Source organism: Solanum dulcamara, chromosome 5, assembly GCF_947179165.1.
Source record: "Solanum dulcamara chromosome 5, daSolDulc1.2, whole genome shotgun sequence".
NCBI lineage: Eukaryota > Viridiplantae > Streptophyta > Magnoliopsida > Solanales > Solanaceae > Solanum > Solanum dulcamara.
The window spans coordinates 68,378,041-68,522,219 of NC_077241.1; the positions used below are offsets into that span (position 1 = coordinate 68,378,041).

General features: G+C 34.0%; 9 protein-coding genes and 1 pseudogene across 13 annotated transcripts; 7 read left to right on the forward strand and 3 right to left on the reverse strand.

The window, feature by feature from the left end:
- Positions 1 to 1,853: 1,853 nt before the first annotated feature.
- LOC129888418 (trifunctional UDP-glucose 4,6-dehydratase/UDP-4-keto-6-deoxy-D-glucose 3,5-epimerase/UDP-4-keto-L-rhamnose-reductase RHM1-like) lies at positions 1,854 to 5,152 on the forward strand. Its single transcript, XM_055963398.1, has 3 exons — positions 1,854 to 2,017; positions 2,946 to 4,494; positions 4,589 to 5,152. Exons 2-3 carry the CDS (start codon positions 2,974 to 2,976, stop codon positions 5,030 to 5,032), a joined length of 1,965 nt encoding a protein of 654 aa, XP_055819373.1. The 5' UTR covers positions 1,854 to 2,017; positions 2,946 to 2,973; the 3' UTR covers positions 5,033 to 5,152.
- A 24,497-nt stretch (positions 5,153 to 29,649) lies between these two features.
- On the forward strand, positions 29,650 to 33,906 carry LOC129889476 (serine/arginine-rich splicing factor RSZ22A-like). Its single transcript, XM_055964780.1, has 6 exons — positions 29,650 to 29,730; positions 30,608 to 30,709; positions 32,554 to 32,642; positions 32,889 to 33,114; positions 33,251 to 33,361; positions 33,601 to 33,906. The coding sequence occupies exons 2-6, from the start codon at positions 30,621 to 30,623 to the stop codon at positions 33,635 to 33,637; spliced, it is 552 nt and encodes a 183-aa protein (XP_055820755.1). The 5' UTR covers positions 29,650 to 29,730; positions 30,608 to 30,620; the 3' UTR covers positions 33,638 to 33,906.
- An 11,550-nt stretch (positions 33,907 to 45,456) lies between these two features.
- On the forward strand, positions 45,457 to 49,668 carry LOC129889477 (probable cyclic nucleotide-gated ion channel 14). 4 transcript variants are annotated; one of them, XM_055964782.1, is made up of 8 exons: positions 45,457 to 45,659; positions 45,747 to 45,781; positions 45,865 to 46,405; positions 46,960 to 47,172; positions 47,279 to 47,580; positions 47,716 to 47,827; positions 48,147 to 48,383; positions 48,521 to 49,668. In XM_055964782.1, exons 2-8 carry the CDS (start codon positions 45,750 to 45,752, stop codon positions 49,265 to 49,267), a joined length of 2,184 nt encoding a protein of 727 aa, XP_055820757.1. In that variant the 5' UTR covers positions 45,457 to 45,659; positions 45,747 to 45,749; the 3' UTR covers positions 49,268 to 49,668. The 4 variants fall into 4 exon arrangements, with proteins under 4 accessions (XP_055820757.1, XP_055820756.1, XP_055820758.1 ...); XM_055964781.1 differs by having other exon boundaries at positions 45,457 to 45,589; positions 45,729 to 45,781; XM_055964783.1 differs by having other exon boundaries at positions 45,457 to 45,589.
- A 7,069-nt stretch (positions 49,669 to 56,737) lies between these two features.
- LOC129889478 (uncharacterized) lies at positions 56,738 to 77,181 on the forward strand. 2 transcript variants are annotated; one of them, XM_055964785.1, is made up of 5 exons: positions 56,738 to 57,328; positions 64,225 to 65,272; positions 66,112 to 66,235; positions 72,039 to 76,077; positions 76,992 to 77,181. In XM_055964785.1, exons 1-2 carry the CDS (start codon positions 56,881 to 56,883, stop codon positions 64,725 to 64,727), a joined length of 951 nt encoding a protein of 316 aa, XP_055820760.1. In that variant the 5' UTR covers positions 56,738 to 56,880; the 3' UTR covers positions 64,728 to 65,272; positions 66,112 to 66,235; positions 72,039 to 76,077; positions 76,992 to 77,181. The 2 variants fall into 2 exon arrangements, with proteins under 2 accessions (XP_055820760.1, XP_055820761.1); XM_055964786.1 differs by having other exon boundaries at positions 75,428 to 76,077.
- Positions 77,182 to 79,606: 2,425 nt separating this feature from the next.
- On the forward strand, positions 79,607 to 85,525 carry LOC129888419 (pollen receptor-like kinase 4). Its single transcript, XM_055963399.1, has 4 exons — positions 79,607 to 80,423; positions 82,900 to 83,469; positions 84,135 to 84,462; positions 85,089 to 85,525. Exons 1-4 carry the CDS (start codon positions 79,751 to 79,753, stop codon positions 85,444 to 85,446), a joined length of 1,929 nt encoding a protein of 642 aa, XP_055819374.1. The 5' UTR covers positions 79,607 to 79,750; the 3' UTR covers positions 85,447 to 85,525.
- A 1,723-nt stretch (positions 85,526 to 87,248) lies between these two features.
- On the reverse strand, positions 87,249 to 92,096 carry LOC129888420 (U-box domain-containing protein 52-like). The gene is made up of 9 exons (XM_055963400.1): positions 91,898 to 92,096; positions 90,670 to 90,773; positions 90,398 to 90,519; positions 89,775 to 89,980; positions 89,620 to 89,695; positions 89,197 to 89,488; positions 88,972 to 89,073; positions 88,473 to 88,901; positions 87,249 to 88,022 (listed from the first exon to the last, which is right to left on the reverse strand). The coding sequence occupies exons 1-9, from the start codon at positions 92,094 to 92,096 to the stop codon at positions 87,249 to 87,251; spliced, it is 2,304 nt and encodes a 767-aa protein (XP_055819375.1).
- A 7,888-nt stretch (positions 92,097 to 99,984) lies between these two features.
- LOC129889479 (mitochondrial import inner membrane translocase subunit PAM16 like 1-like) lies at positions 99,985 to 101,230 on the forward strand. Its single transcript, XM_055964787.1, has 3 exons — positions 99,985 to 100,524; positions 100,867 to 100,997; positions 101,084 to 101,230. Exons 1-3 carry the CDS (start codon positions 100,389 to 100,391, stop codon positions 101,204 to 101,206), a joined length of 390 nt encoding a protein of 129 aa, XP_055820762.1. The 5' UTR covers positions 99,985 to 100,388; the 3' UTR covers positions 101,207 to 101,230.
- A 3,922-nt stretch (positions 101,231 to 105,152) lies between these two features.
- Positions 105,153 to 108,555, reverse strand: LOC129888421 (uncharacterized). Its single transcript, XM_055963401.1, has 3 exons — positions 108,332 to 108,555; positions 105,401 to 105,532; positions 105,153 to 105,281 (listed from the first exon to the last, which is right to left on the reverse strand). Exons 1-3 carry the CDS (start codon positions 108,533 to 108,535, stop codon positions 105,195 to 105,197), a joined length of 423 nt encoding a protein of 140 aa, XP_055819376.1. The 5' UTR covers positions 108,536 to 108,555; the 3' UTR covers positions 105,153 to 105,194.
- An 8,203-nt stretch (positions 108,556 to 116,758) lies between these two features.
- On the forward strand, positions 116,759 to 132,718 carry LOC129889481 (L-arabinokinase-like). Its single transcript, XM_055964788.1, has 28 exons — positions 116,759 to 117,066; positions 118,063 to 118,170; positions 118,271 to 118,339; positions 118,476 to 118,559; positions 119,039 to 119,115; positions 119,484 to 119,550; positions 119,715 to 119,772; positions 119,861 to 119,928; positions 120,022 to 120,084; positions 121,042 to 121,095; positions 121,176 to 121,278; positions 121,363 to 121,472; positions 121,574 to 121,750; positions 121,877 to 122,049; positions 122,141 to 122,309; positions 123,783 to 123,866; positions 125,033 to 125,158; positions 125,512 to 125,642; positions 125,720 to 125,801; positions 126,690 to 126,777; positions 127,905 to 127,948; positions 128,049 to 128,144; positions 128,223 to 128,299; positions 129,256 to 129,453; positions 129,933 to 130,098; positions 131,062 to 131,133; positions 131,933 to 132,136; positions 132,468 to 132,718. The coding sequence occupies exons 1-28, from the start codon at positions 116,968 to 116,970 to the stop codon at positions 132,588 to 132,590; spliced, it is 2,970 nt and encodes a 989-aa protein (XP_055820763.1). The 5' UTR covers positions 116,759 to 116,967; the 3' UTR covers positions 132,591 to 132,718.
- A 603-nt stretch (positions 132,719 to 133,321) lies between these two features.
- LOC129889482 (AIG2-like protein D) lies at positions 133,322 to 136,600 on the reverse strand (annotated as a pseudogene).
- Between the last annotated feature and the right edge of the window lie 7,579 nt (positions 136,601 to 144,179).

Here is a 144,179-nt window from a genome sequence, read left to right on the forward strand (position 1 = left end):
TAAAAGAATTTTGATAAAGTCTTACAAAATGCTCAGGCGTCCGACATTCATTTTTCCAGTGGCCTTTCATGCCACAGCGATGACAGTTACTTTTTGAAGGGCCATTTTGAGAACTGATATTGTTCTCACTTTTATGTTGACCACCACCACGACGATTATTATATCGTCCTCTGCCATTGCCACGCCCACGCACATTATTGTGACCTTGATATTTATTATGTCTTCTTTCAGACTGGCCATGTGCTTTTACCATATTTGCCTCCGGTAACAGAGCAGATCCAGTGGGACGGGCTTCATGATTTTTCATTAAAAGGGCATTATGTTGTTCAGCCACCAGAAGGCATGATATCAATTCAGAGTATTTTTTAAAACCCTTTTCACGGTATTGCTGCTGTAATATTACATTAGAGGCATGAAAAGTAGTTAGTGTCTTTTCTAACATGTCCTCATCATTTATATTTTCCCCACATAATTTTAATTGGGAAGTTATTCTAAATACAGCAGAATTATACTCAATTACGGTTTTAAAATCTTGAAACCGTAAGTGCATCCACTCATAACGAGCCCTTGACAATACCGTTGCCCTGAGGTGGTCATACCTCCCTTTTAAGTCTTTCCACAATTCAAGTGGATCTTTCACTGTCAAGTATTCCATTTTTAGACTTTCATCTAGATGATGACGAAGGAAAATCATAGCCTTTGCTTTATCCTGACTTGATGCTGTATTTCCTTCAATTATAGCATCACCAAGACCCTTAGCGGTAAGGTGAATTTCAGCATCAAGTACCCATGACAAATAATTTTTACCAGAAATATCAAGTGTCACAAATTCCAATTTTGACAAGTTTGACATGATGAAAATTAATTTGAAAGTAACAAAGATAACTTAAAAATTAAATTTCTTTAGTAGATATACCTGATATAGAAGTTAATTTTCTGAAAAATTAGAGCTTCGTGCTGATAACGTGTTATAAATTAACTTACTTGACAATTTTGTAAAGGAAGAAGAACAAGAAAATAATATAGAAAGTATTAATAGAGAGAGTAGTAATATAGAGAGGGTAATAGTAATTCTTTTCTTTTATATGTTTTGTGTGTTTTTACATTGAAGTTTAAGGCTATATTTATAGCCATATTTACAAGTGGAGGAAAATATTAGTGGGCATTTTACCCACTTAAAAAGTAAATGGACTATCCACCATTTTAAGTGGACAACCATTTTACTTGGTTGATAATAGATTTTGATTTGAATAAATAAAGGATATATATAAAAAGGATTCATTAAGGGTATAAGTGTCAATTCAACAAAAAAAAATTAACTGTTGTTGGCCTCGAATTTTACTCCGAAGCACGCAAATTGAGTGCTTTACACGCATTTTGCTGGATAGGATTCGAGTGTTTTTTTGTTTAAACGTGGGATAGTTAAAGTGCCTATTTGTGCACTATAAAAGTTGGAAGTCATACTTAAAATTTGAAGTCATGTTTAGGGGTCAATTTATATATTATGCCAAGTTTAACATTGTATGACCCACTCGGAGGTGGCGCTCTCAATAAGATTTTCTCCATACCCAAGATCTCTGATTCAAACCTTGGTTATGAAGAAAATACTGTTGGAAGCATCATCCGAATGAGCCCTGCAATGCGCGATCTCATCTAGGCTTTAATGCGGATTTCGAACCCCTGGTGAGTGAGAAAACAAACAAAAAAAAATTTAACATGTATACATGTTATTATGTTAATTTGAAAGCTGAAAAGGAGGAACTACAAACGCGGTTAATCTCTACTACTTTTGCTATTATCACGCATCAACAGCCATTCTTATCTCTTTTCACTAAAGCTATCTGTCTGGTATACTTTTCTCTCCCATTAATTAATCCTCTTTAATTTCTTTCACTAAATTGATCCATTTGCCAAAATGTATGTATTACTCTGACTTTAATTCTTTCTTTTATTCTTACCTCTGCGATCTCTATTTTTTCCCACCAAAACTATTCTGAAAATTCCATGAAGTGAAAATGTAAGTCTCTCTTCTTCTTCTTTTTTTGGCTTTTGGTGTTGTAATCATTTTGTGGGTCTGATTGATTTAGTTAATTCTTCTGGAAGATAATTTCTACCATGTTGTGTTTGTCTGATTTATTTTGCATTAAAATCAAATACAGAGCATCCAAATGATTTATCATGTCTAAATAAACCAAAATCAATTACTTAGAGGTCATTTGGTAGCTGGATTAGAAATAAGTTATTCATATATTAATTTTTGTATAATTTATATGACAGTTTGGTAGGTAGATTGAAAATAAATTATTCATTTGGTTGCCATAACTAATAATGCGTAACTTATGAGGGAATTTATGTATTACTTTATGCAGGACAGAAAGTGAAATAACTAATACATATATAACTAAACCACACATAAATTAATATCTAGATTCACTCATAACTCATCTCTACATTACTAATAACTGCACAATTCCAACTGGCTACCAAACGACCCCTTACGATGGAAGTATAAAAGAGTTACGGTGGACAGATTTGTCCATTAAGAATAATGAATTTGATCTTCTGCAGAAATTTGTGATGTTGAATAGTTTTAGTCTATGATCAATACTCTCTGGAGAAATATTTAATCTCTTAAGTTTCTTAGCTCTAAACATATTGTATTAGAGAAATGTTCTGAATTTAATAATGTCGAAATTTAGTGGTTTTTTCACATATATATATTGTTCAAAAATGTTGGGACTTTCTACCAGAATTGCTTGCTAAAAAGATAAGGCAAAATTCAATCATATTTAGAATGCTAGATTCAATTTGCCAGTGTTTCACCATACTTTGAAAATAATATAACCCATCCGCGTGAAGATTGCTTTACATGTAACATAATTTGTTGTTCTGTTTTTCATGTTAAGCAATCACCTAACAGGTTCTTTTCTATGATTCTGTTACAGTGTATTGAAATAGCAACAAAAAATAAGGATGTCGTCCGAACCAGCTCCTTATGTACCCAAAAATGTCCTCATAACGGGTGCAGCAGGCTTCATTCCCTCACATGTAACCAATAGATTGACCAAGCTTTATCCTAACTACAGGATTGTTGCTCTTGACAAGCTCGATTATTGTTCGAGTCTAAAAAATTTGGAGCTAAGTTACTCATCTCCAAATTTCAAATTTGTCAAGGCTGATATTACGAGTGCTGATCTTATCAACCATCTTTTGGTTGAGGAGAAAATTGACACAATTATGCATTTTGCAGCACAGACTCATGTTGATAATTCATTTGGAAATTCATTCGAGTTCACAACCAATAACATTTATGGTACTCATGTGCTTCTTGAAGCTTGTAAGTTGACTAAATCCATCAAGAGATTCATTCATGTTAGTACGGATGAAGTTTATGGTGAGACTGATTTGGAGACTGACATTGGCAATCCTGAAGCTTCTCAACTCCTTCCTACTAATCCATATTCCGCAACTAAAGCTGGAGCTGAAATGCTTGTCATGGCTTACAATAGGTCTTATGGCCTACCGACAATCACTACTCGAGGGAATAACGTGTATGGCCCAAATCAGTTCCCTGAGAAGTTGATTCCAAAGTTCATTATCCTTGCAATGAAGGGTGAGCGTTTGCCAATTCATGGTGATGGAACAAATGTTAGGAGTTATTTGTACTCCGATGATGTTGCTGAGGCATTTGATGTGATATTGCATAAAGGGGTGATTGGACATGTGTATAACATTGGCACTAAGAAGGAGAGGCGAGTTTTGGACGTGGCTGAGGACATATGCAAGTTATTCGGGAAGAACGCTCAAGAAGTTATCGAGCTTGTCCAAGATAGGCCTTTTAATGACCAAAGGTATTTCCTAGATGATCAAAAGCTTAAGAAGTTAGGGTGGCAAGAAAGAACCACTTGGGAGGCAGGACTAAAGATGACCCTGGATTGGTACACCAAAAATCCTGATTGGTGGGGTGATATAACTGGAGCCCTTCGCCCACATCCTAGAATTTCAAACGTTGTGCCTTCACATGATGAAGGGTGTCTATTGCAGCTTATAAAAGGAAGCAAGAACGGTAGTGGCTCAGACTTGAAGTTCTTGATTTATGGAAGAACCGGTTGGATTGGAGGGTTATTAGGAAAGATTTGTGAAGAACGTGGAATAGCATACGAGTATGGGTTAGGACGTCTGCAAGATAGGAATTCGCTAATGCATGACATGATAAGAGTAAAGCCAACCCATGTTTTCAATGCAGCTGGTGTTACTGGGAGGCCTAATGTCGATTGGTGTGAATCACATAAAGTAGAGACAATTAGAACTAACGTTGCTGGTACACTATCTTTAGCTGATATCTGTAGAGAAGCAGATATCATGGTGATGAATTTCGCGACAGGTTGCATATTTGAGTATGATGAGCGACACCCTCTAGGCTCAGGCATCGGATTCAAGGAGGAAGACAAACCAAATTTTACAGGATCCTTCTACTCGAAGACCAAAGCCATGGTAACTAGTTCATTTAGCCCTGGCTAATTGTCTTATATTTCAAATTATCTGCTCCATCACTGGCATTTTGTTTCTCATAGCTTCATATATGCAGGTTGAAGAGCTTCTAAAAGAATATGATAATGTTTGCACCCTTAGAGTAAGAATGCCAATATCATCAGACCTTAACAACCCGAGAAACTTCATAACAAAGATAACGCGTTATGATAAAGTGGTAAACATCCCAAATAGCATGACAGTGCTAGATGAGCTGCTACCAATCTCTATTGAAATGGCAAAAAGAAACTGTAGAGGGATATGGAACTTCACTAATCCGGGAGTTGTGAGCCACAACGAGATTTTAGAGATGTACAGAGACTACATTGATCCCAAATTCAAATGGCAGAATTTCGATCTTCAAGAACAAGCCAAAGTGATTGTTGCCCCGCGAAGTAACAATGAACTTGACATGACAAAGCTGAAAAAAGAGTTTCCAGAATTGCTATCGATCAAAGATTCTATCATCAAGTATGTCTTCGGACCAAACAAAAAAACATAAACTTTCAAAAAATTGTATTTTTTCGGATAGTTTTTTTTTTTTTTCATTTTCATCATTTTTTTGTCACAGTTACTTGAGACTTGTAGTTTTAGATACTTAATGTGATTCAAGAACTTCTAATTTTCTTTTTCTTGATATAAACAAGTTTAATGTATTAATTTTACTAGTATCTAACAATTCTTTTAGAAGTAGCTATGCCCTTTTTTGTTTAAAAGAATAAAACTTAGATTAGTACTTGGGAGATTTTTATTTCAAGACATACAGAATTTTCTGACTTAGCTGGACATTTTTTACAATTATTATGAATATTCAGTATGAAGAAATAGCAAATTAAGTTAAATGGCAATAAGTTGGTGTAACGACCCATTAGGTCGTTTTGAATACTAGAGCTTTTATTTCATAAAAGACTCATTCCTTAAATTTTTAATGGATATTTTGGACTATTCGATAACTACGATTATTTAATTAAGGGGTAACTTTAGATAACCAATTTAATTAGTCGACTAAATTGATATATTTAATATCCTATACCACTTTATTTATTAAAATAAGTTAGTGGAATTTGTGACTTTTAGTACAAAATTAGTTTAGAAAAGAAAAGAGAAAAGAATGGCAGAAATTACCTGCGGACGATCGAAGAGCAGCTGCCAAGCCGCTTCAGGTAAGAACTTGAGGAAGCTTTAATATGTTGTTTTATATTATATTGAATTATAATTGGTTAGAGCTTGTATTATATTATATTGAATTAGAATTTGAATATGAGATAGTGAAAGTATTGGAGGCGATGGGAAAGTTGCAATACTTGCCAATGATGGGTTAATGATTACCATCATTGGCTAATGATTAGATGTAATAGGATTTGGGTTAGGAAAAAAATAAAAAGAAAAGAGAAGGCATTCACAATTGGTTTGCTGTAACGTGTACAATATGCATGTGGGTTTGATTTTGTAAAATTTATTTGATTATCAAATTTTAATTATGAGATAGGTAATTAAATATTAGGTGTATTGTATTATATGAAAAATCATTAGAATTATGTTATTTGTAGAAATTAAGACTTAACCCTAGAATTGGGATTTAGGAAATTGATTATAGTTATATGGGTGTCTACAGACTCGTTTGCTTACGAATATTGTATACTTGTTAGATTGAAAATATTCTGAGGCATTTAAAGAAAGGAAAAACATTGGTGAATTAGCTTGCTTGACTTCGGTTCTTCGGTTAAGGTAGGTTATGATTTATTTTATATCATAGAGAGACTCTTAATAGTGATTGATAGTCGTTGAGTAATATTGTGAAGTTTTCTATGCACTTAATTGTTGTGGTTTGGATAGTTGATATGTTGTTGTGATTGGTCTGCAATTCCAAGACCGTGAAATCCATAATCTTGAACTTGCCCTATCAAAAATTATGCCTTGAATAAAGGAGGCTTGATAAAATATTGTTAATGAAATGAAATGTGATAATAAAGAATGATAAATTTATTATATTATGGGATCGGATGTCACGAGCCGACACGATATATATGGGATCGGGTGTCACGAGCCGACACGATAAATTTAGATCAGGTGTCACGAGCCGACACGATATTATTGGATCGGGTGTCACGTTCCGGCATGGTAATATTAAAGGAAAATAAATTAAATGACATAATAATACCCAATTTTAAATAACTCATTTCTCAAAAGACCTTGATGTGGAGGCGTGAGTCCTCATGTATACTCTTGATATTGTTGACTCATTACGTAATTGTTTTATTGTGTTGTCACTTGATCTTTTCTTGTTGTTTTCCACCTGTTAAGTGATATAGTTGATTTTCTGATATTACTTTATGCATATTGATTTCTATTTTGAGTCGGCCGATGATACCTACTCAGTACATGTTACCTTGTACTGATCCCTACTTGTAATTTTCCTTTGTTTACCTTTTGTGGAGTGTAGTGAGTGTACCAGCGACTTCGACTTGACCTTAGGTCTAGCCAGTGTTCAGCACATCAGATTTCAGGGTGAGCTATTCCTTCTAGTGCATTTTGGATTTTCTCAGTCATGGCATGATGTCCTTAGTTTTCAAACACAAACTATGTTATTTATTTATTCTAGTGTTCGATTCTCTTAGACTTAGTATTCTGGAATTAAATGTTCTTGATGTGATGACTTTCATATTTTGAAAATGATATGTAATAGACCCTAGTGGATTGTTGTTTCTTACTTTCGTTAGTTGGGCTTCCGCATTATTATAGTATTTTATAAGTTGAATAGTTAATATAAGTTGGAGTTTGTATCATTGGTTCTCCCCTTTAAGAGGTTAAGTATGGGTGTCACTCATAGCCCATTTTGGATCGTGACGGTTGGTAATTTGTGGACTAATTAATTTAAGATTTTAAGTTGTATGTTTTCAAAATGCCAGTTTTAGCAAAAATCAGCATAATCATTTTTTTTTCTTTTGGTACGTTTAAGGACATGAATGTCACTGGGAAATGTTAAGTTTGATTAAGAAAAACTTTTTTATTTTAGTGCATTTAGTAAACCTTCCAGAAACGGTAAAGTTTTGAAAAAACAACCTAACCCTCTCCCATCATCTCACACTCATTAGAAGTCCAAATACTCGAATTTGGGGCCACCATTTAAGACTTACTCTCGTGCATAAAAAATTGCAATTTACCTCCTTTGAAACACATTTTAGATATACACTACTGGAATTTTTAATTTTGCTTCCGAAATTACAAATTTCATGTGAATTCGCCTAAAGCACTCTTAAAACTTGAGACAAGGACTAAAGTTCTCCCGTGACAATGCATATTTGAGACGATTATGACTTAAATTATCCCATGAAAATATTCCATGTGGTGATTAGGTCAGATTGATGACCGTGAGTCTTGCTCTTAATTGATTTAATTGAATTGTTGTATGTACATGTTAAAGTGATCTAGAATATATCTGAAAGGTCAGACTTGAGAAGCTTTAGGGTGACACAAAGGTTATGGTGTCACAAGGGATAGGCTTGGGGAAGATCTAAAATAATAAAGTATCAGGTTATGATCGAGTATGATGAATGGATTAGCTCTTAGTGGTGGAGTTGGCAACGGAAAAAGATAGGAAGGCTAAGGTAAGGTGCTTGAGTTCATGAGTGGTATACTTGGGATAGTAGGGGCATGGAGATGAGAGGTTGGATGGGTAATCTTTGAAATATTATGTTTTCGTGAATATTTGCATAATGTTACGGGGTTTATTTGGGTTGTCAATGATGTATATCAGTACAACATTGTTTGTACTGATACTACTTTTGATATGTCACTTGACATAGTCTGTATGCAGGGTCAGTGATATTTTATAGGTGAAGACGATGGTAATTCTCGACAACTTCTACTCCTCTTTTTCTCATGGTGGAAGTTGTGTCTTGTTTTGTATTATGTACTTTCTTAGAAGCTTTTTTATCTGTTTAGAATAGTTCGGAGGATTTTTATAGTGTTTTCAAAAGAATTTCATTGTATTCAAGGTTTTATATTGAGGGTTGAGACTAAGAAGTTTTATGTTATTTAAAGTGTTTTAGCATATTTTAGCATATTTTAAAGGAATATTTAATCAAAAAATTATTGTAAAGGTATGTTAACATATACTATACAATAATGTGTAATTGTGTGAACCTCCAAAATTCGGGAGAATTGATTTTGCAGACTAGTTACAATTTATATTTTGTTTTATTATAAATTTATAAGAAATTTTTATTTTTATACGTAATAAAATTTTATTCCGTATACATAAGAGATCTGAAAAAATCATTGTCTTCTATTCATTGTAAGCAGCCAAAAAATCTTATTTCCTTTCAAACTCTTACTAAAATTATTTGCATACAATTTCATACCAATCTCAGGAAGAAAAATGAAAGAAAATATCACTTCTAGAAAGACGTTTTGCACTTATAAATATTATAAGCTTTAAGTAGTTGTATTTTAAAATATATGTTTTCCAAATGAAAGAAAGCTACGTTGTGGAAATTCCTTTTCCAATACCAATTAGGAATATTGCTAGGAGCCCGTTTGGATTGGCTTTAAGTTGGTCAAAACCAACTTAAAATCCCTTTTTAGCTTTTGGACGTGTTTGTCTAATGCTGACTTTAAGCCATAAAATTCTTAAAGTCAGTCAAAAATGAAAAGTTAGGATTCCTAACTTTTTTTTTCGAAAGTGCTTAAAGTCATTTTCTTTTACCATGGAAATTACTTTTATATCCCTTATATTATAACTAAATTCCCAAACTACCTTTTTTTATTCTTTTAATCCTAAAATTCCCATCATAAGCACTTTTATCCAAACACTCAACTGCTTATTTATAAAAATAACTTTCAGCACGTCAAAGTTCTAAAAGCACTTCATACATGTATGAACTAATAAAGCCGTTTGGCTTAGCTGCAATTGAAGGCAGACCCACAGACTTTACTAATGACACCAAGTGGAACAACATAGACAGCAACGCACTTGCTGATCTACACTTGGCACTAGCTGATCAAGTGTTGTCTAGTGTGGCTGAAAAACGGACGGTGAAGAAAATATGGGATACTCCTACGAGATTGTATGAGGCCAAGTCTTTGCATAATAAAATCTTTTTAAAAAGAAGATTGTATACTCTTCGAATGGCAGAGTCCATGTCGGTTACTGAACATATCAATACTTTGAATATTCTATTTTCGCAACTTAGAACAATGGGTTGCAAAATAGAGGGGACTGAACGTGCAGAGCTTCTACTTCAAAGTCTGCCTGACTCGTATGATCAACTCATCATCAACCTGACAAACAATATGAATAGTCTAGTTTTCAATGAAATTACAGTCGCTGTCTTAGAAGAAGAAAATTGGCACAAAAATAAGAAAGACAAACAAGTAAGTTCGCAGCAAGATAAAGCTTTGATGATAGTGAGAGAAAGACCAACAGAACGTGGCCCCAGTGGGAGTCACAATCATGGTAGATCTCAATCAAGAAGTAAAAAGAATATCAAATGTTACAACTATGGCAATAAAGGGCACTTCAAGAAAGATTGTCGGTTCAAGAAGAAGAGTGAACATCTTAAGTCATCAAATGCCCAATGAAATATTGCAAGTACCTCGGATGATGGAAATATTTTATATAGTGAAGCAATAATAATTAATGAAGGCAGAAAATATTTCACTGATGTCTGGATCATGGACACATGAGCAACATGGCACATGACTTTCGGGAGGAAATGGTTCCATCAATATAATCCTATATTTGGAGGGTTTGTGTTCATGGGAGGCGATCATGCTTTGGATGTTATTGGTATTGAGTCCATTAAAATAAAAATGTATGATGGCACAGTATGCACCATCCAGAAGGTACGACATGTAAAAGACTTGAAGAAAAATATATTGTCTTTGGGACAATTAGATGATAATAGATGTTTATATAAGATTCATGATGGAGTCATGAAAATATCAAAAGAAACGTTTATAGTGATGAAAGCGGAAAAACTTGTTGCAAATCTATATGTGCTTAAAGGTGAAACACACCAAGAAGGAGAAGCATCAATCGCGTCAGCAAGTTAATTTAAAGAATCAACGATGATGTGGCATCGTAAACTTGGCTATATGTCGGAATGAGATTTGAAGATTCTTGCTAAGCAAAAGCTTCTTCCAGGGCTCAAAAAGGTTTCACTACCCTTTTGTGAGCATTGTGTTACCAGTAAGCAACATAGACTAAAGTTTAGCAGTTTCTCTGTTAAAAGCAAAGAAATATTAGATCTGGTCCACTCTGATGTCTGGCAATCACCGATGGAGTCCTTAGGAGGAGCTAAATATTTTGTGTCATTTATCGACAATTACTCCAGGAGAAGTTAGGTATATCCAATCAAAAGAAAGGCAGATGTTTTTTCGGTTTTCAAAGAATTCAAAGCACGGGTGGAACTTGAATCTAAGAAAAAGATCAAGTGTTTGAGGATAGATAATGGAGGAGAGTACACTGGTGATGAATTTGATAACTTCTGTAAACAAGAAGGTATTAAAAGGCAGTTCACGGTGGCATATACTCCACAACAAAATGGAGTAGCAAAGCGGATGAACAGAACCTTGTTGGAACAGACAAGAGCTATGTTGGCAAATGCAGGATTGGAAAAACCATTCTGGGCAGAAGCAGTCAAAACCGCCAGTTATGTGATCAATCGGTTACCATCAATCGCAATTGATTTGAAAACGCCAATGGAGATGTGGATAGAAAAATCAGATGATTATTCTCGCTTACATATATTCGAAAGTCCTACTTATGTTATGTATAACACCCAAGAAAAATTAAAGTTGGATTCGAAATCCTCGAAATGCATTTTCTTAGGGTATGCTGATGGAGTCAAAGGGTATCGCTTGTGGGATTCCACTGCCCGCAAGGTGGTAATCAGCAGAGATGTTGTGTTTATTGAAAACAAGATACATGCAAAAGAAGGTAGCACTTCAAAAGAAAAATCAAAGACTACTACAATTAAAGTTGACGAAATAGAAGAAGCTCCAATTTCTTCTGAGGCAATATCAGAGCACGAAGAACAAAAGCAAGCTTAGATCAAAACTCCACAAGTTGGACGGTCAACTAGAAAGAGAAAAGAACCAGCTTGGCACTCAGATTATTCTATAGAGGGCAATGTTGCATACTGTCTATTAACAGAGGATGGAGAGCCTACAACTTTTCATGAGGCTATGAAAGGCCAAGAATCATCTATTTGGATGGCAGCAATGCGAGGAGAAATTGAAGCTCTTCATGAAAATAAAACATGGGATCTTGTTCAATTTCCACAAGGAAGAAAAGCCATTGGAAACAAATAGGTCTACAAGATCAAACGCAATAGTAATGATCAAGTGGAAAAGTATCGTGTAAGATTGGTGGTGAAAGGATTCGCTCAGAAAAAAGGTATAGACTTCAATGAGATATTTTCTCTGGTGGTTCGACTCACAACAATTCGAGTGGTCTTGGCGATGGGTGCTACATTTGACTTGTACTTGGAGCAGTTAGATATCAAAACTGCATTTCTTCATGGAGAGGTTGAAGAAGAAATTTACATGCTCCAACCAGAAGGTTTTGAAGAACAGGTAAAAGAGAACTTGATTTGTAGGTTAAAAAAATCTCTATACGGTCTCAAACAGGCACCGAGATATTGGTATAAGAGATTTGATTCCTTCATTATAAGTCTTGGATACAACAGACATAGTTCAGATCCTTGTGTTTATTACAAGAGATTTTGTGATGACGATTTTGTTATTTTGCTGTTGTATGTTGATGACATATTGTAGCAGGCCCCAACAAAGATTGTCTCACAAATTTAAAGGCACAATTGGCTAAGGAGTTTGAAATGAAGGACTTGGGACCAACAAACAAGATTCCAGGAATGCAAATTCACCGAGACAGAAATAATAGGAAGATTTGGCTTTCTCAAAAGAACTACTTGAAGAAAATCTTGCAACGCTTCAAGATACAAGATTGTAAGTCAATTTCTACCCCACTTCCTGTTAATTTCAAGTTATACTCAAGAATGAGTCCTAGCAATGAAGCAGAGAGGATGGAGATGTCTCGAGTACCGTATGTATCAGCAGTGGGAAGTTTAATGTTCGTCATGGTATGTACAAGACCTGACATTGCATTAGCAGTGGGAGTGATCAGTCGATACATGGCTAATCCTGGTAGAGAGCATTGGAATACTGTTAAGAGGATCCTGAGATACATCAAGGGTACCTCAGATGTTGCAATGTGTTATGGAAGATCAGATTTTACTGTTAAAGGTTATGTTGATTCAGATTATGCAGGTGATCTTGATAAAACTAAGTCCACCACAGGTTATGTGTTTACTCTTGCTAGAGGAGCTGTAAGCTAGGTTTCAAAACTGCAATCTATTGTGGCTACATCTACGATGGAAGCAGAATATGTAGTAGCTACACAAGCTAGCAAAGAGGCAATATGGATGTAGATATTACTGGAGGAGCTCGGGCACAAACAAGAGAAGGTTGCTCTATTTTGTGAAAGTCAGAGCGCTTTACATCTTGCAAAGAATACGATATTTCATTCAAGGACAAAGCACATACGAGTTCAGTATCACTTTGTTTGTGAGAAGGTGGAAGAAGGCAATGTGGATATTCAAAAAATTCACACTAATGACAACCTAACAGATATGTTTACGAAGCCGATCAACAGTAACAAATTTATATGGTGTCGATCTTCTGTTGGCCTAGCAGAAATGTAATATTGCAGTAAGTGGGTAGAAAGGATAGTGTGAAGATTTAATTGATAGTGGGAGAATGCAAGATAGTCAAATACTATAAAACGTGTTTTGAAAGCGTAGTCAAAAAGAAAAGAAAACGCATTTTGAATGCGTAGTCAAAAAGGGAGGTATAATACGTGAATTTTATGCATTTCTAGTTTTCTATAAATAGAGGGCCTCTTGCCCTCATTTAGATCATCCTACATACAATCCAAAAGAGTAAGAACACAAAGAAAGTTATACACCAAGATAAATATTGTAGTCTTGAGTGTCCTCTTTAGTGAGTTGTTCCTTTTACAAGAGAGAAGTATTAATTGTTATTTTCTCCTTGTATTTGAGAGCAGTGTACTCCCATATTATCATAGCAAGATCCTTCTACCCCATGGTTTTTCCCCTTATCTGTTTGAGGGGTTTTCACGTAAAATTCTCGTGTCCAATTTATTTTTATTATTTATTATCATATCAAACTTTAGTTGTAGTGCTTCCTCCCCAACACTTTGCATGATTTAATTCACAACCCATCGAAGATGATGCTCGGCGAATCAGAGGTTTCATACTATACTTTTCAGATCTTAGCCGGGATTTCTCATGTTCATCGTAAAGGTTTTATTCATTGTGATTTGAAAATCGGCTAATATACTTATTTGTGTTAGAAATAAAATAATTAGGTGTCATGCGGAAGCTAGCAATGCAAACCTCGAAAGACCATGAGTAAGAAGACAAGCGAGAAATATACCAAAAGAGACACAAACATTTAACGTGGTTCGGTCAACTGACCTACGTCCACAAGAGGAGATGAGCAATCCACTATAAATATGAGAGTACAAATATCGAGAGAAATAACCTCACACAATTCACTCAGAATAAAAAGAGGTTCACACAAATGCTAACGTAACACATGTGTCTCACCGTTTCTCCTCCTACACAAAACTCTCAAATCCCCTAGGATTATATTATAAATGCTACCCAGTTAGAAGGAATAAACCTCTATTTATAGAGTCATAAACCTTTTTCTATAAGAAAAAAGACTAGCCAAATATGGAGATTGTCACGCCCCGGGAGGGTACCCTAGACGTGGCCGGCACTCGAAAACCATTTCTGGCCTTCAAGCGAACCACTTGGTCCAATCACACTTTCATTCAGTTACACTCTATTAGCGGAAGACTCAAATTATAAGAATACTATTCATAATAAAGCCAAAGGCCAACCACATCTCCATTCAGCAACTAGAAAAAATAAAACTAGTCACAACGAAACAATTCAACATCATCCACACTCTAGTCTATAAAGCCTCTATCAATAATATAAGAGGTGCCAATGACAAATTCATGGCTACCACAAATCAAAATAAAGGAAAACTAACTCAAAGCTAGAAAGATAACTGTGGTATCCTCCGAAAACAAGGATGACTCACCAACTAGCTGGAAGTGAATAGATCTTCAACGATGCGCCTGTTGATGATCTCTAGTACCTGTCTCTGCATCATGAAACGATGCAGGCTAAATGGCGTCAGTACATGGAATGTACGAGTATGTAAAATGGCCGAATGAAACATACATCAAGGTGGGATCAAATCAACTCAGAATCTCAACTCAGAAGAAGGTACAACTCAATCAAGATGTTCTGAGTCTAAACAAAATATAATTTAGACAGGACCAATCACATACAATCCAGCCCAATCCATCCCAATCCGACTTAGAGTACTATCAAGACCTATATGGGAGTTTCTCTTATCCGACAACCATCACTTATGAGTCAGTGATAGTACAACAAGCCGACGTTGTTGCCACGTCCGTTCATACCTTGCCAGGGTACGAATGAATCAACAAATCATAAATTCATAACTAATCAAGTCCTATTATATCAGGACAGTAATTTGGAAAACATCCGACTTTAATGGTCCAATTCCTTCCTACGTTTGGCGACGTAGTTATTGGATTCGAGTTATTACTTACTCTTACCCAATTCGGTGTTCGATACTCCTCCCAAGACTCAATGCTCATAAAACTCTATCCAATCAATTCAATCTAATCATATCGACCAGTCTCATATGGACCTTTGTCAATTCATCAATTCTATCCCAAATCAAGCCTCTTGACCAATCATATTATCCAATTAACCCCAATCTTATATATATATTTTTAAGGCATGTAAAAGACAATGGCCTAGTCTATATCTTTTTTTTTATTTTTATTTTTAGGAAATCTCAAGAATATTGCTTACTTTACTTTCTGTCATCACCTTTGACTAGAAAGAATATCTTTCCATAGTGTTCTTTTGCCAAATATTATTATTTAATAACTATCCAAGTTGTCCCAAACCAAACCAAACCAAACACTTCACGTAAAATTAGGAAATAAATGATAAAGTTAGCTTTTTCTATATTATTAGAATATATCAAAGTTGAAGTATTATATGAATGTACTAATAGGAATATAACTTTTTCTTAAATATAATTTAATTTTATGATGCTAATGGAATTCCATTGAGGCATCAACTCACAGAAATTGAATTCATGCTAACTAAAAGGTTAATCAAATATTGTCCCCATCTTATTTCTAGCAATTTGGATCTGTGAAGGTGTTAAACTAATGAAAACATCCTAACCAACATTTTAGTATTCTTTCTATGTTCCATCATTTGGTAGTTGAATTAAATTGTAATGTACCAACGTATTTCAAGTTACTGCAAGTTAATTATCTATTGTTAATATAACAAAATATGTTTAACAACTTATATCAATCAACTCTTAGACATACCAAAATATGTATAACAACTCATATCAATCAACTCTTAGACATAACAAAATATGTATAACAACTCATATCAATCAACTCTTAGACATAACAAAATATGTATAACAACTCATATCAATCAACTCTTAAACATAACAAAATATGTATAACAACTCATATCAATCAACTCTTAGACATAACAAAATATGTATAACAACTCATATCAATCAACTCATATCAAACATGAAACATTTATCAATTTCTCAACTTATCAATATCAACATAACAAAATCAAGTTAATAGATGTATGAACTCATTAGGACATAAATCTATCAAAAAAACCCAATTCTTATGAAAATTCAATCTCAAATAAGATGTAGGGCACATGGTGAATTTAATCCATGTTTTTAGTAGCCTTACATACCTTAGTGTAGATTTTGAAGAAACCTTGATGTTAGGTCTTCAAAGGGAAACTTGAATCCTTGAGTTTGAGAGGATTTTATTGGAGATAATTTGAGAGAGAAGAGGATAAAGATTTGGGTTGCTTGGAGAGGAAAAAGACTGAAATTATGATCCAAAATGCGTCCAGTTATGTATCTAGATATTAGGTAATTTTATTAAAATATCCCTACAAAATCTGGAAAATCGGCCAAAATTCGCTGCAGGTCTTCTCTGTTCGATCAAGCATAACTTTTGACTCCGAACTCGGAAAAATACAATCTTGGTGGCGTTGGAAACAAGACTCAAAGACCTTTAATTTGATAGGTTATGGGATACCCAGTTCATTATACTTTAGGAGATATAGTCATTTGAAGTTGACCCTTATACTAACTCATTCGGAAACTTAGCCGAAAGGAATTCTTTGGACTTGGCTTGATTTTTTTGGGATTCCTTATGACCCTAAATCACATATAATATTTTAAATACTTATGAATTAATCATAGATCATATATACAAATTGAAGCCTTCGAGTTCGATCTTATACGTACATGAAGAATGGTTCGAATCTTAGTGGAAAAAAAATTGGGGTGTTACAGAGATATTGTGTTTTCCTTTAAGGAAAACGAAAACCTAAATATACTAAAAAAGTCAAGGCAAACACCCAACAATTTTTCCCCTTGGACTGAATTTATGATAAAATAAATTTGTTCCATCTTCTTTACATAATCTTTAACAGGTTGCATTTCCATCTTCAAAATCTCCTCTGCAAAATCTCTGTCTCGGCACAGAGAACTTCTCTGAAAAATTTCTCTAATAAAAATCTTTATTACTGTCAAAAAAGTTGCAGCTAGAACTGAACCCGCCAAGATGAACACCCATTTTTAACCTTACTCTGATACCACTTGTTATGACGGAAGGACGCAAACCCAAAAATAGAGAAAATAAATAACACCAAATTTAACGAGGAAAAACCTTTTAAATCGAAGGTAACAACCACGGGATCTTCAAAATCTAAATTGCTCCACTATAATAATAAGAGGGTTATAAATATTCTCCTAAATGTCTACACAACAATTGCCAAGTAAGGAGAAACAATAGTTATACCAACAAAAGTAATAGGAAGAAAATCACCCAAAATAGAGCTACTGTTCGGGACCTAAAATGGCATGTTGCTGACCTCCAAATCCGATCTCCACCGTTCAAATCAAACACTAAATGTTAGGATCACTCAGTAAAAATTTCAGCCCGATCTAACGGTTAATGAATCGGCAAACGCAATTTGAAGGTTACTGATCGGAGAGGCAGAACTTTTGCGGAAAACACTCTTTTCTTCTCTCTTCTCTCTTGTTGAAAGCTCTCTCAAAAACCTCTTTTATGTGCCTAACGTCTCTCAAAGACACTACCAATGAGCAATTACATAATTCTCTCAAATCATCCTATTTATAGAGTGATACTTTTCCTAAAGCCAAAACCAACTTCAATTAGGATTATAATTCCAATCCTTTTCCAAATAGAATTGAAAACCAAATTAGGAGAATTATTCAAATCCTTTTACAACTAGGATTAGGCCATGGGCCTTTGGCTGGAACATGGGTCATAGCCCAACAAACTCCCCCTCTAGCCAAGAGGCCAAATGGGCTTCAAGTAGATGAACTCTTGACAGGCTTCATGTCTGCCGCTGTTCTACAAAACTCCTGTTTTTCTGCGTTCACTACTTTAGTAAGCATATCTGAAGGATTTTCTTGAGTGTGTATCTTCTCAACCTCAAATAATTTCTCTTCCACGACCATTCTAATCTAATGATACTTCTCAACCTTGCTCTGATACCACTTGTTAGGAGCGAAATAATTAGGTGTCATGCGGAAGCTAGTAATGCAAATCTCGAAAGACCATGAGTAAGAAAACAAGCGAGAAATATACCAAAAAAGACACAAACATTTAACGTGGTTCGGTCAACTGACCTACGTCCACAATAGGAGATGAGCAATCCACTATAAATATGAGAGTACAAATATCGAGAAAAACAACCTCACACAATTCACTCGGAATAAAAAGAGGTTCACACAAGTGCTAACGTAACACTTGTGTCTCACCGTTTCTCCTCCTACACAAAACTCTCAAAGCCCCTAGGACTACATTATGAATGTTACCCAGTTAGAAGGAATAAACCTCTATTTATAGAGTCATAAACATCAATAAATTTTCAATGATTGATCATTGTACAGTGACAAAAATACAGGTATATAGATTAAATATGATTTTTGGTCTAATAATAATAATATTTATTCAGCGTCATTGATGTAATTGAGAGATATCACTTAGTGGTTAATTAAGGTTGAGTCATCAGTACAAAAAACAACTACAACCAATGTGCCACCCAACACACTTGTGTTTGGTAGAATGGATAATAAAATATATAGTAATTTCATATATAAATTTGAAATTAATGGATGTACGTGCATCCTTTCTGTTCAATGTGGATCCGCCTCTAGGAATAATATAACATGTTCCATCATGTACAAGGATATAAGATTTCTGATGGAGTTCACAAAATATTCAAACCGTATTAGGAGGACATCTCCATCGGGCCAAATCATTTAGAAATATTCTTAACTTGTCCACTTTGAATTAAATCTGTACAATTTTTTCTAAAAGATGCCCTCACACTCCCACAAATATCTTATTTTTCTTTTCAACTACTATTGTGGAACTTTGTTCATACACCCAAAATAATCTCTCCCTTAAACTAAGTTTCACATGAATCATCACCATTTATGGGCTAATCTGAAGAGGTTTTTTTTTTTAGTTTGTGCATCTTCAAAGCTACAAATAAAGGTTTATTGGACTAAAACAATTCAAAAATTAATACTCTTAATGTAGTGTCATATCGTCCACGCTAGGCCAACTTACACGATAATTTTCTCTGAAAGGTCTCACACCCATTAGAGTACTATTCAAAACATCGTAAATAACTTACTTTCTTTTCTAGCTACCAATGTAAACTTTATTCACAACCTCAACAATCTCTTGTTTGTCCCTCCCTCATATATATATAGCACTTTCTACTAAGCACTTGAATCAATTCAACATTATTTATCTCTGTTACCAAAACATCTAATGCTTAATAACTAAACTTATCATTTAATTTTAATTACGTACGGATGGACTTTATAGTATATAGTAATATATGAAGAACTATGTTTATGTAACGATCCGAATCATCGTTACTTAGGTGGGGGCAAACAATTTATGATTTAAGTTATTTCGGATAGACACCATCTCTCTATGACAGGTTCTATCCTGTCATGGCGATGCCGCTATGGCGGGAATATTCTACATGAAAGAGGTAACCTTCTGCATTTATCATTCTATGTTTTCCACAAGAAACTAATACATTCATAATTTGCTACCTCACACTACATTATGTATGAATGTATGTTGCATGTGTGTTTTTATTCAAGGACAGATATATCATATATTAGGATTAATAAATCGTAAAATTTCAAATATTTTCTATTTGAGGTTAATACTTATAACTGAAGGAGATGACATATTTTATATGGTTAACTTAACTATCATCATCATATCATATATTATTAAAAGTGGGAACCCCCTAGGCTGAAAGTTGGATTACAAAAATGTCCTCAAAAGTTGAAAAAGTTGTTATGTCATAATTAAATATATTAATCAATATTTCTTTTCTGATATGAAAAAACTTAGAGAATTCAAAAAGTTATATTGTATTGAAAATTTAATACACGATGGTGGAGGTTAGGGGGGAGAAAGAAGAAAAAAGTCATAAAGCACGATGCTAATTTCATTCGATGTTTTACCTTCACTCTCTATGCTTTCTGCTTATCTTATGATACATGTTTAGGAGTGGTGTTTATTTAATTGGAGGTGAAAACATGCATATTATTTAATAGTAACTTATTGCTAATTTTATCCACAAAGTTGCTACTATATATGTATGTTAGTTTGAAAGAAGGTGGAATTCATTCAAATTAAGAAGAGATCTTTGATATGTATTTTTTCCTCTAAAGATAAAGATCTATTTCATCTTCTTCCAAATTATTTAAAAAGTCTCTTCACGGGTCATAACAACATTTATTTCAATCTATGGGGAAAGTGGGATAGTTGATTTTGAATTGGGGTTCGAGGACTATTGCGGAGTCATTTTTGCTTAGCAAGTTTGTTAAATATGATCATCATTCGTGTTTTTAAGTATGCGCTTTTTATTTAATTTTAATTCTAACACAAACATATTTTTTAACAATATTCATTGACTTCATAATATTTTATCTTATTGATATAGGGTACACATGCAACGCACGTGTCCAAAACTAGTATCTAATATACGAATGAAGAAACGCACAATTTCGTTTTTGCAAAATTTGAGTCGAAAGTAACTAATTAGAAAACGTTATTAGAAGTTGAAACGTTTAATTGAAACATGACTTAGTTTGAATATCTAAATGGAATATGTTGAGAAGTTTAAGACTATATATTAAACCTATATATATGTTGACAAAACATTAGGTTCTTTCCATAAGATATGGTAGTAACAACGAACTTCATGATACAATTTCTCCCCAAATACAATTCTACACTGAAATTGATCATCTATGATTTGAATAAAAGAATTCACAAACCATTTATCTCTCTATTGGGAGTACAGTATCAAAAAAATTACCAAGAGGTATGGCACACCATACTGAGATAGTCCTAATAGGTCACCAATTTTCAGTACTAATTGATCAACCTCTTCTCTGAGAAGCTATAAAAGATGAGGTATCTCTTTTTTTACTTACCTACATAGTAAGTAAAAATAGAGGGAACAAGATAGATTGTGTGTAGTTAAGGAACTTGAATATTTATCTATATTCGTTGCGTCTATACTAAATCAAACAATTAATCTTAGTAATTAAAGTAAAAATGTATATCACTGAATCATTGTTTTCATGTGTATTGATTTCTTGAGTGAATCAGGTCATTCCTTGTGATATGTGGTCATATTGGTCCATGAGCGGCCAGGTTATTGTGTTTAAATGTTGGAATGGTTCTAGTGTAGATTAGGATTGCATGTTTAACATTGTAGATTATGTCTTAGGGATCCTTGGGTTGTACAAGTTACTTGACAAAGGATGTTGAACTAGATATGAATTGTCATTGTGGTTTTGGGCATATTAAACTTCAAACAATTGCATCTGAAGTTTGCTTCAATCAATCCTAACTTCATATCTTAATTATCTATCAGAGTAAAGACTTCAGGAAAGTTGTTCAATTCAAATGTTGGATTTTTGGAATGAGCAGTTTTTTTAAAGAAGTTTGTCCAAGCTAAAAACACTATTTAAAGCCCGTTTGAATTGGTTTTAAAAAATGAATTTTAAGTCAAAAATGACTTTTAAGTCAAAAAGAAAAAAAAATAAGGGACCAATTTTTAAGTTTAATTTATTTTAAGCACTTTTTTATTTATCAAACACTTCCAAAAATAAAAAAAAATTAGACTTAGCATTGTATTCCATAAATGTCACATCCACGTTGAAAGTTTTCTAAATCTTTGTCCAGCGAAATTAGGTCCTACTTAAAAGTAATTTGGTCTATAATTTTCATTTTAAATTAGAAGTAACAACAAAAATTTAAAAAATAATTAATTTGAAGGATAAAAATTAAAGATTATTACAAAATAAAGCATAAAAACTTAAATTAAAGACTAGCATAAAACAGGGACAAAAGTGCAAACGGTCCGGACTATGTGAGCGTTTGCCTCCAAGTACTTTTTGGGAAAAACTTAAAAAATAATTGAGAACTTGTGTTTGTCCATACAATTTGCAATTATTTGACAAATATATTTGGCAAAATCCCAAGTTCCTGAGTTCTAAACAAAATTAGAACTTGGGAACTTGAGAAGTTTTAAAAATTTAAAAATAACCCCAAACTTTTATATTTTATAAAAACATCAATCATTTATTAATTCCAACTAAATGTTTATCTACCAACGTACTCCACTAATATGATCATCCAATACCATTAATCCCTCTTAAATAAAACTTATCTATGAAATATTTACTGAATATGAAAATGATGATATGATCGTTGAAGAAAATGATGAACAATTGACTCAGAGTAACAATATTGTTTCGTCTTGATCTAGAAATGAAAGTTTGCAGGAATGAGATTGTTCTTATAATATGAGAAGATTTTATAAAAGAAAAGTTTGGTATTACCTCCCCCGGAAAAGAATAGTTTGAATGACAAGGTTTGAAAAATAGAATAATTTGTTTTTAATTCGATTAATGTATTACTCTTGCTTATAATGTTATTTTGTTGTTGTTGATTATTATCAATTATGTTACAAGTTTCTTTTTAACAAAATATGTTCATTATAAAATGATAACACAAACTTATGAGTATTTTTACTAATTTTTAGAACTTAAAGGTTCAAAATAAATTTTTTTAAAATTTCACCAAAACTTGGAAAAATTTGGGACCAAACGTATGATGACCAAAATTTCTCCCAAGAATAACATTACCAAGAATATTTGGATACTTGGGACCAAATGACACCTATATAGTACTTTATATTTGAAATTTTTACATAAATGAACTCTTTTAGATTAATAATTATCCCTTTTTAGGGTACTTTTTTAATTACGATCTATAGCATATTTATCTTAATTAATAACTAAAATCATTCTATTACCCCCCCCCCCCCTCTCTCTCTCTCTCCCCCTCTCTGCGGCTTCTTCTTTCTTCTTCTTTTTCTATCTATTTTTCTCTTTCTTTTTCTCTTTCTCTTTCTCTTTCTCTTTTTCTTTCTCCCTTTTTTTAAATAATAATTAATTATCCTAATTTAAACTAATTTAAATAGTATCGAAGTATTTGAAATTCACATATAATACTTATAATATATTTGTATTAAAAATATTTTAACTATATATTCATCACATTTATTGAAAAATGCATATAATATGTATCATAAATTGATTTCAAAATGTATTTTAATTATTGTTTATTTTTTCTCTTATTAATGGTGCTAAAATATATTATTGTATTATAAATATTTAGTTATATATTCACCACGTGCATTGAAACATGCCTATAATATATTGAATTCAAAATCTAGTATAATATTTCTTTATTTTTTTTCTATTAACGAAATATATTATTGTATTAAATATATTTTTTATATATATTCATCACGTACATTGAAACATGCCTATAATATATTGAATTCAAAATCTATTATAATTATTTTTTATTTTTTTCTCTTATTAATGAAATATATTATTGTATTAAAAATATTTTAGTTATATATTCACCACGTGCATTAAAACATCTCTATAATAAGTATAATATATTGAATTTAAAATATATTACACTTATCGTTTATATTTATTTCTTTTTATTGTGTTAGAAATGCATTATATATCTATTTATATAAAAAAATTATTTAATTTAAAAAATAGTTAAAACATCATTTCTATAATATTGAATTCAAAATTAAGTTTAAAATTAAAATAATTAATCATTATTTCTAAAAAGGGGAGAAAGAGAAAGAAAAACATGGACAAAAAACAGAGGAAAAAGGGACAAAAAAAGAAAAGAAGAATTAGAGAGAGAAAAAAGAAAGAGAAAAAACGGAAGAGAGAGAGTTTTATTTGTTATAAATAGTGGATGTCACTTTTACCTTTCCTTTCCTTTTTCTTATGCTTTTTCCTTTTAATTTTTTCTCTCCACTTAAAGTTGTCTGCAATGTGTCCCCCTCAACTTGTTAACTTTCATCTTTAGCAGTACCTATAAATAGCCACTGCTGTTATGCAAATAAAAAGACGTAATTCTCTTCCTTTCTTTTACTATTTTTCTTTGTGATTAAATTGCTATGTTAATTTATTTTATAACACGTTATCAGCACGAGCCTCCATCACTTTGAGTTATTTTAAAAAGATAACAAAACGGTAAAAATTTTATTTTCTTAAAATGTCAAATATCTATAAACTTGAATTTATTGCTATTGATATATCTGAAAAAGGCTACTCATAATGGGCACTAAATGTCGAAATACACCTAGAATCGATGGGTCTGACAGACACCATCAAAGATGACAATATGACATCTACTCAAGACCGTGCCAAAGCCATGATATTTCTCCGCCACCATCTTGATGAGGGTTAAAATTATAGTACCTCACATTAAAAGACCCCTTAAACTGTGAAAGAATCTAAAAGAAAGACATGACCACATGAAATTGCTTATCCTTCCAGAGGCACGTCATGATTGACTCAATTTGGGATTAATAGATTTTAAAAATATAACCGAATATAATTCTGTCTTATTTAGAATTATAGTTCAGTTAAATTTATGCGGAGAAGAAATTAATGAGCAAGACAAACTTGAAAAAATATATTTCACATTTCCACCCACAAATATGCTCCTGCAACAATATCGCGAAAAGGGGTTTAAAAAATATTCTGAATTATTTTTTCACCTTCTTATTGCTGAACGTCACAACGAACTGTTAATGAAAAATCATGATAGTCGGCCTGTTAATTCTTTGTCACTCCCTGAAGTGAATCAGACAAATTATAACCAACGTGAAAGAGGTTATGGCCCCAGTCGTGGTCATGGTCGAAAAAAAATTATAATCATGATGCCCGGCTGACACCGAAAAATGATCACCAATAAAAAAAGAAAAGTCAAAAGAAAGAAGCCATACCAAAAAAAAATTCAAAAAGTATATCTCATAGATGTGGAGGTATGGGGCACAGGTCACGGACCTGTCGGTTATCAAAATATTTGGTTTAGCTATATTGAGCCTATGCATCTAGATGTAGCTGGTTTCTTCAATTTTTTGGAAGGAAATATGAATATTGATATACCTGATAATAGTTAAATATTTTTTTTTCATTTGTCTGTACTAAATAATATGTTTATATTTTTCTAATTGATGTAAATAAATAAAATTTGTATAATGAGCTATGTTTAAATTATAACATCTAACTTATTTCTTTTTGAAGAAAAATATGGATATGCCTCAATTATTTTTGAATCAATAATCAATCACGATAATATTTGTGTAATTGATAGTGGAACGACTCATGCATTTTTAAAGACAAAAAATATTTTTTCTACTTGCTTAGAAGAAAAACAAATGTTATACAATTTTGGATAGTTAAAAATTTATTGAAGGCTCCGAAGAGCATTATATTTTTGCCTAAGGAAACAAAGATTGTTATAGAAGATATATTATTCTTTTCTAAATCCCAAGAAACTTGTTAAGTTTTAAAGATATCCGCAGAAATGAATATCATGTTGAGACACTAAATGAAATGAATACTGAATATCTTGGTGTAACCAAGAGTGTCTCAGGCTAGTAATATATTTTGAAAAAATTATTAACTTTATCGTCTGGCATATACTATGCAAAAATTAGTACAATTGAAGCACGTTTGATTGTCAACTAGAAGTTTACTGATCTAAATGTATTTGTGTTATGTCATGATCGAATAGGTCATCCTGAATCAATAATAATGAGACAATTTTTTGAAAATTCAACTGAACATCGGTTAAACAATCTGAAGATTCTTACGAATGATGAATTTTCATGTGTTGTTTATTATCAAGGCAAATTAATTATCAAATCATTAACCCTGAAGGTTGACATCAAATTTCCTGGCTTTTTAAAGCGTATACATGGGGATATATGCGGACCTATTCATCCACCTAGTAGATTGTTTAGATATTTTATGGTCCTAATAGATGCATCATCAAGATGGTCTCATGCGTGCCTCTTATCATCTCACAACCTGGCATTTGCGAAGTTGTTAGCACAAATAATAAGATTAAGGGTGCAATTTTCAGATTATCCAATTAAAGTTATTCGCCTTGATAATGCTGGAGAATTTACATCTCAAGCTTTTGATGATTATTGCTTATCAATTGGGATAAAAATTGAATATCCTGTTGCTCGTGTTCATACTCAAAATGGCCTTGTAGAGTCATTTATTAAGCGCCTGCAATTGATAGCAAGACCTCTACTAATGAAAATAAAATTGCCGATTACTATTTGGGGTCATGCTATTTTACATGCAGCAGCACTTGTACGTCTCAGACCGACAAATTATAATAAATACTCTCCATCGCAATTAGTATTTGGTCATGAGCCAAATATACCCATCTACGAATTTTTGATTGTGCGGTATACGTGCGTGTAGCACCACCACAACATACAAAAATGGCCCCCCTCAACGAAAGTTGGGCATATATGTTGGGTTTGACTCACCCTTCATAATTCGCTACCTTGAACCATTGACAGAAGACTTATGTACTACTTGATTTGCAGATTGTTGATTTGATGAAACAACTTTTCCGCAATTAGGGGAGAGAAAAAGGATCCCGAAAGAAAAATTGCGTGAAAAATTTCACCACTATATCATTTTGATCCACGTACCCGCACATATGAGCAGGAGGTCCAGAAGATCATCCACTTACAAAAAATAACAAATCAAATGTCATATGCATTTAATAATTTGAAACGGATAACCAAGTCACATATCCCTGTAGTGAATGTGTCTATCCGGATTGATGTCCCAAAAGGACTATCTACTAGTATCATAGCTTTTGAATTCCAAACACACCTGCAGCATGGTACATCATTGGGTTCTAAGGATAAAAATCTTAGAAAGATAAGCGTGAGAAATAATAAAGATGATACTACAAAAGAACCTCCTGAAGAAGGTCAACATTTGAATAATCTTGATATTCCTGAAGAAATCAGTGAACTCGAGATTCAAGTGAATGAAGAACTTTCAATAAGTTATCCTAGTGATGAGATAAATTTAGATCAATCGAAAATCACGATGGATAATGTTTTTGCATATAATGTTGCATTTAACCTCATGCAAATAGTGAAAGTCTTGAGCTTAAATTAATCGAAGAATGTCGACGTAGATGTGATTGGACAGAATAACAAAAGATAATTCAATCAGAATTAGACTCACTTGCTAAACGTGAGGTTTTTGGACCTGTAGTCCAAATCCCTAAAGGTGTAAAACCAATTGGCTATATATAGGTTTTTATGCGAAAATGAAATAAGAAAAATGAAATTATAAGATATAAGGCACGCCTTGTTGCACAAATATTCTTTCAAAGACCCGGAGTCAATTGTAAAGAAACATATTCACCTGTTATAAATGGAATAACTTTTCAATATCTCATCAGTCTATCTGTATATAAAAATTTTGAAATACATTTAATGGATGTAGTGACAACTTTATCTTTATGGTTTATTTGATAATGAAATTTACATGAAAATTCCAGAAGGATTAAAATTAGCAGAAGCATGTACTAAGTCTCAGAAGATGTACTCAATGAAATTGCAAAGATTATTATATGGTCTAAAACAATCAGGGCATATGTGGTATAATCGTCTTAGTGAGTACTTGATAAATGAAGGTTATATAAATGATGTCATTTGTCCACGTATTTTTATTAAGAAAACAGAATTAGAGTTTGTTATACTCGCCGTTTATGTTGATGCCATAAATCTAATTGGAACTCCTGAAGAAGTCCAAAAGGCGATTGAATATCTAAAGAAAGAATTTGAGATGAAAGATCTTGGAATAACAAAACTTTATCTGGTTCTGCAAATTGAACATTTAGCAGACGGAGTCTTTGTCCACCAATCTGCCTACACTGAGAAAATCTTAAAATGATTTTACATGGACAAAGCACATCCATTAATTACTCTAATGAGTGTTCGATCACTTGAAGTGGAAAAAGATCCATTTCGACCTGCAGAAGAGAATAAAGAACTTCTTGGTCCTGAAATACCATTTCTCAGTGCTATTGGTGCACTTATGTATCTTGCTAACGCAACCAGATCTGATATAACATTTTATGTTAATTTACTGGCAAGGTATAGTTCATCCCAACGCGGAGACATTGGAACGATATCAAACATATTTTGCGATACCTAAAGGGTACCATTGATATGGGTTTGTTTTATACTAACAAAAGTTGTGCAGACCTTATTGGTTATGCAGATGCAAGTTATTTATCAGAGTTATATAAAGCTCGATCTCAGACAATCTATTTATTTACATACGGAGGAACTGCTATATCATGACGATCTACAAAACAGTCTATTGTTAATACTTCTTCAAATCATGCTGAAATAATAGCAATCAAGTAGAGAATGTGTCTGGTTGAGATCAATGATACAATTCATCAAAGAAAGATGCAGCTTGAAAAATAATGTCAAAGTATCAATAGTTATATTTTAAGACAATGCCGCGTGTATAACTCAATTAAAATGTGGCTTCATAAAAGGAGACAGAACGAAACATATTTCACCAAAATTATTCTTCACACATGGTCTCTAGACGAATGGTGATATTGATGTACAACAAGTTCGTTCGAGTGATAATCTTGCAGATTTATTCACAAATGCATTACCAACATCAATTTTTGAGAAGCTAAGATATAAGATTGGAATGCGTCGTCTCCAAAATATCAAATGAAGTTTTCATCAAGGGTAATAAAATACGCGCTGTACTCTTTTTCCCTTAACCAAGGTTTTGTCCCATTGGATTTTTCTGATAAGGTTTTTAATGAGGCAACACTCAAGGCGTATTACCAGATGTGTGTACTCTTTTTCTTTCATTAAACTTTTTTCTACTGAATTTTTTTCTAATAAGGTTTAACGAGGCACAATATGTAAGGGTGTTTATAATAACTATGTATATTGTTTCTTGTAAAAATTTTAATAAGACACATTACACGTTGACATTCAATGAGGAGTGTTATATATAGTGAATGACACTTTTCCCTTCCCTTCCCTTCCCTTTTCTTTTCCTTTTGCTTTTTCCTTTTCCTTTTTCTGTCCACCAAAAGTTGTCTCCAATTTATCCCGCTCAACTTGTTAACTTTCATCCTTTCTAGTGGCTATAAATAGCCACTTCTGTTATGCAAATAAAAAAAGCAATTTTCTTCCTTTTTTTTACTATCTGTCTTTGTTATTAAATTACTAAGTTAATTTATTTTATAATATTATTTATATTAAAAAAGTACGAAAGGGAAAAAAAGAAAAAGAAAAATACTATATTTTTTTGTTATTTTGGGTAAAAAAATTACTGTCCTTTTTTTTTATAAAGATATAATATGTACTAAAATTTGTAATTAATGTTATATATTGCTTTATATTATTGGGTCAGCCATTTGGTTCTATCCCGTTCAATAAAACACCCAAATCAAGCCCTTCTTCTGCGCTAGGGTTTCAGGTATGCTTCTCCTTTTCCAATTTCTCCAGATAAACATCAGTTCTAAGCTCATCTAATTTTGAAATTACTGTCGATTTCACTGAATTGGGAAAAGAAATCTGCTGTTCTTCTCGAAATTTAAGGGTCTTTTAAGATTTCTGGTGTAATAAATCTCTGAAAGTTGCCAAAGGTTTTACTGATTTTGTTGACTTGCTATATTCTTGTATTTCCAACTTTGTATAGCTTCAACAACTTGCAGTAGATTTTAGCTGTTTTTTTACTTTTTGTTCTTATTCTTCTTCGACGGGAATCGGCGCAATGATTTACTGAGCTGTTGATGTATCTAGGGTTTCATTGGACTGAATTCGTAAATTTCTGCATAACTCGTTAAGATTATATAGGAGCGATTTAGTTGTCCAATTTGAAAAAAGAAATATCTCTAATTTTTGTTGGAAATATTACGAAATTTAGATTAGTGACGGGGAAGAGCCTAGCTATTTATTTATTGCTTTTAGAAGTTGCTTGAACAATTGTAAAAATGTTGTATTGCCTTTTTTAAGTTGTTAGATATGTAATAGTTTAAGTTCTCAAACTTAGGTGAATGGGATAAAATCCATCTTCCTTTAAAAATGTTGTTATAGCAATCATATGTTGTTTCATTATTTATTTATCTTGTGCTTATTCCATATGTATGTGGTGCATATTTTAAAGCATTTTTCTGAAGGCATTTTTCATACAGTGAGTGATGCGGAAAGTTTGTATCTTTAAGTGAAAAGAGTGGCTTATAGTTTGAGAATATTATTATGTTACCAGGAAAATGTTGTTTTGTGAGTGGTATTGGTTTTCTTGATGGTTTTATTTATGTTAAGAGTTGACACACTTTTCTGTTCCCCAATAGGTGTGTGTTGAAGATGTCAAGAGTCTATGTTGGAAATCTGGACCCTAGGGTCAGTGAAAGAGAGCTTGAGGATGAATTCCGCATCTTTGGAGTTATAAGAAGGTAAACGAAGTTCCAAGATTTATCTCTTCATGATTGGTATGCATGGTTGAATTTTTGTATTGGACAACTGAATCTCCCTTGTTATTTCCCTTCATCCCCACCAGCACTTACTGAAATTTTGAGTCATTAAGTGTCCATCATGATTGACTTGTGCAATTTGTTTTCTTTTGTTGGTTTTAATTTGTTGAGGCGTACCACCTTAGGAGATTGGCGTTGCTACTAAAGCTCATTATTACTGATTCCTTTTATCTCCACTATACGATGCTTATTATTGTTTGAAATTTGGGTTCAAATTGGTTCTTTTAAGAGTAGGGTGGAAGACATACACAACTTGTAATAGTATTTAATTTTTTTTTTTGGATAACGATGGTGTCCGAGCCATAGTGTTTCCACCTTGATTATCCATCGGGTACTTGCTACTATCTCCCATTAGTAAAGGTACCAGCTAATTAAGTCTACCAAGGCTTAGGCAAATGTCAAGAAACCATCTAGTGTTTTTTGTCGCTGCCTTGATTTGAACCTTGGTTTTCAAGGTTTGCACCCCTTCATTGACCACTAGGCGACACCATTGGGTACAATGTGTTCATAACTTTTTACCTATTTGGTTGGTAACATGAAGTCCTAGTGCTGGTTTGTATTGACTTTTGACTTTTGGCTTATAAGTCAAAAGTCATAAGTTAGAAATCCTAAGTTATGTTCTTTGGCTTATTTTTATCATTTTAGCTTTAAATCAAATGCTTATAAGCACTTTTTAATTTATCCAAACTCTAGAAAAGTGTTTAAAGCTATTTTGGCTTAAAAACATTTAAATAAGCCAATCCTTACAGGCTCTAAATTTGTTATACTTCTTATGGCTGAACAGCTCAGATATCCTTGTCTCTTGGCATTTTACAAGGATGAAAAGATGATTCATGTCTACCTTTCTGGCCATGCTGAGAAGTTTTTAGAGGAAATTAAGTGCATAATTTTAGAATGAACTAAATTTATTCGGGTCTTGGTTGATGAGAGAGGGACAGGGTTGCGATTAGCAAGTTGGACAGAAAGAAAAACAAGCTAAACTCTTTACATACTGTTATTCTTTACATAATGAATCAACATGTTACAGATTGTTCACTGATCAAAAAAAATGAACGCGTTATAGATATTGTGCTTGAGCAAATTGAGTTGCAATTGCTGGAAAATAGGAAGGAACAGTTTAGGAGTGACCCATTGAAAAAGGAAAAAAACCTATAAGCAACCAAAAGGAGATAAAACATGTATTCACATTTTAAATTAATTGGCAAGGGGGAAATTCTTAAAGGCAGTTCAGAATTTATCTGCCTTATTAACGTGTGGATCAGTTCATACAAGTTAAAGCTGTACTTTAGTCTTCAGTTGAATATCATCAGAAACGTTGTCTGTGATTGTACTTTTGTGAAAAGAGCAACTATCATGAGAAAGGTTATTGAAGTTTATGCTTTTCGCAAATGCTTATGTAAATAATTCTGTGAAAATTGTGCTTGGGTTAAAGTAGTACTAGGATGGGTGACCCCATGGGAAGTCCTCATGTTCCATCTCTCCTTACATTGTCACCGTTCTCCCAAAAAGAAAACCGGAAAGATCACGTAACTTCCAAATAGGAGTCTCTTAACTTTTTGCATGAACAGGTTTCCCTATTATAGTCAATGAAATCATAAATGACTTTTTCCTTTGTTAGTTGATTGGGAGTGTCTAGTCTGGCTAGGTGGAGCCATTTACTCATAAGTTTTTACCTCTTTAGAGCATGAATTGCAATTCACTTGCAATCTTAGACATAATATTTATGATACAAGTTCATCATTCCTAACTCACTAATTTGTTTGCAGTGTTTGGGTTGCAAGACGCCCCCCTGGCTATGCTTTTATTGATTTTGATGATCGACGGGATGCACAAGATGCAATCAAAGAGCTAGATGGTATGGTTATTTGACTGTTTGAACAAACTGATGCATATTATGAAGCTTTCTGAATGAGTTTCTTTTATCTTTGTGATGGTCATGCTATATTTGGCTTTGCTCTGAGCTTAAACCTCAATTTAGTTGGTCTATACATGGGTTTCTGTCTATTTGTTTCTCGCCTTAGCATGTCTAAACACTGATGATATCTTGAGCTACGAAGCAATCCTTTTTTGACGGTATTTTATCCCTGATTCTATGAAATAGGTAAGAATGGATGGAGGGTGGAGCTTTCACATAATTCTAGAGGAGGAGGTGGTGGGGGCCGTGGAGGGGGTCGAGGTCGGTCTGGAGGTTCTGATTTGAAGTGCTATGAATGTGGTGAGTCAGGTCATTTTGCTCGTGAGTGCAGAACGCGTGTAGGTCCGGGAGCGGGAAGACGTAGAAGTCGGAGCCCTCCTAGATACCGCAGGAGCCCAAGTTATGGTCGTAGGTAAGAAACTGAAGGATCTATCATGACTAGAAATCTGTTAACCATCTGAGATTCTTCCAATACTTGTGATAATCTTCACATGGAATTTACTGCTGTTCTCTCTCTGTTTCTTCTGATTTCGCTCTCCTTGAAGCAGGAGTTACAGTCCTCGAGGGCGTTCACCTAGGCGCCGAAGCCCGTCACCACGTGGTCGCAGCTATAGCCGTTCTCCATATCGCGGCCGAGATGAAGCTCCATATGTTAATGGGTAAAGTCTCTATTTGCATATTTAGGGTTCTTTTCTTATGTGAAAACAGCTGAGATTGATCTTATATATATATATATATATAATTATATATACACACATATAAATACACACACACATATACCTGGTTAAAGTCTTTGGATATGCTACAACTTATTTTCATGATTGGACATTTATTTGCTTTTTCCTAAAGATTATGATTAAGGTATTCTTTTTCTTATTTATATTCTGATTTTATGCAGAAACGGACTTAGAGAGCGTCACAGAAGCCGAAGCTGAATGATAGAGATGATAGCCTGACATGTCCAGGAGTTTTTCGATTTGTGTTACTATCCTTGACTTAATCACAGCTGTGTAAGTGGGGCCATGCCCTCAGCTTAAAGTGGTGGTTTTGGTTAAGTTTAAGTTCTTGCATTGGAATCATAAGTGTTGGTTCTGATTTTACTTAATGTTACCCTTTTTAAGAACCTAATATCCTAGGGACTTATATTTTGGATTTCATGGTAGCTGTTATTTTTATGAAGAAAATCACAAAGAATGTTGCTAAAGATTTATGTTTTTGTTTTCTTGTGCCGAGGTGTCTTCCTGGTACTGCTTCATTGGTTTTCTGCTTCTACACTCTGTGGTTTCGTTCTTCACTGCCCTGCTGCGGGATCTTCAATTTTGAAGATTGTGGATCCCAGCTGGCTACATCGCTAGATGCTTCTGTTTCTTGAATCTCTGCTGATATGACGCGCCTCACCTCAAATTATAGTGGTATTTCTTTAAGTTCATATTAAGGATGAGGAATGGCATGACACACAACTGGCAGGTACAATCTGTTCCAAGGAGGTTGGGGATTTGATGTTCTCCTTTAAACTAAATTTTGAATGGTGCTCCTTTTGGGTTTATATGCTCGTGAGAATTTGGTTCCCTTTGACTTTGTATGCTCTGGCTGCTTCACCCACTCTTTCAACACCGCCTGTCAAAATATCAGTCCTCTTTTAAGGGAAAATTCTCCATAATTTCTTTCTGTCAATCGGGGATAAAGAATTGGTTACAATTTTATCAAAATGTTCCCTCCAAGAGTGACTACTATATTTTGAAAAATCTAAGTTATTTTTTGTGCTTCCCCACACTAAGCTAGTGTTTTATTTTCAAAGGTGCCCTTGTAACCCCTTTTTTACCTTAAAAATCAGTCGCTGTTATTTCTGTCAACTTTATCATTCTTTTTTGTGTGAAGTTCTCTTTTCATTTTATGACACATAGTGCGGGGTGTCTGGTAGTAGTTTCACTCATCAAAATTGTAGAATGGTATGCATGAATGTAGAGGACCACTTGCCATTGGCCTTCCCCGTAGAAGAGCTTGCTTTGACTGCCTGCACCCAAGATGTTCAGCTGATTGAGATTTTTGTCTTATGAGATATGGCCTCACTGCTCTGGGCGATTCTTCTTGCGCCAGTTTCCGTCAAGTATTCTACTATGTCTCTGCAGAAATTTGCTAGCTATTGGCTGAATTTCTATGATGTCTCTTTGATAGCTCCAGTCCTTTTTCTGTCCATTTTGCTAGAAACCAATTCTATATTGGAAGTCTGGATATGTTTTAAATTTCTCTGTTTCCTATTTCACTTGTCTGTTTATGCTCTTAAATAAGCATTGTTTTGCTTGAGTTGAATGTGATAGAATTTGGACAGAAACACCTTTTCTCTAATTTCATTGTGTCCGAAGGCGCATGGTGATTAAGTGGTTTACGTTAGATTGTGGTTGATGGAAATCAACTGAAGACGGGCAGTGAGAATGTTTTTGATGTCACATAATGTGTTTCCATATTTCGTCTAGTCAAAGTAGTAACCAAGGCGGCATGATTTAAATGGGTGTATCAAGTGAAAATTCCAACGTGTATAGCTAAAAACGTTTAGAAGTTTTTCCACTTACAGCTGGTAGTTGTGTGCCAGTGGAATGACCCAATTGGACCTAGTCAGCCTGAACCTTTTTACGATTCTTATTGTTTGAATGTGAGTTCACTCATCGACCATCTTCAGTGAAGATTCAATTAAATGTAGCAATGGAGGTGGTTTAATTTAACTTTGGGAGTAATTTTATGAATTGGACTAGATCTATGTTAGGAAGTGTATGGCATATAACATAGGCGTAATACATAAATATGCCTTTTAATTTGGTCTCATTTTACATTTATGCCCTTCAACTTTGGGTATGTACAAGTAGGCAATATAAAATTGAATAAGTAGACACACATGTTCTATGTAGGACACAAAATTGTCATGTAGGATGAATGTGTCTATTTGTTAAGTTTTGGATAGTTAAAATGTCTACTTGAGTATTAGTAAAGTTAGAGGTCATAATTGTCATACGAAATCAATTTAGGGTCATGTTTATGTATTATGTTTATAATATATTTATGCTGCTTGGGCTAGTTTTTTGAGAATTATTTGGATCTTGATTGTCTTACTGATCAAACTGAAATAAACCTTTAGCCAAGTTCGTCATGAAACAATCTCGATCATATCTTTAAAAATTATTATGATATAAATTTTATAAAATAACTAGATCAGCAGTACCATTTATACCCTTAATTTAACATGTAATCAATCCCTCCTTATGGAGAGAGGGAGGGTACCAGGTTAAAGGAAAGAGATGGAAATTAATTAGGTAAAGGGGAGGGAAAATGGAGCAATCAATTCCTAAATTCAAATTTTAAAGAGAGAAAATGGGATAATCAGTTCCAAAATTATTGGACTTCTATTTTAAAATTAGCTAGTTATAAATGTTACTCCTTCCGTTATGTTTATTTGCCCATATTTGATTTGACACACAAATAATAAATTAAATGATAAGTTTAATATATCACTCCTAATTATTATAGGTTGGGAACAGGAGTGAATCTAGGGGGCGGGAGGAGATTCATCCGAATCCCTCAATAAAAAATAACATTATATATATATATATATAGTATATAATTTCTACATTTACATTCATATGTTAATTATGAACCCCCTAAATTATAAACAAAAAGTAGTTCATGGTAAAGGCCCTTCTGCTGCACCTTTGTGTTTAAGGTTTACTTTTTTTTTAAAATTAAATATGGGCAAAGCCTATTTATTGAATAAGAAAAGGTTTCAACATAGAAAGACTTGGACCCAAATGAGTCCCAAGCCCAAAAACAAATATCAGCAGTTCAGCACACAGCTGAAACAACAGAGAATCTAAAAATGGAAACTAAAGGACGGATTCTTCATCGACGGAGCTCCGGCGGTCCTTATCTTTCCGAGAGTTGACCGTAGCAGATATGTGTTGAACTTGAGTGGCATTCATTTGGGTGTTCTAAATTTCACGAGCACCATGAGTCAGGTGAATTTTTAATAAATGGTTTGAAAAAATAGACATACGAACTAGCCGAAGGGTGTTCGACATCTACTATTTATACATAAAAAAAAATATTTTAACCATATATAAATAGTATAATTTTTTGCCGAAGAGGATTCGAATGAACCCCTGGACACCATGTGAGTCCGCCACCTCCATGAATCCGACTCGGTTGAAGACTTCTTCAGCTCAACTTATTTGCTATCTTCATTCTTCAAGGTAAAGATCAAATCCATAAAAAAAACTCATGAATCAACCTTAATTGAGAGAAATTAACTAATCTATCCCTAGCTAGTGCAGGTTGAGCTCAAAGGAACTGATACCACTGCATCTAAGTTCAAATCCCACCAACTACATTACTTCTTACAATTAGCTTTTGTTAATTTTTTCCGGTTATTGTCAATATTTAAATTTTGTTATTTTTTCATTTAATTTTCAAAACAGCCACGACCACTGTTCAACTATGATTATTCTTTAAGAAAAGAAAGTGTTAGGAATAGTGAATTAGGGACTTTTAAGTTTATTCATATGTTTATACATTCATTTTTTAAATCCGTGAGTGAAAATTCTGGATCCGCCACTGATTGAGAAATAAATGAAAATAATTATAGTGCTTAATAATAAGGATAAAAAGATATATATGGTAAATTATCTCCTTCAAACTGTAGAAGACTTTTTCCGAATATTGAAAGTAAGTTCTTCGGATTGATGTATCATACATGTAATAGCGATCTTGTTCTATATTTGGTGTAGGGGCGGACTCACCCTATATCAAGGGATGTCAACTGACAATGCTTAATTAAATTTTTTTAGTATTATATATATATATAAAAGTCAGAAAAATTAGAATATATAACATTAATGACACTGTTTCGAACAAGTGAGCTCCATGGCTCGTTGGTGTGTTGGGCGAATGGAACAACCATTCTAGCTTGAATTTCACTTTTATTTTTGTGGCCTTTTCAAATAAAAGTAAATATTGTAGGGATTCTAGATTGGAACCTTCAACCTCTTATTCCTAGTCAAATTAGGATAAAATAAACTAGTTGAACTGCAATACAATTCATATACTATTATAGAAATTTAATTACCTGTTCAAATTGGAATTAGACACAATAATAAGTTATAAAGTTTAAACCTAAGTTGAAAACAAACCTCCAAATCTTCAAGTGTTGCTGCTGGCTGCGTTTTTTTTTTTTTAAGTTTCACTTTTCTTTTTTATCTCCCATCTTTTTAGTTATAGTTGAAATTCTTGAATATATTCATTATTTTCTTATAGATTTATTTTTTTGAAATTGTTTGGAGTTATCTAATTTATTTTAATTTGTAATTCAGATTAAATTCAATAGAGAAATATTACTCTAAAGTATCTTCCAATCTTTCAAAATCAAGTTCAACACCTCAAAATTCTTTTAACTTAGAAGAAGAAAGTGGTAATGAGTTGGAACAAGGCCGATAAAGTGAAAGAGTTGATTTAAATTTCTTAAAATTTGATCCCGGAGAAAGATTATCAATTCGAAAATATCATCCGAATGACCGTGATGCAATAAGAAGAGTGTATCTTCAAAATGGTCATTTTCAACCTCAAAATCACCAATTTCCTCAGTCAAATTTTTATGGTGACATGCGTCGTTTTAATGCTAAATGGTTTCATGAGTATGATTGGTTGGAGTATAGTGTAACAAAAGATGCGGCATTTTGTCTCTATTGCTATTTGTTTCAAGATGAAAGCATTAATCAAGGAGGAGGAGATGTATTTTCAACCATAGGATTTACGAGTTGGAATAAGAAGCACAGCCTTGATATGCATATTGGTAAATCAAACAGTGTTCATAATCAATCAAGACGAAATTGTGAAGATTTTTTTGAGACAAAAACAATCCATTCAAAGTGCATTTGCTAAACAATTTGATCAATAAAAGTTAGAATATCATACTCGTTTGGAAGCTGTAATTAATGTAATAAGATATCTTTTGCAGCAAGGATTGTCCTTTTGGGGTCACCGTGAAGATGTATCATCTTTTAATAGAGGTAATTATATTGAGCTCCTTATTTGGTATGCAAATCTATGTGATAATAATGGTGATGCATTTAAAAAAGCTCCAAAGAATAATCAGTTGACTTCTCTAGGTATTCAAAAGGATATTATCAATGTATGTAAGATTGAAACATTTAAATGTATAATTGAAGATTTAAATGATGATCACTTTTCCATCTTAGTTGATGAATCTCATGATGTGTCATGTAAGGAACAAATGGTTATTGACTTACGGCATGTTCATAGAAGAGGGAGTGTGATGGAGCGATTTCTCGGTATTGTTCATGTTCGTGATACCTACTGCTTTGTCTCTAAAGAATGGAATTATTAATTTACTTGCTCTATATTCTTTAAGTCAATCTTATATACACGGACAATGTTATGATGGAGCAAGTAATGTGCGAGGTGATATAAATGGGCTAAAAATCTTGATGCGAGAAGAAAGTAAAGGTGCTCATTCTATTCATTGTTTTGCTCATCAACTTCAATTAACTCTTGTTGCGGTTTCTAGAAAATGTGATGAAGTGCAAAAACTTTTATTGTTGGTTTCTGATAAATTAAATATGGTGAGAGCTTATTTCAAGTGTAGAGATGAACTTCGCGAAGCTCAAGCAGAAGAAATTGAAGAGGCATTACGTAAAGGTGAACTTGAAACTGGTAAGGGCTAGAATCAAGAATTATGTCTTGCGAGAGCAGGTGATACTTGATGGGGATCTCATTACAAATCCTTTAACAATTTTATTCTCATGTTCGGTCCTATCATTGATGTACTTGATGCTACTGCTGTTAATGCCTGTTTTGAAGAGAAATGTAGGACAAAGGGATATCTTAGAGCATATTTAGCATTTGACGTTATCTTCATGTTGCATTTCATGCGCATTGTTTTAGCAATCACAAATGATCTAAATGCAGGTTTTTTTTTAAAAAGAGCAAGACATTGCAAATGTCATGTTACTTATTGGAGTGGCAAAGAATCGATTGCAGCGACTACGAGATGAAGGTTGGAATTCACTTATGAATGAGGTATCTAAGTTTTGTATCAAATATGATATTTTGATACCTAAATTTGATGACTTTTATGTTATTCTTGGAAGATCACGTCGTAGAATTGCTGAGCATACTGTTTTACATCACTATTGAGTTGAAGTATTTTATAAACTTATTGATTGGCAACGTTAAGAACTCAATAATCTCTTTGATGAGGTGACAACTGATTTGCTTCTTGGAGCTATTTGCTTGAACCCAATTGATTCTTTTTCTAACTTTGATATTGAAAAGATATTGAGATTGGAGTTATACCCTGCTGATTTTGATAAATATTCTATAGTTGACCTTCGCTTTCAGCTTGAGAATTACATTGTTGATGTTAAGGTCCATGATAAAAGATTTTTGGGTCTTAAGGGACTTGCTAATCTTTCTAAGATACCCGTAGAGACAAAAAAGCATGAACTTATCCTCTTGTGTTTCGACTAGTTAAGTTTGCTTTACTTTTGCCGGTGGCTACTGCTACAGTTGAGAGAGCTTTCTGAGCGATGAAGTTGATTAAAATTGATTTACGGAATTGAATGGATGATGAGCTTTTGAGTGGTTGTTTGGTGCCTCATATAGAGAAAGAAATGTTTAGTACTGTCTCCAATGAGACTATTATGAATACATTTCAAAATATGAAAATTCATCGAGGAGAGTTGTAGTAGTTTACTTGATTATGTTTTATTAGTACGTCTTAAATAGTTTTTATTAATATAATATTATTAGTTATATCAATTATTTATTTTTAAATATCGACATCACTAACAAAAAAATCCTGCGTACGTCACTGATTTGGTGCTTAGCAGAATTCGATACCTGACAATATTTGATTCGTCACATGGCCTAATTGTGCAATGTTGTTCCTCGATCAACATCGACTTTGGTGATCGATCAACATACACCATGTAATTGCACCCACTATCACTGTGCTATGGACCAAGTTGTCCATAGGCTTCCTAATGTTTATTCATGTGCCACATTGATGCCCATTTAAAAATTATGTATAGGCTATAACAATACAAATTATTTTATTCTTGCTTGCACTTTAATAACTACTACTACTAGTAGTATAAAATAATGTCAACATGGATTAAAATAATAGATTCCCTTTTGATCTCCTCCCATTATAAAGCTACTTAAGATATCCATTAGAATTGGTCTTTATATATCATTTCAGTTATGCATTTCTTGAATAATTCTCATACATACATAAAAATAAAATGCACTTGTTAGATAAGTGCATTTCGTGCAAGCAACTTCCATAGAGAGTAAATTGTAAGATTCTTTACCATATGTGTTTCTTGAATCATTCTCCTCCAACTCTAAATGTTTTTATATTCCACATCATCAGATAAATATATTTTTTCTTATTTCAAGAACGAAAAGAATATTATATGATCAATTATATATATTGCTGACTCCTTATGCTAATATTATAATAAAGACTTATTCGTATAAATGTACTTGAAAATGTTGTTCTTGCATCAAATTACTTTGGACTTGTAAGCATGAAAGCCTTAATGGATTTCGTGCAAGTCAACTCCAAGTCTCAAACAGTAGGCAGTACCAACTTCTTTTAAGTCATAGAGAAGGCCTTTAATGAATGTCTCTTTTTTATCGCAATTTACTTGGAATTGAGGCGTAGTTGTTCATTTTATTTTTATAATTAATTTTTTTTGAAAGTGTAAATAAGTTTGTAAAGTTTCAAAAAATATTTCTTAGTGTAAGTTAGTAAAATTATTGTTTTTATTTATAATTTCTTAAAAAACGTCTAAAAGAAAAAGTGAATAATTAATCTGAGACGGAGAGAGTATTACTTCAATTCTTGTGATTAGCGGATAATATGTTTTCGCCGCACGTGCCTACAACATGATCAAGCGGTTTTACGCCCCAATTTTCGATCATATTTATATGTTTGTGGGACCATAAACCTCATCTCGCACGTGTCTTCCTAACTTCCTTGAGAGGTGGAAATCAACCTCCTTACCAAGAAAAAAATACGAGTTGATTTCGTAGATGATAATTGAAATTTTATTTTATTACATACAAGATTATTAAATAAATTTTATAACATAAAAATGTTTAATTGTAATCAAATATCATATAATATTGTGTTTAGGGATTATATTAAGTCTGTTCAAGTAAGATTGTTTAAAAATAATTTAAATTAAAAAAAATTATTAGTTTATTGGTAATAAGTTATTGATTTAATAATTTGATAATGATTTAAATTTTATGTTTGATTGGGGTATTAGTTTCGTAACACTTTAGAATTTTTTTTTATAACGGATTATATCGATAACCTAATAATAGTTGATGATAAATTTTATAGGTTCATTATACTTTATGACGCAAGCTGTCCAAACAGTGCAAAATCAATTGGTTCATTTTGGGTCAAATGTTACACTTGCTATTTCTACGTGTAATTAGTCTTTTTAACATCGTGTATTGCTAATAGTTATTCTAAATTGGTAGATTATATTCAATTTAATGAAATTTGGTATTGCTTGATAATTTTTAGAATATCCTATTAGATTTCGTTTGTCACATTAATTGTAATTGATTTTCAATGAAGACAAATTTTCATATGTAATCTTAACGGTTAATTCAATATAATGATTAAAAATTAATTATTCAATAATTGATATTTTAGCTATTTAACATATTTATAAATTGATAATTGATAAATCAAATCAATAATCTTCAGAACCGAATAGACTAATATGCAACCCTATCTCCAAACAATCACTTAAGTTCCATCAAAATGTCTTCAATTTGTTAAGGGATCATGTGAAGTCTCCCAAGTAATTTACAATTTACATATTCAAATTAATATAAAATTAACTCATCACTTGTTGGTCTTGGCTACACTCTCTACAATTCTATATCAAGTTAATTACATGTTAACATTTTCAAGGAATAAAAATTTAATAAACGAGAATCACTCCTAATAGAAATCATTTCAATCGTCAAAATAATTCACACATCCATACTCAATGTATGATTTAATATGATTGTTTTAATCACTTCTTACTCAATGTTTGAGTTAATTTAATTTTTTAAAATATACTCTTTGGTCTATCCTTACTCCGTGAGTAATTTTTTTTATATTGAGTTAGATTCAAGATTTATTTTTTTAATAATGTAAAACATTGTTAAGGTACAAGAGATATTACTAGTTTGCACCAATTATTTTTTGAACAATAGCAAAAGAAATGAATATAACACACACAAAAAAGTGAAAATGACATATTTCCATAATTATTTTTAATAAATATTCCTCAATCCAAACATTATTGATATGCTAAAAGTAACGAACAAAAATAAAAATATATATTTAATATAGAAAACAAATAAAAATAAATTAAAAAATATTTCTTTCAAGAGACTTATAAAAGGAAAACACACCAAATAATTGGACTCAAATTGAGTGAGAATTAATTGAAAGTAATTTGTAATGAAAAGCGGGATCATCTTAATTAGGACAAATAAATTTTCTTCACATCATCAAACACGTGATAGGTTTTCATTAAAATACATAAGTGTATTTTTTTAAGACCAAAAAAAAAGGTGTAGTTAAATCATTTTGAAAGTGTATCCATCAATATTAGAAGGACATTTGGCAACTCTTCTGCCATTTATTACAAGAGCAGCAACATTATTTATTACTTCCTCTATCCATATTAGTTGATCACTTTTTATTTTATATTATGCTTAAGAAATTATAAATAAAAAAATAATTTTATTAATTTACTCCCTAAAAAGTTTCTTGGAAATTTTATAAGCAAATACGAACACTATTAAAAAGAATTAATTGCAAAGGTAATATAAAAAAAATTAAATTAATACTTTTTAAATTTAATAAAATGAACAACTAATATAGGATAATTATTTTTAATATAATAATCAATTAATACGAAACGGAGAGAGTATTTTGTCCCACCCAACACAAGCTATTGTCTATTACACAGAAAAAAGGATTCTGCAGACATATGAATATACTTCCTCCCTCTCATTTTATTTTTATTTTTTATTTGGTATCTGATATTTGTATTAAAGCTCAATTAATTTAAATTTTTATTGTGCAGGGCTCCATTCGAGGAAGCGCTCTACTAAAAAATATTCGTGTCCAAAACCTCTAATTAACGTAAAATTAATCTCATCTAATCCACCGCATTTTGCTAATTTCCGTCTCATTTTTCTTTTGCCCTTTTGAGACTTGAAAACCACAAATGTTGATTTTGGGCCTATCTTGAGTGGGACCTATGATAAGCTTGTGGATAATGTGGTATCTATAATTTCTAATTAATAATTATTGTATCTGTTTTAAAAAATATTACTATTTCTTATATATATATATATATATATTAATTTTTTAACTTTAATATTATATATGACATGTTTAAGATTAAAGATGACAAAATGAGTGATTCAAATTGATATGTATGACATGTTTACTATTATGACAAAATGAGTGATTCAAATTGAATTTACGTGAGTCAAAATGAATCACCATATGATCGTGTGCAAAAGTTACTTAGGCCAAGAATATTGGTTAAACAATAAGTCACAACTATTTAATTTTCTTTAGTTAACTATTTTAAGGAAAAAAATGACAAGTCAATTTAAGCTATATAGCCCATATTAGTTTAACTTTAAAATAAATTGAATTTCGATTGGTCAAATTAATTTGACTAACTAAACAAGCAGGTCATCAATTTGGTCAAACTTGAACGAATGAATTGATCATATTTTTATAAACTAATTTTATTATTATTATTTAAAATCACAGAACATTAAAAATATTTTAATATATTATAATTTCTATTTATATGTCATTTTTATTAAAAATAAATATTTTTTAATATTTATCATTTTACAAAATCAATATATAATTAACACTAATTTTCCTATTTTACCTATCAGAATTAACTTGAATAAGTTGTTTATGCCACTTAGGTGGAGTAATTGATACATTTAGTAAATGCATCTCTTGAGTTTAGTGTCCATTTCCTCTGTCCCAAAAATTCTCTATATATAATTATATGCAACTTTTGATTTCCTATCTATTTCTTTTTGATTTTGGACGAGATATATACTCTGTTCATCTATCTTTACTTGACTCTTATATTATTTTAGGATATCCAATAATATTTGTTCATTTTTTAAAATCTAATAAATGATCTACTACACATTCCTTCATGTCACTCCATTCCAATATAAATGGAGTATGCTCCTGCTGAATCCATGCATCACTTTAAAATAAAAGTTGGGGATGAAAATTTCAAGGAAGTTTTATAGTTGACATAAATTTTTTAATTAGATTTAATTGATCCTAATTATTTAGATATCTTATATTAAATAGAAATAATTTGGTAAAGTTATTTTTATTATTTATTATTTTTTAATTTCGGTAACAAGTCAATAAAGGACAAATAAAAATGGATGGAGGTAATATTTACTAGCTTATTTTTACTGATCCACTATCAATTGAATATGTTTCTTAAGAAATATAATAAGAAAAATTGTCTTCTATTATGGCCAGCACGACTGTATTCACTTGAACTTCCATTTCAATTTGCAGCATCAAATTTTTTAGTATATCTGAGCTGTTTTTATCTCTTGTTTTTTTTAATATACTTGTCTTTTTGTGATCTTCCAAGTAAAGTCAACCTCCTTAAATTAAAAATACACAGAAAATCAGAGTTGTTTCTGCCCACTTCAGCTCCTCTTGCTTCATTCATTCTTATGGTTACTTTTTCAAACCCCATTTGAGAAAAAATCTTGAAATTTTCAGCTATGTGAGTATTTTTGAGCAAAGTTTACATTTTTATTTTATCGCATTTTCTGAAATGGAAGTTCTTGAAAAGGGTAAAAATTCAATCTTGTTACCATTTTGGTATTTTCTTGGCTTCTGCATTGTGTATTGAAGATTTGTAGGAATTTTTGTCTGTAAAGGTTATGATGGAGTTCAAGAAAGCCAAGACGGTAAGGTAAATTTTCAAGTGTATTTTCTGCAAAAAAAATTCTAGTTTTTTCCCCCTCTTTTTGTTAATATTGTTGAGGATTTTATTAGGTTTTCTAATGATGGGAAACAGAATCTTGAAAGTTCATGGGAGAAGAATGAGAGCAATCTTCTTGAAAAGCAACTACCTTTGTATCTTGATGGTAGAAATGTTGACAAGGTTGGAGCTAGTAAGGTTCCTAAATTTGGGAAGTTTAAGGTTTTCCCAGAAAATTATGTACCTGGAAAAAAGAAGATTCTTGATCCAGGGAGTGAAATTGTTATACAATGGAATAGGGTTTTCTTGTTTTCTTGTTTGATGGCTCTCTTCATGGATCCATTATTCTTTTACCTTCCATCAGTGGTGAATAAGGGGAAGTCTTCATGTATGACAATTGACTTGAATCTTGGGATTATTGTTACATGTTTTCGGACAGTAGCAGATGTTTTCTATTTGTTACATGTGATATTTAAGTTTAGGACTGCTTATGTTTCAAGAAGTTCAAGGGTGTTTGGAAGGGGTGAACTTGTTATGGATAAGAAATTGATTGCAAGGAAATACTTCAAGTCTGAATTCTTCATTGATGCTATTGCTGCTTTGCCTCTTCCTCAGGTACTTGAACAGATAATCATAGCGGGAGCTTTAGTGCACCGGGCTGCCTTTTTTATTTTAATAAGATTGAAGAACAAATAATCCTGATGTAGGCTAGTAAAACATATCTTGACCAGTGGAAAATTGCTGTTAGTTTGATTGTTTTTGTGCATTTTAAACATATGTATCAAAAGTCTATCTTTCTAGATGAGTAGATGGATAAATGCTCTTTTCCCTAAAAAGTTCATCCAAACCCCCTTTGGCGGAAATTACACTGCTTATACATTGTTAAGATTAATTTTTATGTTTATATAAGTATATGTTGGACCCCCTTTGGCTTCTTTGTGTGTTTACTTCTTCATATTTTGAACCCTTTAATGAAAATTCTTGCTCCGTCACTGTTTTCGCTTGGACAAATTCAGCTATGTAGCTATGTTCTTGTGAACTATTAGAACAAACAATTACATTACAAGTCATGATAGATCAATTAGCAATTTAGCATTGGAGTATAATCCATCTTCCTGTTCAAAAAAGAGAGAAATACGTGTGGATTTAGCTGTCTTTTTCTTTTGCAGATTGTAATATGGTTCATCATACCGGCTATTAGAAGTTCTCATTCCGACCACACCAACAACGCTCTTGTACTAATAGTCCTGCTGCAATATCTGCCAAGACTCTATCTGATTTTCCCATTGAGTTCTCAAATTATTAAAGCTGCTGGGGTTGTCACAAAAACAGCTTGGGCAGGGGCTGCTTACAACCTGCTACTCTACATGTTGGCAAGCCATGTAAGTTTAGTCCCGTCCTTAATTTATGTACTTCTATTTGTATAAATAGAAATATTCTCAAGTCTTTGTTACTCTTGGATAGTGAATGAGGGTGCTTTTATTGTAGGTCCTTGGTGCTTCCTGGTATTTATTGTCAATCGAAAGGTATGCTACATGCTGGAAAATAGCTTGCGAAAAGGAGCTTAGTCCCTTACAATGCTCCAGTCGTTTTCTCGACTGTGGTACTGTAGACCATGCAGACAGGATAACATGGGTAAACAACACCCAAGTTTTCAGCAACTGCTATCCTTCTAATTCGACCATTTTCGACTTTGGAATATTTGCAAATGCAGTTACAAACAATGTTGTCTCCTCTAAGTTCCTTGAGAAGTACTTGTACTGCTTGTGGTGGGGTTTACAAAATTTAAGGTATGGTTTCAAATAGTACCAGTTACTCCAATTTAAGTATATCTTTGGTAATTACAATTATCTGCAAATTGTGCTATTTGCTGCAGCATCGTGAATCAGGGATATTGAGCACTTTGTTTTCTGATCTTTTTGCAGTTCTTATGGCCAAAACTTGACCACAAGCACATATATATGGGAAACTTCATTTGCCATTCTTATTGCTATTTTTGGGCTAGTTCTGTTTGCCCATTTGATTGGAAACATGCAGGTATGAGCGACAAACCTTGTCTTAATTTCACATTTGAAGTCTTAATTCATAGACTACTCTGGATTTTGGTGAATGTTGGAGTCTCGTTCTTTTGATGCTTCTGGTTAATGTAGATTTGGACCAGTGATTTCAGTAAGTTGTATGATTTTACTTTGGTTCCTTCATATAAACTATATCATCTCAGATTCTAGCCTTTCATTATTTTTGCAGCTACAACAGAGAATGCTTCTTTCTACATCTTCTATATTGTGAACTTGTACATTTCATTTTGAAAAAAGCTTTTCAAAACTCAAGTCTAATTTCTCCCTTATTAATGTAGACATACTTACAATCTATCACTGTGAGGCTTGAAGAATGGAGGCTCAAGCGACGAGACACTGAAGAATGGATGAGGCATCGCCAACTCCCTCAGGATCTACAAGAACGTGTTAGACGTTTTGTACAGTACAAGTGGCTTGCCACTCGAGGAGTAGATGAAGAATCTATCCTGCTTGCTTTACCTTCAGACCTTCGACGTGACATCCAACGGCACCTATGTTTAGACCTTGTTCGGCGTGTAAGTCATTTTCTCTCTATGTTCTCTCATTGCACCCCAAAGTTGTAATACCAATAATTTATTGAAATGTTAATCTCAAACAAGTGAAATGTATTATTCTTTCTTCTTTGATTTGCTTGATTTGTTCTTTTTCGCAGGTTCCCTTCTTCTCGCAAATGGATGATCAACTGCTTGATGCCATATGTGAACGTCTGAGTTCTTCGTTAAGTACTCAAGGAACGTACATTGTACGTGAGGGTGATCCAGTAACTGAAATGCTCTTTATTATTAGAGGAACATTAGAGAGCTCAACTACAAATGGGGGTCGGACAGGCTTCTTCAACTCAATTACTTTGAGGCCAGGTGACTTTTGTGGCGAAGAACTTCTTGCCTGGGCGTTATTGCCCAGATCCACTCTTAACTTGCCTTCGTCAACGAGAACAGTGAGAGCCCTGTCAGAAGTAGAAGCTTTTGCATTACGAGCAGAGGATCTCAAGTTTGTAGCCAATCAATTCAGACGTCTTCATAGTAAGAAGCTACAGCACACTTTCCGTTATTACTCTCACCACTGGAGAACTTGGGCTGCCTGTTTCGTTCAAGCTGCTTGGCGTCGTTTCAAGAGGAGAAAGCTGGCCAAAGAACTTTATAGAGGTGAGTCCTTGTCTTATGCTCCCGAGGACGACCAATCAGCATATGAAAGTGAATGTGAACACGAGGATGATCAACAAACGAAGACTACACCAACAAACTCTTCAAATGTGAAGCAAAACCTTGGAGTTACAATATTGGCATCAAGATTTGCTGCACACACAAGGAGAGGAGTTCAGAAGATGAAGGGTATGGACATGCCTACGTTACAGAAGCCCGAAGAGCCTGACTTTTCGGCTGAGCCAGATGATGACTAGCTCAACTTATTGCCTGATTTGAAGACCATCACCCACAGGTGAAATTATACAGAACCAAAGAAGCAATATAAAGACATACTAAAATGAATTTAAAGAACTTTATTCAAGTTTACAAAAAGAAAAGAAGGAAAAGGAGACAGGTTGTGCTGCAGTTGATTATATTTATAATCATCAATAGACTGTACTTTTAAGTAAAAAATTGGTGAAGGGAAATTAGGTTCCTATAAAAATGTGAGAAGACTATACAGCAATTGTAGGTCAGTATTTGTTGAAGAAAAACAAAAGGATGTTTCACTCTCTTTGTTGGCAAACTTGGACTTTAACTAGGTGAACATGTATGTTAATGTAAAGTTATATGAAAACTACCTAGGATGATAATCAATTGTTTTTTGCTGGCTCTAGACTATTTTCTTCACTGGGAAGTTATCAATGTCTGAATTATGGAACTATAGAATAAAGATTTTAAGATAAGTAAAAGATAGATTATATTACTGAGGACTTGACCCTAGATAGGTTGGAGTGGAGGACACGTAGTAGGGTAGAAGGTTAGTAGGAGTGAGGGATTAGTGGAGGATCAATGTATTGTGTTGTGTATCGTGTCTCTATTATCACACTTTTTTGCTGTTAGTGTTGTTTCTTCATTGTAGACTTTCCTATTCATTGCTATGATGTCTTTATTGTTTCTTATTCTTTTACTTGGGTTTGAGGTACTTGACCCGAGGGTCTTTCAAAAAACAGTCTCTCTACCTCCTCGAGGTAGTGGTAAGGTCTGCCTTCACTCCACCCTCCCCAGACTCCACTTAATGGGATTCCACTTGATATGTTGTTGTCAAAGATAAATTATATAACCAGTATACGAATAAGTATGTCTTTATGAAAATGATGAAAAATTATCGTTGACGATCTATTTGATATAATGGAGCGCTTATTATAAATGGTAGTGAGGATTTTGAAAACAAATTTGTCAAGAATGTGGACTAATTTGTTTTGAAAACTGCACAATTTAAATATATTTTATTTTACTTGAAAAAGTGACCTTAAGATATAATGTAGTGAGGCATAAATGGGTTTTTGTGAAAAAAATAAAATAGTAAGATATAAAACTTGTACTTTGTGGCATAAAGGTTTTCCGCAAAAATTCTGGCATTATTGTATGGAGAAGTGTTTTCTTGGGAAGGAAGCAATGAGTTTTTTTTTTATCAGTATAGCAATAAGTAAAAAAGATAAAAAATTAATACACTTATAATAAATTATTGTCATTATGGTTAGCTAGACAACAAGGTTTATTGTGAAAATTTTGGAAGGATTTTAATTGTCCTTGAAGCATATAAAGGTTCTTGAAAAGTTTGTTCAATAATATTTCTAAAATCCTTAGCTTTGGAAGTACTTGTCAGAGGAAGGGTACCAAAATGATCCTATTGCCCGAGTGTGTTTATAAAAGGGTTTAAAGTAATTTCATTAAACACCTCAATGATTGTGAAATCACTTAATATGAATAAAGATTAATTTCGAACTCATTAAAAATAAAATCCTTATATGGAAGTATCATAACTTAGTAAACTCGATGCACTTATATGTATTATATCATTACTATTTTTGATTTAATATTTTTTAATTAATATACGTGCAAGATATATAATTTCACTTTTGCGTGAAGATATTCGAATGAAATCAAATATTGATATGAAATTATTATTTATAACCAATATTGCCAAGAGAATATTGATTATGCAAATATAGAAAAATTATTTAATCTACATAATATTCGATGACACACAACTTATTTGTTTGCATCTGGGATGCTACCATATTTATGTTGTTCTACTAATTTAGTAGTCAATTATTTGCTATGAATGTAAATCATGCAAAGATAGCAATGATCGTTAAGCAATCAAATAATATATCAAAATGAGTTTAAAGATACAATATCTTTATGAATGCGATCTGATCACAAGACATTGTCAAAATCAACATATGAAAAGCTAGTATATAAGATTGAAATACCATCTACAAGAATTAATTCATGTTTTAATCAGGAAGGATATAATATGTGTTGCACTTTTTTTTTCTTAGCCGAGTTTTTATCTCTCTGAATTTTCCGAACAATGTTTTTAATGAGGCAATTAGCAATGCATATTATCATATATATATATATATATATATATATATATATATATATATATTTATTATTATTTTTTCTTTCACTAGAATTTTTTTCTACAGAATTTTTCAGGCAATGTTTTAATAAGTCATGGATTTTTTCGACATTATTTTTTCTAATAATGATGGAAAGGGCAAGTGTTGTGAATATATTAATTTATGATTCCCACTAGACAAATATAATCTCCCCACTACTCTTCACCATTTTGTTACACTTCCTGCATGAAAATCCATAATGCCATGTCTCTCACCTTTTTCATGATCGCATATGTTTAATGTCATGTTTATGACATCTTTTATATCCTCTATCTAATATTATAAATAGAAGCATAACAATTCATATAGTAGACATTTGAATATATTTGGATAAAATAAGAATCTTTCATCTCTCTTTTATCTATTTATTGAGGGGGTTAAAAATGATCCTGAAATATTTTTAAAAATTAATTTTATCCTTGTTGCATTTTCGGTTAAATAATACCTTCATTGTTATGTTTGTGGCTAAAAAATGACACGAACTAATCAAATAGCTTTAGTGGGTATTTGAATTGACTTATTTTAAGTGATATTTGACTTTTAAACTCTTTTTTAGCTTTAAAAGTGTTTGGGTAAAATAAAAAATTTTAAGCTCTTTTTTTAGACTGAAAGGGTAAAATAAAATCCAAAATCCAAAAACCCTTTAAAAAAGCTCACCCAAACACCATTTTAAATACCCCTATTGTTCCAAAAGAAGATAAAAATAGTCAATTTTGTTCTTGAACTACTTGAAATGAGAGAGTTGTGGCCTCTATTTAATGTTTAGGATAACTGCTTTGAATTATAAAATTTTTGAGCAAAAACTTATATTGTAGATTATCAGATTACGTGACTATTTTAAAAAGAAAAATTAGACAAAATATTGACTAAAACTTCTTACTCAAAATAACCCAATTATTATTTATTACATAAAATGGACCTTTCAGCCTTCTTTATTAATTATTATGGTGAAGTGCATCCTTCACTTTTACTTCTCTCTTCTTATTTTTCCTCTCGATGTTCCTTCTTCCTTCTTCTTTTTCACTCATTAATGACTTCTTCTTCTCTTCCTTATTTCTTCTTTCTTAGCTTCTTTCTTCCTCCTTCTTCTTTTTCCATGTTCAACCATTAAAACTTCGTCAAAGTACGATTTTAAAATTTGACGTGACGCAAACGTGAATAATATACCAAAAAATTTGATACACTGAAAGAAGCTCATATCTAAAATTTGAAACTGTTTAGAAGAGATTTTGAGTTAGTTCGAGATTGAAAGACTTCATTAGACCTTAAAGCTTCTTCAAAGCTTGATTTTTTAATTTCGACGTGCTACATGCAAACGGGAATCCTGTCGAGTGAATAACATATTTCAAAAGACTTGACACATTGAGAGGAGTTCATATTTAAAATTTGGGACTTTTTAGAAGAGATTTGAGTTGGTCGAGATTGAAAAAATATGTATATATAAATACTATATAAAGCAACATATATGAATGTATAACAATAGTGATTAACAATAATGGTTGATGGTGATAGTTGATGATGACGATTGATAATGATGGTGGTGACTGGTGAGTGATGACAGTGGTTAGTGATTGACATTATATAATGACAATTATTACGATTATGAAGATTGATGATGATGGTCGTAAATAATGTCTATTAATGGTGAGTTAATTGTAAGGATTGACAACAATTGTGGTTGTGGCTGAAAATAACAATTGTAATTGGTGAAGTTGATAATGGAGTGTAGGTGATAGTTAATAATGATGGATGATGATAATAGCACTAAATGAATGGAATTAAAAAAACTATCATTCTTTATAAAAATCTTTTACATCTTAATATTATATTAAATTATTACATTTTTTAATCATTCCATTTATTCAACTTATTAAGAGGCTGAAACAGGGAAACGATACAATATAATTAAAATCTAAAGATTAATATTCAAGACAAAAAAAAAAAGAAAAACAAATATAGTTGATAATTGAAATCTAAAAAATTAAAATTAAGAGATTCATCTCTTTTAGGTTGATTTTACCACCCACTATCATTTTAGAAGTATATACTAAGTATGTATTTGGACATGTGATTTCATTTTATGATTTAAAATCATGAGATGAAATCAAAGTTTGGACATGCGATTTTATTTTATATTCAAATCATGAGATAAAAATTCAAATTCTTCAAAAAATTTGATTTGAGAATTTTATATCATGATTTCACATTTTATAAATATAAAAATTGATCTACAAGTTTATATTTTATATAAAAAAAACAAACCATCATGTTATATCTACATAATTTTTTGGAAGAGTATCGAAGGAGTGATGAAATATCCACGTAATATGAACATGATAATATAATTATTAATGGTATTGACCAATAAACGACTCAATAAATATAACACACCACAACTCATGCTCAATTTTACTTTTTTTAATTGAACTAAAGTTCAATTAATAAATGATGTATTTTTTTCATCATTTATTTAGTAAAATTGTATAAAAGTTGGAATAATTTTGATAATTTTCACAATTTTTTTGAATTTTTGTATTAATGACCAAAAAATTCAAATTACGTATTGAAACAAAACTTCAACTTCATTTGATTTCATATCATGATTTTACATTTCATCACCAAACAGGTCTTAAATACTACTCACTCCATCTCATATTAGTTGATTATTATAATAAAAATAGTTATTCCATATTAATTATTATCATGCCCCGAGCCTACACCCTGGATGTGGTCGTCACTTCGAAACCATTATTGGTCCCAAGCTAACCCTTGGCATGGTTGATTACTAAACTTAAAGACTAAACATACTTGCAGAAGCTTTACTAAGCGAATCTTTAAAATTATTTAAAACATCTTATACAACAGTCTGAAATAAATCTGAATATAATTAATAATGATTATAATAAAAATACTTAAAACTTCTGAATACAAAAGACAAAACTGACTAGCTAACTCTGACTATCTATGAAGCCTCTACTAACTGAAGATTGGTGCCGAAACAAGGCCCACAGCTATCTAACTATAAATTAAATAAAACTAAACTAACTACATTGGAGCCCTCTGAAAGCAACGAGGTCTCACCAACTGCTGATGGAAAGAGATCTTACTGAATTGTCTGCGATCGAGAGTACCTGAACCTGTATCATAAAACGATGCAGCGTCGAATGACATCGGTATATAGAATGTACGGTATGTAATAAAGCTGAATGAAACAAATAACTGAACTGAAAAACTGTATATAACTCAACTGAAGAAAAGCATGAACATGAGGTAAAATCATTTACACTTGATAATAAAATATGCAATGGAAGAAAAATATTAAAATAATATACTTTATTTTATTGGGGAGTTTCTCTAACCGACAACCATCACCGATGGACGCAACGATGATACAACATCCTGTCCACGTTGCCAAAACCATCTTATTCTTTGCTAGGGCATAGGACAACAACTTTAATTTATGGATCCATCTAATAGGCCTTCTTAGAGGTACTGATGAGTCGAACGTATTTCGGTATGATCCTATCCTACGCTGGCTACGTAGTTTATGGAACTTTGAGTTATATGAACTCTTACCCACATCGGTGCTCAATATTCACTCAAAATAAGAAAAATCAATAATACTCATATATCATCTGTGTTGAGTTAGTACTCAAAAACCCTTTTTAGGAAAAAACTGATCTTTACTTTACTTTACTAAAATTCTTTCTGAAAGCCATCAATACTCATCTCGAAATAGTACTTCTTTTTTCAATGCAAAATAATGCATTTGGAACCATTTATGTTCCGTTAAAACTCATTCTCGATGATAATACAAAATACTTTAACTTACTTAAAGCTCCAAAAATTATGCATAATAGGTAGTAATGTAAAACACTTTATAACTTCTCTTTCAAAACTGATATGCTATGTTTTCTTTTAGAAATAACCATACTTTTTTTTTGTAAAAATAATGCACTTGGAACGCTTAACGTTCCTTTTAACAAAACTCTTCTTCAACTGATAACTTAAAACACATAAATTTACTTTAACTGAAAATTAAAGCAGGAAATCATTTATGCCAAAGCTAAAATACTTCCTCAATGAATAGGGTTCACGTGATCGAATAAGCATGAACAATAATTTAAGAACTCAAATCATATGAAGAAACTTAATATCAATTATAATACTTGAAACTCAAGATAGGGAAATCAAGACATATTCAAGCTCAAGAGAAATTTGGGTAAAAATCCTAACTTTAACTCTTACTAACTGAATTTAGATATAGGACGTGAGGACGGACATAGTCCAACACTCTGAGTAGCCTTACATACCTTGAAGAATTGGATTCTTGAAGAACTCGACGAATGCTCTTGAAACCCTAGCTTTTTCTCCTCTTGAAATAACTTAGAACATGTAAATTTGATTTTGTGTGAGGGTTTTGGAATGAATGAGGAGGTTATAAGGCTATAAGATAGGCTTAGGGAAGTTAATTAAGGGTAAAAGGTCAAGAACACCCTTCTAGGAACGTAAGAAGACCATAAAAATTAAAGAAAACGACCTTTTAATGAGTATCATTGGCCAAATAGGCGATTTGGAGGTCTCATCACCGACCTATTCAATGAACCACCGAATGGGAGCTTCAGATCGCCTAAAATATTCGGAGGTTTTCGGGTCCATTAGGCGAGCTTAATTGGTGATGCGCCGAACCCATTCGGCGAGTCGCAGAATTGACCCTCAGTTCGCTGAATTGCCCAATCCAGACTTGTTTCAGTAAAACAGTCATAACTTTCTACTTCGAACTCCAAATGATGCGACTTAGCGACATTGGAAAGAAGAGTCATAGACCTTTAATTTGATAGGTCATGTGCACCTAACTCTTTATATGTTGAGAAATATGGTCGTTTGAAGTTGACTTTTATATGAACTCATGCGAAAACTTAGCTAATAGAAATGCTTTGAATTTGACTTGTTGTTTGAGGTTCCTCATGACCCTAAACCACATCCAATACATTTCAGATACCTACGAAATGATCTTAACATCTTTGCACAACTTATAAGCAATCAGGTTCGAACCTATATGCAGACAAACTACGAAGAATAACTCGAATTTTAGATTAAAATATTCAAGTTGTTACCATTGTCCAACTTACTAAATTAACAAAGCATAATCAATTTTTTTTTCTATATTATCCTTTTAAGTTAATTCGTTTTTGAAAATATTCACATTTATTTGTAAAATTAACAGATTTTTTTCTAATGAGTGAATTAGTGAAAATATATTCTTATTTATAGTGCAGCAAGCAAACAAATTGAGCAAAGGTTCCCATTGGATCATCTCAATTCTCCTTCTTACTGTTCTTTACGTGTTCTAAATCCCAATCCCAGCAGCTATATAAAGCTTCAGGCATTAGATTGAAGAAAAATTGGGCGTCAAAATGGAGCGGAGCGGCGGTTCACTACGGACGCGTTCACAGGCGGCGCCTGACTGGACATTACATGAGTCACTTACCCTTGTGAACGAAATGAAAGCAACTCAAATTGAATGCGGCAATACCCTAGCCTCTTTCCAGAAATGGCAGTCGACTGTGCACAGTTGCAACTCACTGGGCGTGAATCGGAGTTTGAATCAGTGTAAACGGAGGTGGGAATCTATTTTGGAACAGTACAATAAAGTGAAGCCCTGGGAATCGGCTTATTGGTCGTCGTTTGATGAGGAGAGGAAGAGGGAACTGGATCTCCCTGAGCAGTTCGATTTCGAGTTGTTCGATGCGATCGATAAGTATTTGAATTTACAGGGTGAGGATGGCGGCGATGCTGAAACTGACCCGGATACCGACCCGGAAGCACAGCAGGCTCAAGGAAACAATGCTTTCTTGGAAATTGGTACTACCTCCGTTCTAATCAGTTTTTGAAGTAGCATGAATTTCTTGTGTCTCCGAATTTCTGTTCATGTGGATTTTTACACAAGTAAAATTGAAATATGGCATTTTGACATTTTTTTTTTTGCAATTTTAGGAAGTATCAAAAGCATCTAAAATTTGTATGGATTTCTTGTGTCTCAAAATGACACTTCTGAAAAGAATAGTTGTTTGCTTCTATTAGTGAGGCACTTTTAGTTCCTCTGTCTTTCCCAATTCGCCAGGTACAATCATGGTCGAAAAAAATATGAAGGGTGTGCTTTTGTTTAGAAGAGTTCTTTGGTTAAGTCTCAGTGTAGATCATTAAAGAGAACTTTGTGCCCATAATTGATGACCCTGTTTAAAAAATTTAAGATTGGGATTCAATTTGATTCGATCTTATTTGATGATTTAGTTGAGATTTTGAGTTCAAACTACAGTGTGAATAATTTTTGTCCAGTAAATGTCTGATATTAATCAGGATTTCACTAGCTCTTGTTTTGTTAATTTATAGACAAACTAGATTAAGAACTTGAATGTCTATATGTTGGGTGTCTAGGATATTGTACTTATCATATATGCATGCCTAAGTAAAGTAGTAATATATTAAGTACGCTGGGAGAAATATTTTCAAGAGCAAATAGAATTTCGATTGAGTTTGCTCTTAACTCCCCTCGGAGCATACTCCGTCTAGATTAAGAGACTCTTTGATCAAAGAATATTGAAAAACAGAATATTCTTTTTTTCCAAACAAAGATTGCAAAGCTGGATAAAGTTTCTCCCACTAAATATCCGTTGAATATTTTGATCTGTTCGACGATTTCTCTCTTGGAATAACCTTCTTGACGGCATTAAATGGTGTAAAATGTGGTCAAAGACAAACTTAAGCCTAGAATGTGATTATCTCAAACATGATCAATGATATAATAACGAAACACAAAGGAATAGAAATCTTAAAGTGGAGGGATAAGAACTTTCCGTTTATGACGCCTGTGAACTTTTCAGACGGATCGGGGAAATTTGCGGCGAATTTGTCTGGAAGGATTTTTCCAACCCTATACGATCAATAAAGAGGTAAAATTGTCATCTAAGAATGAGGGGAGATGCCAGAGTTAACGATACTAGGCTCAGGTCCATTGGGGCTTTAAGCGCAAAGTGCAAATAAGTGTGGGCTTTAATGAAAAAAGGCGTAAAGGGAGAAAAAGACAAAAATATCTATGTTTAGTCCAAGACCAATAATTATAAATATGAATGACAAATATATGTCCAAAGAAATTGAAAAAAAAGTATGATAAAGTGAAATATTAATTATTTAGTGTAACTTCTTCAAAAGAGGCTCGTTGGCAAGGAAAAGTTTGCCTTAGAACCTTGATGACCACACTGAAGCGCACATAAAGCGAGGCAAAGCGCTCAACACGTTTTGAGGCTCACTTCAGGGCTTAAGCGCACTTAAAGCGCGCCTTTGACAACACTGGGTTCTGTTATTAAGTATAGATTTTATTGGTGAAAAGATTGAAGTTAAGAAAATAATGAGGCACTTGGCTAAAGTAAGGCTGAAAGAAGTTAGACCAGCAACTGAAATATGAATGGGAACAGAAACCTCTCATCGGTTAGACTGGCTGACCAGCAACATAACAGAAGATGACATGGATTAGTGGAGTAGTACTCTTGAGTCTTGACATACCTGATACTCTGTGATTTTTACTACCCAAGGGCAAGAGATTTATTAATTTTTTTTATATATGTTGAATAATGTTAGGAAAAACTTTTGTTTGATTCAACCTGCCACCATTGGTCTTGCATCTGTTCTTTTTAAGAGTTCTTACATAGTTCCACTATGCGAGGTGAAATGTGGTGATGAGTACTGAGGATTTGCATATCAAACCTCATAGAGTTTGCGATTGAGTCACAATTAATTGATTGATGTGTGTGGAATAAATTTAACTATAACTTCAAAGGTTTAAAGAGTCAAAAAGTTGATTCAATTCTAAGCCAAATCAAATTCTAAGGAAATTTGGGATTCAGAAATTTAGAAGTGTGAAAAGAAACTAACAGGGTGGAAGGCTCAATATTTATCTTTAGGGGGCAGGGTCACTCTCATTAGTTCAGTGCTTGATTCTCTGCCAATATATATGATGTCTTTATTTCCCATTCCAGATGGGGTTATCATGAGGATTGATAAGATTAGGAGGGATTTTCCGCGGAATGGAAACAAGGAGGAAAAGGGGTTCCATTTAGTTAAATGGTGCAAGGTGATGCATGGGAAGAAACAAGGAGGGTTAGGCATCATGAATTTTAAAATGGCAGAGTATAGAACTCAAATTGAAGTGGCTGTGGAGATTTTCTCAGTAACCTCAAGCTTATTGGGTGGACATAATAAGAGCTAAATATGATGGGGATAACAAGTGGATAACAAAGGAAGTAAACTCCCCTTATGGATTGAGCTTATTGTGATCCATAAGAACACTTTGGCCTCTGATGAAGGCTCACACCTCCATTAGGGTAGTTAATGGCTGCAGAACATCTTTCTGGGAGGATTAATGGCTTGCTAATTCTCGTCTGAAAGATATCTCTCCAAACATCTATGGCCTGGTTCTACATTAAGAGGAAACAGTAGAAGGAGCATGGTCAACACAGAGATGGAACTTCCAGTTCAGAAGAAACCTAAATGATTGGGAAGTGGATATATTAGTTGAGCTGTTCAGAACCCCGGAAGAAGTCAAAGGAACCAAGGAAGGTCCAGATAGACTTTGGTGGAAAGTAGACAGTATGGGCCTTCAACAGAGTTAGTTCAGCTTATAAGCTACTCAATAGAGACCTTCAACAGATGACAACTGGCCATGGGAGAATATATGGAAAGTTTAAATACTCTACAGAGTAGCATGTTTTAACTGGTTGTTAGCCCGAGAAGTGGTGTTGACACATGACAACCTTAGCAAGAGAAAAATCAACCTCTGCTCAAAGTGCTACATGTGTGGTGAAGAAGTTGAGACAGTCAGCCATCTATTTTCTAAATTGTAGGATCACAAACATGCTATGGAAGATCTTCATTAGTCTCAGAGGTATTGTTGGACAATGCCAAGAAAGATTACCGAGGTCTTGCTCAGCTGAGAAGAAGCAGGTACAGGATTGACACACAGAGATAGATGGAGGATTGTCCGAGCCTGCATTTGGTGGACAATCTGGAAAGAGAGAAATTCCAGATATTTTGAAGACATTAGCAGTTCAATTCAGAGGATTAAGGTGAACTGCTTTAGACATTTCTGTTTTTGGGCTTGTAAAAATGGTTTCAGCACAAGCACAACCTAGGTGCTGTAATATATACAAATTGTTACCTTCTCAAAAAATAAGATAAAAAATAAAAATTCCACTCTTATTAGGATGATTGATTTCAAAGTCATTTTGTGGACACATCCTAGGATGTGTCTCCAATCAAGCACGCTTGAAATGCCTCAGAGTGCTAGGCGTGCACATGTCTTGTGAAACGTGTGCTCCAACGGTTTGAGCATATTCCAAGACTCACCTTGTTGCCCCTTTTAGGAGAGGAGCGTACCTTGCTGAACCCTTGCAATTACAAAATCCACATCTAAATTAGACCTTTTGGAAGAGAAGGAGAAAAATCCAAAAAAGAAATTGCCCAAGTAAACATTATCAGTGACCCAGTTCAGAAAGCAAATAGTACTGAAATACAACTTATTCTTCACACCTATATTTCGTTTACGAACAACTAGATAAGGTTAACCTTCAAAAATACAACTTTATCTAGTTGCTTGTAAAAGAATATAAGTGTGAAGAATGTGACTGGTCGGAGTAGTGATCGCAAAAGTGTGCTATAGGTGAGGTGACTGGAATGACTGGTGGTAACAGCTGCTTCAAGAGCAGATGGACAAAGAGAAACCAAATGTAGAAGCAGCGACTTTGAGATTGAAGTGAAGAGATTTTACAAAGAAGACGAGAAAAAAACATTTTGGTCTTAACTTATCCAACTCTAATGGGCTATTGGTTTGTGGTTGGGAAAAAAGAACTAATTGGCTCTTAAGAGATGAAGAAACTAATTAATGGGGGCTCATCTTTGTTGTACAATTTGTTCGTAAAATTCTCTTTTCACTTAAAAACTAATATCAGACGTCCAACTTTTGTACAAATAATACATGAAAATGTTTGACCAAAAATCAGTATTTGATGAAGAGTGATTTTATACTATTGCAGTTATTTTGCCTAAATAAGAAAATTGTTATAATTTTATCTTATCATAGGAAATTTATATTACATTTCCTTATATGTTCTAAAATTTTTGGAATTTTCTAAAACGTTTATGTAATTTAAACTTTCTTTTGTAATTTGTGTTTACAAATAACAACAAAAAAATATTAATATTTTAAATATCCATGGGGCTTATGTCCCACATCTTGGGAACTTAATTTTGTAGAAATGAAGCACAAATATTGTGCCAAAAATTACAAACAGAGCAGTTCCTATCAATTGTATTGACATCTTCTAGTCTACGAAAAAAACCTAAAAGGGAAATACATCTGTATTACATAGTGTAAATATTCTTATATTTAATCTCAAAGCATCTTTGGTTCATCTCCTCTCAAATCAGCTACCGAACACACGCAGGAATGGTCTCCCATATCTTCTGATTCCCCTTCCCTATGCCCTTTCCACTCCAGCTGTGTAGCAGTTGTTTAATGGTTCTCAGCATAACCCAACTAACTTTGAAGAGATTAAAGAATAGGTTCCATATCTTAGTAGCAAAGCTATAGTGCAGAAATAAGTGATTGCTTTCATGTTTGTTCTTTTTGCACAACAGGCATCTGCTATAACAACAACAACATACCCAGTAAAATTCCACAAGTGGGGTTTGGGGAGGGTAGGATGTACGCAGATCTTACCACTACCTCATAGAGATAGAGAGACTGTTTTCGAAAGACCCTCGGCTCAAAAGTATCGGCCCCAAATAAGAGAGAAAAATAATGTATATAGCATAATGGCTAAAACGAAACGCGATGCAAATTTTACAAGGCAAGAACAATAACAATAGCAAAATAATGTGATAATCGAAAGACAATAGTATCACAACTAAAAAAAGACACGCCTAGACCTAAGACTAACCCTAAATTGTCACTCAGCAAGACAACATTCTATCCCTACTAGGCTTCTACCCTAATCCGCGACCACTACTCCTTTCTATCTAAGGTCATGTCCTCGGTGATATGGAGTTGCGCCATATCCTGTCTAATTACCTCTCCCCAATACTTTTTCGGTCTATCCCTACCCTTCCGCAACCCCCAAATCCAACCGCTCGCACCTCTTAACTGGGACGTCGACCCCCTCCTTTGTACATGCCCAAACCATCTCAGTCTCGCTTCTCTCATCTTGTCTGCCACAAAGGCCACTCCACCGTCTCCCGAATAACCTCATTCCTAATCTTATCATTCCTAGTATGTCCACACAGCCATCTCAACATCCTCATCTCCGCAACATGCATCTTCTGAATATGAGAGTTCTTGACTGGCCAATACTTCGCTCCATATAACGACGACGGTCTAACCACCATTCTATAGAATTTACCTTTAAGTTTAGCTGGTATCTTCTTATCACACAGGACTCTAGAGGCAAGCCTCAATTTCATCCATGCTGCCGCAATGCGATGCGTGACATCATCATCGATCTCCCCATTAATCTGGATGACGGATTCAAGGTATTTAAAACTTCCTTTCTTGGGGATAGGTCGAGTGGCAAGCCTCACTTCCATGCCCTCTTCATCCCTCGCAACACTGAATTTGCACTCCAAGTATTCTGTTTTGGTTCTTCTCAATTTGAACCCTTTGGACTCCATAGTGTAAAGTAAAATGCTCGGGAACTACACCTCATACAATGTAAAATAAAATGTTTGGCCTTGCGCCTCTTGCACCTCCACTTTTTAAAACATTGATTAGGTCATAACTTTGTAAGTATGCCACCAAGCTCTCCTCCATTAATAAACGGAAGGGGCTGATTCCTTGGAATGCAAATGTCAGCATTCAGTTCACTAGCCATGAGGATGGTTCTTTGCTCTAATTTTTCCTTTCTTCTTTTAAGCGAGCAGATGAACTTATGGTTTTATCTTCTGGTAGCTGCTGCCTGATTTAGTGCAAAATGACTTGGTGAATCTTGTCATTTGGCGAAGTTAATGATTGCAGATCTTCATCATTATTATAGCATTCTAGAATTAATTAGTCCTTCACCCTATAAAACAAACTTTATGGTGTAGTCATGGTTTGTTAAGTACTATAAGTATAAACCAAAGATATGGAAAAATTTAAAAAGAAAAGCAATCTCTTGAAACGAAAATTGACTTTTCGCTATCTTCAAGGGCGGACCCACCCTATGTCAAGGGGTGACATCCGACACTGCTTCGTTGACTTTTTTTGTATGATGTATATATAAAATCTGAAAAGAACAGCATATAACTAGAAATAACATAAATGACATTGCTTGAACAATTGAGCTTCCTTGGCTCGTTGGTTTGGTGCATGGCTAGTGCAGTGGTGCTCCCAAGTTCGAACCTCAGCAAGCGCAGCTTTGTGTTTGATTTTTGGGCTTTTTCAGTAAACTTTTACCTGCGACAAACGTAAATGTTGTTAGGAGTTTCGAACCTCCAACCTCCAATTCCTAGTCAAATTAGGATAAAATAGTAGACCAGTTGAACTGGAATTCAATTTGTGTGGTAATTTACTTGATTTATGTTTTGTTATTACGCTTTAAATAGTTTTTATTAATAAAATGTTGTTATACTAATTATGATTTGTTTATTTTTAGAATATCGACACCTCTTACAACAAAACTTGTGTACGCCACTGACTATCTTCTAAATGTGTTAACATTTTTGTACCATAGGTCCTAAAAGGCAGCGGCGAAGGACGAAGACAAAAAGGTACAAAATGGAGGAAAGATTGAATCCATGGAGACGCATCTTAAATGAAAACAGGAAGTATGAGCAATCCAAGATGGGGATAAAGCTTGAAGCTAGCATAGATGCAAATTTGGAAGCCTCAAGGCATGAGAATTCAAGCTTAGAAATAAAGTGCGAGACATCCAGTCCGGAGGAAATGGCTGAACTTCCAAACCTTAGCATGGTTAGTAAGGTAAAGGCTGAGCAGATTAATGTAGATAATCCAGAAGAAATAATGGCTGCGATTCTTAGAGAAAATGCAGAAATGATCACTGCAATAACTGAAGGAAATCCAATGGATGATAGAGATTGCAGGCTTGCTGATTTGAACAATTTTGATGCTGGTCGCGTTCATTTGATCAGAAGTCAAGGCAACCAACTTATTGATTGCCTCGGGAAAATTTCCGACACCCTTATTCAGCTTTGTGATGTAATTCACAAAAAATAACTAACCTTAATAGTTTAGTATTTTCAATTATGGCATGCTTTATAATGTGACGACTAATCATCACATGCTTTTACTTAGATCTTTGTCAATGTAATGATGAGGTAACCAGGATTGTCAAGGATCACAGGAAATTTTGAAATGGTTAATTCTTCTCTATGATACAAGAAATGCAAGGTGTTCTTTTATTGCATCAGATGATATTGACACTTCTACACAGAGGTTGTGAAATGTCATAGACAAGGTGCTGGTTTCCCCCACCCCCCAGTTTGCCTTCATCAATTTCTGTGTTCATCGATTGTCAAACATAACTGTATCTCCCTCTCACCATGTCCTCTCAATTTCAGTGGTCTCCTGGTTGCAGCTTAAGGTAAAAGGAGTATCAGCAAAAAGAAACTAGAATATGGTCTCTGCATTTTAATTCCTTGTCTTAGCTTATCTGACAGGTCCAATTAAAAGTTGTCAAACTGATACAAAGCTCTCAAATATGAAGAAGCTGCAATGTTAGAAGATGAAGATTGATGGGATAGACTTTGAAGGACAGAAAGGTTTGTACTTGTCAAATACCCTCCCTTTCATTTTATATGTTGTTTGACTGGACTGGAGTTTAAGAAAGGAAAAAATAGATCTTTACACAGAGCAATTGGTACTTGTGATCTTAAATGTGCAATGCCATTTCTAGAACTATTAAGCGCAGGTTATTAAGGGTCAAATGAGAAGTTTAAATTAAATGAATTTCGAAATATAGAAATGGGTTACTATATTCTTTTTGGAACAAACTAAAAAGAAGAAAAGTGCTAATATAAAATGAAACATACTGGACATGCTTCTAAAGTATATAGTACTCGTTTGTATCAATTTATGTGTCTTACTTTCCTTTTTTTTTAGTTTATTTAAGAAAAATGTCTCTTTCTATATTAGTTAGTTCTTAATATTCTCATGTTATCCTTGATGACACTCTGTTATAGAAATGACATGGCATGTTTAAGACCAGAAAAGATTTAAAGGCTATTTTGGTATGTTAAACATACATTTAGCTTAAGACTACAAGAGTCAAAAGATTTCTTTACGTTCTTAAACTTTGTATTCATCCAAGACACATAAATTGAAACAACGCGAGTAAATACTAACTACATAAAACAAACAAATATGTTGTTTAGTCATCTGTTTCAACAACAACCACATACCTAGTGTAATCCCATGATATTAAGAACCCTATGTTTTCTCTTGAAACTAAAATTGCATAGTTTTCTACAAATTTTGGATGGATGTCCAAGTGAGAATTGATCATGTATATGCAAAAGTAAAACTTTCAGATAATATCTTTCACACCTATTATGTTAGCTTGAACATGAAAAATTTACCAACCATTTGTTTCTTTCATCAGTGTTATTAAATTCGACTTGGACTTGCTCTATGGACTGCTGACTGGAGAATGCATTGCCCTGAGATGACATGGAATTGGTGCCATAATGGTTCAAGTTACATACTTTAGAGAAGCTGTGGAACAGGTTTCTTATTACAATCGCTCTATTGCAACAGTTCTTTGCCGTACAATAGCTTTCAAATTTTAATTCTGAATTTGCCTTTGCTTGTGGACAATCAAGAGGGGGGTGATTGAAAATTTTTCGTGATCTGATAGTTGACAATTTATGTGAACTAGTCGACTTGGCTGCAGGTTAGTATTAGTAAAGCAATAATAGGTAATTAATAAAATCAAAGTATAGAGACAAAATTTTATCCTGGTTCAGATCACCAATGTGGTGCCTAGTCCAGTTCCCTTGGGTTGCAAAGGTTTCCTTTAGAGCTTTGAGTAGTCTTGTGTTACAGTCTTATTGACAACTTCTGATCTGGACTGACCCAGATCTGCTTTCTTGGCTACAACCTCTACTTGTATAACTCACACTGATCTCTCTTTTTCTTTTATGCTCACTAGCAAATTCTTAATGAATTCAGTGTTTAATGCAAGACAAAAGAGTGACTAGTATTACAGTTGAAGTGAAGTTGCACCAGTCGATCTTGTGAACTTATCCTTCTTATATAGTAGTGTTCTCCTTGTCTTTGAGTATGATGTTCCTGAATGCGCTCCTCCTTAATGTGTGCTCCTTGATTTGATTTCTCTTGATTTGATTGATTGATCTTTTTTTCCTTTAGTAATCAGATCATTTCTGATTTTGGCTTTAATAAGGATAACCCAGGGGATTTTGTCTTCAATCAAGGATGTAGAGAGGATCCTTGATTGGAAGTATATATCCGTATCAGATACGTCCATATGTATCAACTGTTGATTGCTAATTTCTTTCCTTCTTCTGCTGATGCTGTGCATTTCTGATTTCCTTGATTGTTGGTTGCTGACTTTCACATTTATGTTTCCCGTGATAGTTGGTTGCTGACTTCCACTGATTTGGCTATCTTTGACAATCTTCTAGGATTGTGTCTTTTTCTTTATGTTCACGCTGTCCAGTCATCTGGGGATGATTTCATTTTCTGGGCAGCATGCTTCCTTGCTTCCTTTTTCTTTGATCCTGCATTGTTTAGTAATTAGATGTCATCATTAAAATGGAATATATGCTAACAATTTCCCCCGTTTTGATGATGACAATCAAAAGAGGATGTAAAGACAATTCCACTTCCCTGTATGGTGTGCTCCCCTTCATGGTGTGCTGGAGTTGTAGTTGAGTTGCTCCCCCTCAACGTTTGCTGGAGTTGAGTTGACTCTGATCCAATACTTCTCCCCCTATTGACATTATCAAAAAGAAAAAGAGGGCAAGAGTAGACCAGGTATAGTGCAAAATAACCATCCAAACAGAAAACAGTAGAGGGTATGCAAAACATTCATGCAAACAGTAGAAATAAAACATTCATGCAAAATAAAAGTAGGGGGTTAGACATCCCCATTACAGAGCATAATCAAGAAGGGTCAAAGCGGCCCCGGAGAACATTAAGTTTCAAAAACAGAAAAACAGAAGAGTTTAACGACGGGCAAGATAGTAACAGAGAGTGTTGATGATCCGCTCAGAAAAAGAGTTGTAGGAGCATTCAGTTTCACGAGCAAGGTTGGAGTAGGAGGTCTGGACAGAGACTGCAAGAGTGGTCTGAGAAGAGTCAGCTTCCTTCTGAAGAGAGTCGACTCGACTGATCAGTTTGTTGACAGTCTTCACTCCAGCAGTCTTGAGGCTCTCCAGAGCCAGTCGCAGCTTTCCAACATCAGTTCCTGTTTCCTTGCTATGCTTGCTATGCTGAAGTATCTTGTCCACTGTCTCCTTGATCTCCTGTACCCTATCTTCAACCACTAAGAGTCGACTCCTGATATCCATTGTCTCGTTAAGCAGGTCACTGATTAAGTTTGCTGAGTTCTTTGCTGGTTTGGGTTGGTCTACCTTGGCCTCGATGGACCCCTTTTTTGACCACTTGTCATCAGTGAGCACATACCCCATGCTACCAAATGCACGGGTATCGTAGGTGGAGGACACCTCAACAGGAGTGTAGTTTGAGAGATCGACCAGAAGGGCTTCCAAAATTCTGGAAATGATGAGTCCATAGGGAAGACAAGCATGAGACTCGGTTTCAGCAGCACTTTCGATCATGTATTCACGAAACCATTCAGCCCAATTGATCCTGTACCTTTTCAGTAAGCAGTAGAGAACAAAAATATCTCTAGAGGAGAGACTATTGAGAGATCCTTCGCGAGGAATCAGAGTGGTAGCAATAATATGGGCCAGAATTCTGTTCTCAAAGCACAGTGTGGTGGGACCAAAATCAAACAGATCTGATCCTGGTTCAGCCACAATAGCCTTTGCTTCATCTAGAGAAACCTCGAAGTCCTCAGGCCAAGTACCATTCATGAAGGGAACAATCCCCAAAAACTTAGTTCCAAAAACATGATCAAATAGAAAGTCATTTATGATAATTCGATTTCCCAAAACCAGAGTTTCAAGTTCACCACTATCCTTAGAAACACGAAGATTGGCGTAGAACAGACGAACAGGCTCTTCATACACTTTAAGACCACAAAGTTGAAGAAAAACAGTAAGCTTTTGAGATTTGAAGTAGGTACTTACAGGGCAATGAGATCCTTCCAACTGTTCAAGATTGATTACCCTTCCCGTGATGATAGGCCGATTCTTGAAGGCCATAAACTTCTTTTTCTGGTATGGGCCCCAGAACAGATGCATTTCCTTAGGAGAGAAAGAGGTAGAGTCTTCAGTCCGAGGCTTCTTGCTAGCAGAGTTTTTGATAGGAGAAGGGAGTCTTTTAGAGAGGGGTTCAGAAGATGACATGGAATCGTCAGAGGTGGAATTTGATTCAAGAAGTATAAACTCAGACTTCGAAAGATTATGAAGGCGTTTGCTAGATCGACGAGAGGTGGAAGCCATAGCTTTCTTCCTAGTCATAAGGGAGGAAGAAGACATGTAATCGTCAGAGATGGAATTTGTTTCAAGAAGGATAAACTCAGACTCCGAAAGATTATGAAGGCGTTTGCTAGATCGATGAGAGGTGGAAGCCATAGCTTTCTTCCTAGTCATAAGGGAGGAAGAAGAGGATGGTGAAAAGAAAGAGGATATTGGTGAGGGTTTTATGAAGGATAGGGAGGAGATAAAAGAAAGGAAGGCGAAGAGTTCGAAGGAAAGAAATAATGAACTGATCTGAGTTGATTTGATTGACGGAGAAAGAGAGGGGACATTGAAAAGACAAAAAGGAAATATGAAGGGTCTTGGTGGTTCACAAAGAAGAGAGAGAGACCGAGTATATACACAAAGTAATAAATGCAAGTAGTGTCAATTAATGCGGGGGAGCGGAAATACTGAGACAATTTCGAAGAAAACAAAATCTTTCTTCCAAAAGGAGTTTTGTAAAAATATCAGCCAATTGATTTTCAAAATCTACAAATTCTAACGTAAAATCTCCATTTTCAACATGGTCTTGGATGAAATGATGCTTAATGCCAATATGTTTTACTCTGGAATGATGCACAATGTATTTGGAAAGACTTATAGCACTAGTATTATCACATAAAATGGGAACAAATTCAAAAGTAATTCATAATCAAGTAATTGATGCATCATCCATAATAATTGAGTACCGCAATTCTCTACTGCAAGATATTCTGATTCAATGGTAGAGAGAGCCACAAATGTTTGTTTCTTGCTATGCCATGAAATTAAAGCTTCCCCAAGAATCTGGCATGTACCACTTATGCTTGTTCGATCGTTCTTATCACCTGCAAAATTGACATCTGAATATCCAATTAAATCAAAATTACTAGTATGAGGGTACCACAATCCAAAATTTTGAATTCTAACAAGATATTGAATAATTCTTTTTACTGCAGTGAGATATGATTCTTTTGGGGATGATTAAAATCTTGCACATTTGCCCATGTTGAACATGATGTCCGTGAGGTAGAGCATGGATCCTACCATGCCTTGATAGGTCTTTTCGTCAACACTTTTACTAGGGATATTTGTCTCTAGATAGGTCGAAGGACTCATCGGTGTTGCAAACGCCTTTACTTTTTGCAGTCCGAATTTTTTGATAAGCTCCTTTGTATACTTGGTTTGACTAATAAATGTACCTTCTATTGATTGTTTGATTTGCAGACCCAGGAAGAAAGTAAGTTCTCTTCTGAGACTCATTCAGATTCTCCTTTCATGAGATCAACAAATTTCTCGCACAGAGTAGTGTTAAAGCTACCAAAAATAATATCGTCCACATAAATTTGAACAATAAGAATGCTAGAGTCAAGCTTTTGTATAAAGAGAGTGGTATCAAATTTACCTCTTTGAAAATTATTTTCAAGTCAAAAGATGTTGAGTCTCTCGTACCAAGACTTTGGAGCTTGCTTTAGTTCATAGAGAGCCTTAGAGAGTTTGTAAACATAGTCAGGACAAGAAGAGTTTTCAAAATCAGGTGGTGGTTAAACAAAAAGTTCTTCATTTATAAAACCATTTAAAAAGGCACTTTTGACATCCATTTTAAAAAGTTTAAAACGCTTGTAGGAAGCATAGGCCAAAAGTATACGAATGGATTTTAATCTTGTCATAACAGCAAGTCTCATCATAATCAATACCTTGTTGTTGTGAGTAACTTTGAGCAACTAGCTTGTTTCTGATGACCTTTCTTTCCTCATTCAGCTGGTTTAGGAAAACTCATTTTGTTCCAATGACTGAACCATTTTTAGGTCGTTGTATTAGATTCCATATCTGTTAATATGATTCTGTTCATAAGCCATAAGATTACCTCGAAGTTCATTGTTGCTTAGATTTTGTAGAGAGAAAGGATCAAAATAGTCCACTATCTTTGGATTAAAGCTTAAAATGATCCTATATCTTTCATGTGGAGCATTAATAGTCCACGTTCTTTAACAAAGTAGTCCACTTATAATCCAAACTCAACTTCCGTCAGTTTATTCAACGGAGAAACAGTTCCGCCTAAAATGCATTTTGCAATTAGGTTAAGGAATGTAAGAAATTGAATAAAAATATTTTGTAGGCTGCCAAAGAATTACTCATCCCAACTCATTAATTTCTTCTTAAACGAAATGTACAAAAATCATCAAATACACACATAAGGGCAGCTATAAACTTGTGTATTAAGAACTTACTAAAAGCTCATTTTTTTTCTTTTCCTTCCTTTGTTTTGCTTAAGATTTCTATATGAGATTATAAATTAGTACTTCATGCAAATGCTTTTCCTTTATTCCCCCCTCTGGGTTCCCACTTTTTAATAATGCATTTGCTTCTCTTTTGATCTTATTTGGATGAGTGATCTCTTCTTTCTTTTTTTTTTTTTGAAAAAAATTAAATATAAAAGAATACGGTATAGAATGATCCGTAGTCCAAAGAAACAAAATATATTAGGGGAGTTAAAATCCAACCGAAAAAATGTTACTGGTTTATTGGTAATGAGTTACTAGTTTGACGATTCGGTTACGATAATTTTCTTTTACTCGGTTATTAGTTTAGTAACGACTTAAGATTTTTTCTTACCAGATTAATCGATAACCTGATAATAATTATCAAATAACAATGTTACCCTTAGGTATATAAATTCACTTGACCTTAAGAGTCTCAAAGATTGTGCTATGTATATTTTCACTTGTTCAATTATTATTATTACCGTATATTTAGCTTGCCTTTTCTCTTTTTGTACTTAAGCATTTGAGTGCACTGCAATTTGATATAAGTTGTCTATATGGCTCGCTATTAGGAGTATAAAATGTGTGCATTTGTTTGAGGTAAATATTTGGAGAAGAAAAGATAGAAGAACCAAAACTTCTTCATAAGTCCGATACACTAAGCTTCTTCTATGCAGGGAGTCTAGAGAAGGACTAAACCATAAGGGTTTATTGTATGCAGACTTACCTTGCATTTCAACAAGAAACTGTTTTACCGCCAACAACTTTACCAATTACGCCAAGACTCCCCTCTTATCTAAAGCACAATTCTCCAGATTTTTGGCATGTATGCACTAACTATATTAGCTTTAATTCTTCATATATTGTCTACTATCCCATTCTGAGTTACCTTTATAATTATGTGCTGTTGAAAGCTAAATGAATTTAGATTTTGTCATTCAATATCTTATTCGAGATAAATCGATAACCGAGCCGTTAACGACTAATAATGGAAAACTTAACAATTATGTATTGGTTTAGCATATCTACACTTGATCATAACTCACAAGTCAGATGAAACATGCAACGGATGTATTGAAGGAAGCTCACAACTATGATTTGTGATTCTAAATTAAATCACGTTGTTCTTGTCTTAGCAGCTTAATGCGTTGCGATACAGAATGATGAATTTTGAGGAATTTTGTGCTATTGCATTAAGTTTGTATTATTTTGGCTACTTTCTCATGCCCATGTATAGGTGTAACTTTTCTCCGTTGAATAAATAGAAGGAAGTTGAGTTTGGATTATAAGAGGACTACTTTGTTAAAGATGTCGACCAATAATGCTCCACATGAAAGATATAGGATCATTTTATACCTTAATGTAAAGATAGTGGACTATTTTGAACCTTTTCTCTTTTGTAGATCCCCTTCTTCGAGAATGGTGGCCTTAGTTTTCCACTTTGCAAGACTTCTAATGAGCTTTCTGACTTGCAGTCCATTTGAATACAACATTCCTAGAGATTTGAGCTCACAAACAATTTTGCTGAATCTGGAAAACATGTTTTCCACGTTTTCGTCATCTGCCATTTTGAAAAGATCATATTCGTTTACCAGAGCATTGATTCGTGCTTCGTTCACTTTACTTGTTCCTTCATATGTGACTTCAAGCTTATCTCACATTTTCTTTGCAGTTTCACATGTAGAAATTTTGTCGTATTCTGCTCGGCTAACTGCACAATGTAACAAACTGATAGCTCTAGCGTTAATTCAGATTACCTCTTGTTGTTCTTTCGTTACCTCGAAAGTCTCTAGATCGATCTTGCTATTAGATTCCTTTCCAGTGTTCATGGAATGGGTTTTTTAGTCCTTTCTTATTCACAACCCATGCCTGAAAATCATTTCATTGAAAAAAGATTCTGAATTTGTCTATTTAGTGAGAAGAGTGTTGACCATTGAAGTAAGGAGATTGATTTGAGGAGTGGCCGTCTTGCAGGATTGCACCAAAAAATTTGTAGTTTGTCATTGATCTTTTCTCACGTGAGGTTAAGCACTTCAGATAGGTGAGACCTGCTCTGATACCAATTGAAATTTTTTCGTGATCTAATAGTTGACTATTTCTGTGAACTAGTCGACTTGGCTGCAGGTTAGTAAAAGTAAAGCAATAATAGATAATTAATAAAACCAAAGTATAAAGACAAACAATTTTATTCTGGTTCAGATTACCGTTGTGTTGCGTAGTCCAGTCCCCTTGGGTTGCAAAAGGTTTCCTTTAGAGATTTCAGTAGTCTTGTGTTACAGTCTTGTTGATAACTTCTGATTTGGACAGACCCAGATCTGCTTTCTTGGCTACAACCTCTACTTGTATAACTCACACTGATCTATCTTTTTCTTTTATGATCACAAAAAAATTCTTAACGAATACAATCTTTAATGCAAGACAAAAGAGTGACTAGTATTACAGTTCAAGTGAAGTTGCACTGGTCAATCTTGTGAGCTTCTCCTCCTTATATAGCAGTGTCCTCTTGTCTTGGAGAATGATGTTCCTGAATGCGCCGCCTCCTTAATCTGTGCTCCTTGATTTGATTTCTCTTGATTTGATTGATTGACAGTAGAATGCTAATTGATCTTTTTTTCCGTTAGTACTCAGATCATTTCTGATAAGGATAACCTAAGGGATTTTGTCTTCAATCAAGGATGTAGATAGGATCCTTGATTGGTAGTATATGTCTGTATCAGATACGTCCATATGCATCAATTGTTGATTGCTGATTTCTTTCCTTCTTCTGCTGATCCTGTGCATTTCCGATTTCCTTGATTGTTGGTTGCTGACTTTCGCATTTCTGTTTCCCTTGATTATTGGTTGCTGACTTCCACTGATTTGGCTATCTTTGACAATCTTCTAGGATTGTGTCTTTTTCTTTATGTCCGCGCTGTCCAGTCGTCTGGGGGTGATTTCCTTTTCTGTGCAGTGTGCATCCATGTTTCCTTTTTCTTGGATCCTGCATTGTTTAGTTATTAGATGTTGTCATCACTAAAATGGAATATATGCTAACAGTCTCAATTACTAGTTATCGATCTCCCAAATTGCTGAAGGTACTTTTTCTTTATCAGCAACTTTAGTCTGAGTCTAGCTGTTGCTCCACCGTTCATTAAACAAGAAAGAAGTAGCCGTTTGTCACATGATTATATTTTTGTTTTCTCTTCATGTTATTAACAAGTTGTCGAGACTAACAAAGAATTTTTTCACCGTGTTGGTCACAATGCAGCTAATGTCTAATGGTCTGCACTTCTCAATTTTTGTCAATATTATGGATGTTTTGCCTTTGCATACTAACAAAGTAATGCATAGTGCAACCCATAAACTTGTTAGGTTAATGATTGTGTTTGTTATCAGAAAACCAAAGATAAAAAACAAACATGTATTGTCCAATTTTCCTTGTTTTTGTGGTTCTTCCATTTGGATCCATCTTAACAAGGGAAAGCTGAAAGGTGGAAATGAGTTTAGGCAAAACCTTTTGGAACTCTTTATAGAGGGATTGTGAAATATTAAATAGTAAATTATTAGGAGTTAAAATTGTATATAAGAGTCTCTGTGTATGTATTATTTTCTTTTGTAATATATTGTATATAGACACATAATTAGATGTGTAGAGGAAAGTCCTATATAAATTTTCTTCTCCATTTCTTCTTTATATGGAATCTGAGCCAATCTCATCCTTGTTTACACTTTATAATTGTTATATATTGTGTAATTTGTGTTCCCCAATATTGGGCTTTGCATTAGGTTGTTCACACACCAGTTAACAGGCCTAAAAGATGCGTTGTTTGTTTCGGCCTTATGTGGTACTGAGCAATTTTTATCTCATAAGTTAGCTTTTCGGGTTGAGTTAGCTTTATGTGCGTTTCTTCACTTGGATGATGCCAAATTGTATGAACAAGATCAAACTGGCAAGCAAGTATACTAAAATAGCCGGCTGTGACAGCTATAATTTAGTGAACTTCTTTCCTCATATCTAAACACCATCATATTCTCTCTCTCTGTCTTATTTAACCACATCTGATGTGATTCAACAACAAAACCTCAGTGAAAACACCTCAACAACGATGACTTCTTCAGTGAGAAACCGTCCGTTCATCATTCTCCTCCTCATGTTAACTTGTCAACTTCATCTTCCGGCCAAGAACCGGAATCCACTCTCCTCTTCAAGTTCAAGTCTTCTCTCACAAACGCTACCTCACTTAGCAACTGGGATTCCTCGGTGCAGCTTTGCAACGGCAATGTTTCGAATTGGAATGGATTGCTTAGCTTCAACGGAAAATTCGCCGCTCTTCGTCTTGAATCCATGGGATTATCGGGGAATCTAGACATCCACACACTTTCCCAATTAACTTCTTTACGTACTATGAGTTTTATGAACAATAACTTTGAAGGGCCGTTTCCAAACGTGAAGAAACTTATAGGACTGAGAGGTTTGTTGTTTTCGAATAACCGTTTCTCTTGTGAGTTACCGGACGATGCTTTTGCCGGAATGAAGTCAATAAGGTGAATTGTAATGGCAAATAATGAGTTTACGGGGAAGATTCCGACATCGCTATTGAGAATTCCGAAGCTTGTTCGACGATGGAACAATACCGTCATTTAATCAGCAGGATTTCCAATTAAACGTTGCAAATAATAGACTCGAAGGGCCAATACTACCTCAACTTAGCAGCCAAAGTGCAAGCTCATTTGAAGGTTAGTGTTCCTTGAAGAAAAATATTCTTGGTTTCATTTTAGTAAACATTGCTAGTATATTATTTAATATAGCTATAATTTCAAAAAATTACGCAAATTGGCTACAGTTTAATGAAAATTCTTATTATACAAATCTGTAGGCTCATATACAAATTTGCGGGGGGCAAATATACTAATCTCTACTGGTTTGTATTTGTATACATAACGAATTTAGGGGCTCCTATACAAATTTACTCCTATACAAATCTCTAAAGTAAATTTGTATTTGTCTATACAATCTCTCTGGAAATTCAATTTGTATAATGCATCGAGATATACAAACGAAAATTGACATAACAACTGAAACTATAGCTATGAAATGAAATTAGGCAAATTGTAGCTAAAGAGCCTAGTTATCTTTCAAATCTTTGCTATTTTTTTGGAAGTTGCCCTTTATTTTATGTTTTTTTTTTTTGTAAAAAGAAGCATATAATCAATGGGTTTGATTGAATCCACCGATTTTTACACGGAGTATGTATTAAAAAAATTCATTTCCTTCATCCCATTTTATGTGAGGTGTAGTCAAACAATTTACTCAAATTTTCTTTATAAAGATTTTGAATCATTAACTATGTTGACTTGTATTTTTTGAGTATATATAATTAAAAAAAATTAAATAATTTATACTCGAATTTATAGTCAATTAAATGTTTTAATGTTGGTATTCTGAATCACTTCACATAAGTTGCGGCGAAGGGAGTAACAAATATTGAATTCATTTATTTAAGTTCCGGAATCGCCTTTCAACAAAGTATTTGCAGAAAGCATGGAAGTCATGAGCATGCATCTTCTCCAATACTTTTAAAATTTTGTTAAAATAAACATACATATACAAGAAAAACTTATTGTGTTCATCTTTTGTGTGGATGAACCAGGAAATTTGGACTTATGTGGAAAGCCAATGCCATCATGTCCACCTTCAAAGAAGAAGAAAGGAATTAATGAGATAGATCTGTTTAATTGTTGAAATGTATTTGGGTTATGGAAAATTACAAAGTATCTGTTATTTTGTTTTCCTAGTCATTAAATAATCGAATTACGAATGGAAGATATCTTTTCTGTCTGCTATTAATTTTTTAATTAGTAAAATGAAATTACTTAGTTTAAAGTAAACATGCAATTGGGAAATATTTACCATGTTATAATCATATCTAATTTACTTCAAATTCTAATCAAGTTTAGAACCAACAAATTTTTACCAATTAACAGTTCCCAAATTTAATTGTAGAAAAATTCAAGACATTATTTTATGTATCACAGAATTAAAATGAGGAGCACGAAATTTAGAGAAGCTATACACTCCGATTTTTATTTTTATGGTTTTTTTTTTTAAAAAAACTTTTTCCTTTATTTACATTGAACTATAGTACTCTCTTCCTACTTTTTTTTGTTGACTATACATAAAATAGATGTTCATTTCTATTTGTTTAGTTTAGAAAATTAAGACATAATTTATTATTTAAATTCTAATTTATCTTTTTTATTAATTATAGTCACTTTCTGAAATATTTCAAAATATTAAATTTATTATATTCAAAGAATTATATAGTAAAATTATCTCTTTTATTTATTATTTCTTAAGAAGTGTGTCAAATCAATACTCCCTCCATTTCAAAATAATTGAATTGTTGGAGTATTTTCTAGTGTTCAAAATAAATGAATTGTTCACAATTCAAGATAGATGTTGATTTTTTTTTTTCAATTTTACCCTTCATTAATTAAACTTCAAGGTTGAGTTCCAAAAATAAATTAAATGAGTATTGAGAGGTTAGTATGGAGTTTGAAAAGAGCAAAAATGGAAAAACATGACTAATTTATGTCTTTGTTTTTTTCTCTTAAAATATGTGTCATATTCTAACAATTCAATTATTTTGAAATGAAGAGAGTACTGAACAAGTAAAAATGTACGGCAAAAGTACTACTTTGCAACGTTTGTCATTTGGTGTTTGGCCTTCTTAATTAACAAGAAAAAGTTGAAAGAGAACAAGCAGAAACGTGTAAATGAATAATTTACTGAGACAAATGTTAAATATAAACCGCTGATTTTACTTACAGGCGCAAACCCAAAAATTATTACACCATAGAACATTTAATTAAGCTTGAATGCACATATATAATATTGAAATAACTAAATTTATAAAAATATACTCCTTCCATTTTATATTAGTTGATCATTATACTAAAAATAGTTGTTTCATATTAGTTGTCTATCTTACTAAATCAAGAAAACATTAATTAAATTTTTTCTATATTACCCTTGCAATTAATTCTTTTTGAAAGTGTTTACATTTGTTTGTAAAATTCTCAAGAAGTTTTTAAGGAATGAATTAGTAAAATTATCTTCTTATTTATAATAATTTAAGCATCGTACAAAATGAAAAGTGATAACTAATATGGGACGGAGGGAATAACATTCTTATACACAATTTAAAAGATGAAAAAGAGTACTCTTAAGGAAAACAGCAATGCTTCTAAAACTCGTACAATCAATTCTAGCTTAATTCCACGCCATAAAGAAATAAAATTAAAACATTAAAAAATAAATAGTGTTCTCTTCGTCCTAATTTATGTGACACTATATATATAGAGAGAGATATATTTTGATTCACCTAAACATAAGATTAGAAGCTGAAGCAATGATTGAGAAGAAAATTCATCTTGAGCTTCCAAGTTATAATCGCAAACACTTTATTTTTATTTTTCGAACTGTCTTAGCAAAAATCTTGGATGCGCCAACATATTTAAGACCAAAATTAAAGATTAAATGACATACTTTAGGTCATGACCACAAAATTTAAAATCTTCGTTACTTTTTAAAAATCTATATCAAGTCATGACAAACAAATTAAAATGGGAAAAATAACTGAAACAAACCAAGTATTATTTTAGCAAGAGGGTGAAAGATCTTAAGTTTCTTAATTCTTTAATGATTCGAACCTTGAATATGGAGTAAATCCTATTAGGAGCGTCACCTTTAAATGAGTCCTACAATGCACGATCCTAATTTAATTAGAGCTCCAAACTCCAACGAACCAGAGCATGAAGGAATCCCCCATTCCCATCTCATTAGTCAACGCACCACCTCAACCAAGACAAACTATAGGAACAAGATACCTTTTTTTTTTATTTTTCATTTGGAGGTTGGAGCTCTAATTAAATTAGGATCGTGCATTGTAGGACTCATTTAAAGGTGACGCTCCCTACAGAATTTTCTCCATATTCAAGGTTCGAATCGAAGGCTTCTGATTAAGGATGAATTAATCTCACCACTACACTACAAACATATATCTATGTTGGTATATGAACAAGATACATGGAAACTGGCAAAAAAGTTATACAAAAATAGCCGGCTTAAACAGCTAATCATTTAGTGGACCTTGTCAATCTCACCACCCCATTTGTTTTGTATCCCTCTGACCTATCTAATCTCATTCAACAACAAAATCATACCATAAATTATCAAAAGACATACATAAAACTTTGAGTTGAGCACCATCACCACCACTATCAATACCTTCTTTTACTGGATCGGAAAAAAAGAAATCGGATTCAATCTATTCATATCATACAAATATAATCGTGGGGAAAAAAGCCAATTCAGAAGAAAAAAATCACGTGAAACCATCTCCAAACGATGACTTCTTCAGCAAGATACCATCGGTGCTTGGTGTTTTGTCTCGTGACGACCACATTAACTTGTTTGATGACTTCATGCTACGGTCAAGAGGCTGAACCAACTCTCCTCCTTAAATTCAAATCTTCTCTCGAAAACGCCACGTCATCACTTGGCAACTGGAATTCATCGGTGCCGCTTTGCGCCGGCAACGCTTCGAATTGGAACGGATTGCTTTGTTTCAACGGACAATTCTTCGGTATCCGTCTCGAATCCATGGGATTATCGGGGAATCTCGACATGGATACGCTTTCTCAGTTAACTAATTTACTTACTATAAGTGTTATGAATAATAATTTTGAAGGGCAGTTTCCCGACGTGAAGAAAATCGGAGGTCGATTGAGAGGTGTGTTTTTGTCGAATAATCGATTTTCCGGTGAGTTGCCGGATGATGCTTTCGCCGGGATGAAGTCAATAAGGAGAATTTTAATGGCGAATAATGAGTTTACGGGGAAGATTCCGACGTCGTTATTGGGAATTCCGAAGCTTGTTGAGCTGCAGGTACAAGATAACAAGTTCGATGGAACAATACCGGCATTTAATCAGCAGGATTTCCAATTAAATGTTGCAAATAATAAACTTGAAGGTCCAATACCATCTCAACTTACCAGCCAAAGCGCAAGCTCGTTTGCAGGTTAGTTTTTTCTTTGTTTTGCAGTTTTTTTTTTTTAATAGAACTAACTTTCAAAGTTAAATTTAATTAGATTAATTTGATATTTTAAATAAAATTTAAATCTTCAAAATCTATACGGAAAATATTATAAATTATATATTTTTTATATTAATATAATCTTAAAATATTAATTAAAATTCATGAGCCAACACCATGCCTTATATATTAGCTTATTCGCGTAATTTTTCCTAAGTTTTATGTATTGATGGTGAATAACTTAAGGCCCATTAAGATTTATATATTTAAATTTGAATATATATTTAAATATTAAAATTTAATTACTAAATAATTAAGACTAGGGATCCCTTAAGATTAGGGGTGTTCACGATTTGGGTAAAAACTGATCCAAATCGAAAAATTAAATCAAAACGATCAAATAAACCGATTTTTTATTTGGTTTGGTTTTACATTTTTAAGAAACCGATAATATTTGGTTTGGTTTTGATTTTGTTCAAAAAAAATTAAAGAAATAACCGAATCGAACCGATAAATTATATACATATTTTTTTATAATTATATATACATAATATATTGTTTTTTATGAACACTTTTTTATGCAGAAAATACAGCACACTAATTTAAAATAGTAATGTATGATATATTTTTTTTATTTGTACAACCATATCATTAGCTTATGCATTATTCAGTAAGTTTATATTGTTTAGTACATTGAATTAGCTAACAATATAAGCAGAAAGTTAAAAATAATTAAAGTTCTGGTATAATAATTATAAGATCCAAAATGGCATGAAGAATTTTTTTTAATGAATTATTGTCTTTTCTTCTCTTTTGAATGAATAATTTATTTTATTTTTGTGTATGATTAATAACCGAATCAAACCAAACCGAAACCGATAACAACCAAATAGATGGATGTATATTTTAATTGGTTTGGTTTTGTTTGGTTTTAATCAATTTAACTGATTAAATTGATTTGATTTTGATTTTGACCAATAACCTATCCAAATCGACCCGTGAACACCTCTAGTTAAGACTATTTATTTTTTCAAAATATGTGCATGAAATTTGCTTTTATTAAAAAATATTAATGTAAAATTTAATAAAATACTATATTAAATAATCTAATATATATTAATGAAATATTTTTTTAAAATTACTTGACATATGGTTGGTGGTAAATGGTTAACGGTGATGATGGTAGATTTTGATAAGGCATGGTGTTTGATAATTGTGGTTTTATTGGTAGTAGCTAGTGGTGTATAGCAATAATAATTTTTGATGGTACGTAATAGTTCATTGTGGAGGTTGATATTTGTGGTGGATGATAGCAATAGATAATGATGATGGTTGTAAATATATAATGGTGATTGATAATAGTGACTGTCGATAGTGATTGATGATAGTCAAGATAATGGTAATTGATGATGATGATGATGATAATGATGGCTATAGTGAAAACAGTTGAATGCGGTGATTGATAGTATGGCGATTATGAATGAGGATGATAATTGTGGGTGGTGGGGTAGGTGGTATTTGATAATGGTGGGAGGGTGGTAGTGGTAGATGGTAATGGTGGACAATGACAATAGTGATGTATGGATGAAATTGGTAAACTTCCATTTTTGTTGAAATCTTTGAATAGACATCTTAATGATATTAAACTTTGTTACAAATCTTAATCATTTGAATCTATTCATCCCCGTCAAGTGGTTCTAACATTTTTTTTAAGAAAAAGATATTTAAGATCAGAATAATTAAAATTTAGATTCAAAAAATAAATCAACTTAATAATTGAGATCTAAATAATTAAAATTAAGATTTTCATTAAATACAAATAAATAAGACATTCATACATATGCGTCCTAATTATTGTTGGGCGTATCAGAGAAAACAAATCCGAACTATATAAACATAATAATTAGGCAATTAGACATTAAAATTGAAATAAAAGTAAGAAAAAAAATGAAGATATATAGCACGTCAATTAGAGTGATCTATATAAGATCCCAGGAGATTGATATTATCACTACATGGACGCACGTCCTTATTAGGTGAAGTCAAATATTGATACCCTCTTGATTTCTTTAGCTATATATTAAATATAATTATTATTATCATCATTATATTGCAAACTGTTATATTATAATCTTTTAAATTGACGTACGTGGCAATTTAATTTATGCCCTACACTTCTGCACTTTTTTGTCTTTCCAAATTTGGAAAAAATAAAGTTTTACATATATATATTACGCGACTAATTATAAGTTATTTTTATTCATTGTAGCAGGTAATCTGTTTTAAGGAGGGTTACTGTAAATATATTTTAAGTGATTTAATAATATATAAAAATAATTACACTAACAATATATATAACGTAAACTCATTTAAAAGTTGTCAAAAGCATAGTAGTATTTTATTTTTTTTGGCGTTTTGAAAAATATATTTATGTAGAACTTGTTGTGTGTGGATGAAACAGGAAATTTGGACCTATGTGGTGAGCCAATGCCAGCATGTCCAACATCAAAGAAGAAGAAGAAAGGAATCCCAATAGTGGCTATAATCCTTGCATCTATTGGAGGATTAATCATATTAGCCATTATCTTTTTTGCTCTCTTCCTTCTCCATAGACAAAGGAAAAAACCAACTCAATATGAAAAATCAGTATCAGTGAAAAATCTCAACAAAAAAAGTGAGAGAGAAGAGAAGTACACAAGAAGTCATGAAAAGGGTAAATTGTATTTTGTAAGAAGGGATAGAGAAAAGTTTGATTTAGAAGATCTTCTTAGAGCACCAGCTGAGGTTCTAGGAAGTGGAAGTTTTGGTTCTTCTTATAAAGCTGATCTTCCTATTGGAAAGCCAATTGTTGTGAGGAGATTTAGGCAAATGAGTAATATGGGGAAAGAAGATTTTCATGAACATATGAGAAGGCTTGGAAAGTTGTCACATCCTAATGTACTTCCTCTCGTGGCTTTCTATTATAGGAGGGAAGAAAAGCTTTTGGTCACTGATTTTGTTGATAATGGAAGCTTGGCAAGTCATTTACATGGTAAGTATTTTCACAGCTTATAAAAACTTACTCTCACTTGATACAAATGTTTACTTCAAATCAAAATAAGTGTCCGTTTAGCAAAAAAAGAAAAATTGTCCCACAAAAGTGTCGCTTTAGGAAAAAAAATTATCCCAAAATAAGTGTCGTTTTAGGAGTTCTAGAAAAAATAGTAATTGTTGCTAACTATACCTTTATATTAAGAACTACTTAATTAGTGCTCAATTCTCATGAAACATCTAATAAACTATACCTTATATATAGTATTTATTATTTTTCATAATGAGCGTGAAATGAGCTTAAAGACACTTATTTGGGACGGAGAGAATATAACTTGAAGTGAAATTAATATATGTCACTTAATTATAGTTAAGTGATAGATATGTTTATAAAAACACATGGTTTGCATACATGTATCGGAACATGACCCATCTCAATTCTCATTCACGATGTTACGTTAGGCACCACCCATCTCAATTCTCATTCACGATGTTACGTTAGGCACCACCCATGCTCCAGATGTCCAACTCATCTTTTGAGCTAGCTTTTGAGGTTGAGTTAGACCCAAAATTCATAATAATAAAATTATTTTACATTGAGTGCATGAATACAAGGTAAGCTCACTTATAAATTTCTCTTGATTTTGAACCAATTTTGTTGGTCAGGCAAAAGAAGCCCTTACCAACCAAGTCTTGATTGGCCAAGTCGTTTGAAGATCATAAAAGGTGTTACAAGGGGATTGTCTTACCTCTACAAGGAGCTTCCAACATTAACACTCCCACATGGCCATCTTAAATCCTCAAATGTTCTACTGGACCACAAATTTGAGCCACTTGTAGCAGACTATGCCCTTGTGCCAGTAATCAACAAGGACCATGCCAAACAGTTCATGGTGGCTTACAAATCACCTGAGTACATGCAAAATGAACGTCTCACAAGGAAAACTGATGTCTGGAGCCTTGGCATCCTCATCCTTGAGCTACTAACTGGCAGGTAATACTTCATCCCCATCCTTTTTTTAATCTTGAAGGTAGTATGATGCATAAAGTATTCGCCATTCACAAAGAGACGGAAAAAATGCTAGTATTTTCTCCATTTCAAATTATTTGTTTTTTTTTTGCTTTACATGCTATCCTTAAGAAATGTTAATTACGTGGATTTTTTTTATTACTTCAACCTTATTTATATCTAAGTCATAATAAGGTTATGTATCTTCTCCATTAGTAAGTATGCAATTGTCAAAGTCATCTTGCGCATACCAACATAAATGACTTCGTTTTGAGCCTCATATAATTGACACCCAAATATTACATTTTTGGATTCACTAACTTGTGACTCAAATAAATCTTATATAATTAATATCAATTGTGTAAGAAAAAATATATATATAAAAAATCAAAGTAATGTGACTCCACTTTATAAGTTGATGTTTTTTACACCACCAATTTCTCCATTCACTCATTTTATACGGAGACGCTTGACTGGATACATAATTAAAATATAAAAAATGAAACTTTTTGACACATACAATATGTAATATAAAAGCATGTTATTAAGTGTAAAATAAGAAGTTTAATAATATGTAATTGTATATGTTTTTATGTCCTTAATTAACACAGGTTTCCAGCCAATTATCTAAAGCAAGGAAAAGGTGCAAATGCAGACTTGGCAATGTGGGTGAACTCAGTTGTAAGAGAAGAATGGACAGGTGAGGTTTTTGATAAAGACATGGACACAACAAAACATAATTGTGAAGGAGAAATGCTTAAGCTATTGAAAATTGGAATGTGTTGTTGTGAAATGGATGTTGGAAGGAGATGGGATTTGATGGAAGCTTTACACAAAATTGAAGAATTAAAAGAAAGTGATGAAGAAGATTATTCTTCTAATTATTATTATGCAAGTGACGATCAAGGAGAAATGTACTCTTCTAAAGTCATCACTGATGATGATTTCTCCTTTTCTAAGAATGCTTAATAAGTTATATATATACATATAAGCAAAACACTACTAAAAAAATGTGAAATTTCGACGGAAGGTCGAAAATCTTATATGATGGCGTTACAAAAAAAACGTTCGTTGGAGTTTTTTTTAGTAGTAAAATGACTTTGAGGATTAAATTATTTATAATTTTAAGGGGTTGTGAAAAGGTAGAATTTTGTGTAAAGCAAAATCTTTTGTCCTTTAATTTTTATTAAAGGGTAGATATATGTGAAAGTTAGAAAAATTAAAGGAAGCTTACATCTCATGTAATATTCGTGGATACTTTTTTTTTTCTATTGGATTTTAAATGTATAATTTGTTACGGGTTTTTTGCTCAATAAAGGATGTTTGTTCTTTCCTAATTAATTGGGTTAGAAGATGACTTATTTTGCTTTTGGAATACAAGTCTTTATTTGCTTCAACTTTTTATTAGTGATGAAGATAGTCAATTTATTTTCTTTGGCCATCAAGGAGAAACTAAAATTTTTACTAAGAAGATTAAATTATAAAAAATAAATATACAAAAAAAATCAAGAAGATTCGACATATAATATACAACTATGCACATATAAAAAAATTGACCTATTAATTATATAATATATTTTTTTCATATAATTTTAAAGATGAACTCATCAGGTCCTATTAATTACACAATATAATTTTATAGCGAAAGGGTATCAATTGACCAAAAGAATGATCCAAAATATTCGTCTCTTTAGAAAACCAAGAAGATAGTACTATTTCTTTTATATCCACTTTTATTACTCAAAGAAGGTATTCTCTCTTCCTATTTATATGTCACCATTTTAGATTTCATGTGCATTAAAAAATTAAGTAATTTACTATTTTACTCTTATTTAATGTTTTTTTTTGAAATCAAGCTTTCAATCAATGAACATGAATTAATTTATTTTGATTGATTAATTTGAACAATGTACATGAATTATTTACTTAGTTTTTTTATGTTGGTCAAATGTATATTTTCAAGGCTAGGAAGAATAATGTCATTTATGCATTGATGTTGTGAAATGATAAATATTAAGGACCATCTATTTCTAGTAAGGACGACATATAAATAGAAACGAATGGAGTATATAAATAGCCATTAATTACTAATGCAAAGAAGAGATATTAAGGATAATTTAGTCAAAACGCCACTCATGATCTAATGTTATATTAAGTACAGATAAATAGATGATTAGACTAGAGAGGGACCAAAATTGCACAGTTGGATTTATTAACAACCAAATGTGTACAATTGAACAATACCGGAATCAAAATTGAAATAAAATAATTTAAGTTGCTTGGACCTCTTCACTTTCGATACCACATCTGTGTCGGATTATTAAAAATACACTATTTTTGGAAAATTCCACGCACCCATTGATATTTTTGAATAGTTCGAGCAACATATAAAATAATAAATTAATGACCAAAAATGCTATTTTCACTATTATACAAGGATGGAAATGTACAATCCGTTGTTATACTATAAAAACAATCACTTCAAAAAAAAATTCTTTCCTTCTTCTCTTTTGGCACTTCCCTCTTAACTTTAGAACTACTCTCTGCTAATCTATATGAGAAGACTGTTCTTCATGATCGATGAGATCATCGAGTTCTCAGAGCCATATTACATCTTGTTTTGGTAGCTCATGTTTTGTCCTGCATGAATTATGATAAAATTGTGTCAAGAATAGCACATTATAGCCAATATAGCATAATATGTGAATATAGAATATAGTCATACCACTACTAACAAGTTAAATGTTCATCGAAGATCTAATGTTGTTAATCTATTCGTGTTGACTTGTTTGAGAGACGGAAGCTTGACTCTGAATTGTTGAGTGGCTTGAACTATAGTAGCCTGATTGGCATGGAGTTTCTTCACCAAGTGTTCTCAATCTCTCTAATTCCGGCATAATAACCTTGCTTAGATCCGGTCTATCTTTCCTTCTTAGCTCAGAACATTTCAGCGATAACTTAGCAAGGCTCAAAGCATCATCACGGGGCCAATCAGGAACGGATGAATCAAGCATATCGTTGAATGTTCCTTTATCAATTGCCCTCTCAACATGGTGAGCTAAACCCATAGGTGATTTGGCTGTTAGTATCTGCAAGAATATGATACCTAAAGAGTACACATCAGATTTTATACCAAGCATCCCCGTTTGCTGATATTCGGGGTCTATATAGCAGAAAGTTCCAGCAGTTGATGTCATTCGATACTGAGTTACAGTATCTGCCACTGATGGAGGGACAAGACGAGCCAAACCAACATCACTAATCTTACTCACTAAGTTTCGATCTAATAGAATATTTGCTGGTTTTAGATCACGGTGCACTATTGGTTCTGGCTTGCTCTGGTGTAAGAAAAGTAGACCAGCACCTATTTCAGCAGCAATTCTAAATCTATGCTGCCAAGAGAGTGGTGGTGAATTTCCTCTCTGGAATAGACGGTCTTCTAAGCTTCCATTGGACATAAACTCATATATTAAGCATCCATACTCGGGACATGCTCCTAGTAGAAGCACCATATTAGGATGTCGTATGCAGCTCAATACTTCAACCTGCAATGAAAGAAGAGGGTGAGTGAGATTAGGGGCTACAATGCTACATATGATGTTCATTTATGAACTGAATGTCCTTATTACCTGCTTATATGTTGAATTACATGAAGATGCATCGATTCTTAGTTCTACCTTTACGAGTCATCTTTTTTCGTTTGCAGACTATATATCAATTATGACTAGAAATGGATGCTAATTATATTGTTGTCCTGTTCCGGTGCCATCAACATACCAATAAAGCCATTCATCTAGTTTTAATTAAACTTTTTTTGATGTACTTCAATGGCTTGTTGCATTATTTATCTACTGATGATTATATTTTACAGATCATTCAATTCACTATAGCTTTAATAGGCTATTGGTAAGGTCATTGACATGTTGGTATCAGGGAACACTATTCTTCTTCTTAAGTACATCTCGAAGAATTAACAAGTATTGTTGGCTTTATACCTCTTGTTGGAACTGTTGTCTTCCATGAGCTGCATCAGGACGAAGGACCTTAACTGCAACATGTGTGTGATCCATGTAACATTTGTACACTGGTCCATAACCTCCTTCTCCAATTTTATTAGATTGAGCAAAGTAGTTCGTTGCAGATTCAATCTCCTCTATCGAATACCTTCTATACCTGAAATCTGAATTTGAAAATTTATTTAGTACCTTATTCCTTTCGTCTGCTTCTTTCAGAGCTTTCATTTCTGCATTAATTCTCTTCTGAGATTCTAGTTCTGCAAGCCTCTGAGCTGCCTCCGCATGCTCAAGGGCTGCTCTAGATTTTTCCTTTTCCTTCTCTGCAAGTGCTAATGCAGCTTCCTCTGCAAATCTTGCCTCTTCTATTCTTCTTTGTTCTTCTGCTTTCCAGCGCTGGAGTTCTGTCGCCTACAATTGACAACATGTTAGGTCATTGATGCAATTCACAAAGGTGCACAAGAAGTTGGAAATTTCTTACCTTTTGCTGTGCTGTGAGTGCTTCCTTGCAAGCTGTACTATACATTTCCATTGTTTGCTTTAGCTCCAGCTTCAACCTTCTCATTTCTGCTGCTACGTCATCCTTTAAATGAAACGAAAAACCTTTAGAATCTCAAGTGCTTGGAGTAATAAGATAATGTGTAGCAATTTTGATCTTAGTATCTATAGTTTCCAAAAGCTCAAAATTAAATCTTTGATTGCCTACCGGTGTCGAGGAGAATGATGATCTATCAGCCTCCATTGAGAGAAATGACAACTCTGATGGCATGATGTCCATCGATCTGCGTCCCATGGGCATGGGTTCAAAACTTTGTCCCTCATAATCAGAGAAACCTGATAGTCGGGGCGGGGTTGCTCCACTATCATAGTTGTCAGCAAATGAAGGAAACATACTGTCAATACTTGGCCTACCAGAACTGACAAAGGATATGTCAGTATCTGGCTGAGAGATCTCATACGGTTTGCCATTTGGGCCTTTCCTATGAGTGAAAGGGGACCTGTTTACAACATCGAGACACAACTTAGGCCTCGGAATGAGAAAATATGCTACATTGTCCTTACTAAGCAGTTGATTATTGTAATGAAAACACGTACGTTTCTGGTAGGAAGTGAAGATAATTTGACTTACTTCATGTTGAATGTATCATTATGAAGGTTGGACGTGGGTATATCAGATACAGGCTTTGGAATCCCAGATATAGAGCCTACTTGAAACATATCATAATTAACTTTGCACAATGAAATGAAATGAATTGAAGAATTTGCTTCTACTGTTTTGGATACCTCTGGGAGGAGGATTAGAATCTTCAATTGTATTAGATTTAGCATTGGCGTTCTGCGTGAACTGGTGACGTAGTGGGTGGATAAATGGTGCGAGACGAGCAGCAGATCGTGTAGATGAAATCTTTCCAGATTTTGAGATGGCATACACAGTGCAGAAATCAGGAACCCCTTTTAACACATTTCCAGGAATATCTTTGATTTTAAATCTGCTGTGCAGAAAGGCTACCGTAATTAGTCCTTCTGGAGATGTTAATATTTTTCCAAATACAAACGCATAACTAAAACATGATACATATCAGAATAGTACAATTAATATTGCTCCTCAACAAAGCTCAACAGACATGACCAAACACAAATATATAAATGCAGATGCAAACCTTCGTTTTTCTTCTTCACAAACTTCCGATATAGCTTTGGAATCAAATTTGCTAGTATATTTTATGCATTACTTAACAGTTATAGCTTCAAATTAACTGAAACTGTGACTATCCAAATAATACAAGTTACTCATTTAGGTAATTGCCTCCATTCAAGAGATACATCATATCTACTACCCCCTCCGTCACAAATGTTTTGGCTCCTTTCCAACAAGTACAAATATCGATGCATAGAGAGAGTCATACCTGAGAAGGCCACCTTTCGCTGCTGCTCCAAGAACTAGTACCTCTATAGCTGTTCGATTAATATATTCAATGATTGCTTTGACCACATCGGAATCCTCTAGTACAACATCATGACATTGAATCTGTTATTTATTGATGCAAAGAATCTATATTAGAAAGGTTGAGGTAATCACTATGAACATAAACAATGTTAAATGCCAAAGATTGATTCTTGATCTGTGTTTGCGGAATCATCAGGAATTCCTTTGAAGTAATCAAAATTGAATACTAACATCTTTACGTGTACAAAATACTCGGAAAGGAAGAAAGATGTCCTTCAACTGTGGATCCAATTCACTCAATCCTGGTCCATCATTGCTACCATCCTGGTTTATTCCTGATATGTAAAAGTACATCAGTTACTCCTCACTTTTCCTGGTTTAATCAAAAGTATTTTGCAAGAATCAAAATACATACAGGCAATATCCATCACACAAGCATATAGTTTAAATTAACCGAAAATGCAAATGTTGCAAGAGAGAGTTGTAACTTTACGAGGTAAAATCCAAACTTTTACACTTTCTGAACAGAACTTGCAGCGAGATGCCAATCTGGCTGGAACACGGGCAAATAACTAGCTCATTTGAAGAATATAGTTATTTGACAGTTATGATATTAGGAAAATTCAACAAACATTAAGACTAAACTACGTATCAACTCTTCCTTTTTAAGGGTCCAACTGAATCAGCCATCTAATTAGCAGTGTTTAAGCTCTAACCAACATACAACAAGAACGGTGTTCAATTGAAACATGCCTTGTAACAATGTATCATACTTCTGATTTCATTTGTCTTCCACGCATATACTCCTACAACTCTATCTCACTTGGTAGAAGAAAAGAAACTACTCGACAACATAGATGTTTCACAGACCACTCAAGTATAAGGGAGTGCAACATTGAGAGGATTCTAGGCTTCTAGCTGATAAAAGTATGAAAAGGCGAAAACTTTATCAGAATATCACTACACACCAAGCAATTTTCAATTGTTCACTCTTATTTTCACTTATGGTTAAGTTCAATTGAATATCATAAGCCCCCAATAACGCTCTAACAACCAACCAAGCAAACCAAACCAAACCACATTTTCCCATGAGATACATGGTAATACAGAACAATCTTCTCTTCCCCCAAAAAAATTCTCTAAGTGGCAATATTTGTACAAACAAATCAACAAAAATCTAACCACCGTCAATAACATTGTCAATCCACGCCTAAAGTTTATTCCTACAACATTTATTCAAGACATTGTCATCCCAAGAATGAGTTAATTTCTCATATGGTTACTCAATTAATCTCAGAAAGTCACATTTCATTCAACAAAGGAAGTGACTTTCTGAGATAATAATCATTAGTTGAGAAATCCAACTCTCCCAAGAATCGACATTACAATGAAGAATTTGGTTGATCCACAAAATCATATAGATATGTAAACGTGGTCGAGGACAGGAAGAGAGACTTACTGTTCCCTGATTGAGAAAAAGGCGTTCCGGATGCTTTAACTTTGACATGGATCAAAATAATAGTCTGTCCCCTGGCTAGAAGATTATCAACAGCCCATTTTAGAGCAATTTGGCTTCCTCTATCTTTGTCTATGGCCACAGCTATCAATTTATTCAATGGAGGTGTCCCATGATTCATTGCTGTTGGTGGAGGCCACATTTCTACAAATTATTTTACCATCTGTTTCAATCAACACATTCCAAATTCTAATATTCTTGTCAAATTTAATAATGGAGAGTTACTCTTTTTTACTCATTGCTTCTACCCTTTTTCAGATTGTAGAAAATTATGAGGGAAAAAAAGAAGAAGAAGAAGAAGAAGAAGAAGAAGAAAATCTTGAAAAGAAAGAAGTTTAGCTCTGTTTGTTAAATTGGTCAAAAACAAAAACTGAAGATGATTTTGAGTGTAGTTAAAATTTGAAGGGAGCTCCATGTTTGGCGGGTATTTTGGTTGTTACACCACAACGAGGGGTACTATGTCACTAATTAAATATTACGAAAAATATAATTTTAATAAAATAAAATTATTAATTGATAAAAAATTAAATATTTATGTTGGTTAATGATGGTGGAGAGGTTGTAGTAATGGTGGTCGAGATGGTTGGTGTTAGTGGCTAGTAATGGTGAAGATAAATGGTAGTGGTAGTGATGATTGGTGTTAGTAGCTAGTAATGGTGGTGGTGATTAATAGTGATGGCAAATGGATATAATTATAATGGTGGATGTGGTAGTATCTGATAGTAGCGGTTGGCAACAGTGGGGGTGATTGTGATAACAGAGATGGTTGGTGGTTGGTTACAAAGATGGTGACAAAAGTGGTTAGTGATGGTGACTAGTGATAAAATTATCCACACAAAAACATCTTTTAATAATATTAAAACTAAGTACTTAATGGCCTATTTGAACCTTTTTAGATTCAGACTATAATTAAGTGCAAATAAATAAGATTTAATACTCCTTCGATTTTAATTTATTTATCTTCATTTGGAGTACGATGGTCAAACTAATAACTAATGTGCAATGTGAATGTAGATAAAAAAATAATTATTTTCTTGAAATAAAATTCACATATCTAAAAACTACATACTATAAGTCACAATTATTAATAATACAAACTATTTAAACAAAAATTATGTTTAAAAAACAATTATTTGATTGTTCAAATAATAACTAAGACAAACAAAAGAGGGAGTAACTTTTTATTTTTATTTTTAAGAGTTAAAAAGAGATTCTGGAAACACCAAACTAAAGAAAGTAGATTTTTTTAAAATTTCTAATTCTTTTTAAAGAGAAAATTAGATAAAAAGTCTACATAATCGTGTATAAAGTAATATTTTCAGTTTCGAGAAAAATATAAAAATATAAAAAGAATAACCAATTGTGTTTGATTGTCAAATTATTATCGCTATAAAAATTTATATCTTATCTTAAAAAGCTTCCATCATCTTAAAATATTGAATTCACCTTTGACCATCACTATTTTACATAATAAAATACACTTCATTGAGATAGATTCAACTTCAAAGAGTACAACAACAACATATTCAGTGAAATTCTACAGGTGGGGTTTGAGGAGGGTAAAGTGTACGCAGACATTTCCACTACCTCATAGAGATAGAGAGTCTATTTTCGAAAGACTTTCGGCTCAAAGTAACAGTCCCAAGAAAGGGAGAATCACAATATATATATATATATATATATATATCATAGCAACTGAAACGAAAAGCGATATAAATTCTACAATACAAGGACAATACCAATATCAAGATAATGGAATAATCAAGGGTAATAACAACATAACTATAATGGTACACCTAGACCTAAGACCAACCCTAAACCATCACAGGGCAAGACACCATTCTAACCCTACTAGCCTTGTACCCTAATACGCGACCTCTACTCCTTCTTATCTAAGGTCATGTCCTCAGTGATACGAAGTTGCACCACATCTTATCTAATCACCTTTGCCCAATACTTTTTTCGGTCTACCCCTACCCCTCCGCATAGCCCCCAAATCCAACCGCTCGCACCTCCTAACTGGGGCGTCGACACACCTCCTCTGCACATACCCAAACCATCTCAGTCTCGCTTCTCTCATCTTGTCTTCCACCGAGGCAACTCCCGTCTTCTCCCGAATAACCTCATTCTAATTTTATCACACCTAGTATGTCCACACATCCATCTCAACATCCTCATCTCCGCAACATGCATCTTCTGAGCTTGAGAGTTCTTGACTGGCCAGCACTCCACACCATATAGCAACGATGGCCTAACCACCATTTTGTAGAACTTACCTTTAAGTTTGGGTGGTACATTCTTATCACATAGGACTCCAGAGACAAGCCTCCATTTCGTCCATGCTACCCCGATACAATGTGTGACATCATCGTCAATGTCCCCACTTCTCTGGATGACGGATCCAAGATACTTAAAGCTTTCTCTCTTAGGGATAGGTTGAGTGGCAAGCCTCACTTCCATGCCCTCTTCATCCATCGCAACACTGAATTTGCACTCCAAGTACTCTGTCTTGGTCCTGCTTAATTTGAACCTTTTGGACTCCAGAGTTTGTTTCTAAACCTCCAACCTATCATTAACTCTAATTTGAGTCTCATCAATCAAAATTATGTCATCCGCAAATAGCATACACCATGAAACCTTCTCTTGAATAGACCGTGTCAGCTCATCCATCACCAAGGCAAAAATAAAAGGACTCAACACAGATCCCTAATGTAGTCCCATCTCAACAGGAAATTGCTCTGAGTCATCTTCCACCGTCCTAACCCGAGTCTTGACTCTAGCATACATATCATTTATCGCCCTAGTATACACCATCGGAACACCTTTGGCCTCCAGACACTTCCAAAGAACATCCTTCGGGACTTTATCATAAGCCTTTTCAAAATCGATGAACACCGTATTGATGATGATAATTCAAAAGTAAAAAAAGTAAATAAATAATAATTAGAACGTGAAATTTGAAAGCAAAAAAAAAAACTCAGACTAATATTTACCATTAATTGAAAAAAAAAACATAGCCTTGGTCCGTTTACCCATTTGTGTGTAATTTCTAGGAGAATCAAGACTCGCACCCAAAAAAAATAAATTAATTAGGCAGATTTCTTCCCCAGAAAATTGTTGTTTCTCACGCCTTTCCACTCAAAAGGTACCCTTTTTCCAATTTTCATTTCTCTTTAAAGTTTTCAACTTTGCGAAAAATAAATCAAACTAATTGTATGAAAACATAGACATTCTTTTAGTTATTATACGAATCGATTAATCTTATAACCGTTAAAAACTGTTTTTTTTTAATCGCACAATGCAGGGTCCATTCAGGTGTTGCTACCAAAAGAATTTTTTTTTATACGGATCTAATTCGAGACATCTGATTAAGTTGCACCACAATCATGTATAAGTCAAAAGTCTAAACAAAATACTCAGTCAATTTCAATATATTTTTCTGATTTTTAGGGAGTTTAAGAAAATAAAAAAAAGTTTTGAATACTGTAGCAGCAGTGTATACCAAAATGAATCTTGTGCTCTTGAAACTAACATCCGGAAAGTTGGAAAAAAAAAATTGCCAAAAAACAAAAGAGAAATTATTTTTTAAAGGGATTAAAAAGGAAGTAAATTGAAATGGAGGGAGGAACATTTTTGATGAGGAAAGTGATTTTGACTTGGATATAATTTAAAGAAGAAATCACTGATATTCGATATGTAACAGTGATTAGTTTTATCAGAGATGTAGAAGAATTTGGACTTGGGAGAGGGGGCAAGTGAGTGGAAGAAAATGTAGAGCATGGAAGACTCATGAAGGAATCATTTCTTTGTTGTCTGATACTTTTAGTCTGATTTGTTGCCAGTAAGATATTTTTTTCAGCTGGAGATTCGTGTTTTTGCTTTCTTAAATTCGTTGATGCTCTACTGCGTGCATGTTTAACATTTGATGCTTGGATTCTAGCTTCTTCTGTTTTTCACTATTAATAGTTATTGATCTTACTGGGGACTAGTTATATTATGTATTCAAGTAGCTTTTGATTTTTGAATCTAATTGATCTGCTCTGGTGTTTGGTCGTTTCTTAGGTTACACATTTCCGCTTTCCTGGTTAGGGCCACCTCAGAATTTCAGCAATATGTTGTATTTTTATCTTTGTTGTTATTGGTGCAATGTTTTCCCTGATATGCTTGCCAATCCATTTTTGAATTTGAGTATCATTGGTTTGCTGGAATCACCATTGATATCACGACACATCTGAGATCGCCAAATGCTCGGGAGTGTTTATAGAAGTTTTAAAAATTATATGATGATGTTAGGATCTTCTATTTTAACTCTTCAACCAATATCAAATTGATACACTGTTTGATTATGGAGGGAGGAGGGAAACATTGATATATGTTTTGTAACTCGGAATGTTAGGTAACACCTTCGTGCTTAATGAAATATTCTTCAATGTAAACATTGTTTGTAGAGATGACCCCCTTTGTTCTGTGATAAGTTTGTAGACATGATTCCTTATTTCCTATAACTGTCTTTCTAAAAGATATAAATCTGGATGATATTCAACTCAAGCTTTTGGTAGTGGTAAGAGCACAATGATGTATGGGTTGGTCGTCTATCACGTATTCAAGTCCCGCCACAAACAAAAATATGGTATTTAATTAGAGAAGGGTAGAGGGCCAGGCCCATTATATTTCGAGTTTTGAACTGTGCACCACTGACCCTCAGGGATTTCTTGGTTATCAAAAGAAGTGATTGATCTAAAGTAAGAGAACATGATTGTCAAAGTGAAACTAAATTACTTTTTTAAAAGTTTACCATATATGTACTAATCATACCTTCGTTCTTAGATTTAAAGTTGAGAAAAAAGAACCAACATATGTTTATAGTAATTTAAGAATCGTCAACTAATATATACTCAACAATGCCATTCTAAGTAGAAATTTAACTTAGAACTAATTAATTATGAAATGTAAATAACGTTAATGGGTAATACAAAGAGGGAGACTGATATGTAGGTAAAGATGTTATTGCATTCACGCCTGTGGTAGGAGGTTGTAAAATGGTTTAGAATACAACGAGTTATTTCGAGTACAATAAAGAGGGCATTGCATAGCGAGATTTTCGGAAAAGGAAGAGACAACCCAAATCTATTGTCTAAAAAATGATAGGAAAATCCTCCATTTATAGACAACAAATGATTGTGTGAACGGGTGCTTATTGTGCCTTATCGGAAATGTCACAAATCTATGGAAAAGTCAACCCTTCGCAAATGTCACAACCTTTCAGAAAAGTCACAACCTTTAGGAAAAATCGCAACTCTTTAGAAAAGTCACAACTCTTCATTTTCCATTCACACCTTTTAAAATCCAACAAGACTTTCGGAAGAAGGAAGAGACAACCCAAAGCATGAGATGTAGCCCGTGGGAGGAGGAAAAATCGGATAGATTTCTGGACATGTGATGTGAGAAGTAGTATTGTGTCTATAGCTTATTTTTTATACATACATGAGGTTCTTGTATGAAAAGATGATTGGGTGACTTTTGCAGAGAACCATATTTTCTTGTAGGTTTCTCTACTCTTTTGGTATACTCTACTTGTATAGATTCCTACATTATGAAAATCCGGTAAAGAGAATATTACATTAATAGCCTGAGAAATTAGCAAATGGAGCGATAAGGAAAGGATAACATTGTGGTAAAGACCTTCCATCTTCAACTATAAGGTTTGAGGATTCGAGTCATCAATGGAGCAAAATGAGAAAAGGTCATGGGTGGGGGATTTGTAGGGGTGGAGATTAGCATTCAAAAACACAATAAATCCCTTGGTTTGCTGGAGTCACCATTGATATCGCGACGCATCTGAGATCGCCAAATGCTCGGGAGTGTTTATAGAAGTTTTTAAAATACTATGATGATGTTAGGATCTTCTATTTTAACTCTTCAACCAATATCAAATTGATACACTGTTTGATTATGGAGGGAGGAGGGAAACATTGATTTATGTTTTGTAACTCGGAATGTTAGGTAACACCTTCGTTCTTAATGAAATATGTCCTCAATGTAAACATTGTTTGTAGAGATGACTCCCTTTGTTCTGTGATAAGTATGTAGACACGATTCCTTATCTCCTATAACTGTCCTTCTAAAAGATATAAGTCTGGATGATATTCAACTCAAGCTTTTGGTAGTGGTAAGAGCGCAATACTTGATGTATGGGTTACGCGTATATCACGTATTCAAGTTCTTCCGCAAACAAAAATATGGTATTTAAGTAGAGAAGGGTAGAGGGGCAGGCCCATTATATTTCGAGTTTTGAAGTGTGCACCACTAACCCTCAGGGATTCCTTGGTTATCAAAAGAAGTGATTGATCTAAAGTAAGAGAACATGATTGTCAAAGTGAAACTAAATTACTTTAAAAAAAAATTTACTAAAAGGTACTGATCATACCTTAGTTCTTAGAATTTAAAGTTGCAAAATAAATAAATCAACATATGTTTATAGTAATTTAAGAATCGGCAAATGATATATACACTGCCATTCTAAGCAGAAATTTAACTTGAACTGGTTAATTATGAAATGTAAATAACGTTAATGGGTAATACAAAGAGGAGATTGAAGACTCTGAAAGTCTTTATTATGTTGGTAAAGATGTTATTGCATTCACGCCTATGGTAGGAGGTTCTAAAATGGTTTAGAATACAGTGAGTTATTTCGAGTACAGGAAAGAGGGCATTGCATAGCGAGACTTTCGGAAGAAGGAAGAGACAACCCAAAGCATGGGATGTAGCCCTTGGGGAGGAAGAAGAATCGGAGAGCTTTTGAAGGGGTAAAGAATGATTTTGTACATGTAATGTGAGAAGTAGTATTGTGTCTATAGCTTATTTTTTATACATCCATGAGGTTCTTGTATGAAAAGATGATTGGGTGACTTTCGTAGAACCATTTTTTCTTGTAGGTTTATCTTCTCTTTTGGTATACTCTACTTGTATAGATTCACCCAACATGAATAAAATCATTTATATTATCAAAAAAGATTAATAGAATATTACATTAATAGCCTGAGAAATTAGCAAATGGAGTGATAAGGAAGGGATAACATTGTGGTTAAGACCTTCCATTCTTCAACTTTAAGGTTGAGGATTTGAGTCATCAAGGGAGCAAAATGAGAAAAGGTCAGGGGTGGGGGATTTGTAGGGGTGGAGATTAGCATACAAAAACACAATAAAGCCTTAATCCCAGGCTTGTTGGATCTGAATCCTTACTACCTGTTTTGCTCAATTTGGACCCATCCAGTTCCAATATTCAACAATTTAAGCTCTCTATCACTAGAAGTTTTCCACATTTTCTATTAACATGCAAATCTTTTACAAGATTAATCAAGCTCTAAGCAAACATTAGACCTATTGTAAACTTGCCAACATGACTAAACTGTAATTTCAACTAGTTCGTATTGCCAATCCTAATCTTTCTCTTTCATTATGTTCTTTTTTTTTTGCTAAATCTGCATAAATTCCAAGGAGATTGTAGGTCTTTCAAAACAACTTCTTTCCGTTTGACTTTAGGTTTACCTCTTTCTCTTAACACCTTCACTCATTCTAGTTTCACATTTATAGATTAGTGCATCAGAGGTCAACGTAGGACATGATTAAACTTTCTCAAACGACCTTCTCTCATTTTATCCTTTATGTGTGTTACTTGGCCCTTATGCTGAACATGAGTATATCTAATCTTGTCTGATTTTGTATTTCCCCAAAGTTCTGAATAAGTGTGAAATCTCCTATATACTTGCATGTTGAATGACTTCCACTCAGTGCCATAAGATGCTGCATTTTGTAAAATTTCTTTGATAAAATAATTACGCAGGCAATCAATTTACTGTTATGTCGAATTTAGTCCTTGGTTTTGCATCGTTCCAGTTAATCTTTTAAGGGTTTTCACTTTTTAGTTCTAATGTAACCAATGTGATTGAGGTCACTGAAAAATGAATTATTTAGTTCATTATCTAGTTTTTACTTTTAAGCTCTATATACTTTCAACAGTATTTGTCCCCAGTATGCTTTTTGTTCCTTTTGCCATTTTAAATTATGTTTTCTTTACTTAGTTAGGTTGCACTGGCAACCATATTTGATTGCTAAGTAAAAATAGTTTAACGACTAACCATGTGACCTCCCCCCATCTGCCCCCTAGACAGAGTATTGTGAGGATTCATTTGAATTGGCTAGTTTTACATTGGCTGTCAGCCTATTGCAACCCTCCTCTTTTACCCGAGATCACCCAGGCAGAGTAATCCCCCGTAAACAAAGTAAAATCATAAAGTTGAAACTCTTTCACCAACACGGTTCTTATCATAAAAAAAGTGGATATTTCGGGCCATAGCTCACATTATGTCAATGCTTGTTGATGTTGTTTCCTATTTCTTCAAGTGCATTCTCATGAGCCGTGCACTTACTTGAAATGGTTTCTTACTTCGGAAACTGTACAATCATGTTGTTCTTGAGGCAGGCTGCAAAAATTCTTGCTAATTTAATTGTAATGGGCTCTTCTATATTGGCAAGGGCTTTTGTTCAAGCATATCGTCAGGCATTGGCCAGTAAGTATCATCTGAATTCATGTTGCTGCTCTTTTGAAAATAATTATGTACTCAACTAATTTGAGTAATTCTGTTCTGCATCATAAGCATTTAGGGGCTGTTGGGTTGTTTGGTTTGTTATTTCTTGCTTCCATTCACATCTTGCACACTGTGTGCAGTGGCGGAGCCACATGGTGAAAATTATACTATTTATACATGGTTAAAATATTTTTTTATGATTAAATAATAGAAGTTGAACCCCTCGACTAGTTCATGTGTCTACTTTTATCAGATTTTAAATCCCCTTATTGAAAATTCTGGCTCCGTTGTTGACTGTGTGTACTTACTGCATCTTGATGGCAGATGCCTCGAAGAATGGTGTTGCTCAAGAAGCAGTGCAGAATATTAAAAGAGCTAATAAAACTATGATGGAAGCAGAGGCAAGACAGATACTTGCTGTCACGGAGAATTCGTCATGGGAAGAAATTGTTCAGGTTCGTTTAAATGTTTGTCGTTATCTTGTGACACTGCTTTTGTCTTCAATATGACCTTAATACGTTGCTTCTCATTTTTCTTGCAGAAGTATGACAACTTGTCTGAGCGAAATGCTAAAAATGGAAGTTTTTACCTTCAATCAAAGGTACATAGAGCTAAAGAGTGTTTGGAAGCAGTTTACAAACCTAAAGAACCAGAAACAAAATAAGGAAACTTGTGCTGATGATTTTGTGAGACTATGAAAGGAACAGATTCGAAAATTTTCTGATGGTTTATTCATTGATGATGTATTGTTTTATACAAAATTATTGTTATGCTACCAGACGAAAAAGTAGAATGCTCATAGTGTTTGTACAGCTGTGTATTCTGCAACAACCGGTCACTAACAAATATTCTAACCTAAAATATCTACAATATTCTGAGTTGGGCTCAACTAGGCTGATAAATTGTTTGGGTCTCTTCTTCAATAATTGCTCTCTGTTTTATGTGGCCGGTTTAGGAATAAACTCGACTTAAGCCCAATGCAGGAATAAAATGAACTTGGTCCAAATTCTAAGGAACAGACAAGGATAGACTTTTATGTTCTTTTTCCTTTGTCTTCTTTTGTCTGAGACTCTTCAGTAACCTCGGTAATGTCGATATCATTGTCAACACCCCCTTCAAGGTGGTGGGTGGAGAAGACAACCCCAACTTGGGAAGAATAGAGTGGTGTGAAGGACCAGGCAATGGTTTAGTGAAGATGTCCGCAAGTTGAGAAGAGGAGGTCACGAAATTGAGAGAAATTGTTGCCGGACGAAGTGGCAATCAATTTCTACATGTTTCGTGCGCTTATGGAAAAGTGGATTTCTAGCTATATGGAGGGTTGCTTGGCTGTTTGAGTGAACTTGAATGGGAAGCAAGGGAGGAGCTGACAGATCTTGAAGTAGTCGATTCAGTCAAGTCAACTCAGAGACCAAACGGCGCATGGATCTATATTATGTCTCAACGGAGGAGAGGGAAATGGACACCTGTTTTTTGGACTTTCACGAGACAGGAGACCCACCTAAGCTAATAAAGTACCCCTTACAGACCTGCGGGAATAAATACAGGATGCCCAATCAGCATCATAAAAGGCAAGTAAGGAGTAAGAGGGATATGGAGACATAAAAAGACCTCGACCAAGATCAAGGGCCAAATAACGAAGCATTCGTAGGGCTGCAGCAAAATGTGTAGATCGAGGAGAGTGCATGTACTGAGAGAGATGTTGAACAGTGAAAGAAATGTCAGGTCGAGTGTGAGTGAGATAGTTCAATTTGCCAATTAACCTGTGATAAATGGTGGAGTTGAGCAATAAACCCCCTGATTCAGCTGATAGTTTGGAAATAGGATCCAAAGGAGTTAGAGTGGTAAAAAAAATTGAAATCATACGACATGTGTTCTGATGCCCCAGAATCAATGATCCACGAGGCAGAATTAGCATAAGTGAAATAGGCCAAAAGGTTATTAAAAATGTTACCAGCACACTGAATGACATTAGCATTAGCATCTGAATCTGAGGACCCATTGTCACTGATCTGTACATTTTGAAGAAGCTAGATTAGTTGAGAAAATTAATCCTGAGAGATAGAGTTACCCGGTGAGTTAGTTTCTGAAGGTGGAAACAGCGTTGTGCTTAACACTGCATTTCCCTTTATAATCACATAAGCTTTTGTCCCTTTAGTAAACTTAAAATCAACAGGGAAACCTATGATCCTGTAGCATTTCTCCATTGTGTGACCTGGCTTTTTGCAGTGTAAGCACAAGAGAGAATTCATCCTAACCTTAGGATCAACAAACTGGGGTCTTGGAGGTGATGGAGTCCCGGGTACAATATGGTGAGTGGCCAAGTAGGAAGAAGAATCACCTGGAAAGTTAGGATTCTTGTAGGCTTCCCTTTGTCTTTCGTCCTGAATAATCAGGGAATAAGCAAGGCTAACACTGGGAAAAGGGTTGAGAATAAGAATATTGCTTCTCATAGATGCATAAGCATCATTCAGTCCCATAAGGAACTGGTTTAGCCTCTCATCCTATTGGGATTTCACCATCTTTTCTTTACCAGAACATATACAAAGGCAAGAGCATGTTACTTTGTTGTGCAAAGTACCGAGTTTATTCCAAAGCATCTTCATCTTGGTAAAGTATCCTGCTATATCTGATGATCCTTGAGTTAAATCATTGAGTTGCTTTTGCAGGTGATAGAGTTGGGCTTCATTAGTTTGTCCAAACCTATCTTCGAGATCTTTCCAAAGAGCTCTAGCAGAGATGGAATACGACACACTTACAGCAATGTTTTTGGATAAAGAATTCAACAACCATGAGATGAACATGTCGTTGCATCTATTCCACAGGTGAAAATCGAGAGACAAGGGAGAAGAAGACCGGGAAGAGCCATCTATGTATCCCAATATGTTCTTAGCTGAAAGGGTAATCAACATGGACCTCCTCCAAGCTCCATAACCATGACCAGAGAAGGGAGACTGAACAAGAATCATCCCAGGAGAATCAGAAGGATGCAAAAAGAAAAGGCTGCTTTGGTCCAAAACAGTGGACGGAGCAACAACAATCGGAGCGGCATTAAGATTCTGTTGAGTGGCGTTCTCTGTGGAATTGAAAAGAGAAAAGGAATTTGAAAATAGGAGACAAAAGAAAGATTGTAATCAAGATTTTACTCTTGCTCTGATACCATGTGAGACTATGAAAAGAACAGATTCGAAAATTTTCTGATGGTTTATTCATTGATGATGCATTGCTTTATAAAAAAATTATTGTTATGCTATCAGATGAAAAAGTAGAATTGTTCATAGTGTTTGTACAGTTGTGTATTCTGTAACAACCTGTTTACTAACAAATATTCTAACCTAAAATATCTACAATATTCTGAGTTGGGCTCAACGAGGCTGATAAATTGTTTGGGTCACTTCTTCAATAATTGCTCTCTGTTTTATGTTGCCCGTTTAGGAATAAACTCGACTCCAAATTCTAAGGGACAGACAAGGATAGACTTTTATGTTCTTCTTCCTTTATCTTCTTTGTCTGAGACTCTTCAGTAACCTAGGTAATGTCAATACCATTGTCAACAGATTTAGTAGTGTATATTCTCGCTGCTAACCTAGTCAGTTCTTAGGTTCCTTGTCAAATATTTAGTTTGGGTGACAGCAGTTAAGGTTCCTGTTCAAGAATTTCATGAACTTCAATGTAACTAACAAGAAAAGAAAGTGAAAAAACTCGATTACATTTTTGCCCATCATTTTAAGCTATATTCATTATTCATTCGATTGAGTCGTGTTATCCCCTCTTTCCTCTCACACCAAACAAGATCATAACACAAAGGAGGAAAATAATCTCAATTCATTTTCTCTTGGCCCTGCACCCTAAAATTGGAGATGTCGAAAAAGATGGAAAATGAGAGCATAAAAGATTCAAAATTACTAGCTTAATTTTTAGGAAATCTTATGCATCGCCACAAGGACGTTGATAGTTTGAGAACTACATGTAGAAAATGGTTAAAACTTATCCGCTTCAAGTGTTTACATCAAATCAATAAATGCATGACATATATTTGTACATAAGGTTTTTCGCTTCTTAAATCACTTAATCATGGTAAATTGATATGATTTGATATAAATACCTGTGAGCAAGTTTTTAGCAATTAAAACTTACACTTTGTTTGGATGTTATTACGTATTGTTTCATAATGTATCGTATTGTATTGTGTTGCATCGTATCATACTATATTGTTTCGGATTCGCACATTGATGGGTCCAACAAGATCTTTTTGATTCCATGATCAAATTCAAAACCTCTGATCAAAGGTGAAGGAATTCCAACCATCTCACCACAATCCAATTTTAGCTTTTAGCCAATTTAAAATCCTTTTTCATCCTCCCTAGTCTTTTTTTTCGGCATCCCAACTTATCAAACTCCTACAAGTTGGAATATTTATCAAATCAATTATGCAATGATCTGGAAGACTATGGAAGTTTGTGTACACGCATCTACATTAATAATGCCTGAAATTTCAAAGAATTGCACTTCTGAACTGTTTTTATCTCTCATTTTTTTTCCGGTCATTGATTACAATTTACAACAATATCAGGAAAAATTACATATTCACGCGTGGTGATGAAACTTGCAAGTCAGTAAAATTATATGTATGATAATGAGATGAATTAACAAGTTCAAATACTGAGAACCTCACCATCTTCATCATTTGGGAAGGTAACACATTTGAAAACTTTACATTTTGAGCACAAGAAGTACCCCACCTGCAGTAGCATAAAAGAAGAAATTTATTGGAATTATCTTCCATTAAAGAATAATGCAATGCAAGATGATTACAATTCCTAGAATTAATATAGGAATACAGTAAAAAGAAAACACTCACAGCTCTACATGATGGACATCGACGATAAATTTTGTTAGTCTCAGATTTCACATTGGTCTTCTGACCTTTACAAAAATCACAGAGCAGCCATCCAGTGCCACCACAAGGCTCACACAAGATTCCTGCCTCAACCTTACAATTGAAAACAGACAGATAAAGAGTTAGAAAGCAGCAAGAGGCAAGAGGTAAAGATTCAGTATCTTAAAATGAGGTGGTTAAACTGATGCAGATGTAAACTATCTATAAAGAAGGGTCATTGTAAAATGGCAAGAAAAAGTGAAGACACTCAGCAGAGTAATGACATACATTATCGTATCAAGATATTTCGACAAGGAATGAAAGGGGATCCATGGAGTATTTTGGTGACATCCTCCTACCACAGGTTATTAAGAAGAGAGACCAGAGATTTCTATCATCTATCAGTATGGGTTCCCAAACCTCCAAGAAATGCACGTTCTTTTCACCTAGTTCATGGCAAGGAGGACCTTCCTTACAATTGAAAAATTGAAGAAAAGAAAGATAGCATATATTAGAGCATTGCCAGGCTACAACATGATTGTGGTGGTCGGTGTTGTATCTGTTTGGGCTACAGTGATCACTGCTAGCTACAGTTTAGGACGTGGTATTTAATTGGACTTTCGGAAGAAGGAAAAGAAGATGTAGCGCATAGAATGTGGCTCCAATGTGGGTACTTTAGAAGGAAAAAAATATGAAAGTTTTTGTATAGAGTAGGAGGTGGGGGCTTGTCTTTGTTCTTAGTTAACTTTTGGTGCAATCATAAGATTTCTAACAATATAGCTGACTGGCCGTTTATTTTCAGAGAGTAATATTTTTGTATAGATGTTCTATTTCATTACAACACTTGTATACCAGGATATTTCTGAAGTATCAACAAATTATTACTTTATTAAAAAGAATTTTCTGTAGAAATTTAGAGGACCATTATGAAGTATTCATGTTATATCCACACCAAAGTTAGAACATCAGGGTAGCCGTAAAAGATAATCCGAATCGAAATTCAATGAGAGAATGTAGAAGTTTCCCTCGTTTTCTTCTGTCTCTGTATCTCAACAATACCACTTAGAAATAGATAGCAGCCTCAGGAATAGTAGAGTTGGCACAATAATTCCTGATAAATATCCAACTTAAAGAATAACTAGGGCAAAGTGAAAACATGATCCAGTAAGATATGACAGGTGGAAATAACACATTTACCAATTATTTCCTAAATGAGGCGAGGGAAGCAATGCACAAGGAGAGCCACAGCCGAGTCAGTTATTGCTAATGAGAAGGAAAGAATGCAAACTTTGTGAAGAAATCCTCTAGCAGTACATGAATAGTCCATACAATTAGATAGAGTACTCTCTACAATATTGTAGAGAACTGCAATTATCTAGTGTTAGAGTGGGTTTAAGTCCCACATTGGTTGGGGAATGGGCTGGTGGGCTTATATGGATTTGGGCAATCCTTTCCTCTAGAGCTAGCTTTTGGGATTGAGTTAGGTGTGGGTGCTATTTCTACATGGTATCATATCCAAGTCCATCCCCTTTTGGGCTTTCGATCCATACTTCAGTTGGGTCTGAGCGTGAAGGAGGGTGTTAGAGTGGGTTAAAGTCCCACGTTGGTTGGGGAATTGACTGGTGGCCTGTTTATATGGACTTGGACAATCCTCCTCTTTTGAGCTAGCTTTTAGAGTTGAGTTAGGCCGGATGCCATATCTTTACATTTAGTAAGCATGGTTTAACATAATCGGAGTGTTAAGAAGATTCTTCATGCATTTACTAGCAACACAATCACATTTAGGATTAAATGGTGTCCTTACTTTAACACATTAGTGTGAAAATTGTTAGAAACCGCATACAGAGAAGGTGGGGACATCCATGAGAGACTTCTCTACGTCTCAATTCCCAATACCACTGCTTGGAGATCAATGAACAAAAAGCCCTAAACTAGTTGTTAGAATTGTAGCAGTTACACGAACAAAGTAAAAGAGAAAGATTTCTGTAGCATTACATTGAAGGCGATAGCTGCAGGTAGGTCATAGTAGGATGGAAGAAATGGTCTAAGGAAATCCCACAAGAGAATAAAAATATCCAGAAGGACCTCATTCCTTATGATACAACAATTGCACATTTCATTTCCCTGGTGTTAAAGATGTGTCTCAGAATGTTAGCACCATTAGTTCTTAAGTTCAATATCCTCCCACATAAGGCAATTGTCAAGTGTGTATTGTGTTTGACATGTATGAATAGATGTGTCTTGTATCCATTAAAAGATCAATTCCCCAATATATATATATATATATATATATATATATATATATATTATCTTTTTGTTATTTTGCAAATCGTATTTCTCCAAGTCTTTTCCTACGTAGCATTTTTCAACTCTTGTTGCTCTCATCCAAAAGTTCAGGCTGTTAGATAGGGCACACTTTTATTAACTACTAAATTATATGCCTTTCAACATTTTGATGGAAAACTTTAATTTCTTACCTTCCCTTTATTCATTTCTCATCGACTTCGTTACTTACTCCCAACTTCCCCATCATCATAGTTATCAATTAAAAATTCTTCCCAGACAAATCCATTTTCATACTTAACATACAGCTTAATCTTCAAATACTGAACTTTAGAGGTAATATCAATAACATTTGGATTCCAAATATCAACATTAAGTCAGCCCCGTGTACAAAGCATCTTAGGTTATTAATACAAACATTAGTGGCTCTTTCCCCAGATCAAACTTGTGATCTATAACTCTACCGTTTCTCCAAGGCTCCGTAATTCAGCAAGAAAAAAATAACCAATTTCTCTGCTAAGAACCTCAGAGAAAAATTACACACACTTGCACAAAATATGAGAATCAATCAAAAATACATTACATTATCGGTAAAATAATGAACAGATACATATACAGAATGCTGAATACCTGCTGTTCTACCGGAAAACAACGCACGGGCTTGGAGAAACCTTGGAAGGATTCAATAGACACCTTATCCGCCTTCGTTACAATGGGAAAGTTCAACTTCACAGTTCTGTTAGCAGCTATGAACATAGAAACCGCCATTGTAGCTGACTGAGCTAAAGCCTTTTCACTTTCACTATCAAAAACTCCCTCCAAAAAAACAACCATAACCACACATTTTTCTAAGAAATCCCAACCAAAAACGCCTTGAAATGGGAAATTTACATAAACCAAAACTGCAGCATTTTAACCCCCTATTTTTTAAAATATTACTATATTGCCACTTACTAGAGTTATTAACTCAAACGATCCCTCAAATTTTCAGTTTATAGTCTTTCGTCCTGCCTATTATAAATTGTCAAAAATAATAAAAGTGAAAATGGATACAATTCAAAACTATAAACTTTATTGTGTATTAAGGTGTGTAATACTAATATCATGAATTTCTAAGTATTAGTAATATATAAGGAGATTTAATACATGCATTAACATAATTAAGACTCAATTATCCCTCAAAATCCTTTTTACATTTTCTCCACCATAATTGTTGTAGATATTTTTGTAAATAAATTTTTTTATACAATACATATTATTTTAAATACACTAAACCAAACAATGAATAAGAAATATTCTATCTATAATTAATGCAAGCATTACTACTATACTCTATTTAGCATTATTTTGATACACTCTACCAAACGACCCCTTACGTATTCTATTTTTCTATGGCGCTTATTTTTTTATAAAAATTATAAAATAAAGCTCTTTTTTTCCTTTTAGGAGAGTCTTCTTTTTAATTTGCATGAAATTTAAGGTAATGAAATTTGAAATTTAACCAAATCAAGCAAAATAAACCAAATGCACCTAATTTCACTTTGGCACGTCTTTCCAATTCGGAAATGTGAACAAAAATCACAATACTTTAAACTATCATGTACCTTGTTTGGACGATGGTTACGTATCCTATTATGTTGCATTATATTATACTATTTGATGGTTGTATTTTTTTTTTATCATTATACATTAGTAATTTGAAAAATAAATTTATAAAAAAAGTAGAATGTGGGGTCAAATTATTATAAAAATGTATAATAAAATACGATTACTAGATAATAGAAAAAAAAAATTAAAATAAAGTAAAATGCACTAAATTGTCTTATATAAAATGAACCTTTTATCATTATATGACCATGTAAATCTAAGCATACGATATAATAACATTTAAAATTACAATCAAAATAAATATTAGATTTAAACTAAAAACACAATTCAACCAAACAAGTAAGTAATCCAGATCCTCCATAGACCATAATTTAAAAGGAAAGGGCTAAAAATGCTCCATAACAATGAAAATAAATACACTGTTAATATTAATGGATTGACTGAGATTTGTCTCTCAAAATTAACAAACTTTCAACAATTTTTTTAATTCATTTGAAATATATATTTAAGGTCAAATTCGGATGACAAATTTATTATATTTACATAATTAATGGGCAAATTTGAGTAGGTTTGTCTAGTGAACTAGAAAATATTGTATTGTGTATCAGTCGATTTGATTCGATTTTTTATATTATTGATTTAATTTATCAATTTTTGATTTTTAAATATGTTAAACCAAAAAGATATTTCTTATCGGTTTTCAATTTATCGGTTATTGCTCCTTAACGGTTCGATTTTCGATTTAATCAATAAGAATATACTCATAAAACAAATATATGATTTCTCTAACAATTTGGCACAACAGAATAATAATATCACTTTACATAATGCTCATAAAATAGAAACAATAGTAACTAATATGAAAAGAAGTATACAAGTGCAACACAAATTAAAGAACTAGGACAATAATGTGAATTAAAGTTTAAATGATAAAAATAATAATTCATAAGGTACTGATATTAATATTTAATATTTATATAGGGATAATGTAATAAATTACTATAGTTTTAATGGGTTATCGGTTTATCCAATATTAAAAATCAATATCGAACCGATAACTCGTATTTTTTTTTATGAAACCATTAAAAATTCGTTAATTCAATAACCAAATAATAATAAACCAATAACATTTTTTTCAATTCGATTTATCGATCGGTTCAATTTTTGCACACACCTACTTCTAAGTCCTAATTTGAGTGTTGAAATCGATAAATTGAGAGTATTTTTTTTAAGGAATTTGATATTGATTTTTTTTTTTATTCATAACTAGTTTGATTTGATTGTAACAAATTATAATCATTCTTCATTTTATATGGCTACGTCACTGAAGCAATTCGACACGTGTCATGATGCACAACTGCCAAGTGTCCTTTTTCATGCCCACAACGTTTCGCCTTACCTGTCCATCATTTGTTTTGACTCAATGCTACTTACAAGTTATCTATTTAAGCTATTTTATAAGATGTCTGTCTGTTAAGCAGTAGATGTCGTTTTCTAAGTGGAGCCATTTAAAGTGGGCAAATTGCCCACTAATTTTTCCTCTTCTCTTTAGTTTTTTTTTTGTTTATAAATTGTTAATTTTTGGCATTGAAAAATGATGCATACAGAGACATGACTTTCTTTCTTTTCTGTTCTTTTTTTTTTTCTCTTACTTACTCCTTTTTATTTTTTAAAGTTAGTATATTTTATAATACGTTATCAGCATGAAGTTCTAATTTTTTTCAAAAAATTAATTTTTATATCAAGTATATCTATTGAAGAAATTTAATTTTTAGTTGTCTTTGTTATTTTTTAATTAATTTTTATCAAATCAAACTAGTCAAAATTGAAATTTGTGCCACTTGATATTTTTGGCAAAAATTATTTATCCTGGGTACTTGATGCTGAAATTCACCTTACCGCTAAGGGTCATGGTGATGCAATAATTGAAGAAAATAAAGTATTAAGTTAGGATAAAGCAAAAGCTATGATTTTTCTTCGTCATCATCTAGATGAAAGCCTGAAGGTTGAATACTTGACAGTAAAAGATCCACTTGAATTGTGGAAAGATTTAAAAGAGAGGTATGATCACCTCAGGGCAACGGTATTGCCAAGGGCTCGTTATGAATGGATGCACTACGGTTTCAAAATTTTAAAATTATAATTGAATATAATTCTGTTATATTTAGGATAACTTCCCAACTAAAATTATGTGGGAAAACTATAAATGATGAGGACATTTTAGAAAAAACACTAACTACTTTTCATTCCTCTAATGTGATATTACAGCAGCAATACCGTGAAAAGGGTTTTCAAAAATACTCTAAATTGATCTCATGCCTTTTTAATGAAAAATCATGAAACTCGTCCCACTAGAACTGCTCCGTTACCGGAAGCAAATGTGGTAGAAGCACATGGCCAGTCTGAAAGAAGAAAAAATAAAAATCAAAGCCACAATAATGTGCGTGGGCGTGACAATGGCAGAAGACGATATAATAATCGTCGTGGTGGTGGTCAACATAAAAGGGAGAACAATATGAGTTCTCAAAGTGGACCTTCAAGAAGTAACTATCATCGTTGTGGCATGAAAGGCCATTGGAAAAATGAATGTCGGACGCCTGAGCATTTTGTAAGACTTTATCAAAATTCCTTCAAAAGAAAGGCAAATAGAGGTGTTCGGATAGAGTCACACTTGACGTTTGAAAATAATATTGAGGTAAGACCTTTGCATAATAATAATATTGAAGCAAATCTGGCTTTGAAGGATGATGATTTTAATGACCTCAATGATATTACTCATTTGGAGGTTGAAGACTTCTTTAAGGATTATAATTGATGTTAAATTTTATTATATGATTTACAATATGTTGTCATTTTTATGTATTATTGATTATCATGTTTGTACGTTTATCTATTTAAAAAAAAAGAAAAAAAAGAACTTATGTTTTTCTAGCAATATTGTTATTTATTTTATCTCTTATAATATATTTTTATTTTATGAAGATAAATAAATTTATCAGTCTTCAATTGGATCCAAGATGAGTAATGGGGATATGTGTCTTTTGGATAGTGTCATAACTCATACGATATTAAAAGAAAAGAAATATTTCTGTCATTTGATTATGTAAAAGACCTATGTCAATACAATATCTTGTAGTACAAAATTGATTGAAGGCTCTGAAAAAACGGCCTTATTACTATCTGGAGGGACTATATTGGTAATTGATAATGCATTGTATTGTAGTAAGTCTCAAAAAAACTTGTTAAGTTTTAAGGTTATTCGCCAAAATGGCTATCATATTGAGACTGCAAATGAAGGAAAGGTTGAATACCCTTTATATTACTACAATAAATATGGAGAAGAAAATTGTACACGAAAAATTACCTGCACTTTCTTCTGGATTATACCATACAAATATTGGTACTGTTGAATCACATGTCATAGTAAACAAAAGGTTTACTGATTCTAATGATTTTATCATTTGGCATGACCGGTTGGGCCATCTCGGTTATAATATGATGCGCAGAATTATTGAGAATTCACATAGACACACTTTGAAGAATCAAAAAATTCTTCAATCTAAGGAATTCTCTTGTGTTGCTTGTTCCCAAGGAAAATTGATTATTAAACCATCAACAATTAAGGTTGAACTAGAATCCCCTACATTTCTGAAACGTATACATGGTGATATATGTGGGCCAATTCACCCTTCATGTGGACCATTTAAGTATTATATGGTCTTGATAGATGCATCTACAAGATGGTCACATGTGTGTTTATTATCAACTCGCAACATGGCTTTTGCGAGATTGCTAGCTCGAATTATAAAGTTAAGAGCACAATTTTCAAATTATGCAATAAAGACAATTCGTCTTGATAATGCTGGTGAATTTAAATCTCAATCCTTTAATGATTATTGTATGTTGGTTAGAATAAAAGTTGAGTATCCGGTCGCTCATGTTCATACTCAAAATATTCTAGAAGAATAATTGATTAAACGTCTCCAATTGATAGCTAGACCATTACTAATGAGGATAAAACTTCCTCTTTCGGTATGGGGGCATGCTATTTTACATGCAACAATTGTGCGCATAAGACCAACAAATTTTCATGAATTCTCCCCATTACAATTGGCGTTTAAAAGGGAGCCAAATATATTCCATCTTAGAATATTTGGGTGAGTGGTATATGTCCCAATTGCTCCACCGCAATTTGATACATGGATGTTTATGTAATGAAGACTTTGGAGTGCTTGTACCGCACAATGATGGGTCCCCAAAGAAGGATGGGAATATATGTTGGTTATGAATCTCCTTTTATTATAAAATATTTGGAACCTATGACTGGAGATTTATTTACGGCAAGATTCGCTGACTGTCATTTTGATGAATTAGTATACCCAACATTAGGGGGAGCACATAAGCAATTGAAAAATGAGATAGATTGGAATTCATTATCACTATTTCATTTAGATCCTCGAACAAATCAATGTGAGCAAGAAGTTCAAAAGATGATTTATTTGCAGAATATTGCAAATCAACTGTCGGATGCATTTACCAACCTTCCACGAGTTACTAAATCGCATATCCCCGCTGCTAATGCTCAAGTTCGAGTTGATGTTCCGGTAGGACAACTTGTTCAGGCAAATAAGTCTAGGCCACGCTTAAAACGTGGAAGACCAATTGGTTCCAAAAATAAAAATCCTCGAAAAAGAAAAGGAATAAATGATCAAGATGATCATAATTTGGAGGCAAGTGCTCAAGAAGAGCCCAGAGACACAACAAATGGTGATACCACCAAGGAGGTCCAAGTACCTGAAAATAATGAGAATGAAGAAATCTCAATAAGTTATGTCTCGACTGGAAAACGGTGGAACCGAAATGATATTGTGGATGATAATATTTTTGCTTATAATGTTGCCATTGAAATAATGAAACAAGATAAGGATCTTGAACCAAAATCTGTCGATGAATGCAGACAGAGAAATGATTGGCCAAAATGGAAGGATGCAATTCAAGCAAAGTTAACTTCACTTGAAAAACGTGAAGTTTTCGAATCAATAATTCGAACACCTGAAGGTGTCAAGCCAGTAGGGTACAAATGGGTTTTTGTGCGTATACGAAATGAAAAGGGTGAAGTCGTAAGATATAAAGCACGACTTGTAGCCCAAAATTTTTCGTAGAGGCCTGACATTGACTATATGAAAACATATTCCCCTGTGGTGGATGCAATTACCTTCAGATATCTAATGAATTTGGCAGTTCATAAAAAGCTTGAAATGCACCTAATGGACGTGGTCACTGCTTATATATATGACTCATTGGACCACAACATTTTTATAAAAATTCTCGAAGGATTCAAAGTGCCTGAAGCATACAAGGATTCTTGAGAAACTTGCTCAATAAAGCTTCAGAAATTCTTATACGGGTTGAAACAATCAAGGCGCATATGGTACAATTATTTTAGCGAATATTTGCTAAAAGAAAGATATAAAAATGATCCAATTTGCCCTTATGTCTTTATGAAAATGCCTGGATCTGAATTTGTCATAATAGCAGTATATGTTGATGATTTGAATATTATTGAAACTCTGGAAGAACTTTCAAAGGCAGTAAAATGTCAGAAAAATGAGTTTGAAATGAAAGACCTTGGAAAGACAAAATTTTATCTTGATCTACAAATTGAACATTTTACAAATGAGATATTTGTACATCAGTCAACATATACTGAAAATATTTTAAAGAGGTTTTATATGGATAAAGCACATCCATTGAGTACCCCAATGATTGTGATATCTCTTGATATTAATAAAGATCCATTCCGACCTCATGAAAATAATGAAGAGCTTGTTGGTGCTGAAATACCATACCTTAGTGCAATTGGTGATATCTCTTGATATTAATAAAGATCCATTCCGACCTCATGAAAATAATGAAGAGCTTGTTGGTGCTGAAATACCATACCTTAGTGCAATTGGTGCATTAATGTATCTTGTCAACAATTCTAGATCAGATATAGCTTTCTCAGTAAACTTGTTAGCAAGATTTAGTTCTTCCCCAACGCGAAGACACATGGAATGAAATTAAGCATATATTCAAATACTTCTGAGGGACCACAAATATGAGATTGTTTTACTCAAATGAATCCACGTCACCATTGATTGGTTACGCAGATGCGGGATATTTATCTGATCCCCATAAAGGTCGATCGCATACAAGATATTTATTTACGTGTGGTGGTACAACTATATCATGACATTCAGCAAAACAAATTATGGTTGTCACTTCCTCAAATCATGCAGAGATAATAGTTATTCATGAAGCAAGTCGAGAATGCGTTTGGTTAAGATCAATAACTCAATACATTCAAGAAACATGCGACCTTTCTTTGAAAAGAGACGTTCCAACAATATTGTATGAAGACAACGCTGCATGTATAGCTCAATTAAAGGGATGATACATCAAAGGAGACAGAACAAAACCTATATCACCAAAATTCTTTTTTACTCATGATCTTCAAAAGAAGGGTGAAATAGATGTCCAACAAGTTCGTTCAAGTGACAATTTAGCAGATATGTTACCAAGGCATTGCCGACTTCAACCTTTGAGAAAATGAGATACAAAATTGGAATACGTCGTCTTCGAGATATTAAGTGATATTTTCATCAGGGGGAGTAAAATACGCGTTGTACTCTTTTTTTCTTAGTCAAGGTTTTATCCCACTGATTTTTCTGGTAAGGTTTTTAATGAGGCAACACTCAAGGCGTATTACCAGATCTGTGTACTCTTTTTCCTTCATTAGTCTTTTTTTCACTGAATTTTTCCTAATAAGATTTTAACGAGGCACAACATCTATGTATATTCAGGATAACTATGTATATTTATTCTTTCACTAAAATTTTTCTTTACACGTGGACATTCAAGGGAGAGTGTTAAGTAGTGAATGTCGTTTTCTAAGTGGGGCCCACTTAAAGTAGGCAAATTGCCCACTAATTTTTCCTCTCTTTCTAGCTCTTTTTCTATCTATAAATTGTCAATTCTTGGCATTGAAAAATAATGCATAGAGAGACACAACTTTCTCTCTTTTCTATTCTCCTTTCTTTTCTATTACTTTCTCCTCCTTATTTTCTTAAGTTAGTATATTTTATACTAATGTCTACTTAATTGCAAGTCTCAAAAATTGCAATTAAACTTTTCAGAACTCAATAAACATGTACAATTTAATTTAGTATATTCATAACAATATAATATTTGTGCCACAGATAACATGATTATATAAAAAGAAAAAATATTATTTAAACATAATGGAATCTGGGCGGTATCATTCTATGATTTTCTCCAATTTGAATGTAAAAGAAAATTTTGTTAAAAACGTCATTTTCGAACAGTGCGTGATTAGGATCTAACGGGGATTCTATGAGAAAAATAAAATAAAAAAATAAAAAAATTCCCCTGATATGTATACAAACAAATCCCATAAAATAGTATACAAACAAATCCCACAAAATTTGCAGTCCATATAACGGATTTGATGAGTCATAATAACTGACACGGATAAGGCTGAGATCGTCAGCTGATGTCAATTTCTCACCAATTACACACCCCAAGAAGTAATCTTTCTCTCTTTCTTTCTGGGGTTTAAGAATTTGAAGAGAAAATTTTGCAGACAAATCAAGAAAATGGGAACTGCAAGTGTTGACGAGTCCAAGAAACGCCCTCTTGTCTTTGCTTACTATGTAACTGGACATGGCTTTGGACATGCCACTCGTGTTGTTGAGGTCCCTCTGTCTTTCTTTTTCTTATTATCTCTCTTTATAAGTCTAAAAATGTGATCTTGAGAATACCCTTCTCTTTGTTTTTTCTGAAATGGTTCTCTAATTGATAAATTGGGTTGTTCTTGATCTTGTTGCTTTCTCTGATAATGAGCTTTCGTAGAAGTTCCATTTATTTCTGATCAAGGGGCATAATTGAAGTTATTTATGATCTTATTGATGCCCAAGAAACAACCATTTGCATGTGATTTCATTACTGTGATTAGTAGGTGAACCAGATAGGTGGAAGTGGAAAAGAAATTTGGTCTTGATTGTTGACTCTTATCTTTGTTTTGGGTAATTCTTTGTTTCTAGAATATCCTTGCGTAATTGGTCAGTTGGGTGTTTCCTGATCTTGTTGCTTTCTCTGATCACGGATTTCCTTGAAGGGGCAGAATTGAGTTCTTTAGTAATTTATTGAGGACCCAAGAATGAAGGACTTTGCACATGATTTCATTACTTTGATTATCTACTTGTTGCTGAGATATGAGGGTGAACCAGAAATGTGGAGGTGGAAGAAAATAACTGGTCTTGATTGGTGACTTTCATTTGACTGTTTCTTGGAAGTGTTGGCAAAAAACCTAAAAAATATGTATGTCTCAGGTTTTAACTTCAATGGGCTTATTAGAGATGTTATCAAAATATCAGAAAGGGGAAATGGGGAATGGTGCAATTGTTTAATTAAATTTTTATGCAATTAATGGCACTCTTGAAGTGCAGAAACCTACTTATCCCAACTTATAGTAGTAAATGACGTAGACCGCTGTCCCAATGGTTGTGATGTTCTATATACGCCATGGTCCTTCAACTGTGATCATTGCATAGTGCAATTCTGCATACTGTTGGTGCATCAGAAGATCATACAATTGTCCTGCTTGTCAGCTGTGGTTTAAATCTTGATTTATTTTCTTGCATTATGGAAATTATTTCTATCCCAATGAATGTGATTTGTCTGTTGCTTAGGTCTCTAGAAATCTCATCCTAGCTGGGCATGATGTTCATGTCGTCACTGGTGCACCTGCCTTTGTCTTTACATCTGAGATACAATCTCCTCGACTTTTTCTTCGCAAGGTCTGTTGATTGTTGTGCTCCCTGGTTGAAGAATTCCTAATTTACTTCTTCAATGGGTTCTTTTTTTTACTAGTTTTTAACATTATGTAACACTTTGCAGGTACTGTTAGATTGCGGAGCAGTTCAAGCTGATGCGTTGACAGTGGATCGTCTTGCCTCACTAGAGAAGGTATACCCACTGGCCACTGCCGTAGGACCTTTTTGTGAAGATTATAATTCCATTCTAGTATCTCTTTGTTATATTGCTAGATAAGATATTATGCTTCACTGGCTTAATCGTTGTATGTGCAACTTTGTTGCTTCAGTATTCTGAGACTGCTGTTGTACCACGTGCATCTATTTTGGCAACAGAAGTGGAGTGGCTAAAATCCATCAAGGCAGATTTTGTGGTAAAAGAATTGCTTCTCTTATTTCATCCATGATAAACTATAAGTACTTTACTGGCCTCCTTTTAACTCAATAAGTTGTTACTAGTCACTGGTGTTAAATAGATATGGATAAGTAAGAGTGAATAGAATAAGAATGTTGAGAGGTGTTTTTTCTTTCGGAAGCTTAGCTTAGGTCATAACGACTTTGTCTTAGCACTACTTTTGTGATGTAATCGTTGTTTTGTAGAATAAGCATGTAGGAAGGTATCATTTCTTCCCTTCAGAATTGGCTTAGGAGATATATGACCTTGTCTTAGCATTATATTTTTGTCCACTGCTCTCTGTGTTACCACGATAAATCTGCTTGTTTATAGTTAAACCTGCAATTAAGAAGGGGAATTTTTTCCTCTTATTTCCAAAAAGTGATTTTTGCCTTTTCTCGTTACATCTCTCCAAGGAATTTGGAGGATGATGTTTATGTCTCTGTATTCTGGAAACAGGTATCAGATGTTGTTCCAGTTGCTTGCAGGGCAGCAGCTGATGCTGGAATTCCATCTGTTTGTATCACCAACTTCAGGTTTTCACGTCTGATTCCCTTTTTACTTCGTATCTTCTTTGTCCTTTTTGTTGGGTGAAATGGGAGTGTATATAATGATACAACAATTGTTCAGGTAAATGATGGTCAAGTGAAATATGCCGCATGCTTCTTTGATTTGAGGTTTAGAACGGACACCCAGATTATATCCCTGATCCTTTTTAAGTCCTGAAAACTATTTTATATTTTTGATTAATCCTTTTAGGCTGTTGTACAACATGGTGCTATTATTTGTGATGATTCCTGGCGATTGATGGACTATGCCCTTTTGTTGATTGTCATTATATTCGTCAGTAGATCAAGGTTAAATAAATAGCTCTTATATACCTGCCAATATTTTTTTCGTGTAGCTGGGACTTCATCTACGCAGAGTATGTAATGGCAGCTGGAAATCATCATAGGTCAATAGTGTGGCAGGTGAGATCTGAGAACTTAATCATATCCTGCTACTGTTCATTTTTTAGCTTGATAATACATTATGATAACTGTCCCACTGCTACTGTCCAAGTTTGTTTCAGTTTGATTATATTCTACCAAAATGTAAATATCTCTTCTTTTTGGTGGCTTTATGTCTAATGCAGATTGCAGAGGACTATTCTCATTGTGAATTTCTTATTCGACTTCCAGGATACTGTCCAAGTATGTTGGTGTGCCGCGTACCAAAATGTTGTTTTATTTGTTTTTCCTGTTCTTCATCAACTATAGGTCAATTGCTTAATTACTGCAGTGCCTGCTTTTCGTGATATAATTGACGTGCCATTGGTTGTAAGGAGATTGCACAAGTCTCGTAAAGAGGTCAGTAACACAATGTTCAGTCTTTATTTGAAAGAGCTAGAATAATTGTAAGAATGTGTATCTAAAGATATTAGTTTATTGTCACTATTGTAGGTGCGGAAAGAACTTGGAATTGGGGAGGATGTGAAGGTTGTTATTCTGAATTTTGGTGGACAGGTGAGTCTACGGATCTCTTTGACTAGGTCATCTAAGAAATATAGGAACAGCAGTAAAACTTTGTCGAGAAACTTTGGTTGCAGACTGAATTTAGTTACTAGCTTTGTTTCCCTTCTTTCCTTGACAATTTTCCAAGATTGCTTATCATCATGTTCTTGTTTGTTGTTCCTTAATCAGTTGGACTCTCGTGTTTAATTTAAATTTTGATATTGAAGAGTGGTTCAACCATAATTGTTTCTGTTCATGGTCTTGGTGCTTTATAGTAATCGATATTGATTTGCGAATTTGAAAATTAATTAATATAGTTTGATATAAGGCAAACAAAGAGTAGATTATCAATATTACCATTATACCCGTTCCACACACACACAAAAAAAAAGCACAAACAATGAGTAGAGTTGTCAATAACAAGATGATCCTAAAACATTTTCAGGTTGACGGAAAACTTAATAATAACTTGTGAATGAAGCATACTCCTTCTTTCCCATTTAATGTTTGACTAGTTTTAGACATTAGTTTGACTAGAGTATTAGTAGAAGTAGTGGAAGAAAATGTTACAACAAGCGTTAAAAAGTTCATAAAATTAATTATTAATCTGGTTAGTTAATTGTACTTGAGTTGTTGTGAAAAGTTCTATAAAATGATATAATTAATGCAATGGTACCAAATAAGTTGAGATATATCCCAAAAGAGAAAGAGTGTTGTATAAATTGGGAAAGTTTATCTTGTCCATTTACTTTCAGTTCATTACCATTCGCGATAAAAGGGGTAATTTTGGAGTACAAGAGATCTTATTTTCGGCATCTCAAAAGTGAGAGTGAAAGAAAAAACATCTAGGACAGAGAGTATATCAATTTTGTCATTCCGATATTGTCTTACACATCTTCTCCTCACTAATAGAAATATCCTATAATCAACATATCACTATTAGAATAATGCTCCTATTTTCATTTGCAGCCTGCAGGTTGGAAGTTGAAGGAGGAATATTTGCCAACTGGTTGGTTGTGTCTGGTATATGATCTCTTGAACTTTAAGCACATGTATTATTTCCTTACATGATTAAATTTGACATCTTTCCTGTCTTTATTCAGGTTTGTGGTGCCTCTGAGAGCGAGAAGCTACCTCCAAATTTTTTAAAGCTTGTAAAAGATGCATATACCCCGGATCTAATGGCAGCATCAGACTGCATGCTAGGTTAGTTACATATTGCATCACTAAAATGCTCGGTAGAAAATTAAGCTATTCCGATAAAGCCTTCTGATAATTCTTCTGTTCCAGGAAAAATTGGATATGGTACTGTCAGTGAGGCCCTGGCGTACAAGTTACCATTTGTATTTGTCCGTAGAGACTATTTTAATGAAGAACCATTTCTCAGAAATATGCTTGAGGTTGAGTATGTTGGCACAAGTTTCTTGCTTTTGGTTATTTTTCTTTATTACCTCAAGGTTTTGTAAAGATACTGTAATTAAAGCCTATAATTTTTAATTAGTACTATCAAGGTGGTGTTGAGATGATCAGAAGGGATTTACTTACTGGACATTGGAGACCTTACCTGGAACGTGCAATGACCCTGAATCCATGCTATGAAGGAGGAATTAATGGTGGTGAAGTTGCAGCTCGCATTTTACAGGATACAGCTTATGGTAAAAATTATACACTAGACAAGGTAAAGTTGTGTTCACTAATAAAATTATTCCTCATCTTGTCTATTTTGATTAAGAACTAGACATGAGCTAAACTAATAAATTTGTACCCAGTTATATACTAAGATTTGCTATTATACGACTTTTAGCTGAGTGGGCCAAGGAGACTGCGTGATGCCATAGTTCTTGGATATCAGTTGCAAAGAGTTCCCGGAAGAGATCTCTGTATTCCAGATTGGTATGCCAATGCAGAAAGTGAACTTGGTCTTCGTACGGGATCACCTACTGCTGTAACAGCTGAAAACAACTCTCTAGCAGACTCGTAATTCTTCTTACATCCCATTTTCTCAGCATTTAGCAGAATAACTGCCGAGTGTTAATAGGGGTTAATGTTTTTGATTTTCTTCTCTTAGATTTCCTCGAGACTTTGAGATTCTCCATGGTGACTTTCTTGGTCTGTCAGATACCTTGAGTTTCTTGAAGAGCTTGGCAGGATTGGATGCCTTGGTTGATTCCCCAACAAAAACAGGAAAGCACACCATTAGGGAGCGGAAAGCTGCCGCTGGTCTCTTCAATTGGGAGGTCTCTTCATTTCATGCCAAACTCTCTTTTGTAGTTTTATTTGGTTGACTAACCCTACAACTTGTCACACACACACACCCACACACCCACACACCCACAAAAAAAACAGAAGAGAGACTTGTAATTACCATATAGAGGTAAAGTAGAACACATAACATTGCTTAAATCCAACATTGAATCATTTAATATTTCGGTCACAAAAATAAATGATGCATTGTTCCATTAAATCTACTGCACCTGTCATACCTCAAAGAGTTTAAGTTATATACACTGTTAGTATAAAGAATTTTACTCCAAAAAGTGATCTTTACTTGTAGCACGTAACCTGTCTTACTTTCAAGATTTCAAATCTCACATTCTAAGAGGCTTACCTGTAGATAATTTTTACACTCTTAACAGTATATATAACTTAAACTCACCTCAAATTAGAAATAGTGCGACACCAAAGGGGGAAGTAAAGAAGAAGGAATGAGAAAGGGGATAAACAAATAGAATAGAGGGAGAGAGAGAGAGAGAGAGAGAGAAACAAAGAAATATTTTAAGGAAGAGATTGAGAGAGAGGCAACTAGGAAGAGGAAGAAGAAAGAAGAATGGGAGATAAATGGAGGGGAAATATAGGAGAGGGGAGGAGGAAGAAGGGTGTTAAAGAGGGATAGAAATCGCAGCACCAAATCAATCAATCCAATACTCTTAAAAGATCTATATTACTAATATGAGTCTCATCACTGCTGATCCACGCATCATCATATAATGGTCTATTCGCACCCGTTGAATACGGACTTTTTTAGACTACCAACTGAAGAGCCAGAAAATTTTGGGAAACCAGTGGCAAGAACAGTAAATGGGAGGTACTAAAGAATACGGCAGCGTGATGAATTAAAACTTGGGTTCTAATACCAAGGTTGATGTAGTACCCAAAAGGAGAAGACGAAAAGTCAAGGGGGGAATGTAAGAAATGGGAAATTCGAACTCAGAACTCATGGAAGTAGTATAACTTTGCCTCTTAACTAAAAAGATAGTACTAGCAGATCTTATTTCTAACTAAAAGGATAAGATGGTCTCTTTTTGATAGAAAAGACTTTAACGGAACGATAATGATAGGACAATTTTATTTTTTTAGCCACATCAGAATGTTGAAAATGATTTTATTTCAGGCTTCATGTTTCATTCCCATTAGTTTGGAGAATGAATAAGCTTAATGTATTTGGTGTACTGTCATTAGCATATTCCTTTTGTTCTGATGCATCCTTGGTCCACTAAAGTTGCTTCATCTCTAGAATCTCCAAGTTTGTCTTAAAACCTACTTATGGGGAGAGAGGGTCTTCTTGAGAACACTAAGCACGTCCATCATATAGAGTATTTCCTTCTGAATTTGAATACTTCAGTCATTGTTTTTATCTTCAAAGGTGGCTTTTCCTAATCTCGTTTAAGCTTTCTGTTATACCTGGCTTACTGCCTAAATTATATATATAGGATGACATTTTTGTGGCAAGAGCACCTGGAAGACTAGATGTCATGGGTGGAATTGCTGACTATTCTGGAAGCCTTGTTTTACAGGTATCCTATATTACTACTTTTAAATCTTTCTGTGATGCCTATTCTTATTTGTTAGACCAACTGTGGTCTCAAGACATCCCAAACTTGTCCGATGGATAGGTTCTAGCTCTTAGCTTCTCTATCTAAAACTTGGTCTCAGATATGAGCCAAGCATGTAGCTTGAGTTACGATTTCTCTAAGGTTATCTAATTCAGGTTTGAATTTGTAGATGGTTTGCTATTTCATTGACCACTTAGTTGCTGTCTGAATGCCCTTTTTGCATTCTGAATATAATTTAAAACCAACCATTTAAATGCTAGTCACATTGTTGCTCCATTTGAAGTAGTAGGACATTTCATTTCAGTGTCATTACTTTTTACTTTTCGGTCTTATATAACATTTAACAATTTCCTTGCATAAACACATTCCAGAATAGTCTACTGCTGTATATGCAATATGTATCTGGCTGTTGTCATTACACAAATATGTTAATTGTACATATTAATCCTCAATTTCTCAACTTCTTCAACCTTGTTACCCCACAACTGAGACATTCCAATTTTCTTTGTTTGCCTACCTATTGTCTATTTAATGTTATCTCGTTATTTTTTTCATAGACATACTTATGAACACTTTGTTTGGATAGTCGTTACGTATTGTTTTATAATGTATCGTATTGTATTGTATTGTGTTGTATTGTGTTGTATTGTATCGTACTATATTGTTTTAATGAATACAGTGTTTGGAAAGATTGCATCGTTCTCCATCGTTACATAATGTCACACATCCATAATTTGAATGATAATCCTACAAGAAAAGGGTACGGGGTAAAGCTATTATGAAAAGGTAGGGTTGAGGATAAAATAGAATTGTTGAATAATAAGTAAAGACAAAATGAGAATAAAATATTAAGGTAACGACGCAATCACACCAAATCAATCGTTACACAAAATGGGTCTTTTTGTCGTTACCTTTTATTTAAACGATACGATACAATAAAATTTAAGTAACAATCAAAACAAACATTGTATTTAAACTAACAATACAATACAATATAATGGGTAACAACCATCCAAACAGTGTGTTAGGTTTGTTAGTTGCTTGACATGTATGCTTGCTGAAAAGGTTTGAATGGTTAAGGGAAGTTCGGTGAAGTTTAAAGACTGATGTTTGTGTTGTTACTGCAGATGCCAATTAGAGAAGCCTGCCATGTAGCTGTTCAAAAGATTCACCCCAGCAAACAGAGGCTTTGGAAGCATGCTCTGGCTCGGCAGCAGGATAAAGGACAAGGCACCACCCCTGTGCTTCAAATTGTATGAATTTCTCACTGTAGTTACTTATTTAAAGTATATGATTAGTTTTGAAGCTGGCTATTGGATGCGGTTGGCTGTTCTCGTCTATTTTAACTTCAATTAAAGAGACCAAGTCGTATGTGCAATTTTGGGGTGTACTAGAATCTCTCACACTTGCAGACAGACACGAAGAAATTACGTCTCTCTCTTTGAAATGTGATACAAATTTGTCTTCGGTTTTTATGTGGGACTGGGTAGCAAACTAGCTGTTTCAAGTTCTCAGTATCAGAAATCTAAACAATTGCAATAGCCTAGCTGTTTTGACTGCAATCATTATCATTCTCTTGAAGTTTTACCAATTTGTGCCACAATAGGTGTCATATGGTTCAGAACTGAGCAACCGTGGTCCAACATTTGACATGGACTTGTCAGACTTCTTGGAAGGAGATGAACCCATAACTTATGAGAAAGCAAGGCAGTATTTTGCCCGAGATCCTTCCCAAAGGTTTATCATTTTCCCATTTTACATTTCCCTTCTTGAATGTCTATCTTTGTGTAATACTAACTTCAGTCCAATTTTAGATGGGCTGCATATGTTGCTGGCACAGTTCTAGTTTTGATGAAGGAGCTTGGCATACGCTTTGAGAATAGTATCAGTTTGCTGGTCAGTCTAACTCTATTTGTTTTCTTCTATTCTGTCTATGTACCTATTACTTGAATAACTGAAATTACGGCAACGGTTCTATGCTTCTGTTCTATGCAATGCCATTCAATGGTGATACAATGTATTTGCATTGGTTTACTCCATGTATTCCTTTTAATGTAGCATAATGTTAGTTTATTTTTTGTTTGAGACCTCATTACAATAAGTAACATCTCCCTTAATATCCTGATAGTATGAGCTGCTTACGTACACTAGTCTCCATTTCATGTGAACATAATTTCATCCTAATATTAAATTTTTCCTAGTTGAACTTTCTGGAGCTAAAAGATTATACCACGCCATAATATCCACTCATGATACATCAGAGAGTTACGCACAATATTTCCTTCTGACCTGTCAAACCCTCTGATGGTGGTTGCCTTAATGAGCATTGCATTGGCTAAGTAGTTTTGGCCGTCTAGAGGTTGGTAGACCAGCCTAGCTACTGATATAGGTATTTTGTTCTGTTTCATTCCCTTTTACGCCGATAATGGTGACTACCCTTTTTTTGATGACGTTATAAAGCTTTCATTCAAAATTGGGGCAAAAGCCTGTATACAAACAAGAAATATACCGAAAAGGTAAACCTACAAAAAGATATGATTTTCGAACGAATGTCACCCTATACCTGTAAGAGAAATCTATAACAGAGATTAGTGTAAATGTCATTAACCACAGGGGAGGTTAGTATTATGAAGTAAAAGTTGAGGGTGAGTCTTTGAAATTCTCTCTTACATTTATGGTTTAATAACTGGTGTCTTTCTATTATCAAGTTTGAAGTTATCAAATTGCACAATTAAACATGCAAGGTTTAAATAATCTATATGACACCCCTTTATGAACTTGCAGGTTTCTTCTGCTGTCCCAGAAGGAAAAGGTGTGTCATCCTCTGCATCTGTGGAGGTTGCTAGTATGTCTGCCATTGCTGCTTCTCATGGTAGTTGCTCTTTTCATTTGATTTGTATTACGATACACATGTTATAATGAAATATGTACTTTTTGTCGAGAAGAATCATATAATGTAGACCATGCACTGCTAACTTGTACTGAGTAAGAGTGTGTGCACACACATGGACAGTCTCTAAGAAATTTGACTTTTATGCGTAGCTAACTGGTGTAGATACATTTACCTACTCCCCCCTTGCTTTAAGTGCACAATCTGAAATGATAGTACAATAGGAGGAAATTGACAACAGGGAGAGGGGGACATCTCGGGAATGAACAATGTTTACTTCATCTCGACAGGAGTTCACCAAGTCTAAGGAATGGACCGACTAAGACTAGAAAGTGGTCATTCCTGTCAATGAAACACTACTCATGGTTGTCTGTGTTAGTAGCATAGCCATAACGACATCGAGTGCAGCTAAAGTTGTATCTCCAAGAACTGGATTAAAAAAATGACAGGATTAATTGTAAGTGATACACACATTGTTGCTGACAGCCTGCTATAGATTTTTGTGTGAAGCATGAAAGCATTCATGAAGCCTGGTTGACATCCACGGGGGCAAAAATCTAGTCCATATAAAAATGCTTCTGAAAAGTTAAGAGCAATCAATGCACTTTACATAGCTACTTGTAAAGAGTTAGACAACATTGTGTACATTAAGATGTCTCATTTCTTTCTACCCTTTTTTCCCCTCACAGCACTAGTGACATATTGCAGTATAAAGAACGGACAAAGCAATTGTTGAGTGAAATATACGGAATCATGAACTTGGTCATGAAAATCTGAACAACCTGGAAAAGAAAATTTTAGTTAATTCTTGTCTGTCCCTTTAAGATTAATGTGATACAGCCTTCCTATTGTCATGACAAAATATCATGAGTTTGGTAAAGGATATCTACCTGGACCACCCCTAGCAAAATAACCAACGAAAAAGCTCTCATTAAGAAAAGGTGTTACTAGTTCCGTAGTATCTCTTCTTTTTGCATGCCTTTTTTAAAAAGAAGAGATATTAAAGTTTCTTTGGTCTAACGATGTATAAGCCACCCCGTTTAGCTGATCCATAGCAATTTGAACGCTTTCTTGATATTGCTCCATAATGTTGCGTTCTTGCTTTCCAGGGTTGAATATTAGCCCAAGGGAGCTTGCATTACTGTGCCAAAAGGTATTATTTCTCTAGGGCTTCCAATTGATGATTTTTATCTTCCAATTGTTTGACGTTCGATAGTAGTGCAGTACCTGATTTGTCAGTCTTTTGGTGATAGGTAGAAAATCATGTAGTTGGAGCGCCATGTGGTGTAATGGATCAGATGACTTCTGCATGCGGTGAAGCCAACAAACTTCTTGCAATGATTTGTCAGGTACTGACCCAATAATTGATAAAATTTTACTGAATTGATGTTTAGCGAATGACTAAGATTAGTTCCCTATTATTGCAGCCTGCCGAGGTGTTAGGTCTAGTGGATATCCCTGGTCATATAAGAGTATGGGGGATTGATTCAGGAATAAGGCACAGGTATCAGTTTTAATATTTTCTGTACCTTTTTTTCCATCTTTAAAAGAAAAATAACCTTGCTTGTCTAGCTTCAGGGATCTGAGTTAATGGTTGCCAAGCTAACATGCTTTGCACTTTTCTGCAGAAGCTGATTTAATTTGAGCTTATGCAGTATTTTCTTGCACTAAAGATTAATACTCCACTGAACTTCATCGTCGAAATTTCTGAATTCCCCAAAATCTGTTTCTTTGTATCTGTTTTGGTTAAAGCTCTTCATGTCTTTCATGATTGAGTGATAATCATCTTTAAGATCCAGAATGGAAACCAAATCAGTTTGAAAATAAAAGACCAGTTAGTCCAACTTTGTCATCAAAACATTAGGAATATATGGGGAAAGATGATGAAAACACTGGATTAGAACTGATATGAGAATTATAGTAGAAAGGAAAGAAAACCAAAATAAGCAATACAAGGTTTGACCTGGTCTGCATGGGCTGACACCTCCAAAACGACTGGATGAATATTCCCATTCCTCCAGAGGATACCGATCCTCTAAATCTCACAGTACATTATTTTCTGGTTATCCCTTTTGATATTTGATAAAATTGAACCATCAAACTGCCACAGCTCCAGGAAAGCTTGTAAATGTTTAGGAGTTCTTTTGGAATACTGAATTTCAGTCCAAATGCAGGTCCCATAAGCGCAATATAAAATTCATAGTAAAGAAACCAAATCTTCACTGTGACTGCATGTGATGGTGAGGATAGAGGAAAATTTGTACTGCTTCAAGAATAGCTACAGGAAAAAACATTGATACTAAATGTATTGACTAGTTGCTAAATCTTTCTTAAGCTTCATTGATTTAACATATTTAGCGTAAACCAGTTACCCACTTTATGTTCTCTTGATGTGCCAAACATAAATATGCACTCTTCTCCTTCTCCATCCATGTTCAAGATTTACCCACCATTGTACAGTGTTGGAGGTGCAGATTATGGATCTGTTAGAATTGGTGCCTTTATGGGCCGAGAGATCGTCAAGTCTATTGCGTCAACACTATTGTCACAGTCCTTGTCAACCAATGGCAGTCACCCTGATGATTCAGAGGAAGGTGGTGTCGAATTACTTGAAGCTGAAGCTTCATTAGACTACTTATGCAACCTTTCACCTCACAGGTAAAATCATGATTCTGGTAGTGCTAGAAGATTAAGGAGAGCAGTTTTCATCTTCATTCTAATTGTTGTTAGTTCTTTCTCTATCAATGTATGAGATCTCTCCTCTTCTTCCTGTTTTCCTCTGCACTATTGGCTGTTTTCACTTTTTTTTGCTTAAATGTTATTCATCTTTGGCAGTCAACGATCTTTTAGATAGTGGTATCATGCCCAACACCCCCACCCCGGGCCAATTTTTACCATACATGACTCCCTTTCTCCTCCCATTCAAATTCCTTTCTTGGTCAAAAAGAAAAACATGTTATTCTTGTCCTCCACAATGAATTCATCCATACTTCAACTATGGTGAAAAAAATAAAAGATAGATTGTTTTCACAAATAGCAATAAGAGCATCATTCTTGGGGATGCCTGGCTTGTTTGTGGCTGTTCCAATCAGATCGATCTCGTGTTGTATAATCCATGAATGATATTGCTATTGTAGATATGAGGCTATGTATGCCAAGATGCTTCCTGATTCTTTAATTGGTGAGTCATTTGTTGGAAAGTACACTGACCACCATGATCCGGTAACGACAATTGACAAAACACGTATTTATGGCGTCAGAGCAGCTGCCAGACACCCTATTTACGAGAACTTCCGTGTGAAGGTTAGTTAATCAATTTGTAATTGACATATTTGAAACAATATTTTCTTCTTTATATCCTATCTATAGTTTTACTATTTATTTCTTGTAATTGAATGTCTCTAGATTATGGTGTCCTGGTTTCTGTATGTTCATAGGATTTTTACAGATTATGGAAATGATGTCCAATTTATATTGTACCCATAATTGATGGACGAGGACATTGTCCCGAGTCTAGGTGATTCATATCTTTATGGTAACAGAAGTATAAGAGTGGTTTAGACTTTTGTCTCATTGCAATTTGCAAGTGTTACTGCACCTCTGAAACATAATAGGAGATGCAAAACCTTGACCGCCCATTATTTCTTAAAGAAAAAGATAGAAGTTACAACAAACAAGCATCCAAAACACAATATAAACAAACTAAGCTAGACATCAACGTTACAAGATGGAGAGCTGATTACATTATGGCCAAGAAATTGAAGTTGTTCAAAGAAGACTTCAAAATAAAGCAAAACATTGCAGCAGAACAAAGAACACAAAGATAAGACCGACTTTCGAAACTGAATTTTTTTAGAGGAATTTGAGGTAGGAAATCTGTTAGAAGAACATACAAGGAAGATGACATTTATACAGGGAGAAATGGCTCCCTAGAAAAGATATAATTGGATACAGAGGTACAAATGCTTATGGCTTCAAGGTGAGGCCAAGAACACAAGGAATACTTGTCATCAGCACTTGTGGGTTTGCTAAGTTAGATGAAAATACCTAAAAAGGGAAAAAAGAGAAGAAGAAAAAAAGCTAGGAATCACTGTTTGGACATGAAAAGATCAAAGGAATTTGCCAGTATTGTGTGGACTTCAGTGAGGCTTGGCATATGCAATGGGATGAGAGTGATATTTTTATGCTAAATAGAATTAAACTACTACAACACATAATGTGCAGAATACATGTGATATGAGTGATGTTTTGAAATATTGATGACAGGCCTTTAAAGCGCTGCTAACATCTGCGACTTCAGATGATCAACTGACCGCTCTTGGAGAACTATTGTATCAGGTATATCCCATTTTGTAATTCCCTTTTTAAGTTTCAGTATTCCAGTTTCTGCCCTGTCAATACTGGGATAATATATTGAGATGTTATTTAACAGGGAAGTGCAATCAGAATTAGCTTTTCTTTACTGCTCTTCTCCTTGTATTTCGAAAAGAAGCAATTTTTGAAGGAAGAATCAGTAACCAACTTGAAGCATAATAGAACATGAAAGTTGGCATTTTCTCGTTGTAAGAAAGATTAATCTCCTAACCAAGCATTTTGTATTATTCTTGGCAACAATCTTATAGCTTTTAATCTGTAGAGAGAACTCCACATCCTCAAATAAGCCAGAGGAACTACAAATTGAATTTAATACAAAATGCTTGTTCCGAAACTAATACTCATCTTTTTTTGGTTTTCTTATAATATAAAAACTCTTGAGTTGTCTTTAATTAAGTTGGCATTTTCTCGTTGTAAGAAAGATTAATCTCCTAACCAAGCATTTTGTATTATTCTTGGCAACAATCTTATAGCTTTTAATCTGTAGAGAGAACGCCACATCCTCAAATAAGCCAGAGGAACTACAAATTGAATTTAATACAAAATGCTTGTTCCGAAACTAATACTCATCTTTTTTTGGTTTTCTTATAATATAAAAACTCTTGAGTTGTCTTTTTAATAATTATCCCCATTCCCAATTTTAAAAGGGAGCAAAGATGTCATCCCCCCCCCCCTCCCAAAAAAAAGGTAGCAAAGATGTTCTCAAAAGCTCAGATTTTTATGTGTCATTGTAAATTTATGTTCTATTGCACTTCATTTGCAGTGCCACTACAGTTACAGTGATTGTGGACTAGGTTCGGATGGAACAAATAGGCTCGTCCAACTAGTTCAAGAAATGCAGCACAGTAAGGCATCAAAAGCTGGTGAGGGGACACTGTATGGTGCAAAAATTACAGGCGGTGGATCTGGTGGAACTGTGTGTGTAATTGGCAGGAATTCGCTTAAGAGTAGTGAACAAATTCTCGAGGTAATGTCCCTCCCTTTTGACGGACACTTTTCTCCTTGGTTGTGTTTGAATGTCACTCAAAATTATTCCATATTTTGGATCACCATTACTATTCCACCTAATTCAAGAAAAGGATCACCTTCTATACGTACTGAACACTTGTAGAAACAGTAAGTTGGAAAGGTAGTTTTGTAACACAAAAGATGTATTCTTTGAAATGCGACGGATTGAAAATGTGTTATTTCTTCAGCTGAATGGACTTTTACTGTGTAAATTTTTGGAACTGTCCTATTGATGATATAGATTTAGCATAATATTAAGGCTTTTTTTGCCAACTATTTTGGATGTGCAGATACAACGCAGATATAAAGCTGCAACAGGATATTTGCCTATTCTTTTTGAAGGTTCATCTCCTGGCGCTGGAAGGTTCGGCTATCTAAAAATTCGTCGTCGCAACCCTCCCAAGCAGAATTAAATTCTGCAAATTAGATTTCAGGACTTGGAAAAAAAAAAGTATCATCTTAGTAGAATTCCACTATGTTAAACTTTCTGTTCTGGACTCACACATATATAATATGAATTTCCACTATATCTTCAATTAAATGCATTATGGTGAAAAGTCTGCTGAACTTTTGTGTGACGTTTTAATTAGAAGTGCTTGTTTTGAAGATGTAATGCAAAGTATTCTCTCTAGTTGCTCTTTTAAATGCTAACTAGAGTGAAGGGTGGAGAGGAGACTATTAATGTGGAAAGTTACTTGTGGAACTTGTTTCTCTACTTTTATTAGGGTAGTCATTTTCCTCATTCTCAAGGAACTTGTTTTTCTCGGAAAAACTATTCTTCAAAAATTTTGATTAACCAAATGTGAAAAAATTGGAAAATATTTTCTGGAAAATGTATGTTACTCCATATCAAACACACTAAGTGTTGATTGAAGCAAATGATGTGGAGTAAGAATTCAAATTGTTTGTGAAAGAAGACTTCTGTATATGTTTGCCTACAACATATGCTGACATGCCAGAATTTAAGCTTACATCAGCAATTACAACTGACAACAAGGGTAGATTTGATCCCAACTTTTAACGGATTGCAAATTTGGACTGTTTCCCTTCTTTGAATGCTAAAAGGGAGGAATGTATGTAATAAAGATGTGGTGCATATAACATTAACCAAGGGAAAAAAATGACAAATTTGAAAAGCCAAGAATTAGAAGAAAAGAAATGCTAAATGTGATCAGTCACAAGTTTATTATAGACTGTGTACAGGCACAAATAACACCAATTTTTTTGAAATTTCTTTGTATACTGACTATGAAATTTTCACAATATTAATGGCTGTCACTTGCTATCCCACAAGTAGAAGGCAAAGGAAACAACTGCTTATAATACAACAGAAGCAATTGACTAACAGTACTTGTACAGCCCAAACTGAATTCCATGTTCCTAAAACTCCATAGTAGGATTTATATGCTGCCACTTTGGTCAGGTTGCTCCAGTTCTTCCAGAAACTCCATTGTCATTTTCAGGAAGCTTTGCTTGTGCAATCGTTCCCATTCCTTTCAAGGCATTTTCATATAAGTACGAGGACTAGCTTTTACAGGATCTTAGTTGAGAAAAGAAGCAACTGATACAAGACATCAGATTACCTCAAAGTCCCATTCCCCATTCAAATTTGGGTCAGTCTTGTCAGCCCAAATATATGCTTCAACCATTAATGTATTGGAACTGTCCTGCAAAAAACCGACGACATCTCTTGTGAACCAGATAAATACATTTTAAACGTACAACTTATTTCAACTTGCCTACATAATGTTGTTCCCCAAACTAGATATCAGAATCAAACTGATGAGTAAATATCCAGAAGTGTCAAAACTATCTGACATAGGTGGGAGAACTGGATGAAGAAAACCTAGCTATTCCAGTCCATTTATGCCAACCATGATGTTCTTAAAAGAACTACAAAGCAACAGGTGAAGATAACGCTCTGACTCGCTGGTTATACTTGTGAAGTTGTAATCATCTATAGTGATAATAAAGACCTAAAAACTTCCACCTCCCAAGCACACTAGACTTCTGCCTCCTAGTCAACCAAGAAACATTTAAACAAAAAGATAAACATGGATGATGGTAGAACTACTCAAAGGGCACTCAAGCATTCTGAGATTTGCCACTGCTATAACAAGAACAAAAATACAGTGCTGCAGAAACCCTGAGAACTTCAGTGTATCAATACCGTCAAGGAAACATCAACAGTTTTCCTTTCATACTCAACGTCCTCAAATTTATCCAAGATACCCAATTCCAGAATAGTGATGTCTGAAAGAACCTGCATTGTTTTCAAAACAAATATTTCATTCAGAGATCAGTAAGAGGGTCAGCTCTTATATTTCTCATTAAGGTCTCAATGGCAAGGGATTGCAAGCAGCAGTTGTTCTTACTCCTACTTTATAATTGCATAGTGTACATGGATTGATCTGGAGTTCCTGGTACCTCAATAATGGAGGTCACTTAACACATTTACGCACCAAATCTTCAATTTTATGGGAGGACTAGGATGTAAGCTATACTCTGAGTGACCTTCAGCAGCCAGTCACTGGATGCAAGTATTGCTTATACATAATGTTATTGGAAGAACTGAATCAACAGAATGGCGGTGATTCCACTTTTAACAAGAGAACTGTGACAAAAGTTATCTCCTATAGTGTACTTAAAAAGTAAACATAACTTCCCCAATGCCAATCAATCAATTCACTTTCGTTAGTCTCACTTGAAACTTTTACTAATATCAAACCATTGATTCGCTGATAAAGAAAATTCTTTAGCAAAAATGATAAACAGAAAATATTTACAATTCATTCATCAGATTATGTTCAAATGTTAGATGATAATTAAGTGATTCATCATTTAGCATATCTGGAACAGCTATAACATAGTACTTTGATACACTGTAAATTCTCTATGACAACAAGTGGAATATGTCAAACAAACCTTGCCATTAACTTTCTTGTTTTCTACAGGTAGAATGGCAGGATAAACACACCCTTTGATGCTAAACCTATGGCTGAACCAAAGCAACGGAATCAGTGCCTAGAAAATCTATCACTCTATTACTTAAAGAAACAACAAAAGCAATGAGCAAATAAGACATTAACGTATATACACAAAAATTAAAATAGAAATCTCATTAATTAGCATTTGGAAACTCCCAGTAAAGAATAAACAAACAGAATCCAGAGATATCTCAATGCAAAGTAAGATGTACTTAGGAATGGAATAGTAAACAACACACGACACAACACAGTTTGGTATATACAAATTCTCTGAAAGTACAACATTGTACACATAATACTTAGCAGTATAATGTATTTACACACGAAATAGTCATACATCACACTAGTTCATATAATACAAATTCTTCAAAACGAACAAAACAAGACGTATATATGTTACAATGGTTGACAACTACAACTTGACATTTTCAAGAATCACAACTAAGAATGTATGTTGAAGCATGTGTAGCCCGCTATCTTAGGGGTCGTTTGGCTGGTGGGATGGGATAGACAAGGATATCCATGGAATATCATTTATACTAAAATGGTCGGATAAGATAATCCTTATACTAAATAATATCTATTACCAAACACAAGATAAAATGGGTATCCAGGGATTATTATCCTTATCCCACTAACCAAACAACCCCTTAAAGTACTGCAGAGTTCACATAATAATAAGCAGAACAGGAATTGAAACTTTGATTCTAAGAATGATAGAATTCTCATTAAAATCACAATTTTCTATCTGATTCATTTCAAAACAAAGAATACACATATCTCCAGCATATAAGAAACTTTAATACATATATCATATGTTTTCACTATCAGGTTTTTAATTTCAATCCCAAATATCAACTGAAAATCAAATTTCAACATCATTTTATAGCCATAAGCTAAAAGGATACACCAAAAAAATGCCACATTTCTTGAACACTAATCACGATCCACTCTGCAGATTCCAGAATTTTACTCTGTTAAGTCATACTATCTCTCATCCGGAAAAAAAAAACTTTTACTGTATTTAATAAATTTAAATAATACCCATTCAAAGATATGAACCATTAGCTAAAAGGGTATAAGAAAAATTCAAAAAAAAAGAAGGTTATATGCATAATTAGTAAGAGAGAAACAGACAAGTTGTGGAGAATTGCAGATGAAGAAGGTGGAATCCGTTTGAGGAGAGCACGAACGACGTCGTCATCTAAAAGACTGCCGTAGACGAAAACATTGAATAGGGATTGTGGATTACTAGCAGACACCATTTTTAGGCAAAACAACAATTGGTGTTTTGATTTCACAATTCGGAACGCAAATGTTTAGCTTTTTGGTTTTGGTAATGATTGTGCTATTACGCTACATTATATTATGCTACTCTATTATGTATTGTTGACTTTAGCTCAAGGTCGGATGTGAGATGAGACGTGTTATCCATCATGGAGTAAGATATAAGACAATCCACTTCAAATATTACATCTAAATGTTATATTTGGGGTAAAATTTAGTGTAAAATTACTTTAATCCATATTAAATTTGGCGTGTGAATAATGTAACACCATTTTTCTTTCTCTCCTCGTACAGTCTTGGCTCTAATAAAGAGAAAGAATCTCTCCATACCCTTGGCAGGCACTCCAGAACCCGCTAATGCTCATGAAAACCTGGGTCAGTCAGTCCTCCATTCATCCGATTGGAGGTATGGATAACAAGGACCAGACTGATGACTGTTGCGGTTGTTGTCTGCAGGGTATGTGACACCCCACAAGTTGACTAGTGTTGAGCCAAGAGATTTTTCATGCCCTGTTTGGTCCCTCTCTCCAGGCACGGTGGAGGTTCCGTAGAACATCATGAGCACCGGGCTAAGGGGGCGATTTGGTGTTACACTATTCATCACACCAAATGTATTTTTCTAATATTTTATCATTATTTTATTATATAATATTTTTAATTAAACATTATATAAATTGTATGTTTTAATTAAAATATTTTATTATTTTTATGTAATATTTTTATAATATTAATTTTAGATTAAAAATTTATTTTTTTATAAATATGTTTTAATTAAAATATTTTATTATTTTTACGTAATATTTTTATAATATTAATTTTAGATTAAAATTTTAATTTTAAATAAATTATTTTCCTTTACTTGATTTTTTTAAAATTAAATTTATTTTAATTCTACTATAAATTTGAATTTGATATAAGTACAATTAACCTTCACAAAAATTAAATATGCAAAAATATAAATTGGTGGACAAATAATACAATAAACAACTATAATTTAAAACAATATGAAAATTATATATAGTAAATGTTTTAAAAAAAATTGTTTTATGAAATAAGAAATAATAAATGAAATAAAAAATAATAATATAATAATGAAGAGGGTCATGCATCATTCAAATCATCCAAGAGGATGACATTGCATATTTATTTGTCGAGAGGGTCATTTCATTACATTGCATTGCCAAGAGGGTCGTGCATCATTCAAACCATCTAAGAGGATGACATTTGCATATTTATTTGCCGAGAGGGCTATTGTATATCGATTTCATCGAGGAGAAACATCATCATTTTCCAGCGTTATAAACGCCTGAAGGGCATGCGTAAGACGCATCAAATATCAGAGAAGATTTGAAGTGCAACTTGCCAATCTTCATTCATCCTACCAACGGACATGCATCATATCCTACCATCATCTTTATTCGTTCTACCGATGGACATACAGTTATTTTGTCAAGTATCTTATCAATGGATCACCATCCTACTGATAGAGAAGCATTATCCTACCAATGGATCAATGGAGATTTTCAACATGCAAAGAGGATGAAAGAAAGTGCGAACGACATCAAAGAGGATGCAACACAACGTAGAACCTTTTCTTAGCAACAAACTGGACACAACTCGAAGAGGAATATCAAACTCACAAGACACAAGCTGAAAAACTACTTTCATCATAATAAACCACACTCCTATCGGAGGCGTATATGTATTTTGGGGTCCGACCATAATTTAAAAATCCGTACCAACTCCTTTTTGGGACGATGAAATGTAGTCGGTTAAAATTGGTTTTGTCAATTTTCTTTGTCCAGGATCTCTTTCATCGATCCTACCCAAAGAAAGGGACAACTGTTGACAACCAATTTTGACCCTCCACAAACGTATATTAATTACTGAGCTTCTTCAATTTTAAACAATCTGAAGTGATTACTTTTAATCAAAAAATAATATATTTTCAAGTGTATTTTTAAATATATTTTTAATCATTTTTAAATATTTTAATAATATATATGTATATAGTTATATATAATTATCTATATAATTATTAATTTCTATAAATATATATAAAGAATTATTATTTCGTAAATTAGTAGTTTATTTTTGAATTAATTAGTTTATAACTAAGTTAATTAATTAATTTTGTTAGGATTAAGAAGCTCGTTAATTAATATCGATTCATCTTATTTAATTTTTTTAGTTGAATTCACAAATTAAATTAATTTTTGTGTGACTATTTTCCTTACAAATTTAACCATTTTTTACTCCACCCTTAACCAAATTTCAAGTCATTTTTTAGCCCAAAATTCGGGCCTAAAGTCATCCCAACCCAATATTGTCATCCCACTTTCTATAAACTCAATAACAATAACAACCTACACTACTAACACATATATACCTAAAGCTCAATTCTTATAATAATTTTGGCCCAACATCAATTTACTACAACATATATATTATACTTATACAATACTAACCACTCCTTTCTTCTTTTTTCTTTTCCACCTCTCAATCCTACCTAACCCCCCTTTTAAAAAAAATAATCTCAAACATCATCATTCTCTTATCCTCACCCTTTTCCTGTTCTCTTTTTTCTTTTTCACCCCACCAAACTCATCATTATTCAAAAATCTTATTATTACTCCAACCAACTCCACTCTTTTTTTATATAAACAAAGACATTCATCTTCTTTAAAAGAAAGAAGAACAAGATATCACAAAAAAAGAGGGAGAAAAGAATCAACATTCATCAACACCCAAAAAAAAGAAGCAAGAACATAATACTACAACATAAAAAATTAAACGAAAAAAATCACAAGAAATTCTAGTCTCGGATTTTTGATCCTTTTTTTATTTCTTTCGCTCATTTCTTGGCGGGTTCAAGGAGTTCATCGCCCTCAAATTCGTCGTCTCAATCGCTGCTCAAAAATAGGTAAGAATCTTTTCTCGGTTTTATTTACTTAATGAATAATTATTTCATGTCTTCTATGTAGTTGATTTGTAATTATTTTTTTTAGTTAGCATGTGTTAGAATTAATTAGATTAATGGTAAAAATTTACTTGTCTTGCTTGAAGTGTAGCGACATCTTATTAAAAATGAAAAAAAAAACTCAATTTCGTTCATGACTTTTTTTAGTAGTTTTGTTTGACCATATAGATTTTTATATTTTTAATTTTTTTCTTTATCATGATTTAGATAATAAATATATACTTAAGTTATCATTGAGTTAGAATTTTCATTTTCAGGGCTTAATTGATTCAAATCTTGCTTTAAAATTTGAGTTAGTTTAATGTATAGGTTAATTTCATGTTCTTTAGTTATATATGACCAAGAGTTTCAAGGTGAGGTTGAACTAGAGGATGAAGAAGAGACTGCTGAACAGTCTAATAGAACTCTTGCACCATCCAAAACCACTACCAAAGTCACAGATAATGACATGAACCAGCTAGCTAGTGAACAAGGCTTATCACCTAGAGGTATTCACCATAATCCAAAAATTTCTACTATGCATGCTTCGTTTAGTAGACCAAACACTAGGCTCTATAACCTCAGAACCCATCAATGATTAACACAATTGTATGGAATGCTAGAGGTATCAATACCAAAGGTGTCATAGATAGACTAAAATTCCTCAAATAAATCCATCAAACGTCCATAATTTCCATCCTAGAATCTTTTTCCAACAACGCTCATCTACAAAGCTTTAGAATCAACCTTGGTATGGATAGGTCCGCTTGCAATCCTAATGGTAAGATTTGGATTTTCTGGACTCAAGATGTTGATTGTAAAGTTATTGATATTGACGATCAACAGATCACTTGTGAGATGAAACATGTAGAGCATCCAAATGCATTTCTCATGACATTTGTCTATGGAAAATGCAAAGATACTCTTAGACGACCACTTTGGGATAGGCTTTTGCATCACGCTTCCACTAACCTTCCTTGGTGCACAGTTGGGGACTTCAATGTCACCACGTCCACTACTGAGAAACTAGGTGGAATCCCTTACAACATGCAGAAAAGCTTTGAGTTTATCAGCGTTATCGAAGCTTGTGGCCTAACGGATTTGGGGTATCATGGCTCAGACTACACTTGGTGTAATCAACGAGATATGCATAAAAGAATATGGAAGCGACTCGATAGAGCTATGGTGTTCGATAACTGGTTAGCTGTCATGCCACACACTTCAGTTACTCACCTCCCTTCGACTGGCTCTGACCATAACCCTTTACTAATAGAGATGAATGCTAGACAGGATTCCCTTATTAAATATTATAAATTCTTGAATTGTTGGGTGGATAACCCTACTTTTCTTGAAACTGTAAAGTCCTGTTGGGACATACCTATGACGGGGAATCCAATGTGGTCATTCCACCAAAAAATGAAAAGGTTATCCTCTACCCTTAGCAAATGGTCGAGAGTGGAATTCGGCGACATTTTTGCCAAGGTTAAGGAATATGAAGAATTGGTGAAAAGTGCCGAAGAAAATCTGATAATATCCAATAATGAAGAGAACAGGATGCAATTGCATGCTCTCAACGCCGAATACACCAGATTTCTTAAAATTGAAGAGAACATTCTGAAACAAAAAACTCAACTACATTGGTTCAAGGATGGAGACGCTAACACCAAGTATTTCCATGCTTTAATTCGTGGCAGGAGAAGACGACTGTTCATTCACAAGGTTACTAACGAAGAGGGGGATTTGATTCAAGGCGACGAACACATTGCTAGAGCATCTTGTGATCATTTTCAAAAAATATTCACAGGTGATGAGTCTCCGATTTCGGAGAACATCTTGAATTGCGTTCCTAGAATGATCACAACTACTCAGAATGAAAGCCTTCAAGCCACGCCTACCATTGAGGAGTTAAAACAGGTGGTCTTCTCCATGAACCCTAACTCTGCAGCCGGTCCGGATGGCATGAATGGAAAAATTTTCCAAGCTTGCTGGGAAATTATTTCGGAGGACCTACTTGCAGTGGTTAACTCTTTCTTCTGTGGCCATGCTATGCCTAAGTTTTTTTCTCATGCATGTTTAGTCTTGCTACCAAAGGTAGATCACCCCAACATGCTCTCTGACTATAGACCCATTAGTCTCAGTAACTTTACTAATAAGATAATATCAAAACTCATTTGCCTCAGGCTCTCTCCCATTCTCCCCGGTCTTATTTCTCCTAATCAGTCCGGGTTTGTAAAAGGAAGAAGCATCTCAGAAAATATCATGCTAGCACAAGAGATTATCCACGATATCCGGAAGCCTGTTATTGGCGAGAATGTGGTTATCAAGTTAGACATGGCCAAAGCATATGATAGAGTCTCCTAGTCCTATACTTGTCTGGTACTGAGAAGAATGGGCTTCGGTGAGACCTTTATTGATATGATTTGGCGAATCATGTCTAATAACTGGTACTCCGTTCTCGTTAATGGGTCTAGACATGGTTTTTTCCACTCCACCAGAAGGCTAAAATAGGGTGACCCTTTTTCTCCTGCCTTATTCATTTTAGGAGCGGAGGTGCTGTCCCGAATGCTGAATAGTCTTCATAGCTACCACTTCTACCAGGGTTTCCATATGGCAAAAAGAGGCCCACAGATTAATCACTTGAGTTTTGCGGATGACGTTATCATCTTTACCTCCGGAAGGAGGGAAACTCTTCAGATTATCATGAAGACCTTGACCCTATATGAGCAGACATCGGGGCAAATTATAAACAAGAATAAGAGCCACTTCATAATGCATTCCAATGCGCTCCAAGACAATGTGGATATGGTGAAACAGGTTACAGATTTCACTCAAAAGCATAGTCCCATCACCTACTTAGGATGCCCTCTCTACATTGGCAGGCAGAGAGTCATGTACTACACGGACATGGTTTCTAAGGTTGTCAACAGAATTAGAGGGTGGCATTCCAAAATCCTCAGCTACGGCGGTAGAGCTACACTTGTGAGATATGTACTTCAGTCGCTCCCCATTCACCTCCTTTCAGCCATTACTCCTCCTAGTACTACTCTCAAGCAGAATGAGAGAGTTACCGCTAATTTTTTCTGGGGGTGGAAGGATAATAAGAAAAAATACCATTGGTCTTCATGGAAAAATCTGTGCTATCCTTATGATGAAGGAGGTATTGGGTTGAAGAGAACTACAGATGTCTGCAAATCTCTCCAGTTCAAGCAGTGGTGGATATTTAGAGCTAAACAGACGCTGTGGGGTGATTTCCTTAGAGCCAAATACTGTCAGAGAGCCAACCCCATCACCAAAAAATTCCATTCTGGGCAGTCGCGTGTGTGGAAACATATGATGCACAACAAACACACTGCCGAACCTCACATTCAATGGAGGCTACACTCGGGTTCGTGTTGTTTCTGGTGGGACGACTGGCTAGGTGTCGGACCATTAGCAAACTATAGACACGAGCTGGGAAGAGCGAACAATGCTAGGGTGGCTGATTTTCTTATAGATGGGCAGTGGAACATCGACATGCTAAATCAGTGGGCTCCACCACAGCTCATTACTCTCATAACTTCTACCACACTACAGACGCAAGAAAACAAATCGGATCAGGCCATTTGGAAGCTGAATACCAATAGAAGCTTCACGTGCTCTTTGGCATGGAAGCTTGTAAGGAAACACAAGACCAAGACACTCTCCGACCACTACACTTGGCACAAAAACATACCCTTTAAATGCTCTTTTTTACTGTGGAGGGCTTTTAGAGGCAAGCTGCCCACGGAGGAAAAGATCATTGCACTCGGCCATGTTTCCACTCCATGTTATTGCTGCCACAGCCCAGGTCCGGACACCATAGAACACATTTTCAGCACGGGCCAATTTGCTAGGAATATTTGGCGTTACTTTTCAGATTCCCTAGGCATCAGACATGAAGTCACGCCCCTCAAACCCCTTATTATGAGCTGGTGGCTTCGCAAGTACCGCACAGAAGCTCACAAACTTATCCTTCACTCCACCCCAATATTTATATGTTGGAATTTGTGGAAGAATAGATGCGCGAGCAAATACGGGGGGAAGAGTTCTAGCTTGGCGAGAGTGAAATTTGCAGTTTTCAAGGACATCTCTAATCTTCTTAGAATCGCATACCCCTATATCCATTGGCCTTCGAACTGGATCCACACTATCTCCTACATAGATAAGTGTAGTCATGAGATGAAGATTACCCAAGCCTCATGGATTAAGCCACAACTCGGTTTCGTTAAGCTAAATACTGACGGTAGCGCGTTGGGTAATCCGGGGGCTATTGGGGGGGTGGCATTGTAAGAGATCACATGGGTAATTTCCTCTTCGCTTATGCCATACCACTAGGGGAGGGAACCAACAATCAAGCTGAACTAGAGGCGGCTACTTATGGGCTTAGATGGTGCATTCAACAGGGCTTCCATCATGTTATCCTAGAAGTTGACTCGGAGTTGCTCACTAAATGGATCAGTCACCAGATGAAACCTCCGTGGAGCCTTCACCAGGTAACTCATGACCTTGTTGATATTACCAAATTATTTGCCTTCTTTGCTTGCAAACATGTATACAGGGAGGCAAACTTCACTGCGGATGCTCTCTCCAAGCACAGTCACACTCTTACCATTCCAGGCCACTACACTACCCTCCAGCAGCTACCTCGTGGTATTCGAGGATACTACATGCTAGATAGAATCGGCCTACCTAGCTTTAGGCGGAGGAAGACCAAACGGATTAAGAAGCCTCCATGATCTACTACTTTGTTT

Excerpts from the sequence above, each read along its gene's own strand:
- LOC129888418 (XM_055963398.1), top strand. The coding sequence starts at position 2,974 with ATGTCGTCCGAACCAGCTCCTTATGTACCCAAAAATGTCCTCATAACG. Across the intron at positions 4,495-4,588 it reads ACTCGAAGACCAAAGCCATG|GTTGAAGAGCTTCTAAAAGA; the intron begins GTAACTAGTTCA and ends TCATATATGCAG.
- LOC129889476 (XM_055964780.1), top strand. The coding sequence starts at position 30,621 with ATGTCAAGAGTCTATGTTGGAAATCTGGACCCTAGGGTCAGTGAAAGA. Across the intron at positions 30,710-32,553 it reads ATCTTTGGAGTTATAAGAAG|TGTTTGGGTTGCAAGACGCC; the intron begins GTAAACGAAGTT and ends ATTTGTTTGCAG. Across the intron at positions 32,643-32,888 it reads TGCAATCAAAGAGCTAGATG|GTAAGAATGGATGGAGGGTG; the intron begins GTATGGTTATTT and ends TCTATGAAATAG.
- LOC129889477 (XM_055964782.1), top strand. The coding sequence starts at position 45,750 with ATGATGGAGTTCAAGAAAGCCAAGACGGTAAG. Across the intron at positions 47,828-48,146 it reads ATTTGATTGGAAACATGCAG|ACATACTTACAATCTATCAC; the intron begins GTATGAGCGACA and ends TTATTAATGTAG. Across the intron at positions 48,384-48,520 it reads GTTTAGACCTTGTTCGGCGT|GTTCCCTTCTTCTCGCAAAT; the intron begins GTAAGTCATTTT and ends TCTTTTTCGCAG.
- LOC129889478 (XM_055964785.1), top strand. The coding sequence starts at position 56,881 with ATGGAGCGGAGCGGCGGTTCACTACGGACGCGTTCACAGGCGGCGCCT. Across the intron at positions 57,329-64,224 it reads CAATGCTTTCTTGGAAATTG|GTCCTAAAAGGCAGCGGCGA; the intron begins GTACTACCTCCG and ends TTTGTACCATAG.
- LOC129888419 (XM_055963399.1), top strand. The coding sequence starts at position 79,751 with ATGACTTCTTCAGCAAGATACCATCGGTGCTTGGTGTTTTGTCTCGTG. Across the intron at positions 80,424-82,899 it reads AAGCGCAAGCTCGTTTGCAG|GAAATTTGGACCTATGTGGT; the intron begins GTTAGTTTTTTC and ends TGGATGAAACAG. Across the intron at positions 84,463-85,088 it reads CTTGAGCTACTAACTGGCAG|GTTTCCAGCCAATTATCTAA; the intron begins GTAATACTTCAT and ends TAATTAACACAG.
- LOC129888420 (XM_055963400.1), bottom strand. The coding sequence starts at position 92,096 with ATGTGGCCTCCACCAACAGCAATGAATCATGGGACACCTCCATTGAAT. Across the intron at positions 89,074-89,196 it reads CATCATTCTCCTCGACACCG|GATGACGTAGCAGCAGAAAT; the intron begins GTAGGCAATCAA and ends TTTCATTTAAAG. Across the intron at positions 88,902-88,971 it reads CACTCACAGCACAGCAAAAG|GCGACAGAACTCCAGCGCTG; the intron begins GTAAGAAATTTC and ends TGTCAATTGTAG.
- LOC129889479 (XM_055964787.1), top strand. The coding sequence starts at position 100,389 with ATGGTTTCTTACTTCGGAAACTGTACAATCATGTTGTTCTTGAGGCAG. Across the intron at positions 100,525-100,866 it reads ATATCGTCAGGCATTGGCCA|ATGCCTCGAAGAATGGTGTT; the intron begins GTAAGTATCATC and ends TCTTGATGGCAG. Across the intron at positions 100,998-101,083 it reads CATGGGAAGAAATTGTTCAG|AAGTATGACAACTTGTCTGA; the intron begins GTTCGTTTAAAT and ends TTTTTCTTGCAG.
- LOC129888421 (XM_055963401.1), bottom strand. The coding sequence starts at position 108,535 with ATGGTTGTTTTTTTGGAGGGAGTTTTTGATAGTGAAAGTGAAAAGGCT. Across the intron at positions 105,533-108,331 it reads GTTTTCCGGTAGAACAGCAG|GTTGAGGCAGGAATCTTGTG; the intron begins GTATTCAGCATT and ends TTCAATTGTAAG. Across the intron at positions 105,282-105,400 it reads GATGTCCATCATGTAGAGCT|GTGGGGTACTTCTTGTGCTC; the intron begins GTGAGTGTTTTC and ends ATGCTACTGCAG.
- LOC129889481 (XM_055964788.1), top strand. The coding sequence starts at position 116,968 with ATGGGAACTGCAAGTGTTGACGAGTCCAAGAAACGCCCTCTTGTCTTT. Across the intron at positions 119,551-119,714 it reads ATAGGTCAATAGTGTGGCAG|ATTGCAGAGGACTATTCTCA; the intron begins GTGAGATCTGAG and ends TGTCTAATGCAG. Across the intron at positions 119,929-120,021 it reads TGCACAAGTCTCGTAAAGAG|GTGCGGAAAGAACTTGGAAT; the intron begins GTCAGTAACACA and ends TCACTATTGTAG.